Source organism: Emydura macquarii, unplaced genomic scaffold (assembly GCF_026122565.2).
Source record: "Emydura macquarii macquarii isolate MOO-44397 ecotype Brisbane River unplaced genomic scaffold, CSIRO-AGI_Emac_v2 contig_1876, whole genome shotgun sequence".
Classification (NCBI taxonomy): domain Eukaryota; kingdom Metazoa; phylum Chordata; order Testudines; family Chelidae; genus Emydura; species Emydura macquarii.
Genome location: NW_027132013.1, coordinates 18,658,918 through 18,803,096, shown reverse-complemented (window position 1 = coordinate 18,803,096; position 144,179 = coordinate 18,658,918). Strand labels below are relative to the sequence as shown.

Genomic DNA, 144,179 nt, shown 5'->3' with positions numbered 1-144,179 from the left:
AAGATTAATTCATTCCCATGAGATGGAAAGTGGCCATGGCACCAAGATTAATAACGCTGCACTTGAAAAAAGTACTACAGGATCTTTAATTAACTCGGTTTCATGTCTCTTCTGAAAGAGTGGTTACTATTTTATATTTGCCTGTATAGGTAATGTGTGGAGGTGCAGTTGACAAATTTCATAAAGTAAAAATTAACACATGATTAACCCAGGGGAAGTGCCCTGAGAACACTGCCACTTTATGTTACATCTTCAGTAACTTCAGGATTCCAGTAGCCATTTTTAAGAACTATTTTTTAAAATTCTGTACAAATTACAATATGAAAGCAATCTTCGATGGGTCATAGCAGCAACCCTACTTGTCCCACACGACCTTTCCTTTTTCTCTTAGTAATGGAGAAGTGCTTACTTAAGTAAATCCTAGTTCTGCATCCACACTATGGCCTGGACTAAATGAAATCAGGCATAAATACAGCAGAACTAGGGCAGCTTGGGGAAAGCATGATGTCTACTTCATTATTAGTTAGGAAATATGGATCTGAAAGACAGATTCTTTGGCGTTCAATTGGAGGTGGCATAATTAGTCTTTAGGAAAAGAATGGTAACTGCATAGCTGTTCTGCCACCCCAGCTGGTTGAGTATGTTTGATGTTATCTTTCAAGGATCAACTGTTGCATCCAGTCCTCTAAGTACAGGATTTCACATTAGACTGAGTAAGGAGGAAAGCCCAAAATGAAGACAAATGCAAATTGTTTAGACACAAACTAAAAGTACAGTAAGTTCTGGAACACAGTTGTCCAGTTGATATTGGTTTTATTTCATGTACATCCTTTCAGTAGTGATTTTGGTATACTTTACCTCCTTAGATATCAGGTTGGTGGGTGCACTATAGGCAGATGAATCAAGATACACACACACAGAGAATTAGAGTGAGACGACAAAAATCTTTGAGTATCAGTATCTGGTTAGTTGACCTGTTCACTGAACCAACTTGTGTTTTGCCCTTTACTTATACCCCCCCATCCATGCACACATGTTATCTGCCATCACAACTCTTTGCCTTCACCTGGGATGGTGAGGCATGATGCTCTTCACTAAACTCTGTGGTATACTGTGAATCGGCACCCGGACCTGAAAAACTCTGGGCAAACAAAAATGAAAATAATAATAGATGTGAAAACTTAAGGCAATGCAACCTAGTAAATAACACTAATAACAAATACTAATACCTAGCTCACATACAGTACTTTTTATACATAGATCTCAAAGAACTTCATTATCCCTATTTTACCTGATGGGGAAACCAAGGCACAGGAAGGTGACGTGACTTGCCCAAGGTCACCCAGCTAACCAGTAGAAGGGCTGGGACTAGAATAGAGCCCAGAGCTTTTGAGTGCCAATCCAGTGCTCTACCCACTATGATACACTGCCTTCAACATTAGAACGTATGTTTATACTATCACAATTTCTGAGAGGAGGGTCAGAAAATATATGGACTCTAGGAGTAGTGTTTTCTTCAGCTGAGAGAAAAACAGTGGATGCAGGCTCAGATTATATCTTCCTAGTCTATATTTATTTACAATATGACATTGTTCCTGGTATTGTTTGACCAGGAACTGATATTGAACAACACAAGCAGTAGCAAAGCTCATAGAACTGCAGAAAACAGTTGCCTTTCAACATTCAACAAACTAGCAGGTTCTCCCATAAAGTCTGTTTGGACTGTAGGATTATCCCAATCCATGAAAAACTCCATGGGCATCCTCTGGCAGATTTCCTCCCTGATGATTTTGTTGTGAGTGAGGATTTGTGCCTCACAGAATAGGCCGCAAACCTTGCCTTCAAATTTAGCAGATCTTCAGATCTGTAGGGATCATGGGGAATCTGCAGGAGTTCAGTGCTATATGCCTGGGGGCCTTGTGCTTAGTTTTGGCCCTTCGTGTGTCCCCACCAAGTCCCAACTCCCATATTAAAAAGCCTTAGCCAGCTCCTTGGGAAATCCTGGATGGAATCTCTAATACAAATGAATGAATAAAAAGTTTGTTCCACAGTAATGTCCGATATGAGTCTGCCAGTGATGTGAGCTGCACCCATTTGATTTCGTATTCAGATATAGTCACAAAGATCTTTTTCATTGCACAGGCCTTCCCACAATAACAATGACTGCAGATTGGCCTGGAAACACCTTTGTGAAGATAAACAATGGAAATGACCCATCATTTAAAGTGTAACCCCAAAAGCACAAAATACAAATGGCATCAAAACAGAGGAGGAGTGGAGTAGACAGCCCCTTTGGAGAAAATTATGTTTCACTTCATTACATTTATAGAGCCCAGACATTCTAATGATGGTTGCATCAGCAATCCATAGACTGAGTATAAATATAAAATATATCGCAAGCCTTTATACAAATCCTAAATCTAGATATCACAAGTCTATTTGCCTATTCTAAAATGTATAGGTGTTAAAAAGTTAGAGTGCTTTTATTTTATTGGCCATTATTTGAGCAAGTAACATAAAAATAGTTTTTTGTTGCAAGCAACCCTTGAAACACACAAAACTGTTCTGCAATAGAAAATGTACTTCCAAGTTTTAATTCAATACTGTATGTTATACAAAGTATGTGAAAAACAACCTTTATGTGGCAACAGCACATGTCCTAAATATTTTGTCACTTGGACCTATTTTTGGACCTTTGGCAAACACTGCCACTTCATCTTTTAGTCAGTGTCAACACAGCTAAATGTTCTCTCTTAAATCTTCCTTAAATGGTCATGTCATAATACCAACCAAGACATTTTAAATAAAAGACCCAAGGTTAGGGCCCAATCTTGCAAGCCTTCCACACAAAGGTATCTTTATTCATGGCCATATTTCTACTGGCATTTGGAAAACTACTTACATGACTAAAGTTACTCTGTTGAAAGGGTTTGTATGATCTGGGCCTTAGCTGGTAACATTTCAGATCTTTCAAAAATTCAGCCTTCCTATCTATCCCTTCTGGACCCAATGATTAAGGTGATATCGTAGGATTTTAGAGCTGGCAGTTCAATTCCTAGCTTTCCTACAGACTAGTTATGTCTTATGCAACTCACTTAGTCTCTGTGTCTCAGTTCCTCATCTGTAAAATGGGATAATAGCACTGCGATTACTCAGAGGAGTGGTGTGAGGATAAATAAATACCCTCCCTTCTGCCTGATTTCCTGCTACAAATTCAAAGAAACAACACACATGTTCTCAGAGACTACTCTTTGATCTGCAGATCAGCTAGGGGCTTCCATAATAACACTATTCTTACTGTCTAATTGCATCCTGATTTTATAAAGATGCATTTTAACACACAGCCCCATAAACTCTGCCATAGGTAGTCAGTATTGTCAGATTTAGCTCATGGATGCAATAAGTAAATTCCCTGTCGCCACGGAACAGTTTTAATAATAATAAGCCACATTTTACTCTTGGGGGAAGAGCAAGTCAAAGATGAAAGGGATTAACTAGTGGGAGTGGAACAGAAGCTCCAGGAATGGCCGTTAAATTAATTTAGCAGAGCTTCTGACTAATTCTAATTGGAAGGGAATTTTGAGGGTGGCTGTGCTAGCAGGTTGTGTGGTGTATAAACCCCACAGAAAAAAGAGGCACTGCTATATTTAAGGGTTCTTTTTCCATAGTGATGTTTTGGTTCCCCTTCCTCACTGGCAATACAACATGCTCAGGAGCCATTCTTTTATTGGCTTCTCCACCTGCACAATAAACTCCTTCCTGAGAAAGGAATATAATCATAGAGCAGGAGTTATTGCTACTGGGAATGGTATTAATTCCTGTGCAGATATACACCTCGACATCCGGAATCCACTGTGAATAAGTGGCAATGCTGCGAATAGAACCCAAAAGTCCTCGTCATACACAGTGTCAAAATAAGATTAATTCAGATTTCAGGCAAAAGTACAACTTGAATTAAAAACCTCTCCCATCTAGACATTTTGGCTTTAGAAAATAAGAAACAAACTAACATTCCAGAAACATATGTATTGTCATTCACCAGCACTCTTTCCACCCCATTCTTTCAGCATTATGTAATTTATTTTTCTCTGCAACTAAGGTTTCCTCCAGATTCTTTCTATTATTTCTTTCCTTTGATAAAATGCCTGCTTTGACCATGCTTTCATCAGCTACACCCAGGAAATTAAATAATGCAACATGGCAGAGTTTCAAAGGTCCTTTTTCTTAAGGGGAAATGAGAAAGGGTACTAATGGTTTGAGGAACTGGGAAAAAATAAGTCTAACGTAGACTACAGCTATTTCATTTAACTGAAGAAAAACAATAAGCCTGGAGCCCTAAGAAAACAATGTGTGGCTCCAGCAGGTTCAAAAATAGCCTGTGTGAGAATTTCTTCATTGTTACAACACAATGGAAAAACAAACCATATAAGTAAAAGGCAATATCTAAGTAATGGGAATGAATACCTGATTGAATGTAGACAAAATAATGTGCAGTCCACTCCATGCATGCACGGTGCTATGAGTCATAGAGGTGGAACTCAAGATCTTCCACTCCTTAAAATAATGGTGCTTGCTGTTGGAGGCCTAGCTTGGCCTGAGTTGCTTGACCAAGTTGCCTGACCATGGGTGAGTTGCTTGACTTCTGTTTGAGGCCTAGCCTTAACAGCCTGACTGCTTTTTACAATTGGCAGAGATGAATAGAGTGCTGAGTAACCTTATGGTATCTGAGTTTCTGCGCACCACAGCAGCTAGTAAATAACAGGAGGTTTGTACAACACAGCAAATAGTTTGTTAGTTTATAGTTGTATATAGATAAAGATGAACAAGGACAAAAGTTTATACGTTTTACATTAAGGCGCGTTCTTTCCCACCACCTCTCCCACTACCAGATGTTATTTTGCTCCAGTTATCACGGTAAAAACATAAATACTTAATTAGTGTTAACAATGAAATATAGAGAAAGTGAAGGACATAAGAACATCACCCAAGATAACCTAATGAAAGGACAATGTGTACAGAAATGTATAAAAAGCCACCACCCAGGCAAGGGTGCGCTTCATCGCCGCCTGATTCCGCAGGAGATGCTGGTGGCTTGATCCCCTGGCAGGGCTCCTGAAGCAAGCTGTTCCTGTATACAGCCTCTTGTGTGAACACATAACTCTTTGGGTCTAGTGAGTATGATATGCTGTTATTAATTTTTGGCTTTGTCTTGAACTATCTATCTAAGAAATCCTTGCACATGAAACCTTATTGATCTGCAAATCGGGTGTACCGTGTCTCGCTGGTAACCTCACACTGATGACAAAGAATGCTCTGCAACAATTGGTGTCCCTGCTGGGTGGGCTCGATCAGGTGTGTGAGAGATGGTCTTTGAGTGTCCGTGTGAAGGATTTCTCTCGTGTTTTGAAAGGTTCATAACCTACTTAAAATGGTTCTCTGCATAGCTGCAAGGCTTTAGGAGGAAGATTTTATGTCCTCTACAGGAATGTGTGAGTCAGGTGACCAAGAAGTGACAAACCCCTCTCTCTTTAGGTTAGAACTAATTTCAGATATGCAAGCTTTTATAGATGATCTGGAAAAGAATCCATGATCAGGTGGGGCATTTATAGGCAAAATGATATAGAGTTAATGCTTCAGTGAGATCAGTACAGTGAAAGTGATAAAGCCAACATCAAATAGTAAGAAAAAGCGCTTGACTCTGCATGGGCTACTTATGGCTTGCAAGTAGTTAAATGAGGAAGTACAAAAGCTTGTAAAATAATTGAGTGAGCTGCATGTACAACTGATAGAGAGCCAAGGTCAGACACAGTACTGGAAGATGCAGCATGAGTCTGATATAGCCCAAGATCTCTCTCTCTATATATATAATATATAATATTATAATATACATTATAATGATAATATAATAATAATATATATATATATATATATATATAAAATCTTGCTTAACACAAGATAAAGAGGAAGTTATGCAGTGGCAGGACAAAGCTCATATCTGGGAAACAAAGTGCAAAGATGCACAGGCTGCCGTTCGAATGGTCTTGGAGCAGAAGGAGAGGAAAAGGAACTCATGTGAGAGTGGGGGTCATGTAGTCTGTTGGCAAAAATTGTCCCAGTGTCCAAAAGGGAAAATAGCCATATAGAAGGGAGAAAAAGTGGCTGCACAAATCACTTTCCAGAATCAAGGGAAAAAGGAGGGTGATGTAGTCCCTGAGGGGGTTCACAGAGGTCGAGGGTGTAGCCCTGGAGGCACTCCTCCACAATGTTGGTTATTGTGGAATCAAGCTCTCCAATATGCTGCTAAATTGATGGCAAATCGTATGAACAACTGGCTGATCTGATTTGCCAGAAGCAGGAGTCTCGCACTACAGGGAGATATGCTGACGAGGCAGGCCCAGCCTTCGCGTTAGGTGAAGTAGGCAATTGCCTAGGGTGGCAAAATGTAAAAGGTGGCATATTCTTATTTTATATATTGAATTATTCTCCCCTGCTTGTATTCTATTGTGATATCATGTAAAACACATAAGATGCCACAATAAAATTTATTAAGAACTTTGAGATTTTAAATACCATTAGTTATTTATGTGAAGAATGTTTTCCTTTTGCATCATTCCAAAAGCAACCAATATTCTTTCACTTTTGTTTACACCGTCTTGGGATAAGCGTTATTTCCTCCTACATGATGCTGCAGCAAAGTTGTGTCACTGTGTAATGTGCTTCTGTAACAGATAAATTTCAAAATGTCAAATGGAAGACAGCGATTGTTGGGCGGAGTACAGAAAAAGAAAGTCAGAAGAGAAGCTTTCATTTCGAGTCAGAAAGGATTTCTTTTAAAATTTGTATATAACTCGCAACCGCAGACTGCCTCATCATGTCAGTGCATTAGAATCATGGAAACAGAAAAATCAGGAGAAAATTCAGCTAACCATGAGGCAATCAAAAAACCAGGACAGAATTCACCTTCACCTCAGATGGACTCAGGTATGGAAACAGAAAATCAAGAAGTAACTGAAGAAGATTCCATGAATAATTTTGTGGGAGAAAGCCCAACACAAAGTTATAGCTCAGATGTATCTGTTTTAAATGAGCCTGCAAAATGGCCTAAAGTTGACTCTAGACTAAGACAAAGGTTAGTACAAAAGGGACCTGAACAAAGGAAAGGATTTAATTTTCCTAAAGACAGTAACAGCAGAAGATTCACTGCTAATCATTACATGAGAGTGTTGGCAAATGGAGAAAAAGTAGGTAGGCCATGGCTGGTTTACTCAACGAGTAAAAATACAAAATTTTGCTTTTGCTGCAAAATTTTTCTGTCTAATGCAAAATTTGTGCTTGCATAAGATGGTACCCAAAACTGGAAAAATCTGTCTTCAGTTTTAAGCAAACACAAAAAGGCACCCAATCACCTGGAATCATTCCAAAAATGGAAAGAACTGGAGACCAGGTTAAACACCAACACTGCTATTGATGATGAAAATCAATGCATTATTAAAGCAGAAACGCAGCACTGGCAAAATGTGTCGAAAAGACGGATTGCCATAATACGAGTCCTGAGCACTCAAAACATGGCATTACATGGGAGTTCAGATAAACTGTTCGAGCCTAATAATGGACATTTTCTCAAATTTGTGGAAGTGTTGGGAATGTTTGATGGCGTGATGAAAGAGCATCTCAGAAGAATCGCGTCAAACGAGATCCACGACCATTATTTAGGTAAAAATATTCAAAATGAGATTATCCAGTTACTGGGAACACAGATCAAGGAAAAACAGTGCGGTCAATGCTCAAACAAGCAAAATACTACTTGGTGATTTTGGATTGCACATCTGACAAGTAAAATTGAGCAAATAACTCTTACACTTAGATTTGTGTCAGTAAATGTAGCAGGCAGTGTGAAAATTCAAGAGTTTTTTGTGGAGTTCCTGGAATTAAGAGATTCAAGTGGAACTGGAATGACCGAATTACTTCTAGAGAAACTTTCTGAGCTGGGGCTTGACATCGCAGACATGAGAGGACAGGGCTATGACAACAGGGCCAACATGAAAAGTAAAAACAGTGGAGTACAAAAAAGGATATGAGATGTGACTCTGAGTTTTTTTCCTCCTGTATAGTTCTCATTCACTTAACTTAGTGCTAGACGATGCTGCTAAGTGCTTTACAGAGGCTGTGGAGTTTTTCAGTCTGATTCAAAACATATATGCATTTTTCTCAGCTTCCACACACCATTGGAATGTTCTTAAAGAAAAACCAAAAGCTTAAATCTTACAGTGAAACCACTCAATCAAAGAAGATGGAAAAGTCGAGTTGAAGCAGTGAAAGCAATCCGGTATCAGCTTGGAAAAGTGTATGATGCCCTTCTCTCAATTGCAGAGAACAGTAACCTCACTGGAAGCAATGGTGTGAAATCATGAACAGAAGCCAAGTCCATTGCAGGTAAAATTCTGAATTTCAAATTTTTGTGCAGCCTAGTAATTTGGTATGATATACTGTACAAAATTAATGTAACAAGTATAAAGCTTCAGACAGCTAACTTCAATATCTCAAAAGCAATTACACAGCTGGACACTACAAAAACTTACCTCCTGAATTATTGGACAGGCAAGGGCTTTGCAGAGACACTGACACATGCAAGGGAGTTAGCAGAGGAACTAAACGTTGATGCTTGCTTTCCACCTGAATTGCGTTTGATCTCGTTAGATAAGGAAACAGTTTGACTATGAGGCAGAAGACAAGCCCATCAATGACCTCAAACAGAAATTCAAAGTCATTTTTTTTTTTTTTTTTTACCAGGTACTTGACTCTGCCATACAATCGGTTGAGGAATTATTTACACAACTTCAGGAACTTGAGGAATTCTGTATAATATCCCCTGAGTGTCTGAAATGGGGACAAACGAAGCATTTAATCAATTTAACATATTTTAAATGGCTCTCACACACGAAGATTCTAAAGACACTGATGCTCTGGAATTATGCAATGAACTAAAAGTAATGTCCAGAATAATGTATTTGGGATGCACACCTAAGGATGTGTTGGAATACATTTGCAAAAACAACGTCTTCCATGTTTCCGAATGCCTTCATGTCTCTGAGGATACTACTGATTCATGGTAAAACTGAATGTTTTAGGACTGTTGTTTGTGTTTCAGATGGGAGAGTGTAATACTCATTTTTTTCCACTTGGCAGGGAGGCATATTTTTATTTTGCCTAGGGTGGCAGAATATGTAAAGTTGGCACTGGGACAAGGGTCAACTGCCCTTAGGTGCCATTATATCTTTGATTGAGGACCGCTTAATATCTGCTGCTGTCACTGTAAAAGAAAATCACTGGCAAAGGTTAGAGAGGTTTGAAGGTTCTAGTGTAGAAATGCCTCTCTTTTGTTCTATCACCTATACGGTTGTAAAGAATACCTGGAGAGGAATTTTTGGTATAGCATATACCCGAGAAGCAGCCATCCTAGGCATGGATTGTATGACACCAGTGTGAGCTGTTGTTGCTTTAGCTAACTGAATACTGTGGATTGGATTATGAGTCCCTAGAGTGGTTGCAGCTGCACACAGAGTGGCAGCTATTAAAGCAACAGAGCCACTGTCATTTAAGCTTGGATAGGGGTTGTGGGTGTGGGTTTCCAGATGCTCTGGCCCTCAGAGCCACACATTCAGAGTTGTTGTTGCTGTCTGTACTTTTCTTGGTTTAGGTTTTCCTTCTTCCAAAGTCATTCTCTGCTGCTTCTTCTCTCCTCCCCACCCTTCTTCTGCCACTTTTTCTTTGGAGAGTTAAGGGTTAAAGCCACAGTTAGCCTGTGCTTTAAAATGATCTTACAGGGCTAACTGGTTGCTTTTCAACCTTCCCTCCCCCCCAATTGCACTTTTGTTTTTCTGAAATTTTGATGGAGGGAACTTTGGATATCTATGTAAAAAGTTTTTGACAAAGCACAGACTAAGTCCTTGTCTACACTAGAAGAATTTGTCGACATTTGTTATGTTGACTTCCAGCCACCAGTGGCTCATGTCCACACTGCTCTCCTTGGGTCGGTGGAGTACATCCTCACCAAGAGCACTTCCACTGACCTCTGGGGCAGTGTGCGGAGAGCTGAGACCCACAGGCTCCAGACTCTCTGTGGGCTGTCTCCCCACTCCCCGATCCCAGCTGTGAGCGTGTCTGAAGCCACCACATCCCACCTGGCTCACAACTCCAGTCGCCCACATCCTGGCTTGCAGCGCACGGCAGCTGCCCGTCACCACATCCCGCTCTGTCCCAGATCACAGCTGGAACCCACACTCCAGCTGCCTGCGACTTGCCTGGTCCTGGCTTGCAGCTGGGAGCCGGGAACCAGTTGCCCCAGGCTTGCAGAAAATGGGGCTTCTCACTCCACTCCCAGCCAGGAGCATGTTCGGCTTTCTTGTCAATTTCACTGCTCCACTAGAGCAGTCAAATTGACAAGAATGACAGCCTCTCCACCACTCTAAAGGGACACAATGTCTACACTGACACTGTGTTGCCCTAGTTCTGCTGACAAAAGCCCTACACCTCTTGGCCAGGTGGTTTTATTTTGTTGAAAAAACAGGGCAGTTTTGTTGGGAGGGAAGAGTGGCGTGTCTGTAGTGTGTACACCAGCATTGTTTTGTGGACGAAACCCAGCTTAGTAAGTAAGAGTAAGAGAATGGAGGTTTTAAGATCACAAAACCATGTTGCCAGTGAAATGTTAAACGCTATGGTAGCAAAGAATAACATAATAAAGGTAAGATATGGTAAACTGAATGCAAAAGTAAATGACTTTAAGGGGAAGAAGAGTGAAAAGTAGCTTTTGTAGAAATTAAATACTACCAGGATTGAAGGGAATTAAACAGTTGGGAGTTGTGAACATGTTAAAATAGTGACAGTGTTATGAAAAGAATTCTTGATTTAATAATATCCAGTAAGGTAAATATATGTATGACTTGGTACAGTTACATTGGGTGGAACCTTGATAGTCAAGCAAATTATACACCGGGGTCAGATAGCGGCTTTTGTCCCCAGGAACTTTTACAGCTATTCTGAAGGAAAATGGGCCCTTTTCCTGAAGGAATTGTTTGTAAACAACTGATCGTAAATGACAACTGCGGGCAGCAGGCAGAGAGAGAGAGAGACAATCTAATTTGAATTATTTGACTACTGAACAATTTAATCAAAATCACAAAAAGAAAAATAAGGGGTTTCCATTGAAACATGACTGTCTCCAAATGTACAAGATGGGAACATAATCTGGGTACAGTTGTGTAAAAGCAATTGGAGTAGTGCAAGGGATGTTAAGAAAAAAGTGTGTGTGTGTGTGTGTATATATATATATATATACAGAGAGAGAGAGAGAGAGAGAGAGAGAGAGAATGTAAGCTTTTAAGGACCTAAACCAACACTTTTGGTTTGTGGAACCCTATTTTGTATGTTTAACATGGATTGGCTCTTTGAAATAAATAACTAACTAAATAAATATATTCCACTAAATGCCCATTTAAATTTTTCATTCAAAAAAAAAGTTACACTTTATCTAAAAATAAGGATAATATAATGTTGTAAAAGTTAAACTATAAAAGTAAGGTGCATTTTCTCAAGAAATATGCAGTGTATATTGTGGAAAGGAATAAAATAAATGTAAATAAATATACTAAATATAAAATAAAATCCTATTAGGGCCCCAAAAGGAGCCACAATAGGTTGTTTTCTTTTTCAGATCGCTGCGTGTTCTGGAAGCAGAAGGTAAAAGTGAAAAATAATCAGAACTCTGGTGAAAATGGAAAGGAAAAACTGATCAGAATCATTGCCCTTTATTTTAAAAAGAATAATGGCTCAGGACTCAAAAGGCACAGCCCCTGTATTAATTACTAAAAAAGGGGGTTTCCTGGAAGTGGGGTCCAGGACCTGATCAGGCTTTATTAGAGTTGAAGCAAGCAGTAACCTCTGCTCCTGCACTAGCATACCCTGATTACACAAAACCATTTGTGTTGCAATTAGCTCACGCCTCAAAAGGAATAGAAGCTATCCTAAGCCAGGAGGGGCCCTCTGCTCAAAAACCAGTGGTATTTGCCTCCCAAGTATTAGAAGGACCAGAAGTTACCTTTATCCCCTGGGAAAAAGAGATGCTAGCATTAGAGTGGGCTTTGGAGCAGTGGCAGTATTTAACTGGCTTTGCTGAAGTAATTTTACAGACAGCCCACACCTCAATTAAGTATATAGTGTCCGGAACGATCAAGGAGAGACATGTATCCAGCTCCAGATTGGCTAAATGAACAATAGCCTTAATGACTAGAAATGTGGAAGTTCAGCCACCTATGGTTTCCAACTATGATTCGTATGCCCTAGTAATTGAGGGTGCTGAGCATGACTGTCCCCTTCCCCAGATGGAGCCAAATATTGCCACTCCGTTGAAGTCCGTATATAGCTGGGAAGCAACAGAAACCCTGCTTGAAAAACCAGAAATGTGGTTCGTAGATGAGTCCTCATACACAGTCCAACAATCTCCCAAGATAGGGTATGTAGCAGTATGCTACCCAGATGGGAAATTTGTAGCAGGGAGTTGCACGCCTCAGGTATCTGAAATTGTGGCTGTGCAAACTGCATTAATGGGTGCCAGGATTAGAACCCCAATAGTTGTAGCCTCAGACAATGACTGGGCCATATGAGCATGTTTGGATTGGATGCCTATATGGAAGGAAAGAAATAAGACTAATTTGAATGGTAAACCCATCTGTCAGGCTAACAAGTTTGAGGCACAGTGGGAAGCTGGACTTCAACACCAAGCACCAGTTTGGCTGAAAGTCTCCCTCCCTCCCTCAAAAGCAGCCAAGAAGGGAGCACAAACAAGTCTGGAATGGCAAACACCATCTATCCCAGAAGCTGCTGCTTGGGCAAGCTGGAGAGATTCCTTACCCATTATACACTTAGCAACCCTGCAGAAGGGCAATGCAAATATACAACAATTAGTACAGAAAGTAAATGGGTGGAAAATTGAACAACACTCTGGTGGTTTACACAGGAGTGGGTGAAATATATGTAAATACTGTATATATAAAGCAGCAATACTAATGAGATCAATAGATCCCAACCTTTTGTTTTCTATTTTGTTTTTATAGATACACAGCTGTCACACAGATCTACGAAAGCATAGAGTCAAAAGATGTGACATGAAGAATTTGAAGCATTGTATATTAATCAGTATTGGGATATATTTGTGAAGAACCATTAATACGATTTGAACACCCTTGTAACAGAGATGGTTCTGGCACTTGGAATTGTCAATATACCTAGTTAACTAATAACAGTATTAATTCTACCATTGTGTATATTGGACAAGGTTGTATTTGTTTACATATGCAATGTACCCAAATTGTAATTCGTGGAATTTACAAAAATGGATGTCAACCCTGCCCAAAACAAATGTTATTGTAATGTTGCTATACTGGAATTGTGTAATGTAGTGTATATAGTACCAAAAACTCTATTTAAATTATTAGTAACAAATATTAATATAGTAAAATAAGTTCAACCTGCGATATTGGGAGTCAACACTGATCTGGTACAACACATGCTAACACACTCAGCAATAACAACCCTGTTTGCATATGTTCAGGAACAATTAAAAATTGTAAATATACTAGTCAGACATGATGGAATTAAAGTAATTAAAGTCCTAGGCCCTGCACAGGCTGCTACCAGCCATAGATGGCCCCCTACTGCAACAGGGATTTTGAATTTGGCATTCCATCCCATTTTGAATGTGTTGCAAATGGTCTCCATAGCAGCTGCAGTGGGACTCTTCGGGTGGACTAAAAGGTCCTTAGCACAACTCAAGAGCCCAAGTCTGGATGGTATGAAGGATGCCCGAGTACAACACTGTAATATCTCTGATAGGGTGCCTTGAGCCAAAGATGAAGGTGTGAATCAAGAGAGACATTGTGGGGGCCTGTCTTAACAGTACGATGGCCACGAAGGAGGGGATCTAAGAAATCCTTGTGCATTAAACCTTATTGATCTGCAAACTGGGTGTACCATGTCTCACTGGTAACCTCACACTGATCACAAACAATGCCCTGCAACACCAACAACAGCTAAAGGAGAATCTATATTAACTGTAGTATCATAGCCTTAGTGTTTATAGAATTTGAGGGCTGGTGATATACAACTCACCAGCAAAGTTATCACACACACAGTTCCTTAGAGCAGGATTCATAGGAGTTTTTTTAAAAAAGGCATACAATCATGCTAATTTTAAGACATTTGTGGTCATGAGAACTTCCTGGCTTTAATTTTCTAAATCGCAAACCCATTACAAGAGTTAAAGAAGCATCCCCATTCGAGGTAATAGCAGCCACCAGTAGCTGCTATGATCACACAGCGACACACTTTAACAGGTCTGATATTCCATCAAGTAGAGATTCCTGCAGTTCAGGCCAAGATTTAGGGAGACTTCATGTGGTAACTGTACGCATTACAGCCTATTTCAGCAAATCAGGGAGATAAGGAAGCAGCATTGTGTCCAGAAGACTGAATAAAGTGTTCCCTTTGGGTTCACTGCATCAGAGTCATGTTCTCTCTCCACCTTAAATGGGCATTAGAACAGACTTTAGTAAAACAAATAGAAAAAAAAAAAGAGTAAAAACTGGGCTTTTTAACAAAAAAACTGTGTGTGTGTTTTCAGGAAGTTTCCCATACTCTTGATGACTCCTGACCATGCTTAGTTTCTGAGAATTGACACCATCATAGTCCAAGATGATATGGCTGCAGATTAATTAAAATGCAGTGGTAGAAAATGGATGCCTCCCACAAGGCTTGGATCTCAATAATACACTGAAGTTTGTTATAATTAAATCTAAGACCACCAGCAGGATCTATTGGATATTATTTCTATAAATATACACATTTGCTTTAATTTTTAAGAAGTTTTACATAAATAGTATAAATTAGAATTTCTATGATATTCTCCATCTGAGAGTCTCATTGTGTTTAAGGCAAGCTAACAAAATAAACCTCACAACACTCCTGAGAGGTGACAGATCATATTGTTATCCCCTTTTTACAAACAAGTTAAATGAATCCCAAAGACGTTAAGTGTCCCTCACTAAGTCACACAAGAAATCTGTAGCAGAGTTTAAATAAACTCAGGGCTCCTGAGATCCAGTATTGTCCTTTTCTCCATAAGATCATTAATCCTTCTTGCAGAATGAGGTAATAAAAAAAATTCTTCCATACAAAGAAATTACATCAAAAGAAAAGGTAGCAATGAGGGGAAAGTGCCACTGGTAATTTGCCAACTATCTGAACATCAGGGCAAAATCTAAAGGGACTTCTTTACAAATTATTAGAAATGCCATATTGTATGTGATCATAATACTTAACAAGCTAACTTAACTTCCAAGGTTTACACACCATGCAGCTGCCTTCTTACGAATACAAAGCAGTAGGTTTAGATGAGATTCACCAGTTCACTGAGTCCAGAATTCTGAATCATTTGCCCTACCATCTGAACAACAGAAATATCTATTTTGGTGATTTGCGCAGGAAAATGAGGCAGTAGTGGTCCCTCGCTCTCAAGTGGGGAGGAAAGCCATTCTGCCCCACTGCGTTGGGCAGCAGCAATCAGGCTCGTGTTGCACTGGTGGGCTGAGCAGCCCCGTAGCAAGGGCAAATAACCCTTGGAGCCCTAATCCACTCAGGCAGGACAAAGCAGGGAGCAGGCTTTAGCCTAAGCCTCCTGGCTAAGGCAGCCTGCAAACAAAGTCTAGGGCTTGGGCCCTCTCAGGTGCCAGAGCACCAAACAGTCTAGGGGGCTCTGGCCTCATGGAAGGGCAGCACCAGCAAGCAGGCTCCCTGGCCTATGGTGGGGTGGCTGCCACCCCAAGGTTGGGGATGGCAGCAAGCTGTAGGGGGACCCAGGCTCACCCTACTTCACCAGGTCCCAGCCTAGGGTCCTAACAGTGGTGGAGAATTCCACCACTGGGTCAACAGGGATCCCCGCACAACAGGCTGACCTATCTTCCGGACACAACACAACTGGATTATAGTTTGGTATCCCTGAGCTACTTCCTATGCTCCCTCCCTGGGATATCTGGATCTCAGGGTCATTGTCCATCTTCCCAGGGTACATAGCTAGCAGCAGGGGCAGTCCCAACATCCCGAATTGAGCTGCAGAGCCCTCCCTTTATACTTCCTGTCCCACCCCAGTACTTCCATTGAAGTGGGTGGGTGGGTTTGGCTCCGCCCACAATGGGAGTGTAGTGGTCCCTCGCCTTGTTACAGAGGCAAACTAGCTAAACTCACTGCTAGGTTGGGCAGATTCACTCCATGAATGCATGGTGTTAGGCTGGACATGAACTAAACTTCAAGAATATAAAGAATTAGCTCTTTCCTCAGCTTCCTGTCAGTGATTTCTTCTCCTCATCAAGCAAAACGCTTCAGTCTTCTGCTGTGTTAATTGGGACCTGTGAGAATACCAATGCCAATTAGCTAAAACTCCCGCTGGTTAGGTGATCTGAAGTTCTGCTTCACTAATAACAATTACCAAAATAAGCACTGGAAGGTTACTGTAAATGTCATGCTGTGTATTGTATTTCCAAAGCTGACAACGCACAGGCTGAATGTCCAAAGACAGACACTGCAGCTCCTCAGCGTGTGTGACATGAATGAGTCCTCCTTGATTATAGATCCTCCACTCAAAAGACAGCTGCAATATTTTTTAAAACTTTCTGTAACTTTTTATTACCCATTTTTAAAAACAGTACGTGCCCACTGCCTTGACAATATGAAGCCATGTGTCTTTTGCTGGGAATGCTACAGACATTAACGTTCCACAAATAGGAGACCATTTATTACTGGTTTACTCCAGCTCTCAAGTGGCTACACAATAATCATGCTAAACTAGAAAGTATGAGAGATTAGGTGATCCTCATAATGCAGGGAAATAACACAAAAAGCCTTGAAGAACAGATTAAATGGTCTCACTATAACATTTTTACACATTTATTCAACACAGCATAGTCCAGATAGTATTAACAATCAATACTAATCTAGGCTTTCCTGAAAGTTGTTGTTGACTTTAATTCCGTGTTTTAGCCTCATGGGGACTTGCCTACAGTACCAGTTAGCTGCTCACTTATGACTGAGGGTCTGATCCTGCACTACTCAAGTCAGTGGAGGTTTTGCAATTGTCTCAAAAGGAGCAGGATCAAGTCTATAGAGACTACATGATGGTGTGGAGGTTTTATTGGCATAAATTTGAGATGAGTGCATAACTCGTGAGTATTGAGGTCATGAGTGAATTATGCAGGTCATCCCAAATGAATGCTGATAAAACCTTTATATCACCCACAAAAACTGTAATTGCCACATGAGTTACCGAAAAAATATTTTACAAATGTTTTAAAGAGTTTCAAAAGTATGTATTGTGGTTATTTTTCAGATCCCTCTTCCTGTAGAGCCACATGCCTTAGTTATCATGACTCCATTTGTGCAGGGCTCATAGGCTCATAGGGAGTAATAAAAACCTCTGCGAATGACCTAAAATAGCTTTTCTGTACATAAAAGTGTCACAGTTTTAAAGTCTATTATTAGAGAAATTCCAGGTAGATTTTGGGACTCTCCTCTTCCTATGAATAAAGCTTGTTTCTAGCACTAACGGCCCAGGAGATATCATGCTTTAAATCTCAGACATTTATATATAGAAAATCTGTCACTCATGCATCACTGAATCTTGCCCATCTGGGGCCTCTGGTGACTGCAATTTAGAGGCAACATTCCTCATGTTGAGGAAGAAGGAGAAACATGTATTTGATAGGTTGATTTTTTAAAATGGTAGCTTTCTGAAGCTTTTCAGGGGTTGGAATGTAAAAATAAGTTCTGGGGAGATGGATTAATGGGTAGAGGGCAGATGAGCAGATCAAAAGTGCTTGATTATTTATGTATATGTATGTATGAACCCCCCCGCCACTCCACACATATATATCATATGTAAAGGGTCAAATTCCCAACTTAATTCCTATGCTTTAAAATAGCATGGAAGTAATAGGGATGCATGGATATAAATGGGACAAGAATTTTGCCTATGGTTCTTAGTACCTTACCATAAAATGTCATCACATTATACTGAATGAGTGAGGCATGAGTTTGTCCCATCAGGCAATCTCATGCATCAAAACATGCAATGCAACATGGTTGTGGCAGACGAAGAAATTAAGAAAGTTCCCTTCATTTTAATACCGATTAATACATTTCCTTTCAGAAAATCTGCACAACGGTATACATAATAATAAAAAATAGTACAAGTTCCCCTGCTGTGTATTCATCAAAGGATGCAAATAAAGTAATGTGCAATTTTAAAACCTTTTTTCTTATGGTCTATTGCCTTTATTTTGACATCTAGCCTAGGTCAAAAGTAATGACCACAGTGAATAGACTTGACAGACATTCCATCAGGACATGACATATGCCTGTCAAGGGCCTTTGATTTCCTCTCATTTTGCCTGGTCTGTCCACCACTTCATTCTGTGAGGGCTAACTCCTGAAAGATGCTAAATACCTGGTACTGTCATCAGACCTGATCCTGAAAGAGGTGCTGAACCTCCTTATTTCTGGAGGACAGATCCTCAGCCAGTGCCAACTGTTATAGCTCAGCAGATCTGCCCCCTGGGAATTTTGCCATTGACTAAAATGGGAACAAGATTGGGCTCAGTAAGAGTTGAGGGCGCCCAGCACCTTGCAACACTGGGCTCCATCTAAGCAGACTAAACTCAGGAGTCAGACTTGTTTCAGAGCTCATAAAAGCTTTAACAATACAGCTCCCTGTAGTGCCAGATACACAGAATCATAATTCCCCCTGAACCACTTAAGGCAAGAAAGCAGGGAATACTAAGCAGCAAATATGAAACTTCTAGAATGTGAAGGGCAAACATCTCAAATCACATTTCCATGTTGCTTAATGGATTGATGCTTCTTGATGTCTGCAGTATCAGGGCTGCCACTGCTAACAATTGCCATCATAACAAGGACATCACATCATTTATGCCTGTGAACACTGAGAGTTTTGCTGTGTTCCGCTAAAACTAAAACCAGGCAAGACAGAATTGATGCTCGTGAAGCATAAGGGGTTTGGACTATTATTAATAAAAATTAGATTGCAGGCACAAAAGACAACCTGTCCTCATATATGTAAGTTCTTAATAGTTAGAAGCAGAAAAGACACAAATATAATTGAGTCCATCTTCCTGCAGGTGTAGGACTGAGTTCCCTGACACAGGAGTATCAAATACTAAATGGATACAGTACCATATTTGATCTCAGTCATCAGGCAAAGATGAAGCATCCCTATATAGGAATATCAGGTTTTAAAATTTTCCAGTAAAGATTTATACATTTTTTTCAGCCTGCTCTAATTAATTCTGCTAAGGATTTCAACTGTGATTGCAAATAAAAAGACAGCAGGCAAATGCTGTCTGTTCCCTCAAGATAGCTGGAAAAAAATTACTACTGCACTGAGGGTAGTATATTCTTACTGATATACTCATTATTCAAGCATGGGATTTCTATTCATAGAGATTCTACAGTACAGTCTGAGTCATTTAAAATTTTTACATTTGACTCTATGCTTTCTTTCACATATAGTGGTACTCCCTCACCAGCACAACCTACCCTGTCCTTCCTATATATTTTGTACTCCTGTATTACGGTGTCCCATTGATTGTCATCATTCCACCAAGTTTCTGTGAAGCCTGTTATATCAACACCTTCATTTAATGCCAGGTATCAAGTTCACCAAGCTTAGTATTTATACTTCTAGATCAGTATAGAAGCACTTGTAGAACTTGTCACTTTTTAGTTGTCTGCCTTCATGGGATGTAATTGAATGGGACTCTTTCATTTAACTGTTTCTCTTCAATTCTTGCCTGTACTTTATCAACCTCTATCCTCTCCTTTTTACTGGGATGTAGATAATCCTCATTAATAGAACCTCCCCTATGGAATATCTCTGTCCAAACCATGTGCTACTCCACATCTGTCAGCTTTCCCCGTTCTTAGTATAAAATCTCCTCAAGCCTCTGGGAGATCGGCATATGTTGTTTATGGAACTTTCTCTATTGCTGACTCAAATGCTAAAGGGCCAGAACCTCAGCCTCCCTCTCAGAAATGATAGCATAGCTCACAAAGTTTCTGTGTTGCCAGAGGCATGCCCTTCTGCCGTATACTCAGACACATCCTATGCAGTGTGTAAAAGCCAAAGAGGAGACTTACTGCTGCTCATGAAGGGTAATTTAATATGCCATTAGCATTATAAAATGACCATGCAATTCTGAGAATGCGTTGCACTAAGCTGCTGTTTCCCTTCTCTCACGCTTCCTTTTCCCATGTATATGTAGGGCTCTGCTTTCACACCATGGCCATAGTGGGGAGAATAGCGGTTGTGTGATGTTGGCAGTGGAATTTTACCATGTAGCCACTTTTCCTTCCATGCTACTCCCTAAGTTTCATTCTGAAAGGTTTTCATAATTTTGCTTCCTCCCAAAGCACAGGAGATGGGACCACATGGTTGAAGGATAACCCTAGAATCAGAGCCTGGCAATGCAACATGCTATCATTGAGCCTCTAGAATAACTGAAGAGAGATGAAACAAACACAAGTGGAAAGAAATTGATTTTAGTTCAGAATTAGACATGAACCTGTACCAAAACCCTGGGTCCGAACCCCCTCATTTTGGGGGAAGTTTGCATCCAACCCCAGATCAACATCAGCACCCTGCAGCTTAGGCCCTATCTTTAGAACAGATTAAACCTAACCCATATATCTAAATTTTGGGACAGTTTGAACCTGGACCAGATATGAATGTCACAGAGCAGATGGCTGGCCCTTAAGCATTCAGTATGTAATGGATCAGCTATCTTTCCATAGCTGATCCTGACTGGCTGGATATCAGGTGGCTCAACTTAGTTATTAGACTCAGCTGGGGGGAAGTGAAGGATTCTCATAAAAAGCTGGGTGTAAAGTAGAAGTAGTAAAAGCCCCTCCACTTCCCCCCCCTTTTGTGTTCTCATACATGTCCATAGCATAGGAGATGAAGCTCTACACATATTGCTAGGTTCCAGTGATCAGGGCCTGGCCCTTTTCAGCTGGAGGCACAAGGCTGTTGCGTGGTGGGATGGCGGGTAAGGATGAGACATGGGGTTAGTAGAAGAATGTAGGCACACCTTTTCCTCAACTTCATTTAGGAGAACAAAGTTGCAAAAAGAAATGTAGAATGGTCAGTAAGTGGCAGTGAAAGGAAGCAACTCTGAGGATGAGCTAGAACCCTGTTCAGCATCAGCTGGCTGCCTGAATGCAAGGGGGGGGGGGGGAAGGGGAAGAGTGTGCCAGTCCCTGTATGGTGAGGTTGTTGGAGGCACAGAACCTGGGGATGAGGTGTGGGGGAAATCTATAGCAACTCCAGTGTGACTATGAGGAAGTGGAGACCTGCTGAGCCCGGATGGGCTGAAAGTCTGGGCATCTGTTGGACTTTGATAAAGGACTCTGGCTCTATAAAGTCGTCTGGATAGAGCATTCCTATGGCTGGAGTAGGCCAAAGGACTTGGTGGGGTGCAAACTGAGGCACTAAATTTTGAGAACTGTGCCCACTGCCATTCAGAACCGAATTCCTACTCCTCACTTATGCTGAATATCATCACTGGTGTCTTATGGCAAATGCAATTAGAAATTGTATACACAAAATCTACAGTACACTCTCTAAGTTATGTGTTTTGACAGAAAATAGGGTGCGTTTTCATAACCTTTCCTATTCAGAGGTTGAGAGCAAATGGTAACAAACGGTAGATTTACAGACTGAATGTCTACATAGTTTAACAATATTTCCTTCTATCACTCTGCTAGTCTGAGTTTCACTTTGTCTGAAATATTAGTTCTAAGAACCTTTTACTCATTTCTCTAGTTACTAAGAAACCAATGAACTATGAAAAAGGGCCAAAATCTTTTTTAAAGCTGCAGTTGAAAGTCTGTAACAGTATCAAGCAATTCCACAAGGTGGCAGAGTTGTCTATTGTTTTACAGTATATTAGTTAGACATATAGTAAATGATTAAGTACACATAGGTCATCTTTCTTTCATCTGTATCATACACATTGGAAGGTTTGAAGGATTCAAAGATATCATTAGCAATCAAAATAAGTGAAAAATGACAGAAGGGTGGGAGATGTGTATTTGGTTTGTCACATAATTTACTAATGATTTTTTAAATTACAAAACCTGCTTTGAAGGATGTTTTCTCATTGTATGATTTAACCAAGCCAATTTTTTTCAAAGAGAAAACTGGAAAAATTTATTATATACCAGTGGCTCCCAACCTTTGAGTGTGCGGACCCCTTTTCAACCTCCAAACATTTTGTGGACCACTACATGCTACTAGTTTTATTTGAAATTGTACATTTCCTTGGTAAGGATGTTATTATTTTTCTTTTTCGCAGACCCCCTGGAGTAGCCTCACGGACCACTGGGGTCTGCGGACCCCACAGGTTGGGAACCGCTGTTATATACAATTGTATAATACCACCTCTCCCAAAGAACATCAGGCAGAATTGGATGCTGGACCTTTAGAGCCCTAGCTAATGCCTCTACCACTTAAGCTACAAGAGTAATTACTAGCCCCTTTTTTGTACCAGCCACTGGCACATACTTTGCCTCTAGGTCAGACAACAGAACATTGGAGAGCAGGTATCTTGGGTTTTATCCCTAGCTCTGGCAGTGGAATGTGGCACCTAACTACAGATAGGATTAAAAAAAACACATTTATTTGGCATATTCAATACGAAAAGCAATGTGGCCATAAGCCACACGTGGGTGTGTCATATTAAAGACCTAGGTTCTATTTCTAACTCTGCACGAAGTAACCTCTCTAACTTATTTGTAAAATCTAAGGTCTGAGAGGTCTTGGTCAGTGTCATTACTACAGGGTGAGCTGTGTCTTAGGCACTTGGGAGTCTGCATAAAATTTGCAGTGACACAGAAAATGACTTCAAAACAAAGCTTTATTTATTCATTCCTGAAAGGTACAAAACACAGAGCACAAAGTAAAAACACTAAAAGGCTTACAAGCATGGGACTTACACCTTAAACTTTCCTTGCCAGCTTTGTAAATTTTGCTAAACCCAACTAATTCTATCTCTGGCAGGGAGAAGCAGCCTGTCCTGCTGCAGCAGGCTCCCGTCAGTTTGTCTCAGTCCATCTCTCAGTGTTCAGTGACACACTCTGAGTAGACTGTCTACTCACTCAACCAATGTCTCCTTTTTTCCCCCTTGCATCTTTGAGATCTAGGATCCCCTTTGATCCCTGGCTCAGCCTTGGAAAAAGCAAGCCATTCTAGCCTGGATGGAGCCAGACAATGGGGTATTTCTTAACCGATAGTCCACCTATGGTTTCCTCAAGGATCCTTTTTTTTTCCCCGTCAGTTTCCTCCTTGACAGCCTTCTTTGACTGAGCATTCTGGCAGGTTAATATCAAATAGATAACTTGAGGGGCATATGCTATTTATAAAAAATGCTACACGTAGCTCCCTCATTTTCCAGTCAGTAGTAAGAGCTCTGAAGATTGTGGAAAGGCAGTGCAAAATTTTTGGTCATCTATAGCTCTTTTTGAAATAGTTATAACAAATCTCTAATTTGTTGTTTTTCCTAAAAATACCATAGAAAATTCATGCTCTTCATAGTCTACAATAAACATTTTGAACTAATGCTCTAACTCAAAACACAGTTAAAATAGAAATCCTGATGCATCTGAACTGTAGTTACACTACCATGATATTATAATGATGATGTAAAAGAGACACAAGGATCTTTGGTTGACTCTCCCATTAGCAGGTGTTAGGGTACATAAAGCTGTTGATCTGCTGACTCACTATGCCAAAGTGACTCCACTTCGGATAGAAGAGAAGCAAGGAGTAGTCCTGTAGAGAGGAGGTTATTGAAGGAAACCAGGCTCACAGGGAAGGTTAAGCTTATGTTATATTAATGTTTTTGAGTTAGGTATAAAGTCAAGCCCAAAAAAGGAGGTAAACTTGGATCCTAATTCAGGGTCTATATGTGCTCTCTTGAGGATGAAATAAGGGATTAATCAGCCTTTTCACAAGGAACTTTACCGCTTACTTCAATATACTCACTGAGTGGGGTAAAAGGAATATTTTTCCTCCCTTCTGTTCAAGCAAAACACTTTGGTTGGTGTCCTTTTACCAGGAACAGACAGAATCAGAAAGTTTCTAAGAATTGGATTTGGCATGAGAGTTGGGAACTTCATTAGATACCAAGATCATGGTTTCTTTAGAAATACCTCTGATGGATGGATATGGGTACTTGAACAGCCAGTCAGAAATAGTTGGCTTTGGGCAAGTAGAAGAAAGCAAGTTTAAAGAAAAAGTACTGATAGGAGCAACATTCCCCTGAAGAGGAGATTGGGAAACAGTCAGAAATTTTATTAGGCAGCTCGGTAACGTGAGCAAGAACAGAACAGGATACAGTGACAGGAACCTGAGGGGAAAAAGAAAAAAAAAAAGTGGTGGAACAAAAGAACAAACAACCAGAACCAGGGAGACAGTAAGAGCTGAGAAAAACCACAACAGTTGGAGAAACGCCTTTGAAAAGGCAAGTGAGCTCCTGCTTACCCTGTGGTAGCACGAGGTTGTATGAAAGGTTTGAATTGCTCCTTGACTTTTTATTTTTTTAAAAAGGAGCCAATTTTCTCTTTGTAGAATGGAAATGCTTTGCCGTCCTCCACTATAGCGGTCATAGTGGTTAGGCTATAATAATAAAATTACTAGGGGGGTGGGTGTACCATACTGTACGTGTGGGTGTGCCTACACCCCCTACCTCTACTGGATAAAAACAGGACCCTGCTCATCTACTGGCACAGGCCCTGTACTGCTAACCAATTCTTTTCGGATTGACGCGGTAGGGGCCTGCACTCCCGGAGTGTCCAGCTGCAGCGGCTCACTGACTGCTGTGATGTTCCAGCTAGCTGTAGATGCCCTAAATCTGTAGGACCTGCCCTCCCCTACTCCTGAGCGGCAGCCGCCGCAGAGGTGGCGCAGGGCAGCCGGCCCATGCAGCACAGCCGAAGCTCAGCAGAGGGAAGACGGTGCTGCACCCCATGGACACTCCCCATAGAGGGAGAAGGCCTCGGACTGTCGTCAGGGGAGCGGGGACGCGGGCTCGCAGCCCTGCCGGCCATGAGCTTCGCTAGGGAACCGCCCCCCGCCAGCGCCTCAGACCCACGCCGCCCCCGAGAGCCGCGAGAGGGAGAAGCACCAGCGCCACCCAGGCTCAGCCCGCAGCACTGCCCCGCCCACGCGCTGAGCCAGCGCGACTTGCACGCCGCCTGCCGCGGTCACTCAGCTGACAGACTGACTCAGCTGCCAGGGCCCACGTTCACCTCTGCCGCGCCGCGTGCGCCAACGGACTCGGACGTCACGTAAAGCTACGGTTGGCCGGCAACGCCTCAGTTTAACCGTCTCCCAACCAATGGCAAACGAACAAACGGTCTCCGCGGCGCCACTTGCCCAATCCATCTGCGGCAAGAGACACACCCACCCACACCCTCCAAGCCAATGAAAGGAGCAATACTGAGACTAGAATCGTCCGCCGCTAAGAGGCAGAGGGGGCGGTGCTCTGAGGTTTAACTGCCGTGGGCCGTCTGGCCAATGACAAACCACCCCTGACTGGGAGGGGGTCAATCGGGAAAACGCCGGTGAGCGCGAGACATCAGGACCGGGTGGGCGGGGATTTCCGTGGGAGGGGCGCGGCTGAGTATCTTCAATCAGGTAGGGGCGGGGTTGAGGGACAGCCTCCGCAGCCAATGGAGAGGAAAGTCTGGCAGAGGGGGCGGAGCCGAAGCTGCGGCCGGGAGAAGAGAGTCAGGTGGCTGAGGGATGCGCGCCGGGGGCAGGAGGCGCGCGGGATGCGGCTGCTCGGGGGTACCTGGCACTCGCTCGTGCCCGTCCCCGGGCTGGGCTGAGGCCGGCAGGCGCCGCGGACCCCAGCCCGCAGCTGCTGCGCTGCCGGGAGGCGCCCCTGGGTCCGGCTGAATGAGCAGTGCACGCGGCGGCGCCCGGCTCCTGCGGGCGCCTCCCCCTATGGAGCAGCCGCTCCATGGAGCCCTTCACAGCACGCAGCACCAGCCCGCTGCCGGAGGAAGTGGCCGGCGGCGGCGGCGGCGGCGGCAGCAGCAGCAGCAGCCCGGGGGAGGAGCCCCCTCTGGGCGGGCCGCTGTGGACCGCGGTGTTCGAGTATGAGGCGTGCGGCGACGACGAGCTGAGCCTGCGGCCGGGGGACGTGGTGCAGGTGCTGTCCCGGGACTCGCTCGTGTCCGGGGATGAGGGCTGGTGGACTGGGCGGATCGACCAGCGCGTCGGCATCTTCCCCAGCAACTACGTGAGCGGCAGCGCGCACAGCCGCCGCCAGGGGGGCGCCCCGGAGCTGCGGTCCCACTACCCGCCGCCCCCGGCCATACACCGTAAGGGAGCAGTGGGCCATCGGCGCGGGGCGGGGGTATCTGGGGGGAGGGGAGGGGAGGCTCCCATCATTGGGCCCGGTGGTGCTGAGGCACGGCGGAGGGGAGGGGCGCCTATCAGCGGCCGTGCTGAGGCGCTTGCGAGGGGGTGGGTGGCGGAATCTCTCCCTCCTGCTCCTCACTCCCATGCAGGGCTGCTTGGTCAGGCAGTGCCAAGCTTCTTCAGCTCCAGTGAATGATTTATAATGATCTTAAAGGGTTTACTATGGCTCCTCACCCTCCCCATGGATTGTGGCTTTGGCATGGGTGCAGGAGCATGTGGGCCAAGTGGGGCACACTGGCAATCTGGTGCAGGGTTGGAGGTCACAGGCACAGCTTTCCATCCTATTTATCCTGTCGCTCGCAGCAGGAAGCTTGCAAACTAGACAGCTGACAGTTCTTGCCCCGCCCCTCCCCCCAGCTGAAGCAGAAAATGTCACAGAGGTTGCAGAAAGTCTCACAATCCATGACTTCTGTGACCTAATCTTATTCTTAATCATGCCCCATCTGAGAGGTACAAAAATCACTTTTAAAAATTCAGCTTTTTTACTAGTATGTTACATATCCTTTTCCACCAAATGTCACCTTTCTCCTTATCCCAACACACATTTCTTCCTCTTCCGTCTTCATCTCTAATTTCCAGAGGAATATACCTCTCATAGTTTAGATGTAGGTCATCATATTATTTCACGAGTCTGAATATCTATCACTTTTTGCTAAACTACCCTGTTTCAGGTGTTTGCTATATTCATTCATGGTAACAAAAACTTCATTGTTAAAGCTCCCAGGGTTATTTAGGTAGTTTGGTGTTTCTCCCAATATATTTAGGAAAGGACTGTTTGGAAAGAGACCACTTAATTCTGGTTAGAAATGTTTTATAAATGTTGCTATTTATTCCATGTATTTCTTTGTTCAAACTGACTTTTTTTTAAAAAGTCAATGTATATTCCTAACCTAAGGTGATGTATGTTAAAAGGCTGCTTTCAAGTCCTTCATCCATAAGATCAAACTCTGCCCTCAGATATGTGCACATGACTCTTATTGACATCAGATACTTAGGCCCAATCCTGTAATGATTCTTTGTGCCCACTCAGAGCCTTGCTGACTTTTGAGGGACTCTGAAGGCATGCAGAGATCTGTCTGTATGGAGTTGATTGCAGGGTTGGGGCTTTTATATGCTCTGTAGTGTGAGACCATTTCAGAGACTCTCCGTTTATTAGCTACAGTTGTGGAAAGCAAAACATTCTCAAATGTCTGCATCTAGAGTATGTTTCAGTCTTCTCTATTAATATCTTTTTCCATTCTTGCTGGAATTTAAAGCCAAAATTAAAAGTTTCTTTGTAAAAGAAGTTTGTTTTGTTTAAAGGTGTGAGAGAGTATACAAAAGTGCTCATATATGACAGTAAATTCCTTCAAAGCAGAGAAGTGAAATGTCACTGCGTGTCTTTCTCTCTGATTCCCTGCATGCTCAAAAATATGTAGGTAGGATTAAATAGTAAATCATTCTGCCTATGGGAGAGTCCTAGCTTTAAGAGCACCAAGAAACAGCCACTGTTCAGATCACTAAAGCTGAGTGTTGGAGCAATGATTCTGCTGTCCTCTATTCAGCAGCTGTATGGCCCAATCTTTCCATGCAGGAAACAGCCCAAATATTAAGTTGTATGCTAAATATCTCTGAGGGAGGCATGGGAAGGAATCCTTCCATTACAAAGCCATTTCTGCATTGCCTCTGCTGTGTAGGGCCTCTTTGTGCTTCCTGCTGATAGGATTTGCTTCTGTGCATTAGGGTTTTTGTGTGTCCTAGCAGCTTGTTACTAAGAAGTGTTGGAGTTTGATCAAGCTGTTGTACCCATCTGTTATATGTGTGGGTCTGCTGTTGCATTAGGTTTGAAAATGTATAATTTAGTTATTTAACGTGGCAGGAGTTCCTCCTTTACTTACATTGCACTCTCATCTTAGCAGGTAATGGTAGTCATTGTTAGAGTTGATGGCATTATATAGAGATTGTTAGCCATTTGAGGCAAGGATCTAGTTTGTTACATGTTTGAAGTGTGGTATCTTCTTATGCTGTTATGTAAATAATAAAGTAGCACAGGGTACATGGAGAGAAGATTTCAGAGCTTGGCAAGGAAGTGAAGGAGAAGCTGGTTTCTAGATCTTCTTAAGTCTATCTTAATGTTTGTGAAAGGTGCTGGACTGAAAGTCCTGGCAACTTCGTTCATGCAGATAGCTGGAATAACGTGGACAGTAGTAGTACCTTCTTTTCCACAACCCAGCCAATGTGCCTCCATTGTAACTTGTACAGATTATCTCAAGAGGTGAAAGGATAGTTCAGGTTCCATGCTCTGTTAATCCATGGCCTCTTTGTTGAGGCTGTCAGCAGGGGTGCTGAAGGTCCGTGGATGCCAATGTGGATTGTGGACTCCTGTCCACTAACAGTTGAACTAATCAATTGAATTCACATAGGGTAATGATCATTGATTAAATGTTAATTATGCACACTTTCAACCTAGGTTGGGTGTGAACCAGTGACCGACAGGCTCTGTAATATATTACCAGTCCCTTGATTGAGGAATCAGTATAGCTTTCATCTACTTCAGTTTATTTGATTTATCTGTTGATTCTTAGTAATGTTATTGTTTTGGAATTTAACTATTACAATATCTCTTTCCTTAATTTTTACAGTTCAGAAGAACACTACTTTTTACACATTAAATTTGAAATTAGAAAGAGGGTTAGTACTTTCAGCAAGGTGAAGGAAAAATGAAGATTTATCACACAAGTAGTTTTTATGCACTTCTACAGCCTTGCATTACATTAGGCCAACTCGTACATCTCACCCAGTGGGTTTTTGTAACTATCTTTATGAAGGATGAGAATCTAATCAATTGTGATTGTCTTTAATTTTGTTGATTTCTCCAAAAATAAACTCCCGGTTATTCCCTTAGATTTTCTTGATTAGACTGTCCATGGGTGAAGGAAGATTCTGAGGTTATTATCCCAATTTACCTGAAAGCAATATACAAACTAAAAGTGAAACTGAAAACAAACTTACTTTTAAGTTCATGAGTACTTTCATACTCTAACCACAAACGAAGTTGTGCTATGAGGTGCAAGATTGTGTGGAGACACGAAACCTCAAATAATCAATGGGCATAAAATCACATTGTGTTTCCAGCATGAGAGTATAATTTGTAAATCAGGATAAATTAAGAGCTGCAAAAATGCAAAAAAGAGCTTTTTCCCTTCCCTGTGGAGAATCTGTCATACTTTGTCTTTCTTTTTTAATAACCTTTCTCTTCTTTCCATCCCCAGCACTGCATTTCACATTTCCTGTATGTTTCTTTTGCATGTCAATTACTAGAGTAAACTTTTGTAGTGGAGCAGGGCAGCTGGAAGAATTTTATGACTACATCTAGAACCACTTTTATTCTTTCCCTAGCTTTTGAGACAGTAACTAAACAAGATGCATTGCTGGAGGAACTGTCCATTCAGCACCCCTTGTATCAGAATCATACCTTCTCACTGGAGTGTGTATGTTGATATCAAAACTGAGTGTAAAGATTTTGCTATATGTTTCAAGGATATTTAACCAATTAATATCAGGCCAGCACTAACTCATCACTTTTCTGCACTCCTTTCTTCTATTTTTTTAGTTTATTGGCTAAAGTAGTTATGGGAAAATCCTATGATCCACAGCATCTCTAGAGGATTTTCAGAGGGTAGATTGTTGGGTCCATAACGCTTGTTTTGTAATTGTGTATCTGCACATAAAGTACATGTTAATTTCCCCTTTTTCTCATTAGAAGCAGGCTATAGGGAAATTGTGCAACTGCTGGAATTCCGCTGACAGATTCAAAAATTAGCAGAGGGGGACTGTTTCCTATTTTGAATCTTCTTCTAGCAAGAGGTACCAGGGCTGCTTCTTGCACTGAAGGGCCTCAGCACAACTGTAATAATGTCTCAGATGCTTTCAGTGACAAAATAATTGGCTCATGTTAGTTAATTGTTCTTGTCTTAGAAAGGCTTGGTTTAAAATTACTTTAATGTTTTTGGTCAGAATCTGATGCTATGACTTCTGCGATCATGTAGATAACCACTATTAAAACATCAAAGTACTATTATTATAGGAGTGACACTGTGTCCATGTGTAGGAGAAAGGTGCTGTAAACCTTTAATTTCCCAGCTCCGTTCTAAAGGGTGGTTACATGAAGACAAAATAGATCTTCAGAATGATAGACAAGTGTAATCTGGGCTCCCCTATTTTAGGCTTTTTTTGGTTTTTTTTGTTTGGGTCTTCTGGACTACGAAAGCCCGTTTCCTCTTTTGTTGGAACAGTCACAGGAAGCAAACAAGACAGCCATATGGGGTGAAAACTCCTGGTGCTGAAGGAAGGTAGTGTAACACTAGGAAAAAGACCTAATGCTGGATGAAGTAGTTGAGATGTTGAAGGTCAGGATTTTGATGTGCTGGTGGTATTGTGTGAGGAAGCTTATAGCTATTCTTGGCAGTATTCGATTTTTATTTACAATTTTGATGCATATTGATATTTGAAGCATTTTTTCAGTTTAAATTTTCATTTGTGAGAAATTTGGGAGTGGTTCAGACAATTATTTAATGACAGATATTGAGATTCAAAAAGTTAAAGCTTTATAATTGTTAAAACACAATTTGTCAACATCACATGTGAAAATATACAATGTAAATATCCTTAAATCAGACTCTAATAAGTTCTCAAGCAACATTTTTCTTACTTTGCCTATCTGTACATTTTGATTATTATCAATGGAATTATTTCTTTTGGGTTGGTGTCTGTATGGTGAAATCGATGTTTACTGACATTTACTGATTAAAAATCTAATCCTTTTAAGCCTAATTATAGCATCTCTCTATTTTGCTTATGTCTAATCCATGTTCCCATGGATTTAGAAACAAGTCAACCAAAATTACAAACTTATTTCTGTGCAACCACCAGTTTGATGAGCCAGTATATACAACTTAAGGTTCAGTTCTGGTGTGTGAGTGGGTTTAAATAAATGTTTTAAATGATGACCCTCTGGTTTTCCATATTTAAATTTCCATATCAAAGTCACTTTACGTATTGGTCGAAAGATGACTTTTCTTATTGTCAACTCTGCAAACTCAGTGTGCAATCTGAAAATACAGCTGTGTTGTATGTCAAATAATTGTCAGTAACATCAGAACTCTGATGACAATTCTGTTGACCTGTTGGGCAGACAGCCCTGCGGCCTATACAACTATAGGGGAGCAAACTAGATTCTAACGAGTGAAAACATGTTTGTAGCATTTGAATAAGCAAAGACACAAAAAGAGCAAATGCAATAAAACATGCAGGTTTTTTGTTTTGTTATTGACTAGATTTATAGCCGTGGTTACTATGTGAGTGGAGTGTAATCTCTGTAATCCTAACACATATTGGGATGGAGTCAGGAAGTAAAATATTAGTTTAACAGCATTTCTTTTTGTCAAACTGTGGATATTTTAATAAGGGTATATTACAAACTAAATACACTGCCTGAAGGTAAAGTTCAACAAACTCCGGTGCACATGGAGGACATTTTCACCATGGGTTTTACAAAGTATTTATAAAAAATTGTCAACCTCCCAGAAGATTCCTCAAATCACAGTAGGAAAGCACAGAGGTACCATTTTCATTCATACCGTTTAATGGCAAGTCTATAAGTAGTTCGTTTATGGCTTCTATTAGGGGTTGACTTATTTTGTAAGGATGGCATTGGGCATCACAGACTTTTCCATGTATGAACCAGTAGTTGGATAATTCTTAAGAACAGTTTAAAATTTATTTTTCTCTCTCCCTAGTACTGGAGATTGACTTCTCAGAGCTGTCTCTGGAGGAAATCATTGGCATAGGAGGCTTTGGAAAAGTCTATCGAGCTGTTTGGGCAGGAGATGAAGTTGCTGTCAAGGCAGCTCGTTATGACCCTGATGAGGACATCAGCCAGACCATTGAGAATGTCCGCCAAGAGGCCAAGCTCTTTGCTATGTTAAAGCACCCGAACATCATTGCCCTCAGGGGAGTGTGTCTGAAGGAACCTACCCTCTGCCTGATCATGGAGTTTGCTCGTGGAGGGTCACTAAATAGGGTGCTGTCAGGTAAAAGGATCCCACCAGACATACTAGTGAACTGGGCTGTCCAGATTGCCAGGGGAATGAATTACCTACACGCTGAAGCAATTGTTCCTATTATCCACCGTGACCTCAAGTCCAGCAACAGTAAGTACTTTGCATTGAGTGGCCAGAGTTGGGACTGGGTTTTGAAAGGGACTGGTAAGGAGGGAGGAATAGTGCCAGTTGAAATTCTGTGTTGTGAACCACTGTATCTTCTAATGCAGTCCATTGGGGTTAGAAAACTAAGTGTTGCAAGGAAACTAAGTTCTTACCACATAGTGGTATGGGTCCTGTAGAACAAAGACCTAGAGCAAGTGTTAATTTTACAGTGTCAATGATGTGTACTTTGCAGAGGTAACCAAGTTGGTTGTATGCAGTAAAGGCTAATATTCCCTCAATAGGTTAAATTGGAGCATATTTGTACAGTGAGTTAATATACATACTTGCTTACAAACGACCAATAGTCCTGAGATCTCAAAAGAAGTTGTATTCAGTCACTTCAACATGTACCAGAATGTAGGAAAGTACCACTGAATTTAGAATGCAAATTAGCATTATCTTTTGGTAGGATAATGAGCCTAGTTAAATCTGAGGTAAATGTAAGTAAAACACTTATTTGTCTATTTCATAAGGAGGCTGTGAGACTTCATTTATTAACACTCACAGAACATTTTGAGTTCTTGAATGAAAGGTACCATAAAGCATAAAACTTATTTTTAAAACTCCTTTTGTCTGCATATTTCATTTTGAATTTGTTGAGAATCTAAACATTTAGAGCATTGTAAGCTGCATGATAAGTTAAGTACCTCAGCCAAACACAGAGAACCGGTCAACATAGAGAGGGATAGAGAAGCAAAATATTATAGCTTACCTGTACCTATTTAGACACCATCTGTGCTGTTAGCAACAATACCTATTGGCAGAGTAAATCAGTGGCGCCTATTCCACTGCTCATGAAGTCAGTCCACCTAAGAGGTTAAATACATTTTTCAAAAATCCCACCCAACTTGCTTGGGGAGGAAACAATACATTAAGTATTAAGGGAAGGGAGGGAAATGAGTGAGTGCCTGGATGAGGTTAAGAGAAAGTGAATATGAAGATTCTTTTTCAAGTCCAGAGGTGTCTCTTGTTGGGAGGGGAGAGGCTGAGAATTTATTGCACCACATGCTGTGCAGCTGTGCCACTTAGGCTTGCCCGACAGTACTCTATCAAGGACTGTGAGTTAAAGATGCCATCAGAAAAAAAATACAGGAACTTTGGAACCCAGCAAGATCTGCAGAAAACAGCAGGACACTAAACAAGTTAAATACTAAGTTTGATGGAGGAAGGGGCTTTAGATTATCACTGTCTCCCACAGTTTGTAAATATGAAAACAATCTAAAAATTGGTACAACTATGGACTCAGCATAGTACAGATGCTGTTCATAGATGCTTGTGTGCTTCATTTTTTTAAGTTTATGTACCAAAATATATAACTCCTCATGCTGCAGTGAACAAGTGGCCTTGTTTTTACTGTTTTATGTACACTTTCTTTTGGATATATCTATGAAATTCTTAAATTCCCAGGTTATTTTGGCATTGAGGACATAAATCAAATTGGAAACTTTATTGCAAATCTGAGAAATCCTAATTTTCCTGTGATGCATGGTGTGTGACCTTTAGAGCCTCAGAACTTTTGAAGAGTTCATGTTTGAATGCTCACTCTGTGTAGATATTAACAAACGAACAAGAGTTTGAAAGAAAATTATGGAATCTTTTGGGCGACTGGATGGTTTAATTGGCAGGCACTGGAGAAGTTGTGTCTTTCAGAGTAGAATCCTATTTCTGTGTCTTCCAAAGGTTCTGAAAAGAATGGGCTTGGACTTGTTCTTTGGGAAGATGTCACAGGCTGGCTGGCCTTCTAAGGGGTATTGGGCTCAGCCTTGCCTGTGACAGATCAGCTACCCTCCCAGCTGATTCTGATAGGCTAGTTTATTTAATTTGTAGACTTAACTACAAAGGAGTCATGGGATGCCTACAAAAGAGCTATGAGAGCCCAGATGGGAGAGGAAACTGCAGAAGGGCAGTTGGTTCCTCTGGTAGTCCATGTAGAAGGGTAACTTACAGGTACATGGTATGGAGGAGAACTGAGTAGGGTTGCAGGAGGGAGGCTGGCTCCTGTGATTGGGGCCTAGAAGAAGGGAAACTACCAGAGGGGGAAAGCTCTGAGTCTGTGCTCTGTAGGAGAGGAGGAAAGAACTGAAAGCTGGAGTTCGAGAGGATGAAAGATGCTTTTGTTTATATTGTATTTGTACTGTTGTCAAGTTTGGATTTGGTGCCTTGCTGGGTGATGCTGACACTACTACCTGAGAGAGTTTCTTTGGGGGGGCCACAAGGGGTAACTGTGTGATGGGAAACCCTGCAACAGTTTGGTGGAGAGTATGAGCAGTGATTCCCCCTGTGGAAGGGAACAAACTAGGACAGCAGCACTGTCACAGGAGGTCAATCCATCTTGTAGGGAGAAAGACAGCTGAATTTTCCCATTTAAAGGTTCTATGATTTCTATTCCTGATGATAGTAGTAGTTGCAATGCAGCTTCCAAAATAGATTCTATGCTTTCTTTCCTTGAATGAAAAGATAAATGAGTAAGGGTGCCTGTAGTTTCTTGTACAGTTTAGCTCAGACATCACTCCCACTTTTTTCTTTTTTCCATTCTCTTATCACTTCCTGAAATGGGATGCCCATGGAGATGCACATGGTGAGGTGTAGGAAGAACAATCTGTTAGTTACCACAAACCTACAAGTACTATCTAAACCAGAAGCAGAAAATTCCAATCCTTTGAACTCTGAGGATCTGAGATTAGTGGCATGGTTTCTTTGTGGAGTGTCAGAAAACAAATATAATCCTTAAATGTAGCTGACTCTATACCCAGGACTTTTGAGAGGAGTATGCTGTACTTTAGGGTGCATGATGATATTTTGCTGCCAAAGGATTACCAATTCTATTGCAATGGACAGACTTGGAATCTGTTAGGCAAGCTTTCCAATGGTTACTTCAGTTGGGATATATAATCCCATTTATGTGATTTAATAACTGCAGCAGCTGTTTTGGGATTTATGCCTTGCACATGGAGGGGAGTGTAATCCAATGTCTTTTTAGGAGAAAAGTAGGAAAAAGTGTTTTTTCTCTGGTATGTGAATAGATGTGGTTTCTCTTTGTATTGCACAGTGCTTGAGAGGCTCAGAATTTATCCAGCATGAGGAATTAAACACATTGGCCAAGACTTTCAGATGCTGAGCACCTACCATCTCTGACTTCTACTCCTTTTGTGTTTCTAGTGGGATAAAGAAATTAACATAGCTGCTGTTGTTTACTTCTCCACTTATGCACCAGCCTTAGAGATGGCAGCATAGGAATAATGCCAGTTAACTGATATTGCAGAGAGCCAGCCAGCCTGGGATACTTGCACTCTTGGTTGGTTCAACAAAACATGATTTTTTATGATATATCATGGGATTATTTTTCAGATAATACTCATTCAAGATCTTAAAAGCACTTTACAAAAGTCTCTTCTTCATAAAAAATGAAACTGAAGCACAGAGAGGTTCAGTGACATGTCAACATGACACAGTGTGGTAAAGGCAGAGCTGAGGATATAACCCAGGAGTTTTGACTCCAATCTTGTGTTTTAACAGATACTTCCTTTCGAACACATTGAATCTAAAAGATCCCTCTCTCTAAATGAGTACTTTTTGGTGTATTGAGGTAGAAACTGCCACCTTCTAATGACATCCCACCACTGCTATGCTTTGGCTACCCATTCTATAAGATTCTATAATATTGCAAAAACCTCCTTTCCAAAAACTCTCAAATACAACTAACTTCAGCATGAATCTGAACAGCTGGCTCAGCAATTCATAATCTAAATAGATTTAGGAAAAATGGGTGCAAAGCATTTAACCTTTTCTTCCAGGTAAGTATCTTAAATCCAGCTCAAGGCTAATAGTGACTGAAAGTTGTTACTGTTTGGTAGGTCTGTATGAAATGGTGGCCTCAATCAATTTTCCAGGTATAACATAGCCCAATTACAACTGGCCTTCTTCCTGACAGCCTCTTCAGAGGAAAAAACAAATGGACTTTCTCTTTCCTCCTCCCCACAACCACCACCATCACAGAGTTGGATCCATTCAGGGCAAGATTAAGGTGCACTGATAGCTTGGAAGTCTGCATGGCCAATCTCTCTCTCTCTCTCTCTCTCTCTCTCTCTCTCTCTCTCTCTCTCTCAATGTGGACACCCAATGTTCTTTTAAAAAAGGTAAAATATCTATATAAGGCGAGGGAGGCTGTTTTATGAAGTAATCTTCGTTATTTGCTCTTGGGCATAGAGGTTGGTGTTTCCCACCAACAGGATGGGGAAAGATGGGAGCATTGTCACTTTCTAGTCAATAAATTGGCATGTTAATTTTACACACATACTTTCAGTTTCAGTGGGGAGTGCAGGGAGGACTAGTTAGTCCTGTATTTTTTAAGATGATAAAGGTGAATAAATGTGTATATTTAGTAAAAATCATGATAAAGACTTCTGGAGAGCGGTGACCAACTTGAGGAATGTTGTGGACTGACCTTTCAAGCTTCTGTCCTTCATCAGTTTGCCAGGCTCTGTGGATATGTTTCACGATGCTGCTAGAAATGCACAGGCTGTGGTGGGCTCTCTACTCCTGCATTATTCTCTTCCTAAAAGAAATCTTTCACTTACTGCCCACTCATTGATCAGTCACAACATGGGTTATTGGTTCTGAGGAGTTATTGCCCTGTCTGCAAGCAATGATACGATGTGCTAACTTGTTATTTTTGCTACTGATCTATTGGAAAATCCACTCATTAAGAAATGCAAGAGAGTGGGAAAGTTTCAGTCAGGGCCTCTTTGTTTTTCTTAGGATGTCTAAATTAGAGACACATCTTTTGTCTTAATGAGATTTTGCAGATACTTTCATGTTTTCAGTGCTATAACTTTGAAGAGCTGTTATTCTAATTCTGTGATCTAAGGGAGGGACTGTCATTTCCTTTTGAAAGATTTTTGGTTCAATATTTTATTAAATATTACCTTACACCAACTTGAAGTCATATGCTCAAAATGCAGAAACCATATGGTGTATTTGATACCCATGACAATAGTCTGAGTAAAACCACCAAATGTTAATCAGACAAAACTGAGCAAACAGAAATTCTTATTTATTTTGGCACAATAAAATTACCTACTGGAAGGGTCAGAATTCCTTTCATATTAAATGAGGTTGTATTTTTAAACCTAGCTAATAGCGATTGCTGCAGGGTCTGAGTTACTGCTGTGTAATAACTTTTGATAGATTATGACATAATGGTAATTACTGTGTAGTGAGACCAGATGATATTACTCCTGGGGGACTTCTGTGTCAAAAAATTAAAAATTCTGCACACAGTATTTTAAAATTCTGCATATTTTATTTGTCAAAATAACATAATATAATCATGCCAATTTCAATTACTTTAGTAATTTGTTTCAAAACACCTGTTGGCAAGTATGTCTAACAATACAGGGGAAAAAAGATTCCTTACTAGGCATATTAATATAGAACTTTGAGTAATTCATTTAAACTGCAATACAGAAATATATTTCCTGCATCCCTTAGAAGCAGTGCAAATGCATGGGGAAATCAGAAGTAATGGAGGAGCTGAGGGAGAGGGAAGGAGCCTGTGAGTGAATCTAGAGGGTTATTGGGTATGGGTGGGAAAAGTATAGAACAGGCTTTTTTTGCAAGGGGGGGATGTATGTGTTGGGAGTTGGGGAACCTTTCTAATGCAGACTCTGGCTGACCCTATCCTCTCCCATTTAGTCAGGCACATCTGCCCCCCGTCCCTGTGTGGCCCTGCAGCCCCTGGCTCAGTGCTGTCACCCCATTAGCTCCTGAGCCTGTGCTCCAGTCTGTCTCCTCCACTAGCCCTTCTGATCCCCAGTCTGTGACCCTCCCCAGCAGCCCTATGTGCCCTGGTCTGTCTATTTTGTGCCTCTTCACCTGGGCCCACTGTGAGGAATGCAGCCTCTCAGGCAGCTGGCCGCCCTCTCTTCTGGTGCCACAGCAGCTTGGGGTGGACAAAAGGTGTAACTGCAGCACCTCTCCAGCAGAATCTATGTTCTGCGGAGAAAGAAAAAATTGGCGGGGAGACATGAATTCTGCACTGGTGCAGAATTCCCCCAAGGGTATGAGAGACAGACATAATATTGATTGAGTGGGGACTAGGTGATTCACCCCACCACCTCTTCTGTATTACAGGACTTCCTATTGGTTCTCTTTATTGGCATGCCTGTGGTATGAAAGGAAGCAGACAAACCAACCTTTAAGGGGAAACTGACTGTGCATTGTGGGAGGAAACATTTTACCCTCCAGAACCCTCTTTTTTTCCCCCTGGTAATAGGTAGGATCAACCCTGTTCCTTCCTATCAGGTTGCTGCCTCTCTTGCCTTGGGATTTATGAGTGTTTTGTTTTTTGAATGTAGCTCATATGGTCAAGTGGTGATCCTGAAAGTACTGTCAGCTGTAATTTGGGGTCCATCATGGATCTCTGAGCTTCTTTGTAGCCACTGTTTAGAAGCATGGATTTAGTTCCATTTTCTGTTTAATTTCTAAATCTAACTTTGACTTTAACACAAACCTCTGAAGTAGTGCATTTATACTTGTAGCTATGAGGATATACTGCCCCCCACTTACTGTAGAGCCACGCTCTGGTGAGGGAAGGGTGATAAGGAGCAAGACCTCATGCTGCATATAACTGAAAGAAAACGGCACAAAATGGAAACATGATGGAAAAAGTAGCAACAAAACTATTTCACTTTACCTTTATACTTCCAGCTAGAGAGGGCTCCCACTGAAGCTTTGTCATAATATTATAAATATATATAGATAGTTAGGCTTCTACAACTACTTTCAAAAAGTCTCTTAGGGGAGCTAATTAACAAAATGCCATTCATGTGATTCTTGCCTGATAGACAATTGTTACTCCTGTGACTACTGATGTTTCTCGCTTTTGCTGTCTTGATTTCAGGAAGTCCCTTTATCCCCAAACTTTCAAGCTGATGTGATTTTGAGGAAGCATTGAGCTGGCTTCCAGACTTAATTATTTCCCATGGAGCACTTAAATGATTATAAAGAGCAGGCTAATTCATGCCTAAAAATGAAGGGTGCTCTAGTCTAAACCAAATAATTGTCAGGAATTGAATCTCAATCCACAAAGGAGAACCTCCATTTTTTTCCAAGAAGTTCAGTTGAGGGTTCTCTTTTTCAACAAACAGTTAAGATATTTTTCCACTAAAGCAAAGATTTACTTCAGCCTAGCTGAGTGAAATGTATTGATTCTAAATATATATCATGCCTCTGGAGGCCTTCTCTTTCCCTTGCCCCATTAAGCATTAGCTCTTTAGTGTTACCGTACAGTACAGCTTAAACTCTAGGAAGCTGCGCTGTCACATCTATTCCATCCTCCAGATTGATTGATAGAATGGGACAGCTGGACAGCTTTGCTGGTCTCAGACAAGTCTGATAATTAAAATGATTATGCTTCCAAGATGTAGGCAAATAATTTCCCCCTATTAATATAGCTGATGTTGGATAGGGTTTGGGGGGAGGGGAGGGAGGGAGGAGAATATCTGTTTGTTAACAGAGTCAGCTCACATTGTGGTTTTTCTTTCCAAATTGTGGAAATTTGAAGGTGTCCAGTAGAGTCCTTGCTATGGAATTTTATAATGTGCTTAACTTGTGGGGCTAAATCGCACCTGGTGTAAGAAGATGCAGTCCCACTGAAACTAGTGGCAAAGTACCTGGCACAGCAGGTGGTGACTGCCTGTAATGAAGGGGAGCATGCCTATAGTGTGTAGGGGAGCCCAAACCTAGTCCATGTGCAAGTATGTTACTCACTTCATGTAATTGGAAGACTTTCTTTCCTAAGTACAAGATCACAACAAATTGCTCAAGGAGGTGGATTGTCATTCGTGAAGCAGAACTTATAAGCTGAATACTTGAATATTGGAGTAGGGGTGAGGTTTAATTTCAGTAAACCAGTGCAATGCACTAAAAAATTATTTTGGATAGAGCCCTTTCAAACTGTTGTATCTCAAAAATGAGTTTCATACTCAAGACATTATGCTACAGGAATCAGAAAACACTGGTATAAGCAGCTGGCAAGCTCATCCCCCACCATGTACATTAAGCACTTACTGCTTTTTTGGCTCTTTAGAAACACTGGAGACATTTTACCTAGCTTCTAGCTTTCAAGGTCTGTATCTTTTTAGACTGTGTAGCATCATGGAGAGAGATTAATGCTCTGCATTTATAATGAATGTCTGAGATGACTTCTTTCCTGCATAACCTATCTGAGCTGCAATATATTTTTATAGAGTTGTTTTTGTTTGGATGGGGATTATGGGAGAATTGCAGTAGAATTCAGCAAGGTTCTTCCTCTGCCCTGCAAATTGTTTTTCACAGGATCCAGCGCCTCTTTCTCCATCAGCGAAAACCCTATAACCATTTTCTGTGACCCAGAAGTATGGTGCTATGGTTAATACTTGTAGTTTCTATAGTACCTATCTAAGGACCTCAGAAACACTTTACAAACGTTGAATTAAACTTAATGATAGCCTGTTGAGAAAAGATATTTTTGTTTTACAATTGGGAAACAAGAATAGAGTGTTCTAGTAGTTTGCCCAAGATTACCCAGAGCCTGCTGGAGAGCTGCAAAGACACCTATGTGTTCTGATTCCCATTATCTTGTCTTAACCTCAGGATTATCCTTGTTTCCGTTAAATGGTCACTGACCAAATGCAGGTTTCAATGAACTAAGCCTGTATTGGCCTCAGAGTGTCCCAGTATCTGAAAAGCTGTCCAGACTAACTAGGCCAAGGAGCATAGTCCACTAAGTAATTCAATCTAGGGATATGCAGGCCTTGTTCACCTAATCAAGGGATATGGAGAAGGGAAGCAAAGAACAAATTGCAAACTAAACATGGCTGCCCTTGGGGTGGAATCAAAGAGGGGAAATTAATGGTCCAAAATGAAATGCAACATCAACTTCTTAGTGCTCCTGGCTGTCTGGGGCTACTTTCTGCTGGGCCCTTCAGTATTGGTTATGTAACTGGTTCACCATGTTCTCTGTAAACAAGCAGGGGGGCCCTTCTTCTGGGCTGGATGTCAGGAAGTTTTCTTGAAGAGAACAGACAATATGAGAATGGACTGGCCCAGTTTTTGTCAGCTCCAGCCGGTTGGGTGGAATCTCAGTCCTATGGTATTCCATCAGACTTGTCACTAGGAATTTCACCTCTTAGTCTGATGTAAACATATAGTGAGATATTCCCATTACTAGTCAAAACTCTGATCCTAGAATTCACTGGATAAAAATCTTCTTTTAGGATTGGAGGAAGGCACTAAATTAATGCCCTCCTTCTAACCCCACCCAACTCTAGACCTCAAAAGTCAGTCAGGGTAAAGCATAGGTGATTCTGCTTGCTCCTTGGTGGCTACAATCTTACCCTCCTTTTCCCCACATCTCATGGGGATCTCCAAACAATTTATGTTCTCCTGTGTCACCACCTTTTTCAGGGATTCATCCATTTCAGAGTGAATAAAAATGATGATTTTTATTTTTATTTTTTTGGGGAAAAAAGTAAAATTCAATTTTTTAGTTAAATTGGATATTTTTGATTTTGTTGTTTAAATTATATATTTCTTTAAAAAAGCCTATTTAAAATGAAATCTGAATTAAATACAAAATAGGGAGGGCATACATTTATTATAATCTCTAAAGCATTAAAATAAAAATAAACATTCTGAATCCATAAGCCTCTATACAAATCTTTGCGTTAAAGGCTGCTTTTCTATAGGAAGAAAGATTTTCCTTCTGATTCTAAATTCTGAGGTCAAACTTTATAAATATGCCATGATAGGTCATGTACTATATTAAGGGCTTGATCCTGTGGGGGACTCAGGGGCTACTGTGTGAAAGAAATTAGCAAAGTCATCACAGGCATTAGGACGTGGCCCCTCTCTCCAAGATACACCATTCTCACACTCCTATTTTATAGTTTCTTCCAATCTTAACTCTGACTGGCTCAGTTCTCAAAATTATGAATATCTTACTACATCCACCATGGAAATTTACTCCTCAACTCATGGAAAAACACAGATTTACCTGGTAACTACCAGCCCTTCTTCTGGATAGTTCTGGGCACTTCAGGTAAATGGCCTTGCTCTGTCTCCTTGCATGAGTGCGCAGACAGATACAAACAAACAGAAATCTGTTAATTTCTCAACTGCCTCTCTCTCTGATTCTAAACAAATAAAATACTGCAGTGCAAAAAGCATGTGGGTTACATGAGCAGAAGTCTTGGATTGTTAGTTCTGATTGTATTTCTGGGGATGGGGTGCAGGTGTGGAGGTGGAAGTTAAGTAATGAGAGAAGGAGCAGAGTGTGCAACCAGAAAGGAGCAACACTGGTGTCAAAGTAGGAAACTGTGGGAAGAAGGTACCACGTTCTACAGAGTGCAGCTTCTAGTATTGATTTCAACACTTGGGAATTGGAGGAAAAAACTGCCTACCATGCAGGTCATAAAAAAATTCTATTTGGGAATATTTTAAAGAAATTCCTCACCTGTTGGGTAAAAAAGGAATATGTGCTAAAAGTAAACAGTGCAAGACAGAGATGCAAAGCTTAGTTGTCAGAATGAAACAACATAATGAAAAATATTCCTCTGAAGGCAATGACTTTGAAGATGAATCATAGAATCATAGAAGATTAGTGTTGGAAGGGACCTCAGGAGGTCATCTAGTCCAACCCCTTGCTTATTATGACGTGGACATGTCTGACCAATCTGGATCAACTGGTTAGTAAATCTATTTTCACACCATTCTTATGGACTACTTATCATGTGTTACTTGTTAGTAAATGACAATTTAGATTATTGTCATAAATATTTTGGGTGGATTACTTATGAATTTCAAAATGTTTGTGTTCAATGTATAATTGGCATGTTTGTTGTGGGAGTATTTATCAACTACATTTTTATTGTTACTGCTGGACTTTTGAAATAATTTTCTTATTCGTCAGTATAATCAAACATCCTAGGTGAATAAAAGGTTTATTAGGCATTTATGAATTTAACATTTAATAATGTTTTTAAAGCTGTTTTGTATGTTGCTAAGGATAAGGCTTTAAATAGATTTAGATAATCCTTGATTTATTTTCCTTGTAAAACTGGGTTTAGAATAAATTGTATAATTTAAACAGTGGGTACAAACAGGTGTAGCAGGAGGAATATTTCATTTACAATCCCGTGTTTTGTTTTTTGTTTTTGTTAAGGCAGTGCAATGAGTAATAGTGAGAGGGACTTTATTTTTACCATCTTGTTTCAGGGTTCAGCTTAGACATAATGGGGGTCGGGGGCGGTTATGAACGTCCATTTGCAATATCAGAGTCATCTGCTGGTACCACCAACAATGCTGTAACTAAATATACATCAGACAGTAAGTTACCTGCATCAGAAGACTTTCTTCATCATCAAGTAAAACCACAGATGAGTTCATAATTAGGACCAGTAAATTCCAGCAAGACTTCATAGATGAAAAGATTGCTCAGTTCGTTTATGCAACAAATTTTCCCTTTCGTCTAGTTAGAACGAACATTTCAGTTACATGGTTCCGTCATAATGACCAGGCTATACTTGAGCTAGCAAAGCAGACATTGCTAGAAGGATACAGTATACCAGTAGTTCCCAACCTGGGGGATGGACCCCCTTGAGGGGGTGCCAAAGATTCCAGGGGAGTCCATGAGGCTTCAGTAATATTGAGGTCATTTAGCCCCCACTTCTCCCCCCCCAAGCTCCGTGCCGGATGCAGACCCCCCAAACTCTATGCTGGCCGGAGCGGAGGAGCAGCTCCTCCCTCAGCCCCAAGCTGTCTGGGCACCTGACCAGAGAGGAGCAGCCCTGTGCCAGTAGGGGCCTGGAGCAGCCCCGGCCAACCCGCCAGAACCCGCCTCCATTACCCTCAGTCCATGATGGACTGTAAGAAGTAGGGCCACACGGGGCATATGGTGGCGGCTGTGCCAGGGAAGGCTTAGCTTCTTACTCAGATAAGAGTAATTGATTATTATGTAATTTAGTGTTACTATTATCGTTATGTGTTTATAGGGGTTATACGTGTTTATGGCCGGTGAGGGAGCGGGGCAGGGAGGTGGAGGCACGCGTTTTACCTAGTCCTTAACTAGTGGGGCTTTCACTCAAAAGAGTTGGGAAGGAAGTTGGACACTGTGCAAAAAACATTGATAGGAAATTCATCAATCTGAATCTTGATTGATAGAGCAATGCACACAATCCAGTAATAAGTGCTTGTGTGACAACAGAAGATGGGGTTGTCTATCTTTCAAAAACAATTGACACATCAGGAAATGCCCATGCAGCAGAATACTTAAAAGAAGTAGCAGTAAAAGCTACAACAAACTGAACAAAAATTCAAGTGGATAGCTTTGTCACCGATGGAGCCGCAAATGTAGCAAAGATAAGAAGAAATCTAGACTATAATGAAAGGAACATGAAATTTATAACATATGGGTGCAGTGCATCTTTTAGCCAAAGACTCAAGTACAACTCCAGGAATACAGGAAAATGTTGAAATTGCAAAATACTTTGTAACAATCACTTTGCTTCAGCTTCACTTTATAAGGCAGGAGGATCCAAACTAATTCTCCCCAAGATGTATATGGAATTCAGGGGTTGACTGTATTTGAGCTATTTATTAAGAAATGGCCTATTCTGATGACAATTGATGCAGAAAATCATGTCAAAATAGATGGAACTATCACAGCCGACGCAATCAACATTGAACTAAAGAGAAATGTAGAAGAGAGGTTTCAGTATATGCAGCATATTTCCATAGCCTTGGACGAACTGCAGAAAGATTGCTGCTGTATTGCTGACGCTACTGAAATTTAGAAAGAACTTCAAGAGGCATTGAACAAATATCCAACAAAGTTAAATTGCAGTCATTAAGGTCATGGATGGATAAAGCACTTACTTCACCTAATTCTCTTGCCAATATTCTCAACTCAAAATACCAGGGTAGATGCCTATCTGCTGAAGAAGATGCTGCTGTGATGACCATGGGCATCTAATAATCTTCCATCAGTCATGTCAACCATAATAAATTTCAGGGCTGGAGGTGAACCATTCAAGCGGTGCATGTTTGCTGATCATGTCTTAGTCACGCCAATGAACTTAGGGAAATCACTAGTTAAGCACTTGGAACCAGAGTCTATTGAAGTGCTAAACCAGCTTTTGACAGCAGTAGTCTCTTCTGCAGGCACAGACTGTTCTTTCTCTGGACTAATTAATTCAAAGTTGAGAAATAGATTGAGAGTTGAAAAAGCAGGAAAACTTTTTTTTCTCTTCTAGTCTATGAAGAATAATGAGGAGGGAGAGGATGAAATCTACTAATCTAAAAGTTTGAAGGATAGCCAAAGTAACTTAGGAGACTCTCTCTCATTTTCAGGAGATTTAGGTGAGTAGGAATTTAAGCTCTAGTCACTTTCACTTAGGCATATTTGAAAATGTTCCTAGGCTGACCTGAAATAATCAGTTTAATTCAGTGACTACAGTTAATCCCTGTGTTCCTTTAATAAAGCATTTAGTTGTAAATGTGAATCATATTTTGATGAGACGTTTATGTATCCAAAACATTGAAGGTTGTTTTATTTAATAAAAATACATTTTATATGCTGTCTTGTGCTTAAATTCCAGCTACCATCCTGTGCTGCTTGACACAAATCATGAACAAAAATATACTTATGTAGTAAATAGTGATATATCATTTGCCATTTTCTAATATACTAAAGATGTACAATTAATAAGACTGAAAATATTTGTGTGTGTGTGTGTGTGTGTGTGTGTGTGTGTGTGTGTGTGTGTGTGTGTGTGAGAGAGAGAGAAATGTACCCTTTTAGGCCTGGTCTACATTACATGGTTAAGTCAACATAAGCTGCCTTGCGTTGACTTAGCTGTGGAAGTGTCTTCACTTAAATTTGGCTCCTGCCAATGAAAGTGCCTCTCTACACAGATTTAGTAACACCACTTCCTTGAGCGGTGTAGAGTCACGGTTGATATAATGAAATTGATAGTGTCAGTGTAGACATTGCTTTGCTTACATTTACTTGTTACTGGTCTCCAGGAGCTGTCCCACACTGACAATACCATCTATACAAGTGCTCCTGGTGAGGATGCACACTGCTGACACAAGGAGCCAAGAATGTGCACGCACACAAGTGATTTAATAACTGCGATGGCAGTATGCCAACGTAAGCTTGGTCAACATAATTTTGTAGTGTAGACATGGCCTTACATTTGGAAGGTTTTCTTTTGCTGTGCTGCAGATAACAGCTCTGAGGCCATCTACTCTTCAGCATCTATTGGATTTCTCTTTGGTATTGATTCCCTTTGAGAGAGAGGTGTTTTTAAGCTATACAGCTCCATAAAAATATCTGAGGCTGCATGACCTAATGACTAGGAGTGATGATTGGGTTCTGATTCTGACTCCAGCAGTGACTTGTTGTGTGGTTTTGGGCAAGGAACTTAACCTCTGTTTCCTTATCTGTAAAATAGCAGTAATACAATAACTAGACATTAAGACTTTGAGTTCCTAATATGGAAGATGCTATGTAAGAGCCAACTGTTTCCGTCTCTCATAGCATAGTCAGATCTCACAAGTGTTTGGTGAAGACCAGCTTCTTCCAGCTCATGCCCGTTGTACTAATTTTCATATACTTGCCAGCTGTTAACACACACCAAATTGAATACACTTTTGGCAGGGGTAGGGATTAGGAACTCATCTGATAGCCCCAGCCCCAGAAACATTGGCAGCAACCCAGAAGGGAGTGCTGAAAGAGGAATAGGTAAGTCCTTGTGAAACTGTTGTTTGCTCTCCTGTACCTTGCAATTTCCTATTCTTTTTTGTGCATTCCCCCTGCTGACATCACAGTGCACACTGCCGTTATTTGATGCTTGTCAGCTAGTCCCAGATGAATGCAGGTTTAAACTGCATTAGCAAACAGGTTTCTGGTTCTTGTGTGCCAGGCTCATTTAGCAGAATTATGCATAGGCTGATGAGGTGTAGTGAAATGTAAGCTGAAGGGTACTAGAAACTAGCTGTTTTTCAGGATTTTTTGCCATCACTTGCCTGCTTCTGAAGAATATACATTCCAGACAGAGAGGATAGGGAACATTGATCCAGCTGCTGGCATGAAGGTGTGGGGGATGGGGATCCAGTTGCTAAGCAGTGTGATGCTGCTATGAAGTAACTGCTATCCTTGCTAGATGGGTGTATTTGAAAATGTCTGTCCGTAGTTCTTACCAGGAATGTAGGACTATACATTTGAAATATAGGGCTGTTGAATATAATTTTGTTTCTTTCCAGCCTTTTCACCTTTCTCCAAAATATGGTGACCTAGTGGGATAGATGGAGAAACTGCCTGTGGGAGCTGGGGGCTTGTATTTTTAAAATAGTTCTCATATGGTACAGGAGCTGAACTTTAATACTGTCAGTGACATAAACATTTCTGAGGTTTAACTTGAATGAGAACATTCTGAAAAGATGTAAGGGATGAACTAAAGCAGAAGAGAAAGCAAACGTTTATCTGATCCAGATCTCTTCTACAGGGCTGGCTTGCTTACTTTCTCAGCACCATCCCTGACTTCTGCTGCAGCATCCCATTTCCCCTAGCTTTACACATCTCTCCACTGTGGTCTGTTTCCCCTTTCTTCCTAAGTTCACACTCATTAGTGGCCCAATTGTTTGTTTAGGTCGTATCCTATATGAGCCTCCATTTTTCCAATCTCTTTCCCTAGGCTCAGGCTTACATTGCTAGTGTTCACATATGTTTCTATGTGGCTTTTTCTACCTTTCCTGTACTTTTCTTTGCCTTTTGAACATGGTTAGAAATGTTCCATCCTGAAACCACAAACCATTTAATTAAAACAGCTTTTATCAACTAAATATTTTCATTCCTGGAAGGAAGCCCAAACACTTCTTGAATGGGTTGAGGAAAGTTGAACTGCCTTCTACTGGCAGGTTGTCTATGGAAAAATTACCTGACCAAAGAGATCAAAGGTCAAGGAGGAAAAAGCCTATATTAAAACATTCTCTAGTAATAGCCTCAGTCAGATGCAGCTAATTTAATAAAATAAGGAATACTGTACCCCAGCCCAAGATGTACTTCTTGAGGGAGTCTGGGAAATTAACACTAACCCTTAGCATTGGTGATTGGTAGTGTGGTATGGGTGTAATTCCTAGCTGGCTACTTCCTTCTGGGGAGGGGCTATTTTTCTCTCAGGTGACAGATGGCATCTGATAAGGTTAATGCTATGTGAAGTTTTGCAGATCTTTATTGGTTAGTAAATTTAACAGTAGTGTGAGCAACAAATGACCCTGTGCTCAGAAACAGACTGACCCTGCGTGAAAACAAGGGTGCTTACAATCTGATAAAGTGCTTGTCAGTCATCTTTTTCCCCCCCAAACTCAGAAAATATAGTTTAGTCTTCAGTTATTTTATAGTCCAATATGAATTCAGAGTTACCAACTGCAAGGCCACTAGAAGGAGTTGAAGCCAGCAAAACAAGGAAGCGCCACATGCAGCTAGTGCTGTATTTTGTGATGGAAACTACACATAAGTATAAGCAGGGTCTGAATGAGCTCCCCGCTGCCAAGCAAGCCGGGGGGTGGGAGGAGGGAGAAGGAGGAGAGGCTTCATGAACACACCCACTCTGCACAGGTATCCAGCAGACAGAGCTGTGTTGTCAGTGATTGACTTTGACTGGTGTTAGGTTACAAATCACTTTACAAATTCATTTCATTTGAATGCAGGGGTAATGAAATGTTATCCTTATGATATGAGCAAAGGGCAGCAGAACTGTGCTCAGTCTGTCCTGATTTAGCAGGTCACCGTCAGCTGAAATGAACTCAATAAGCAGGGGAATCGGATGCCAGACCCTGTGAAAGACAGAGTGGGAACAGGTGTCCCTGCTTGGAGGTGGGGGTCTGCCTAAGAGTCTCAAACATTGTTTAACCTGCCCTTCCCCACTGTTCAAAGATAGAGCTAATTAAGGCTCCATTTGTTAAGTGATCATTAGAGCTGAAATCACTTGTTGGACAGTGCTCCTGTCCAGCTTCAGCACTGAGGTTCATACACTAACAAAGCAGGTGTTGGAGGAGCGGCCAGTGAGGTAGAACAATTGGTGGAGCGGCTGGACAGTGGAGTGTGCAAGGTGCCTTCTTCCCCTCTCCCCCAACGAGGGTGGGAGGTGAACTCTGCAGCTGCATCTCTGAACTCTGGGTCTGCACTGACTACAGAGGACAACTGTGAGTGGGGTGCTGTGAAGAGAAGGGCACATCAAAGGAACTTCTGGCTGCTGGATTTAAGAACCTGAGGCAAAAGGATACTGCCCAATATACTCTGGTGTGGGTGTTTTTCCCATGGTTTTATGCTTATGAATCCTGCTTGCGGCATTTTCCTAAGTCAATGCTGGGTTACTCTCCCCCTTTTAATAAAAGTTTCTTTCCTACACTAGTTTCTGTGCTTGCGAGAGGGGAAGTATTGCCTCTAGAGGCTTCCAAGGGGTGGTGTGTAACTGTCCTAGGTTACTGGGTGGGAGTTCGAGCTGGTTTTGTGTTGTATTATTGAAGGGAACATCTAGATATCGAACCTGGCCCTTGTTGCTGCCAACGCCAGTTGGCAGAAGGATTACATAAAGGTAGGGAAGATGCTAATGACAAGGTGCTTTACGCTGAATAATCACTTTGGGATGCTCCTTTCTTTCCTTGCTTTGGCTTTGCAGGAGGTTATGGTCAGCTTTCAGCACAGGCAAGTGAAGGCGCTGCTTGAGGCCTCATTCAGAATTGTTGCTCACAGGCAAACCCAGTGTCTTCCTCAAGCAGTGGGACCTGAAAAGGAGGCAGCACTTCACTAGATTTTGTGGCCTTCTAACATTGCTCTGGTGGGGGGAGGCTGGGTGTATCTGGGAGATGTCCGGAGGCATGGGGATTGGGCAGATGGGGGGGGGGCAGCTCCCTCTACAGTGACCTCTCCCCCTGTGGCTGGAGAGTGATGGGGGTGTGCGCGTGCGCGCAGTGCTTTCTGCAGCCAGGGGAGGTTCCTGGGGGTGGGTCTGAGGAAGAGGAAGTCCCAACCCCTCTAGCAGCTGGAACCTGGTGCATGGTTGAAGCGACTGGCTAGGGCATCCACAGCCCTGCCCCTTCCTGGTTTCGGGAGCACTACAATAGCAAGTGAGGCAAGGACGGCATCTCGCACGCATGCCTAGCCATGTCCCCTGAGGCGGTGATTTGTCTCCCCTGGGTGCTCCCAGTGCCTAAACCAGACCTGCCTACTTGGTACCGCTACCTGGGAGAGGCACATGAATCAATTATTCTGTGGGGGACAGTAATTCTGCACTTCAGAATTCCTCCAGGAATAATTGTACCACCTTGAGCAGGTGGTAAGGCCTGAATGGCTATGCCCAAATTCAAGTATGTCCGTATTCAAACTCAAAGTGTTATATCCATGTTTCTGATCCACAAATAACTTGTAATTACTCTGCATTGCAATTCAGAGCGTGATGGGAAGGAGACTGGAAGGCCAGGAAAAGAGGGAAACCTTTCTACAGCTACCAATTAATAGGAAATGATGAAGACAGGTGTTACATCTGCTGCAGACAGAGAAGGAAGTAACTCTTTTCATAGCAAAATGCACATACTGTCACCTGTTCCTCTGCATTCAGTCCTGTACATGTTTAACCCCTTCAATGTCTGTTTAATTATTTATAATGGCCTGCATTACCACAGTAACAGAATGCCTCATGCACAGCTCATTGCTGTTCCTGTCACTTTGGCTGTAAAAGAATGTTATAATTTCAGGGGTTAAACACAGTTGGAAAGTGTCAGTTAAGGCTGTTGGTAAACCTGCTCCTTAACAACCTTGCATTCTTAAGATTATAAAGTTTACAACTCAGTCCTTCTGTAGCTCTTATACTGCTGTTTTATGTATATTGGAGTAGAAATTTCATAGATTATAATTCAGTGAATGTTACAGTTTCTTCATCAGTCTCACAATGCCATTTTACATGTGAACAATGTCCCAGGTAGAGTATGTGTAATTTAAGGCCAGTTTATATGTAGTAGTTCATTCAGGAATGGCGCTTAAAAGTGCATTTACATCCCATAGAAATCAGTGGGACGTAAGCGAAGTGCTTTCCTTATTTGAGACCTTAGATTGTAAGATCTCTTTTCAAGTCTGGAACCTTGACTTTTTGCAGGGTTGTGCTGTGTTTGCCAATAGCAACTAATGTACACAGTATTACTATGATTGAGGTCTGAATGTAAAAATAAGTAGTAAAATTACTGAAAAAATTAAAGTTCTCATGTAAGACTATTGTCATGTGTACAGTGTTAATGTACTGTACTATATGCCTTTCTCTGTTCTCAATCATTAATGTTTTGAATGTATTTTAACCTACACCATGAACTTCGTTATATTCTTATATGTAAAACATTATAGATAATGTAAACTGTTATTCTGCCATCTTAGAGTGTGTTACACTTATTTTATCCAATTTAAAATGTATATGAAATGAATTCAGAATAAATTATATCAAGTATGTGTTAATGATGGTCTAACATTTTGGACTATTGATGAACGCATTAAAGGCTGAGTTAATTTATGGTGTGAAAGATAAGAGCAGTTCAGAATGGGTTAAATACATTGTAAATGTCTTGTTCTATTTCTGAATGAGTGGAAATGTCTCATTCTAAAGTCGGATGTGAAAGTGTACTGTGGCTTGGCAAAATTTTTTGAACAGTAGGTTTGGCATTTGTACATTTACAAATGAACTTCAATGAATGTGAATATGTATTAATGGACAAGCCTTAATCATGCAGAAATCTGAACATTTTTAGTTAAGGTTTCAGTGTAACATGGGTTTACAGCTGTTTTTGTGAGTAGGGTATAGTTTCTTAGCAATCTCTAAGTTTCATGAATTTTTAAATGTATTTTGGCATGTCCTCTCAAAGAAGTTAAAGAAACCTGTGTTAATTGAACTGCTGAGAGCCACACTCAGTAGTGTGCCACTCGGTAGCATTGTGCTAGAGCAAAAAATGGTAAAGACCTTAGTGGATTATTTTTTAATATTAATATATGTACGTGAAGGAAGTATTAATCTATGCTGCTTAGGGCCTTATTTGAATATTGCAGTTCTGGTGTGCATGCAAGCATGTTGCCAAGTTGGCACGTTCAGTAGAGAACAACAAAAAGGTTTTGGAAAACAAGACCTATAATCTGGGAAAGGGTCATAGGATCTGATGATGAACATGAGTGAGTTGGAAGAGACCTAAGGATCTACAAGAGTCAGAAGAAGGAAAAGGAGTAAATAACTGACTACAGTATTAAGTTTTGAACAATTACAATTTTAAGTTAGGGAAATGCCCAAATTTAAGTTCACTGAGCTACATTAAACATCCTTTTTCACTAAATTACATTTAAATTATAAATTTTAAAACACCAGAATCAAAATGTTATATTGTGTATATGTGCAATCCGGCTGCTTTAAGGACCTGCTTTCTGAAAAAGTAAGCATAGAGTTGTACATACAAATGTATGCACAGTTGTGTAACTTTACATTCATACAAAAGTTCAAGGATGACTATAAGTGGCCAATTTTACGTGTAAGTATCTAGCATGTGCATTCAGAGTAATCGTCTGCAGACAGCAAAAATGATGTTACAGAACGAGGCTCTCTGCATTAACTATTGTTTTGCATTAATTTATTTAAGGTTATCACTGACTGTTTGAATTACTTCACATTGTTAAGGTGAATGGGACTTCCAACCTCCAGCTGCTACTGCAGGCCTGGACGTAACTTTCTGCAAGGCTGAGATAATAGTATCGTCATCTCGGCTTACATTGTGGTAACTTCCCTTGGAACGGCAAAAATTATAAATTTACACTATTTTAAGAAAAATAGGAGCTTAAAATTTGCAAAATAGTGAAGGGATCTGGCAAAAATTGAACAATTGAATTCTTCAAACAGTTTGCGTCCATTATTTTCACGTATTCCTAAATTTATAGGATTTTCAACTTGGAAGATTTAGTGTTGCAAATATTTATTTGCCATCTCCCTAGTGTATCAGCCACAGTCCTAAAACCTGACCCTTCAGGAAGAATGTGAAGTGTGGTGATGTCCAAGTTGGCTATTCCTGCAGACCTTATTTCCACCCAGACCATCCTAATTGCTTTAATGGGTGTGAAAGAAGACTGTCATCATCTTGGAAAGCAGAAGGTGGAAAGCAAAAGTTGTCAAACTGAGTCCACTACTTCTAAAGTGGAGGATTTCAAATGCTTTGTGCAAAGTATCTATTCAACAGCTCGAAACCCTGTACTTAAACGGGACAGATGTTTAGTTTAGATGGGCAAAGGGGTATTAATTTTAAATCAGTTATTGAGTCTGTAAGGGCCAGAGAGGTGTGATCTATGTGGCCCTGTACGCTGTTGAGTGCCCTCAGCTCCTGTTGACCTCACTGGGAGTTGAGTGCTTGGCACCTGGCAGAATCAGGCCTTTAAACAAGGAAGTCTAAATTTAGTGGGCATTTTCTTGATGCGATCAATATGGGTAAGAAAAGGTAGCTTTAGAATTACTTTTCTAAATAACCAGGAATGATGCTGGGATGACTGATATTTTGTAAATATAAAATGTAACACTTTATTGTGCAGTAGTTTGGACAACTGTTACTTCCTACCACCATTTAGCATTGACTCACTAACACTGAACCAGGATATTTTTGTAATAGTTGATGTTGCCATTCATCCCAAAACCTCAAAGCACTCCACACCTGTCTTTCTGTTTTTGTAGATGGAAGGCTAAGATACAGAGAAGCTAAACTAGTTGCTCAGGGTCACACAGGAAATTTTTGACAGAACCAGTATCTCCTGACTCCCCATCGTGTGCTGTAACTGGGCTTGCATGATATTTAAAAAAAAATTTTTTTGGTCTGTATAATGACAACAAATTGGCTCTTGATTCTCATTCTTTCTCCTGTTCTTTTTTGGGAGTCAATATTTGTGTGCTGGAGGACTATAGGAATGTTACGTGCAGAATGTAGAACTGGGTAGCAAAATTCTCTGAAGACTGCATCTCTACTCCAGGCCCTCACACTTCATGTGCTGTCTGAACTGTGCAGTTGCCAGTCCCACAGAGCAACTGTGCTTGCTCCATTCCAGGGATAAGGAGGACTTTGCCTGACTTGAATTCAGAGGTGATGAGCTGGATCAGGGACTGTTTGGGGGGGAGGAGAATAGATTGGGACAAGGAGCTGGAGGAGGGTAGGAAGAATGAAATTGAAGACACTGAAGGGGAGGAAACTAGGGTAATGAGTTGGGAGGAGTGGTAGACTGACTGGGATGAGGAGCCTGGCAGGTTGGAGACTGGCACTGCCTCTGTGTGGAGTTTGCGAGTAAGGCAAGGAGATGGGATTTGTGGGTGTCAGACAAGGAGACAGGTGAGAGAGTAAACAAGATGAATGGAGATGAGATGGAGTCAGGCTTGCAGGAAACATGAGCAAAAGAATCTTGGCACTGGAGCACTTTCCTCCAGAACGGAACCCTAGATCTTAGCATCTCACTGTTCCCAGTGTCGTTGTCCTTTAATGGCTGGCTCACAGAGTATGACAAACCTACTCGTTTACTTCAAGTGGGAGAGAGGGGTGCTGTGAATCGACAGATTCGAACCCTGCTCATGACCCATGTGGGTGTCCGTATATTTCACCTGATGAAATTTTCTGGGAGCTTTTCAGCTTGCTTTTTTAAAAAGCTAGGGAATTACATCCAAACAATCTGACTCTGTTACCTGAATATTCTTTTCATGTATTTTTATTTGTAATTAATATTTAATCCACTTCACCACCCATATTTGCGCGTCTACAGTCTCTTTTCCATTTTAATATTCCGAACCACTCATTGGGCTTCCTTTCAACAGCTTTCCAGCACAGAAAGTGCTTCAGCTATTGTGATTAGTAATAAGTCAGGAATCTCTACCTTCATTCAGGCTGGGGGTGGGAGGCGAGTGGTACTATCTGTGCATGCAGGAAAGGGTTTTTGCCTAGGTCAGGTTGGAGCAGTCTGGCAGTGACTGATGACTAACAAACTAACACACTTGATGTTCCTGTTTGAATTAGCTCTCCCCGTGTGCAGTGTGGTTGAAAACCAGGCCCTGCCTCTTTGCTGCCAACCAGTTCCTTTTTAAAAGATGGGAGTGACACTGTGAAAGATTTCTACACCTCGACCCTGCCCTCATTTTTCTCTTTTTCATCCTGTTTTGTTGAATTAATAGACCTGCAGGAGGTAGATTTTCCTGTTAATGGATGGTTTTGGGGTTTTTGTACGCGTGCCCTATTCCTGTGCTTCCCCCATAGTTTTATTAGACAGCACTTAAGAAACCAAAGCTTTCCCTGTGCAGGCATAGCAGTTTTTCTGGATCCCACTTCAGCAGGCTCACCTCCTTGCTGAAGTTCTACCTTAAGCATACTGACTGGTGCTATTAAGAGATGGATGGCATAGGATGCCGCTGTGTGAAATAGGACTCGCTATATAAGGAGACGGGGATGCAAGGTGAGTTTAATTTGTAAAAATCGAGTGTTCAAGTTTGGGCTGCAGGAGCATGAAACACAGCAGTGCTAGTGAGGAAGGAGAATGTAGTCCAATGATTTAAACATATGAATGGGGAATTTATAATGTCAACTTTTACATGGACTTCCTCTGTGGTCTTTGTTATGGGACTGCTTCTCATTGGCTTCCTCTGTGTGTGAAACAAGGACAAGTGTTTTGAACACTTAAACAAATAAAAGACTGAGCACTAATTCTTTTGTTAGACCTTAAGACAAAGAAAGGTAATTTTGGGAACACTCTGTAAACTAAGCAACAAGATTTAGATGATCTCTTGCCCAGCAGAGGCCATGGATCCTAACAATGTCTTTTGCTTCTCCTTTGCTGCTGTGCAGTGAACCACACCTATGAATCACAGACATAGGGATATGATCCTCCTTCCAAAGAGCCTTTCAATTGTTCTGCTTCCAGCAGCTGCAAGAGAATGTCATACCTTTCTGCAGAGCTTTGCAATAGTACTTGCCAAAACGATTTGATTTTCCTCTTCAGAAATCCACTTCAGTTCTATTTTGAGGCCCAGGTATAATTGGATTCACATTTTAAGTTCAGTTTGATTGTTCTGGGTTAAGCTTCTCTGAGCGGGTTAGAAATGGTAGATGTCATTAAAAAGAACCTAGTTAGAAGATGCACTACATGAGTTCATAAGGAATCTGTGTATTTATTCTCAGGGTAGCTTTCTTCCACTTGCTGGTGATTATCCAGCTGGTAGGGCTCCTGTCCTTCAGCTTAGGTCAGCCAGGAGCTGGGCATTGCTCAGGGGCACTAAGGATAAACCTCTCTGGGGATGCCTCAGTTGCTGTGCTGCAGATTGTGACTCCAGCAACTTGTACTTTCATTCCAAGGAAGATGGATTCTACATTCTTAGCGCTACATCAGAGGGTAGCTTTCCTCTACTCCCATCCTCAGCAATGATAAGAGAGGGATACTTTAGCTCTGTTCAGCTGCATGTTAGCAAGTGCTCCTTCACCATCAGTGAAACTCTGGGGGAGGGAGCAGGGCAGTATTTTTTTTAGGGCTCCAGCCCCTCTTTTCCCTCTTCTTCAGATCATAAGCATGGAGTAAATGGAGCATTCAGCAGTATTAGTAAGGCGACAGAATTTCAAGTCTATTATCTCCTGCCCCAGCCGTTATTATTGATTCGGGAACTTTCTAAAAGGCCAACAAGAAGGAGGTCATCCTGTGGCCCTGATTAACCACAACCAGAACTGTCAAAAAACTTCAACTGAACTGTGTTCTGTAGAAAAATCCACTTTTGTCAAAATTGAAATGTTTCACAAAAACTTGATTATGATAGAAATTGGGGGGAAAGTCAATGTTTTGCTTTGTCTTTTATATTATATTAACTATAACATGCATAATACTTCTATATATCATCCTACAAATATAAAAGTTTAAACAAAATTAATCAAATTGATAAAGTTGAAATGAGAGGTTTTTATGGTCCTGAATCAGAAATTTTAGTTTTGGGGTTTGGGGTTTTTTGTTTTTTTTTTTTTAAATCACAAAATTTTGGCTTTTGTTCAGTCAGAACAGGGTTTTTTGTTTTTGTTTTGAAATGTCAGAATTTCCTGCAAAATGGAAATTCTAGTCCCTGACTAGCTGTCCTCAAAATCTTTCTATGGTTCAGTTACGATCTTCTCCCTGCTCCAACCAGTCACTGAACTCAGCAGAGAAACAATGGAAGATGTATGTAATTATTTGACTAGTTAGGCAGCAGGCAAAATTCCTTCCCCAAGCCACCTTCTTCCAGCAATTATCCAGGATTGGGTACTATTGGGGACTGGAGGAAAGTGCCGCAAATTAAATAAAACAACAACAAAAATGGGTGGCTGTGGCTTAGGGTGCTTGAAAAGTTACTTTCAGCAGAATTGTTTTTGCTCTAGTTTCTATTGTATTCCTATATGAGAAGGTCAATGAGGTCAAGGACTTGCTTTAAATTTAAAGTTTGGGATAAATGAAGGCCCCCTCACCCAACCCAAACACTTGATACTTAACACACTGTTTCCCCAAATAAATAGCAACCTAGCAGCCGAGACTTCTTGTATCTTTGTGGAATCTGAAAGGAAATTTTTCCTATCTTCAGAAAAGAGCTGTTTTTAGGCAGAGATCTGAAAAGTTTCCTTTAATTGCTAGTATTGCCTTGATCTCTGCTCAGGAGCTGGACAAGTGTCTGGAGAATGCACTATTGATGAATCTGTGCTTGACTGGGATAATGAGTAGCTGCAAGGACCCAAGGTATTGGTGCTCTACCTGTCAGCTCTTAATACAGAAACAGTTTGTGGGTTTTTTTAATCCTGTTTTTGTGCCAATGCTTTGACTCCCAATGTACATGCAGGAAGCTTATTCCTGGTGCTTGTAAACTGCCTTTGCTGTTGGCTGGGACAGCAGGATAAACTGAACACACAGTTCCCCACCCATCATGATTTATAGACTGGATGCTGTGTCTCCAAGCCTAGAGAGCCACACCAGTCCCACTTGGTGGTGATGTGGAAGTCTTAAATTCTCCCAAATACATTTCTCCTAGGCTGCAGTCATAACACATATGCCCTCTGACTGTAGATTTAAAAGTCCAATTTCCCTCCTCTCCCGCCACCCACATCTCCATACAGAAAATGTGGCTTCCATTGCTTCAGCTGTTAGAGGAAATGGCCATCATGTTATTTTCCCCAGCTGATGAGTTGTACTTCACGGGTTACTGTTGCCTTTATAATGTTTAGAAATTCTGCTTTTATGCTGCCCAGCTGCCGTGTCTCACCCTGAACTAATGCAACCCCGCCCTCCCTCTCTGAGAGGCCGTTCTTCATGGTTCTTGGTCTGCCAGTCTGGGACTGTGATCAGAGACTTTGTGTATGGACGCCTAGCCACTAGAATTAGATTGAGAACTCCAATTTATTTATCTTATACAAATGAAAAGCTATCAGATGGTGATGACTTTCAATCAGAATCAATCTCTTTCCTGTATAAATCTGAAGTACACAGGAGTGGTGTAAGGCACAATAGCCCATTACTAACTTCCACACAGGTGAAGGGATTCTAAAGCCTGCAGAAAAAATGACAGGACAGAAATATGTTCTTAATTGGGCTGATACAGTTGTACAAATGAATACCTGTTCTGGGTCAAGAACAAAATATCTCATATGCAGCGAATCCTAAGTAATATAAACACAGCACTGCTCCTATCCACCATTCCACTGAATATACTTGCTGTTAATGATATTACTGCTCATGTGTTGTCATTACAGGGGGCTCATTCAGTGGTTGTGGTCCCTGTTTTATAGAGTGTAAAGTTACTGTATATGACTACTTATTTCCTTGCAGCTTATTTTAGCTTCTCCTATCCTTTTCTACCTCACAGACTTAAGTTTTATATATTTAACTCCTAAGAAAACTTAGACATTTAATAGTAGCTGCATAACAGTGCATTAGTAGCCCAATACTATCTGCTGCAGTATGCATATGAGTCATTGGTGAAACAGTGATGCAGAGGATTATTATTATTATTATTATTTTGGCTGATTCTTTTTACTGAATGGAGGACTATTTCAGTTATAACAATTTAGTAAGCCCACTTTATACTATGGCCTGATTCTCCATTGCCCTGCAGTTTGTGCTACAATTACACCAGTGAAGATGGAGTATAAAGTGTTACCAAAGCAGAATAGTAGTGATAGTAGTGTTTTAAATCCACTTTGCACTCACTTTGTAGTGGTGTAAATGAAAGCAAGGCAACGGAGAATCAGGCATCATGCTTCTTATAGATAAGGATTCTTGTATTTTATGGTAAACTCACCTTAATTCTGCAGCAAAGACCCCTTTTATTGCTGCATTGTGTTGCAACAGACTAGGAACTGTGGCAGCTATATTTAAAATAAAAATGGAGGTGCTGTAAAGTGAAATAATAAAATGAATAATGCAATCAGTAAAGTCACCTCTGTGGCATTCATTTTGATATTAAATCCAATGTAGTTTTTGCTGTTCCCGCTATTTGTTTTCAGTATGCTACAATTTTTGTACAGACAATGCATAATTACATCTTAAAAGTTGCCAGAATAGAGGATGAAGGTTTTGTCACATGAGAAAGTATTCACTTGGCAAGTAGCAAGCTGTTGAAGTGCCTTTTGAATTGTAGAATAATCACTCTAGCTGGATTTTTGTGCTAAAATAATCAGCCATGTCAACATTAACTGTTTTACTTAAATTGTCATCTTTAAGTTTCAGTGTTAACTCATTAAGATGAATGGAGTGGTTCAGACTTCTGTTAAAGCTATTTCATGCTGTCTGCAGACTCCGGAAGACAACATTACATTGGTTTACATTGGGTTGGCTTTTTAAGTTTTTCTTTGCTACCATAAAAGCTAGAATTTTAAGTTTTTAAAAAGTTAAGATTCTGGAGTGCACTTTCATGGTAAAGGGTGCACTGCACTAGATTCTGCATACTCTGAGTCCTGTCCATAAATAATGGCCAAGGTGGCCCAAGTGGTTTGAATTTGATTTCATACTGATGTAGAACTGTAATACCATTAACACATTTGAAGTGTGTGCTCAGTTTAACTGGTAGCAATCTTACTACTACTTATGTTTCTCTCTTCACTCCTGCCTCATCTCAGTTCCCTCCCTGCACTCCATTGTGGCACATCACATACAACTTACTCACTTGGCCAAGATTTACAAAAGTGCCTATTGATTTTTGGGTGCCTCAATTTTGGGGTTCCCAGCATGAGGCATTTTAAAAGGGCCTGATTTTCCAGAAGTGTTGAGTATCCGTCCTTTGAAAACCAAGCCCTTTTAAGGAGTGTCAAGTCGGGCACCCAAATATTGAAGCACCCCAAATCACTTGTGACTTTTGAAAATTCTGACCTGAAGATGTGTGTCGTATGGCCATTTTCATTCTGTTTTTAAGTAAAAATGTACATCCATTCTTACGGGATTGTTCTTGAAAAGAATTCCTTCTTAAGCAGTTTGTGAGAAAGGTGCAATAGTTGCTTAGCTCATAAAGGATTAATTAGGAAATTTATATACCAGGCCCCTCCCCTTTTTTGGATTTCTAGAAGTTACAGTGGTTCACTTTCAATTACCAGAGGATTGTTTATATAGAGCAACAGTACAGTTGGTATAGAACCGTATGCCAAATGGTTCCTATGTCCTATTTACCTGTACCTTAGGTGTTTTGCTACGTTAAAAATGAAAGGCGATTTATCTCCAGCATCCCAAAAGTGCTGATGCTATAAGCCTATACTTTGAATTGTAAGGACTGAGTAAAAACTGAGCAAGGATTTCAGGATTTGGCCAATTCTGCTTCTGAAATACTAGCTTTCATGTTTTGGCTGCAATTAATGTTTGTTAGATGTGGGAATGGACTTATTAATTAGGCAGCTGTTTGTTTTCATCAGATGGAGGGAAGAGTTTGAGACCTCTTTTCATAAGGAGAGATTATAGTGAGTAAAGTGTTCAGAAGCAATGATTAGCTGAAAGTCAAGGCAACGCTTACATTTGGGAAATGGTTTCTCTTGGGAGGAAAGTTTTTATGGATAAATCCTAGCCTCACTGTGCATGTGTTTGATTTTCCCTATCCCCCCTTTCCTCCAGTATTGATACTCGAGAAGGTGGAAAATGGAGATCTGAGCAACAAGATATTGAAGATCACGGATTTCGGCTTGGCCAGAGAATGGCATAAAACAACCAAAATGAGTGCAGCTGGAACATATGCCTGGATGGCTCCTGAGGTCATCCGCTCCTCCATGTTCTCCAAAGGCAGCGATGTGTGGAGGTATTGATTTGGCACTGAGTACCTGGATACTAAACATTTAAGTGCTGGGGACTGCCAGGCAACCTGCTCTGTGCTTAATACAGTACCAATCCTGGTTAACTGAATCCCCAAACTCCTGTTTTACTAAAGCTGTCTGTCCCCTAGTTTTTCCATCCTGCTGTATCATCACCCTTCTTTGGGGGTAAGGAATCCAGAACATGGGCTTTTCAAAGTGGCCAGCCAGCTTCTGCAGTCTTCCAAATCCTTGTTGGTTTATGGGTTTGGGCAAGTGTTTTCCCAACCTCCATTACCCTCACTCCTCTGCAGTACATACCAAATAAGTGCGCAGATTTTGTTTTAACTGTCTTTTGAATAAGATATAAAATCAAGGTCCTATCACTTGATTATTAAAGAATCCCGTGGTGCTTTTTGCAAGTGCAAGGGATTCAACTGATGTTCTGGCAGTATTCCTACTCTGGTATTACAGTCCATGTATTTAAACTTCCCCCGCCAATTCACCTGGACATGGTATTCCTTACATTTGTTCATAAATTTGTGTGGTGTAGTGTACTTTCCAGTATTCCACTTAGAGAAGGATCAATTTTGGTGATAGGTGAAATAGTGGCTGTGAGATGTGCAAACTGTAGATAATACTGCAGACTTATTTAACACTTATAAAGCACTGGGATTCTTTTGAATGGAAGCCGATATGGAAAAGTAAATGATTACAAAAATACTGAGTGACCAATATTTTATGTGTGGTTGTATGTGTGCTTTTCTGTGATAGAATCAGTATATCCAGAGTCCGGTAGGTAGCTCCAGTATGATGGGGTTTTTGTATATGGGCAGTGACACAAAGTCAGCGCTTTGGGATAGCGAATGAGATTTTCTCAGAACTGTACAAAAGGTGAATGGCTCCCACTTGGTTCATTAGACTAAGGCAGCTGCTGTTACGTCTGCACAGCTGGCCTATGCTGAGTTGTGATTTGAATGAACAGAGGTGTTTCTCCTATGCATTCTCTATTTGAGGACAGGTTTTAGACAGATTGTGTTTGAATTTATTTTTTCTGTGGAAAGAAGGTTCCTGAAATCTTGACACTGCTGTAACTGGACCTTATTATTATAAAGTCCTGTTATTCCACAATTAGTTGGCAGCCCCCTCTTCGCATGTAGTGAACTAACATCCTTATTTTTGTGATGTAATTCAGGAAAGTGAAGGGGTGGAACTCTGCTCTGTACATGAGAGGAAGAATGATTTGTTAGAGCAGAGGATTGGGGGGATTCTTGGTTCTTGTTCGAGTGCTTGCTCATGTTGATTCCATTGTAGGTGTGTGCGCGCCCTAGTGCACGGTTACTGGAATATTTTTCCCCTTAGCAGTATTCATAGGGATGGCTTCGGCACCCCCTGGAGTCCCGCGCACATGCATGGTACATAAAGTGCTGCTGGCTCTACGCCCTCTCAGTTCCTTCTTTCCACCACTGACGTTTACTGGAACTGCATTCGTTGCTTGCTACCACAAGTGCCTCTTAGCATTTAGTTTTAAGCGTTCTTAAGTAGTCGTTAATTAAGTAGTTAGTGTGTTTTGTTAGTGAACAGTTGTAAATAGTTTAGTAGTTAAGGTTTAGTCCCCCTTAGGGACCTCTGCCTGGCAGCGGGGCATGCCCCGATTTCTGGGCTTTAAGCCCTGTAAGTCTTGTGGCAAGCCCTTCCCGCTTAGCAACCCCCACAACAGTTGCCTGAAGTGTCTGGGGGAATCGCACAGGAAGGATGAGTGCCGGATCTGTAAGGCGTTCAGACCAAAGACTCAGAAGGAACGGGAAATCCATCTGAAGACCTTATTATTGGAGGCTGCCTTAAGACCAGCCTCTGAGCCATCCCACTCCCTCTCAGTGCCGAACACTGCTTTGGTGCAGAGTGCCCTTCTGGCACCGGAACCTCCACGGCACCAATCTTCTGCTTTGCCATCAAAGAAGAAGTAGAAGAAACAATGCTTGGAGAGGGGTCACTCCCTTGCACCTAAGAAGACCAAGGACACAGGGTCGAGTGCGGGACCATCAGAGGTCCAACAGGCTGAGTAGACTCTGCAGGAGTAGGGCTTGCCGCCTAGAACCCTAAGTCATCCAGGGGAGCCTCCTTCAACTCCGACTTTTGGGGAGCAGAAGAGGGCCCCCGTAGCTCGTGGTGCCATTGATGCTGGAGGCATTTCAAGCGGTGAGAGACTTGGTGGGCCTGCCCTTGCCTCCAATGCTATGCCCCAGATGGAGCAGGTGAAAGGGAAGGTGCCAGCGTCAAAGGGGAAGCCCCCGATGGTACCTGCCCCAATGGCTGCACCACTCTCTGGAGTCCTGGTGTGCCTCTCCATGAGCCAGGTTGCCAAGGAGAAGGTCTCCTCCCTCCAGGCACCAATCTCCGAGGGTGCGTTTCTCATCACCGGGAAGCTCACCAGAGGCAGAACGCCGACATTGGAGGCATACACTGGCATCGACTCGGCACTGATTTTGGTCGCTGGCCCCAAAGGCCTCAAACCAGATGGGGCGGCACCGATCCCGATCAAAGTCTAGTAGATGCTCAACATTGGGGAGTCAGCACCGATTGCTATCCCCAGCACCGATGAGTTGGCCTGTGCGTTCATGGTGCAGAACCCGGTTGCTGGCATCCAGACTCTCACTTGGGGATGATCAGTGCCATCGTCAATCCTCAGCAATGAGATACTCACCTGCGGCATGGCAACTTTCCCACTCTTCCTCCCACCGAAGGGCTTCTCTGGCATGGAACTGGTCTAGAGAACAATACCACTGGTTGCTGGTATCACGCTCCCCATTATCGAGGAGATGGTTGTCAAAGCAATCCTCAGCGCCCCACCCTAGCCAGTCCCATTGACCTAGAGGTCAGGAGCAGGGTCCCTGTCCGGCTGCTCCAGGCTGGCCTTAGGGACAGTGGCCAACTCAGTGGCTGTTTTGAAATCACTGGGGGTTCCCTGTGGCCATGGGGCCCTGTTCCCTTAGGTCATCAGGGAAATAATCCACAGCCCTGGCACCCCCAGTCAAGAGTCACAGCTCTGCTTCTGATGCAGAGTCAGACCCACTGGAAGGGACATCTACAGCGGTTCCCCAGCAGCCAGGGTAGATGCTACCACCCCCTGCGCTGGGTCAGTTGTCTTCCTCCTCCCCAGATGAGGCGTTCATGACAGGGCCATCAGCTCCCCTGAATGACTTCCATGCCCACCAGGAGCTCCTCAAGAGGGTTGCCTCGAATTTGGGGTTAGAAGCGGAGGAGATCCAGGAAACATCAGACAACCTCTTTGATGTACTGGCGGCTGCAGCGCTGGCCCGGTTTGCCCTGCTAGTCCATGAAGGGGTTCTCAAGGTGGTTAAAACCTTGTGGCAAACACCATCTTCCTTGCCATTGACTTCTAAAAGGGCAGAAAAAAAGTATTACATCCCGCACAAGGGTTCGAATACTGATTTACACACCCTCCCCCTGGTTCACTGGTAGTGGTGGCTGCCAATGAGCAGGACAGACAGGGACAGCCTGGCACGACCCCCAGAAACAAAGACAATAAAAAATTAGATTTGTTTGGGAGAAACATTTATTCTACGGCAAGCCTGCAATTCCAGATCGATAACCAGCAAGTGCTGCTAAAGAGGTATAATTATAACCTTTGGGACTCCCTTAGTGTTTCGGAGAGGTTCTGCCCCAGGAACAGGCACCGGACTTTGCCACCATCCTGTAGGAGGGCAAGACAGTGGCCAGGACTGCCTTGCAGGCAGCAACAGGTGCAGCTGACTCGGCTGCAAGATCGATGGCCTCTGTGATCTCCATGCACTGGTGCTCATGGTTGCAGTCATCTGGTCTGTCCCAGAAGGTGCAACAGTCCATTCAGGACTTGCCATTTGATGGAAGTGCACTCTTCTCTGAACAGACTGACACCAAACTCCACAGGTTGAAGAATTCAAGGGCCACTTTGCGCTCTTTGCGCCTTTACATGCTACATGCCTCAAGGAGGCAATTCCATCCGCAGGAGCAGCAACCTAGGTACAGGCCCAGCACTTCGGGACCTACAGAAGGACGGACAGAGAGAAATTTTCGGCGGTGCCAACTGGGACCGTCTTCCTCCTTGGCTAACCAACTGGGCCCTTCCCAGAGCTCTAGTGGGCAGTGCCAATCATTTTGATGGTGCACCTGAGGATGGCCTTCCAGTCTTACACTAGGCTCCTACTTCCCCAAAATTCTGCAACCAACTTGCCCCCTTCCTCCCAGCATGGGCCCATATAACTTCTTATCGTTGGGTCCTGGGTACCATTGCAGTAGGCTATACCCTGCAGTTCTCTTACCCCCCCTCCACATACTCCATCATCCCTGTCCCTCTTTAGGGACTCCTCTCACAAGCAACTCCTTAGGCAAGAGTTGGAGAACCTTCTTGCACTGGGAGCTGTGGAGGAGGTTCCAGCAGATGTGAGAGGAAGAGGCTTCTATTCCTGCTATTTCCTCATTCCCAAGGCAAAAGGGAACCTCAGGCCCATTTTGGACCTGCGAGGACTAAACAGACGCATCAGAAAGCTGAAGTTCTGCATGATCTCCCTAGCCTCCATCATCCACTCCTTGGATCCAAGAGACTGGTATGTCGCCCTCAATCTGAAGGAAGCATATTTTCATATCACGATATTTCCCGGACACAGGCGTTTTCTCCGATTTGTGGTGGGGTGTTCCCACTACCAGTTTACAGCCCTCCCCTTTGGCCTGTTGTCCACCCCAAGGGTGTTTACAAAATGCATGGCGGTTGTGGTCACGTATCTCAGGCACTAAGGGGTTCAGATTTACCCTTCTCTGAATGACCGGCTAATCAGAGGCAAGTTTCAGGCCCAGGTCCAACCAGTCTGGACTTAATTCGGGCCAGCTGTCACCGTCTGGGCCTGCTGGTGAATGAACAAAAATCCACATTAATGCCAGTGCAGAAAATAGAATTCATTGGGGCTGTTCTCAACTCTGTGCGGGCCAGGGTGTTTCTATCACAGGCTCGGTTCAAGGCCATGTCAAACCTGATTATGGGCCTACATACCTCTCCCGTTACAATGGCATGAACTTGCCTGCAGTTACCGGGCCATATGGCAGTGTGCACCTACAGGCTGTGTCATGCACGTTTGAAGCACAGGCTGCTCCAGCTATGGCTGGTCTCTGCGTACGTCCCGAGCAGGCACCCCTTGGACAGGGCAGTCACTGTGCCCTCTCATGTCCTAGCCTTCCTGGGTTGGTGGTTAGACCCCCAGTCAATGGTGGAAGGGATGCTTTTTGCAGATCTAGCCCTCTCGGTGACTCTGGTATTGGACGCTTCGGACCTGGGGTGGGGGCCACATATCAGCTTGGGTCACAGCACCCAACAGACGTGGTCAAGGGAGGACTGGTGACTGCACATAAATATCAGGGCGATCCGCTTGGCATGCGGGGTGTTCCTTCCCTTCCTGAGAGGCAAGGTAGTCCAGGTCTTGACGGACAACACCGCTGTGATGTATTACATCAACAGACAGGGCGAGGCCCGCTCCCTGGACCTGTGCCAGGAGGTGATGAATCTGTGGAACCTAGTGATAGGGCACAACATTCTTCTTGTGGCTTCACACCTCCCTGGTATCAAGAACGCCACAGGACTGACTCAGCAGGACCTTCTTACCTTATCACGAGTGGTCTCTCCACCTGTCAGTAGCTGATATGATTTTCTGAAGGTGGGGGTTTCCCCAATTGGATCTCTACACTTCCGAGATCAATAAGAAGTGTTTTGCTTCATTCGCGGGCTCGACAAGGGAGCGCTGTCAGATGCCTTCCTACTTCCATGGTCGGGGAGGCTTCTGTATGCCTTCCCTCCCATTCCATTGATTCAGAGGGTCCTGTTAAAAATCAAAAGAGACAAGGTGAATATCATTCTTGTAGCACCCACGTGGCCCAGGCAGCACTGGTTCACAACACTTCTGGAGCTGTCAGTTGCCATCCCGCCTGCATCTGACGGCATGGAGGCTGAGTGCCTGAGCCTAGAGGAACAGGCTTGCTCGTCTCAGGTGCAGGCAATACTAATGGGCAGCAGGAAACCTTCCACCAGAGCATCATATTTAGCCAAGTGAAAAAGGTTCATATGCTGGGCCACAGCCCAGGTGGTCTCGTCGTACCAGGCATCAATCCAGATGGTGTTGGACTACTTGCTGCACCTTAAACATCAAGGCCTAGCCACTACCCCGTTGAAAGTACATCTAGCCGCTATTTTAGCTTTCCATCCTCTGATTCAAAGGAGGTCAGTTTTCTGTCATGCTATGGTGGCCAGGTTCCTGAAGGGTAGAGAGAGGCTTCACCCCCAGGTTAGGGATCCATTACCCTCCTGGGACCTGAACTTAGTCCTCTCCAGGCTCATGGAGGCGCCATTTGAGCCTTTGGCTACCTGCTCCCTATTGTTGCTGTCGTGGAAGGTAGCCTTCCTAGTTGCCATCACCTCGGCTAGGAGGGTATCTGAAATTAGGGCACTTACCTCAGAGCCGCCTTACATGGTTTTTTATAAGGACAAGGTCCAGCTGAGGCCCCACCCGGCCTTTTTGCCCAAAATGGTGTCACAATTCCATTCCAATCAGGACATTTTCCTACCAGTATTCATCCTGAAACTGCATGCTTCAGAGGAGGAATGGAGGTGGCACATGCTGGACCTGCGAAGAGCCCTGGCATTCTACATTGAGAGGACGAAACCATTCTGGAAGTCCATGCAGCTGTTCGTGGTGGTGGCCGACAGGATGAAGGGCTTACCTGTCTCTTCCCAGCGGATCTCCTCTTGGATAACCTCCTGCATTAGGTTCTGCTACAAGCAGGCGAAGGTTCCTCTTCTGGGAAGCATCACAGCCCACTCGACTAGAGCGCAGGCCTCTTCTGCAGCTTTCCTGGTGCAAGTGCCTATTCAGGACATATGCAAAGTCGCTACATGGTCGTTGGTGCACACCTGTACGTCTCACTATGCCATAGTTCAGTAGGCAAGGGACAATGCCAGCTTCGGCAGAGTGGTGCTGCAGACAGCTCATCTGTGAACTCCAAACCCACCTCCAAGGTACTGCTTGCAAGTCGCCTACAATGGAGTTGACATGAGCAAGCACTCGAAGAAGAAAAGACAGTTACTCACCTTGTGACTGTTGTTCTTCGAGATGTGTTGCTCATGTCCATCCCATGACCCCCCCCCCCCCAACCCTGCTGTCGGAGTTGACGGCAAGAAGGAACTGAGGGGGCATAGGCCCGGCAATGCCTTATGTACTGCGGCATGTGCGTGGTACTCCAAGTGGCGCCAAAGCCAGCCCTACGGATACTGCGAAGGGGAAGAAAATTCTGGTAACCGAGCACTGCGGCGCACACACACACCTACAATGGAATGGACATGAGCAACACATCTCGAAGAACAACAGTAACAAGGTGAGTAACCATCTTTTTTCTTACCTGATGTGCCAAAGACTTGCTGGTCCTGGGTAATGGATTTGTGGTCTCATGCATACAGATGCTATGGCAGTCAGTGGTGTTAAAAAACAGGACTTTCATCACTTAACCCCAAAATTAATGTCATTTGAGCTAAATAGAAACTCTGTCTGCTGTAAATAAACAGCAGGCTCTTAACATTGATGCAGACCAAGCAAGAAAGGAACGTGATCATATGCACTTTGCCAGTGTTCCGTCTTGCATATTTAATACAAATCACTTCACCTCTTTGTTCCTCAGTTTCCTCATCTATTGAATGGTGTTGTGAAGCTTAGAGCTTATCAGCGCAGGGATTTTTTTATGTTGATGCACCGATGCACGCCTTTAGAATACAAGTGCTGCACCAATGTAAAAAGTGACTTGCAGCCGTGTGGCTTATTGTGGTTTCAAAACAGAGTAGGCTGCACCAGTGCAGTTTACTCATTACATTGATGCAGCCAGTCTGTATTAAGGGATTTGCACCAAACCTCACTACACCTGTGCAAAAGAACTCAGTGTAGACAAGGTTTTAATGAATGAATAGAGCATGCTGAGAACCTATGATATCTATGCACAATCTTATAATCCTCATGTAAGCCCCTCTAACCATTTTCTTTGTTTCACATCTTTCAACTTCATAGTCTTGTCTTCTGGTCACCAGTCTTCTCCCAGAGAACAGAATGAATCTCCCTTTGGAGCCATCAATGGTGTTATTTAATTGGAGCGGTTTGCTGGTGAGAGAGCCGCAATATTCTGCCTCTCCACAGGCCTGAAATATTTGTTGCTCCTGTGGTATGCTTAGCCCTGGCAACAGGATACTGGCATTTGTAGGATCACAGTTGAGATATGATGAACAGAGTATTGTGAGTTGGGCATTGGGCTCTGGCCATATGGTGTCTATGAGAAATATGTATAGAGAGGCAAATGCTTCCAGGCAGCATTGTCAGTGCCTTATCACGAGAGCAATAGCTTCTTCACAAATGACACAGTTAAAAACTCCTACTTCGACCCAAGCATGTAGTTGAAAGCCTTGACAGGATAGACTTTTTAAAAATCCTATTAGACATGTCCCTCCCCCACACCACCCTCCTGGTTAATCGCTGCCAGCTTGCCTGATAAGCAACCCTACAATTAATCTCTTCTACTACTACTACTACTACTACTACTACTACTACTACTACTACTACTACTACTACTACTACTACTACAATCAGCTGACTCCCTCCCTGAAGTGTACAAATTCTTTTATCTCAACATCTTTCCTTAAAAAACCTCTTAATTTATTGGAAGAGCTCCTGTCTAAATTGGAGTCCTAGCCTTTTGACAGAAGTCTTATCCAGCTCATCTCCTTGATGCACAAATGCACAGGTAGCTGCTGGAGAAGTTGCTTATTATAGGCCACAGTGATGTTCGGAGGAGTGGTTTCTGCCACTAGTGCCCTACTTAGGCTTGCTGGTAAACAATAATTTGCACTTATCTAGCATGCATGCCTTACTATTATCATTTAGATTTTTATGTTTCAGTAGCACGCAGAGGCTCCAGTCATAGACCATTGCCCCACTGTGCTGGGTGCTGTACAAACACATAACAAACAGTCCCTCCATCAGTGTACTTTGTAGACCAGGGGTGGCCAAACTTACTGACCCCCCCGAGACTCCACCACCCGGTGGGCAGAATCCTCTAGCCCCACCATCCTGCTGCAGGGCATAAGCTCCGAGCTCCCCATCCCAGTCTGGTAGGTGGAAAATGGGGATGGGGGTGTAGGGAGCACCATGGGCTGTACTTTAAGTGTAAAAAAGCAGCATGCGGCTCACGAGCCACAGTTTGACCACCCCTGTTATAGACACTTCATTCTTACAACAGCCCTGCCAGGTAAAATAGTTATTTACTTAGACTTTGCAAAGGGTGAAAATGAAGCATAGAGCTTGTAACTTGCACAAGGTCACACAGTGAGTAGGTGTCAGTTGGGTCCTGTAACAACTTAACTGTGATTCCTGTCTGTTGTTTGCCACCCATCAAACATCACTGCTCCTAAAAACTTGGAAAATGGATATCCATACATTTTTATTTGTAGATATGATTTCTGCTGATATCTATAATACCTTGCTCTTGTATAACACCTTTCATCCATGGATGTAGCTCACTTGGGAAGAAGTATGCCCAGCAAACTACTTCAGTATTTATAGGACGTTACCCCTATTTACTGCTCTGTGCATTTTCCTCTCTCCTAACTACTGGAATGCTCAGCTACTTTTTGGAATCATCCAAAAATGGGTGTTTGGTGGGGGAGGAGAGGAATTTCAGAGTAAACACATTCTAGAGAGCCCTTGGTTTTATTAGTGATGAGCAGGGATCCTAGTTTTCCATGATAACCCCGCCCCCAAAATTCTTTGATTTAAAAAAAAAAAAAAAAAAATCCACGTTTTTCCATGTTTAAAATGAAACATTGAACTTTAGTTTTCGTAGTCATGATATATGTGTCAGTTGAACACAATGTTTTATTGATATAGTTACTATTTTTAAGATGACAACCTGAGCCCCGCCCATTCTCCTGATTATCTGAATTTTTGATTATCTGATCTGGCCCCAGTCCCAATTTGATTGGATAATCGGGGTTCCACTGTATATATATTTTAATTTTTTTCACAAAACATAAAAGCTAAAGATTCTCTGTAAAAACACAAATTCGGCATCTTTCTGTGGCAAACTGATTTCTAGGATCCCTAGTGATGAGAAGTGCAAGAGCTGCAAGCCACAAAAGGGTGTGGAAAATTTTTTTCCCCCCCATTCCAAGATGGATGGAGGGAGCAGCGTGAGGGTGGCTCATGGAAATTTCTAACTGCTATGTGTATTTCTCTTGGATACATTTACACTTTTTACAAGATATTTTTTCTTTATCACAGTGTCAGTGCTATTACCATAACATAGGAAGTGATGCCACAATATCACCTAGCCTTTTAAATTAAATATGCATGTGTGGCACCTTCGGACCAGTTATCTACCCAGAATTTTAAATTTTCACCTGTGGGAATAGAGTACGGGAACCATTTAGAAATGTCTGACTAGCAGATCGAGATGGTTCAGATGCTGGATATTGGGTATAGAGCTTTTAGAATGCTAATTTGAATCCAGCCCAGGTCTGTTGTGATTGAAACAGACTATGTAGCAATCTATGTGAAATGAGTTGGTGGTGACATTCAGTACCCAAGGGATACTATCCAGTCACCATATCAAAATCACTAATTATTCCCTTTGCTAGCAGTTTTAGGAGAAAAGCCAAGGACTCAATAGTGTATAGAGATTAAACTACCCTTTCAGCCCCAGTGGTGATCCCTCCAAGTCAGGGTTAAGTAATACTAGTAGAGGTGGTATGAGGGAAGCTAGCACTGCATGCTGTTCTGATGATAAACAGTCTCAAGGGCTCTCAGTCCAGTACCATTCACCAGCACTAAATTATAAACTGTATTTTAAAAAAATGAAATGAGATTTCATTCTTGATAGAAATTTCCTGTTTTCTTAGTGGGTTTTACACTGGGGAGGTGAAGGAATTGGGCTGGGGTTCCATCCTTTGGATCCCCTGTCTGACTTTGCTGTTACTTGTTGGGAGGGGTAAGTTCCTTTTTCATGTTAAGTGTAGACCCTTGAGGGGAGGCAGAGAAGGAAAGTAGGGCACTTTTGATTTTTAAAAGTAAAACCAGAGAGGAATTTAAGACCTTTGAATAAGTCCAGAGCTGTCACAGGAGAAGGTGGCAGTATCACACAGCCCCACTGACTCACTGAAAATCTGAGTAGGATTGAACCTGATGTTAAATGGCATAAAGGATTACTGGTTCACTAGGAGATGATTGATTATTCATACGAACGTTGGTTCACTTGGGTATAATCATGTGGTAATCATATGGTATCATGTGGTTCCTATTGTAATTAAAGTCCAAACAATACTACACAATGCAGTTAAAAGAACTGGGCCTCATCTCCTTCTCCTTAATGTGGATAGTTAGTCCCTCCTGATGTTTTTCCTTTCATGTGTTAACCTCTTCCACCCTCTGGTTTCTGCTTTGTGACCACCAATCTTCTGCTTGAGAGGGGCTGGAAGACACTCTGTTCAGAAACTGTCATTATCGCTTCTTAATTAGTTGGAAAAGTTGTTGTTTAACACCACAATGCAGCCTTCCCTCACCATTTGGGGCTGAGAATATTGTCTCCAGAGAATTCTGAGCACTTTGGGGAAGAGATGGTGAAGGAATTGGGACCAGGAATCAAAACCATGTCTCTTGCAAGCATTTAAATTCAGTGTTGGATTGCTGGAATCCCATATCTACCCTTCCCCTCTGCTTTTTTAAATTTCTTTGCAGAGGGAGTATCATGCTCATGTTCTTAATGCTTGCCCAGCAGTACTGACAGGAGCAGATGCTGTAGAGTGACACTGCTGAGTTTTCTGGTAAATTTCACTTTGTTGTTACTCCTGGATGAGGAAGAAAGACCTATGTGCAGGAGTAGCATGTGTGATCTGCTGCTGAAGCTGCATCTTCAGGGGAACAAGAGACACAGACTACTGTGTTAGTATTAAGAGTCTCAAAGGGACATTGTCTCTTTAAACCTATATGTCAGTCTCATAAAAATGAATGACAGGACACAGTAGTATATGGTATGTTGGGTTGATATTAGCTTCTTTCAAGGAATCTGTACATATTGTATTATGTAACATCAGTTACTAAGCAAAAAGCAGGACATGGTTCATATTCCAACTTCATATCACTTAAAAATTTCCCTTCTGGCTTAAATCAGATTTGGTGCTTTCTTCACTTCCTGTCATACACTTTTGTGTTGCTGGCAGTGCTAAATGGTTGGCTTCTTTGATTCAAGAGACAATTGCATATTTCAGTAGTGGATGAAGTAATAGCTATAATTTGAAAAGTGTTGTGGGATGCTTCAGAATGAATGTTAAATAAAGGTAAATTGTGAATGGTATATCAGTTCATGTACAGTAGGACCTAGTTGTATCTCACGTTCACTAGGGTAATGGGTGGAGCACAAACCAATTCTGAGAATCAGAATGTCCAGTACAGACATTTCTAACTGGTTCAAGAAACTTCGGGTTATTCCAAACATTTGAGTGCCTGCTTGCCTGTGGGTAAGGTCTGGGATTGTATTTCACTGCCACACCTTTCCTTAACCACCTGAGTATATGCAATTATATGAAACTTATGCAAAAATATAATTAGGCAGGCTTGATTTCCCTCCCTCCCCCCATTAGGCTGTTGAATGGGTTATGTCACTACTCCTCTTTCTCTAAGGTTCAGTAGCATATTATAAGAAAGAGCTGGCATCCACCCCCATCCCTCCCCAAAAATATCATTATTCAAGTATTTTGAAGGAGTGGTGTGACCTGTATGTGACTAGGGTGGCCTACTGAAAATGCCAAGGTCAGGGCAGGCTGCAAAAAGGAGAGCAGATTCTCCCAAACTGCTGACACTGAAGTTAACAAGTCACAAACAGTGCTCCTGATTTCCCACACGGGTTATCAAAGAAGCCCCAAAAAGAAATACAAAGCTTCCTTTATTACATTTTGGTCTCTGGCTCTCAGTTGGCAACTAGGTCCAGTAAAGTGATAAGTTATTTAAAAACTCTATTCACTTTACCAAAATGTTCTCCTGATCTCCAGAGGGTCAGCCACATTATCAGATCAGCATAGGTTTGGTTCTTACCCAAAATATCACGTTGACAGCCAATCCTTTAGTATCTAAAACTAAAGGTTTATTATAAATGGCAAAAGACAAACAAGATGAGAGATGTTAAATGACCAAATTACATAAATATTCCTTTAAAGTCCATATATATCAGATTCTTACCAGTATTGTGAAGTTCACAGACTTGCACAGTTCCTCAGGTGTACATCCAATACCTGGATGGAACTCAGTCCTTTGTTTCACAGCTTCAGATGTAGAGTAGTTGGTCTAGAGATAAGTATGTAGGAAGCAGGAATGAAGAAAAAAAGGTGAAGCTGCATTTTATAGTTTCTGCTATGTGGCTTGTACCTTTTGTGTTTCAAACACAAGCTCCTATCACATGGGCAGGACAGCATTCCTGATCACTCATAGGCATAGCCTTTGGCTTCTTTCCCTGCACTTCTTGTATAGCTGATGTCCCTTGATTGGCCCTCAATCAGGCTGGACAGTGCTGAGGTTAATCTGCTGGGGGTGTCACCCACTAGCACAGTATAAGTTTTAGATACAGAAATATCACACATCTGTAACTGACAATACAAAGACAATACATACACACAAACAATAGTATCATACTTAACAAATTATAACCTATCCAATGGTAACTGACATGACATATCTCATACAAATTATTGCAATTTTGCAATATTGATATAAATAATATTATAAATGGTCACTCATATACCAGACAGCGTCACAAGTAATATAACAAAAAATACTTATTTCAGGAGCACCACATTTAATTATAGATCAGTCCATGTCATTAAATTGCCACAGATATTACTCCTGCAGGCTTGTGAACTAGAATGATCAGAATGACCACAAAGACCACAAATTGCTCTGCCTTCAGAGCAAAAGGTAAAGCCTAGCCATCTCAAATCAATAAAAACACATAAATGCTATTTCCTTTTGGGGAATGGAAAGGTGCAGAAATTGATGAAGGTGTGAGTAATTTGGATAAAGTACTTGAAAACTACAGTAATGAGTACAGTAAAAATACTTGGAAGACTAAATTTTGTTTAAAGAAAAAAATTCTGCTCTTTGTACAGATCCACATAGACAAATTTGCTGCATGCTCTATTTTTAGAGAATTTAGATGGGGGAATTGAGAAACCCTCATACAGTTTAAAACAAAAAAAAAAAAAAAAAAAAAAAAGAATTTGCTGCTCACAATGAAAATGATATGTTCTGACTATTTAAAAAGAGTGAAACCCAAATTGTTGCTATATTGGCTGTGCTTCTGAAACTCTTGACAAATCAGGAACCCCATCAATATCTGAGGGGAAAGGGAGTTTGCCAAACAGGACAGCTAAACTCAGGAGGAGCGGGCTGTACAGATTAATACTGGCCAACCATCCCACAAAATCACGTGGTCTGTTTACAGACATACTTGTACTAGTCCATTTAAATTTTTTCTTTGTTTGTAAGAGTTATTTTAAATGTCATATTTATTTCGTATTCTTTATATGTAGGGCAGTCTTGATAAATAAGAGAGCCTCATGCCCTGTTTTTGCTTGAGATTTAATAAAGGGTTTATCATAGCCAAAAACACACTTTCTGTCTCTCTCCCAATAGTTATGGTGTGCTGCTTTGGGAACTGCTAACTGGGGAGGTACCATTCCGAGGAATTGATGGTCTAGCAGTAGCATACGGCGTTGCCATGAATAAACTTGCCCTTCCGATTCCGTCCACATGCCCAGAACCTTTTGCCAAACTCATGGAAGGTAAGAGCCAACTGCAGCGGGAGAGACAGTGTTTATATTTTTTTCTCGAGTGCTTTCAATGTGTGCCCATTTTTGTAGATTTCAATAGCTGGAACCACAGAATTAGATGATTTTACTCAGTGGTCCATATATCACCATGCCTCAGTGGGTCATGTCTGAGAATGTCAGATTTGGGACAAACTGCTGAGGAATAGGACAGACTCACCCCAAACTGGTGGTTATTCTATCATTAAATTATACCAAGTTAGTAACAAAAGTAAACTTCTGTCTCACACACTGGTTAACAAGAAGTCAAAATGCAGTCTCCTTAGGCATTCCAGCCTTTGTCTCACCACCCAGACACTGGACTGTATAATGAGTGGATACTGAAAACCAATTTCATCACATATAGGGTCCTTCTAATCCCAAGAGATCAGCCACTTAGCCAGGTCAATATATAACTTAGATCTTACCCAATAATCACACTAATGCCAATCCTTTAGTGACTAAAATGAAAGGTTTATTAATAAAAGAAAGAATAAAAGTTAATAGTGGTTAATAGATCATATACATACAATAATTGCCAAGTTCTTGTATCATGTTTGTAGCGGTGATGGTATAGACTTCTGGCTTGTAAAGTCTCTGGTAATTTCCAGGATTGGAAGGTCCTTAGTCCATAGTTCAATATGCAAATTTTAGCTGTAAATTCACAGTTCAGAGAATAAGGGCTGGAAAGAGGCAAAGTGGAGACATCTTAAGGATCTTTTATACCCTTTACCATGTACCTTGAAATGTACTGGCTCAAATACAGCTCACAGCATCTGTTTGTGGAAAGCTACTAGCCTAAGATTGAGTCCAGGGTTGCATGAACATATCACATGTCCTTACATGCTTTGATGACTCAGAGAGGCAGCCATTACCCATATCTGTGCTGAGGTGTTCATAGGAAGGTTTACTTACTGGATGGGATGAGTTTCTTCTATGGCCCATTGTTAGATGAAGTGTCCTTAATCAACACAAAGCTGTCTAGCTTCCATGTAAATCTTATCTGGTGGGGGTTACCCAGGAATACAGCACATATGCAAGACACCAGTGCATAGCCAATATTCATAATTTCAGATACAAAAATGATACATGCATAGAAGCAGGATAATCATACTTAGCAAATCATAACTTTTCCATTGACACCTTACATGACATGCTTTGTACAAGATTTTTTGCAGTTGCATAACAGTGGTAATATCAATGGTATAAATGGTCATGTTCAATCATACAGCATCACACCATTTTATTACAGAAGTCAGACTAAATCTGCTATGACAATTACTGTATCATAAGACATACAGGCTGCAGAAATAAAAGCCTTTGTGAAGAGGGGAAGAGGATGTTCTTGTCATCTTGTAGTATTGAATGTGGGTGATGAACTTACACCAAAACCCCATATCCAAATATCACCACATTTGGGAGCATTTGAAATCTAAGTCTGATTCTGAATTCTGTGGCTTGAGCCCATTGCTAGTATTGAGCCCACTACTATTATTACTATTTTATATATAATCAGAATGGTCTAGTGGATTGAACTCAGAAGATTGGAATTCTATTCCTGCTGTGCCATTGACTTGCAGGGCCGAATCAATGAATTGTGTAATAACTGGATTATAGTATTGACCCAATAATTGAAATGAATGCTACTTGCAGTACGCCAGTGGTGGTGAAATTGCCCTGGTATGTGACTTTTGATGAGTTAGTTACTTATCTCACAAGGAGGGTTATCAGGCTTACTGTGCATATAGTAAAATTTCAAATGTAAAGTTCTGTATAGAACAAGTGGTAGACATCATCTGTGTTCCCATCAGGGGATGGGGGATTTAAGCATGACTTTGACATGCCAAAAAGCCACAGATGGTTTAAGGTTTTGTTTATTAAAAAAATCAGTGTCCAAAGGTGAATTATAGTATGAATGTAGTACCAAAGGTAGCCATAGCAGTTACTGTACTAATATAGTTTCTAAAAAGAATGAATGAAGTATTTTGTAGGGTGCAATTCAAGTGAGCCATCCATTCCAATCCAATTCTTAATTTGTATCAAAATATGTATATAGAATTGTAAAAGAATGCTTAGCACTTCTATATAGTGCTTAAAGCTGAGGCTCTCATAGTGCTTTACAAACATGAAAGAATTAAACCTCATTACCCACCTGTGAGTCTGGTAATATTACCTCTGCTTTACAGATGGGGGAAACTGAGGCATAGAGAGGTGAAGGGCCTTGTTCAGTGTCACCCAGTGAGTCAGTGGCAGCGTTAGAAATAGAACCCAGCTTATCTGACTCCTCCTGTTGGTGGGATAGATTTGCCTTTGACATAAGTACCCAGAAAGATAATGGAGCAAATAATTAAGCAATCAATTTGCAAACACCTAGAAGATAATAAAGTGATAAGTAACAGTCAGCATGAATTTGTCCAGAACAAATCGTGTCAAACCAACTTGATAGCTTTCTTTGACAGGGTAACAAACCTTGTGGATAAGGGGAGAAGCGATAATGTGGTATGTCTTGACTTTAGTAAGGCTTTTGAGATTGTTTTGCATGACCTGCTCATAAACAAACTAGGGAAATACAACCTAGATGGAGCTACTATAAGGTGGGTGCATAATTATTTGAAAACCATTCCCAGAGAGTAGATATCAGTGGTTCACAGTCAAGCTGGAAGGACATATCAAGTGGGGTTCCACAGGGATCAGTTCTGTGTCCGATTCTGTTCAATATCTTCATCGGTGATTTAGATAATGGCATAGAGAGCATACTTATAAAGTCTGTGGATGATACCAAACTGAGAGGGGTTGCATGTGCTTTGGAGGATAGGATTAAAATTCAAAATTATCTGAACAAACTGGAGAAATGGTCTGAAGTCAATAGAATGAAATTCAATACGGGCAAATTGAAAATACTCCATTTAAGAAGGAACAATCAGTTGTAAACATACAAAATGGGAAATGACTGCCTAGAAAGGAGTACCGGAGTACTGGGGAAAGGGATCTGGAGGTCATAATGGATCACAGCACAAATTAAATATGAGTCAACAGTGTAACACTGTTGCAAAAAAAGCAAACATCATTTTGGGATGTATTAGCAGGAGTGTTGTAAGCAAGACACGAGAAGTAATTCTTCCACTCTACTCTATGCTGATCAGGCCTCAACTGGATTGTGTCCAGTGCTGGGTGCCACATTTCAGGAAAGCTGTGGACAAATTGGGAAAGGTCCAGAGAAGAGCAACAAAAATGATTAAAGGTCTAGGAAACATGACCTATGAGGAAAGATTGAAAACATTGGTTTTGTTTAGTATGGAGAAGAGAAGACTGAGGGGGGGACATAACAGTTTTCAAGTACATAAAAGGTTGTATGGGATTAAAATTGCTTCTTGTTGAATCCTCAGAGGTTGAGGAGAACAATGAGCTTAAATTGCAGCAATGGCAGTTTAGGTTGGACATTAGGAAAAACTTCCTAACTGTCAGGGTAGCTAAGCACTGGAATAAATTGCTGAGGGAGGTTGTGGAATCTCCATCATTAGAGATTTTAAGATCAGGTTAGACAAACACCTGTCAGGGATAATGATAATGATAATGCTTGGTCTTGCCATAAGTTCAGGGGACTGGACTAGATGATTTCTCAAGGTCCCTTCCAGCCCTACGATTCTATGATAAGTAGATGTCACTGAGAGGTTTGTCTGTTTCTGGAATACTTTTCTCTTTCTCTGTCCTTTGATACACATTACAAACCTAGTCCAATTAAAAATCTAAAATTCTGTGTCATGTTTTGCTAAAACAATAAGTCATAGGATTGCAAACTATAGAATTGCAGATATAGTACACAAATCTGCATTACTTTAGCTATGACTTTCAGTGACAGCCTGGTTATGAAATTGGGAGCAACTTGTCAGGTGGATGTGGTACCAAGAGACTACTGTAAATGCACACTTGAAAGTTTAGTAGTCACTAAGGATAGAAACAATGTAAATTGTTCACTGAGATTCCCCTGGTGAGACGCACAGGACATGCTATGGGGACAATGGGCATACAGTCTGATTCCAGTGAATTAAAGTAGAGCACAAAGAATGCAGTGCAGCAAGCTTAGACTAAAAGAGCTAATTACAACATCAAGCAGTCATAGTTTCAGTCCATTTTATACTGACCAGGTTTCTTAAGGGAAGGGATTTAGAGTTTCTTAAAATCAAATGTGGGTGTTGGTGAGGTTGAAAATATTGGGAGGTGTGAAATAAAGTCATGTCCTATATTTGAACCCAGTAACATAGAACAACCACCAATTCCACTTTTGAATGTTTAGCTTCATGATATCCTGGGAGAACAACTGGAAGGGAATAAGAAAACAATCACTTTCCTTCCCCTTCGTTAAAACACTGTCAAAAACATCATTTCCCTTCCTGGTGAACTCTAGTTCCCCTGATGCTGATTTTGCTTTTGAATTACTGCCTTGGTGGTCTTTACTGAGATGACAAACCTCAACTTGCCCTCTTCAGAGAAAAGATTTGTAAGTTACAACTGTCCTCATTAGTGCAGATAATGGCAGATCTAGGCCTGGGAAAATAAAAGCCAGGGGACCACCTGCATAGTTGTCGTGCTCACTCATTCATGCACTTGGGTAGCTGTAGCACTTTGTTTTACACTGGGTCATGTTTGCTTTGCCATGCTTAAAAATTGGGCAGGGATTATGCCATTGACAGTCTTTCTGTATCGCCCATCACCACTAATTGGTCAACAGCAGGGAAGCTTCAAAGCAGTATTGGACATCCCTGGTTCTGCACATAGCATAAGAAGTACCTTGTGAGCCATAAAAATGAAAATGTTCCTCCTTGTGTTGCTTTTGGGACATGATCAGATGCCTAAAGAACAGCATCCTGATGCACAAAATCTTAATATCAAAATTCCCAATGGAGAATTGCAATAATTTCAAAATAAAAAAATAATGCAAAACCAAAATCCCAGCAGAGTCAAAAGAGATAAGAAACAGGAGTTCAGATTAATCCGTGGTTTAACATTGTTAAATTAATAGAATTATTGCAGGGATGAATTTGGCTCACAATGTCCTGTAATCTAAATGGCAATTTTAAAATTATAAAGCATCAATGGAATATTAGTGTTCCTTAAAAATGTTCTAAACTTACATTTTTTTCCAAAAGCAAACAATATCCCAGTTTCCTACCCAAATTGCACAACTTCTCTTGGCCATGTGGGAAGCCCATGCTTCAAGCTCTCCAGCTAGTGGTTGGAAGGAATGGTTACATGAACACGCTGGGATGGCCCTCTGCATTACAGCCTCTCTACCTGCAACTAGGAAGATGAGGTTGTCGCACTCTGTCACTGCTGGGGCTGTGGTGATGTGTGCCTTTGCTATCTGACTTCTTGTTGAGACGTGGCATGCAGGAGTTCTCTAGCATTAAAGGAAATACATGTACCATTCAGGCAGGAATCTATGGAGACTGCAGTAGGAGACCAAATGTAGAATGAGAAACTGACATTTGCTGAAGAAAGTGGCACATGGGTGAGGTGAGGGGATTGAATGATTGGGATTTTCCTGGACATGAGAATTTCAGATCATCCACTTAACATGATGGGATTTTTAAAAGCAAGATTTTGGTAATTTAAGAGTTTGGGATTTTATTATACACTATTTTCTATTTAATCTATTTGGCCCTCATTGCTATAGTACTTGAGCATCTTTTTTATACTGTTGCCTGTTAGGAGCTGCTAAGAATTGTACATGTTGTGGTAAAATGGAATCTTTACTTCTGTATTTTGGGAGATATGTAATAGAGTAACTCACTGCATTTTGAGTTCACTTTTTGAAATGTGGAAGCTCAACTCCAGTTTAGATTAAGTGGAAAAAGATGCTTGTTCTTTGCTTACCTTTTATATAAAAAAATTCACCACAAAACTTGGGATCAATGACTGACTGTGTCTGCCTGGGACTAGAATTGCAAGGTACATTGCAGATCAGGATTGAACTGCATTATAGGATATATCTTCACTGCAGGATTAGCTCAGGCTCTTACTCAGTTGCTGCCCCTCACCTCCCCTTCATCCACACACTCAGCCCTCTTACCTCAGTTAAGCAGTCCTTTCAATCTCAGCTAGCTGGCATGGCTGGGGAATGAGTTAGAGCCCAGCTTTGCTTTCTCTCGGGCTGGTAACCTGCCCAATTTGCAGTGAGGTTGCAGGCTAAATCATAAGAGTGCTGATAGTCTTCCAAACCCTTTTCACAATTCCTTCTGTATGCAGAAGGGCAGACAAGTTCTCCTACAATTCACTGGAAAAGAATCAGAGTGGCTCTGCTTACTGCAGCACAAAGAGCTATGAGACGTGTCCACAGAAGTCCTATCAGGACACATGAGGGAGCACAGCACCAATGAGTACACAGTAGCTTGAGTATGACTTTGTATTGTGGCTGCTCACACCCAGACTAGACTAACTTAAGTACCATTCACTCAAATTAACTCTGCAGTGAAGTGCAGAAGAAGCTTGTACTAACCCTTGCTCATCTATGCCAGGCTGCTGGCTCTCAACAGCAAAATTGGTCTCTGTTCCATGAGCACTTAGAATTTAAACCAAAGTATTTGGGGAAAATATTTATGCCGTGGCAATTTTTAACAGGCTTGGAAGTGTAGTTATCTATACACTGAGTTAGTTTCTAACAATATTTTGTTTATTTAACATCTATATTTCAGTAGCATTTAGAGGCCAGCCACATCAGGGACTATTTAAAATGACAGTGCCTGCCCAAAGAACTTAGTCTACAAGAGAAGACATGACAAGTGGATGAGACAAAAGGCAGTGAGGGTGGGGACTGGGAGAGGCAGGGTAACAGAAATATGATAGTGCACAAATCTTAGCCAGTCAGGAAAAGTAAACACAACTTACCACTTGATTAGCCTCAAACCTCCTTATTCTGATGTTTAACAACTTGCTTGCCTTTGTTCTGTTTTAGACTGTTGGAACTCTGACCCACACTCACGACCATCTTTCACCAATATCCTAGACCAACTCACCACCATAGAGGAGTCTGGCTTCTTTGAAATGCCCAAAGATTCCTTCCACTCCCTGCAGGAAGACTGGAAGCATGAGATCCAGGAAATGTTTGATCAACTCAGGGCCAAAGAAAAGGTAAGCAGGGAAAAATATTCCACTTTCATGTTATCTTGGACTGGGACCTTGTCCAGTTTCACAATCTAAGCAGTGATCATCTTATAGAGCAGGGGTGGCCAAACTTACTGACTCTCCGAGCCACAGATGATGGATCTTCACAAGAGGAGGCACCCACCTGCACCTCCCACGGAGCTGAAACCCTGGCTCTTCTCCCCACCCCAGTCTGGTATATGGAGAATGGGGGGAACATGGAGTGCTCCGTGAGTTGCACCTTAATTGTAAAAGAGCCGCTTATGGCTTGCGAGCCACAGTTTGGCCACCCCTGTGTTAGAGCACACTGGGGAAAGTGTGTGTTAGTTTATTTTACTGGCATTTTTAATAGAAGGGTTGGACTGGGAACAAAATAAGTTGTAGTACTCTTCTTGTGAATACACCTAAACTCTGCCCTCTTGTGGCATCAAAATGAGATTCCAGTCACAAATAGTGCAGATTTTCCATAATGTGATAGTTCTTCTCCATTTTTCCATGTGTCACCTGGCAATGAAATTGTTAACAGTCATGACAAATAAATTATCATTAGGCTTCTGTATTAACATCCAAATAATAGGAAAGGGGCAGTTCACACTTCTCAGAGCTATTGTTTCAATCTGTCTGCAAAGTCAAGTAAACATCAGTATTGGTTACACAATAGTCATCTTTTCAAGGCTTTGGTCACAACACAAGGGCTAGATACTTAACTTTATTAAAAAAAATTATATCTGAGGTACAGGAACACAAGGTACATCCGCCAGCCCAATTTGACTCTTTGTATCGAATTAGCCCAGCTCATCGTGTACTCAGGAAGCTATTAAAAATGTCAGTATGCCTGTGTTTTTAGGGGTCTTTTGACATAGTCATGCTAGTAATGATATTGACCTCTTTTTATCACAAGTCATACAAGTTTCCCATTTTACTCATTTAGTTGGTATGGCACTAAATTTTGCAGTGCTATTCTAGGTGTCAAGTACACATAAAATGTACTGGATTTGGCCACCAGCACTATATGGCCTGCCGTGTCAGTGACCAGATTGTGACACATGGAACCTTTAATCTCTCCTCCCCAGGCTCTGATCTTGAGACCTTAGGGATTGCCAACAGGCAAGAGCAATAGTAAAGACAAAATGGAAATAGCCTGAGAGGGTGGATCAGCAAGAAGAGAAGTTTAAGTAGAGAGAGTTGTACCCTGATTTGCCCCCTCCCTATTGCAGGAGTTCCCATGTTTCTGGAACTGATGCAGGGTCAGGGGAACAAGAAACAGAGCTGATGGCTGGCTCGCTAAGCTATCTGCTTTCCTTATACTTTTCTTTATGGTCTCGGCTGCAATAGTCAGTGAAGCAGCTGTCTCCTAGCTACTCCCTATCCTATTTATTTCTGTTTTCCTGGAAGACACTAGCAGGTCTCTCTGCCTTCCCTTTTCATCCTTCTTTCCCAATACCAGCATTGAGCTTTTTAGTAAATGTAAGGGAACCACTTGGTGATTGGGTGTGGCAGCAGTCTAAGTGGAGGCAGCATTGGGGGACAGTAAGGACAAGGGAATGGGAAATGTCAGCCACCAAAAATAAAGGCTACTCATTGAATGGGGGTGAAGTTCTCATCTACTGTCAGAAAAGTGAACATAACCAGCAACAGCCCTGCTTACTATGGTCAGTATAAAAAGAGGGGAGGAAGTCCCCATCAGCATATTACAATGGAGTGACTTGATACATGCACCAATTGGGCAGGTAGATATATGCCTAGCCAAGGTTAAGGGAACAATGAGCTAATCTAACATGAAATTTTCACTTAAAGGTCAACTTTCTTTAGGCTCAAAAGTTAATTTAGAGGTTTGGCGGGAGAAAAGGTTCTTTGAAACAAATGAAGCAAAAAAGCCCCTTAATGTGAATAGGAATGTGTTTGGAATTTTTTTTAAAATTACATGAATTTTTTTTAATATAAACACTTCCCTGTAGTGTTGCTGTCCCTTGGTACACTTGGTACAACAGGATTATATTAGTGCTTTATAGGGAGAAAATGAAACAACTGTAAGTTCAAGTTCAATGTCCAGTGTGAGTGATGTGCAAACAGAAAACAAAACCATCAATGATGAGAATTAAATTTTAAAATTATTTAAATGTGTAGTTTCTTAAATTGATAAATTTTTCAGAGCAGGGACTGTCAGTGTTTGTACAGTAAAAATATGAATCATCTATAGCATTCAGAAAAAGATATTTTGTGGAATACTTATCTTGACAATGAATGTCATTTTAAATAAAGCTTATTATCAAGCTTCTAGGACAGTATTTCAGTTAACAGTGAGGTTACCAAAAAAAAAAAAAAAAAAAAGGCTGGAGGGGAGAGCGCCAGAGAGAGAAAATCAGTTTAAAAATCCTTACTACTTAACAGGACGCTTCCAAACTAAAAAGAATTTAACTTGAACTCTTCAACTTTTACGTCTGCAGTGAAATTGACCAACTGGAGATAATTACTCTGTGATTTTCTGAATTCTTTTCTTCTTGTGGTGAGGAGGAAGAAAAGGGGAGAGCAAAGGATTTGGAGATCTCAGGAACAATTAATTCCAATTGATCCATTTCATCAACAAAGGGCAAAGTGAAAAGTTAACTTCAAACTCCTCCATGTTCACAGGGGTTCTGCACCCTAGCATGAGTTGATAGGAATCACTTCTGTATAATGAACATTTAAAAGGAAACAAAAAACACCTCACTTCTCCTCCCTTTGTAACTTTATTGTATTGATTTGTGTTAGAGCTCATAGACTCATAGTCTTTAAAGTCAGAAGGGATCATCATGTCATCTAGTCCAACGTCCTGCACTTCATAGGCCGCAGAACCTCACCCACCCACTCCTGCAATAGATCCATAATCTCAGGATGAGTTATTTAAGTCCTCAGAACATGATTTAAAGACTTCAAGTTACAGGGAATACACCATTTATTCTAATTCAAATAGCGAGTGACCCAGGCCCCATGTTTCAGAGAATGGCAGAGACCCTGGGGGTTTATTGCCTATCTGACCTAGGGGAAAATTCTTTCCCGACCTCAAATATGGTGATCAGTTAGACCGTTAGCATATCAGTGAGACCCACCAGCCTGACACCTGTGAAATAATTTACTGTAGTAACTCAGAGTCCTTCCTATCTAATGTATCATCTCCAACCACTGCAGAAATTTACTTCTAGCAGTTGCAGATTGTCTCTGATGGTATGTGGCCTATCTCATCATGCCATCCCCTCCACAAATATACCAATATCTGTCATGAAACCAATTGGATTTTTTGTTCCCTCTGGTCCTCTTGAAAGGCTGTTCCAGATCTTCATTCCTCTGGCGGTTAGAAACACTCATCTAATTTCAAGCCTAAACTTGTTGCTGGGCCAGTTGATATCCATTTGTTCTAATGCCAGCATTGTCCTTTAACTTAAATAACTCCTCTCACTCTCTGGTATTTATCCCTCTGATGTATCTATAGCGAGCAACCATAATTCCCCTCAGTCTTCATTTGTTTGGGCTAAACAAGCTAAGCTCCTTGAATCTCCTCTTACAAGGTAGGTTTTCCATTCCTCTGATCATCATAGTAGCCCTTCTCTGCACCTGTTCCAACTTATTTTAATTAATCTTTCTCAACCATGGGAGTCCAGAACTGTGCACACAGTATTCCAGATGATGTCTCACCAGTGCCTTGTATAATGGTAATAACACTTCCCTATCTCTACTGGAAATACCTTGCCTGATGTATCTTAGGATTGCATTAGCCTTTTACACAGCCACATCACATTGCTGACTGACTCACAGTCATCCTGTGATCGACCGATGGACCCAGATCTTTCTCTTCTGCTGCTTCCAATTTATATGTGCCCTGATTACAACAAAAATCCTTGCACTTTGCGCTATTAAATTTTATCCCATTTCTATTGTTCCTGTTTTCAAGGTCATCTTGTCTGATATTCCAGTCTTCCTCCATATTGGCAATAACTCACAAGTCTGAATCATCTATAGATTTTGTTAGCGCACACCCACTTTTGTGCCAATGTCATGAGTGAAAATGTTGAATAAGATTAGTCCTAAGACCGATCCCTAAGGAACTCAACTAGTATCCTCCTTCCAGCCTGATAGTTCACCTTTCAATATGACCCAGTATAATCTCCCCTTTAATCAGTTCCTTACCCACCTTTCAATTCTCATATTAATTCCCATCTTCTCCAATTTAACTAATAATTTCCATGTGGAATTGTCAAATGCCTTATTGAAATTCAGGTAGATTAGATCTACTGCATTTCCTTTGTCTAGAAAATTGGTTATCTTCTCAAAGAAAAGATCAGGTTGGTCTGTCACAATCTACCTTCTGTAAAACAATGTTGTATTTTATCCTAATTGCCATTTACCTCTATGTTCTTAAATACTTTCTCTTTCAATATTTGTTCCAAGATCTTGCATACAATTGAGGTCAAACTAATGGGCCTGTAGTTTCCCAGATCACTTTTCTTCTTTTCTTAAAAATAGGTATGACTGGCAATTCTCCAGTCATAGAGGACAACCCCTAAGCATATGGATTCATTAAAAATCCCTTGCTCTGGGGCTGGCAATCATGTGCCAGTTCTTTTAATATTCTTGGATGGAGATCATCTGGGCCCCCCCAGTTTGGTCCCATTAAGCGGTTTGAGTTTGACTTCCATCTCATGATGATTTCTACTTCCCTAACCTTGTTCCCATTAGCCACCTTGCCATTACCCCTAAGATCCACATTACCTTTATTAAAAACTGAGCAAAGTGTTAATTTAGGTGTTGGACCATGCACAGATTATTTTTAATCTCCACCCCATCCTCAGTGCTTAGTGGTCCCACATCTTTCCTTATTTCCTTTTTATTTATATGGCTAAAGAACCTTTTACTATTGTTTTTAATTTCCTTTACAAGGTCCAACTCTGCTTGACTTTTGGCAGTTCACTTTTCCCCTACACTTTCTGACCTCCAAGAGGTAGCTTTCCTTGCTAATCCATCCCTTCTTCCATTCTTTGTATCCTTTCTGCTTTCTCTTAATACCCTGTGTGAGATCCTTGTTCATCCAGCTTGGTCTGGAACCCTGCCCTATGAATTTTTTCCCCTTGCATGGGATGCAGGCTTCAGGTAGCTTCTACAACTTTGACTCAAAGTAATTCCAAGCCTCCTTCACATTCAGATCTTTGAGTTCTTCAGTCCAGTTCACTTCCCTAACTACTTCCCTTAATTTTTAGGGTTTGCCTTTTTTAAATCAAAGACCCTCATTGCAGACCTATTTTTGTTTATCCTTCCATTTAGTTTAAACTGAGTTAGCTCATGATCATCGAACCAAGGTTCTCCTCTACAACCAGTTCTTCTATGGTCCTTTTTGCTTACCGATATTAAATCTAAAATGGCATCACCTCTTTTTGGCTCAGTGACTGTTTGGTAGAGAAAACTTTCAGATATCACATCCAGGAATATCTGGGCTTTACCATTATTAGTAGCATTGTCCTTCAATCAATATCTTGGAAATTAAAGTCCTCCATAATCACGCAATTCCCACTAGTATTTATTTCATTAAAAATATTAGCAGTCTCTATCCATATCCAAATTGGATCCTGGGGGTCTGCAACATACCCCAAGCACTATCCCAGTGGATCTCTGTTACCTTTCTTCCCCAAAGTGATTTTAACCTGAACAGATTCCATTTTATTCATTCCATCACTTCTAATTTCTTTACAGTCTACCTTGTCATTAATATAAAATGCTACTCCACTGCCTTTACCTCTATATCTGTTTTTCCTGAACAGCACTTACCCTTCAGAACCTGTACTCCAGTCATGACTATTATTCCATCATGTTTCTGTTATCTCTGTATCTGGCTTCAGTTCCTGCACCGGTAATTCTAGTTCTTCCATTTTGTTATCCAGGCTCCTTACATTGGAGCTGGATTTTTTTGTTTTGTTTTTTGATTTATGATGCACTACATGGAAAGATTTAATTTTTAAACTGCTTTGAAGTCAGTTAAAACAAATTAATGCGGTTGCTAATTTAGGCAGGAAAACAAGGGGGAGGTTAACAGTTGGAAATTCTGAAGAAATCCTGCTGAATAAGCTTCCATATCCCATGTCATCCCCCAACCATCCTCCTAAATACTCAGAAAACACGCTTCCAGGTTCAACTCCTGTCATCATCTTGCCAGAAAGATGGAAATTCTGGAAGTTGCTGTGTTCGTTGAGGTGGGCATAGAATGCCACTTTTCACAAAACTTGTTGTACTGAGGCTTATTCCCTGGCTCCCCTATGATGATGGCAATACCCAAACCTAAACCAGCTAGCATATTTGAAAGTTTAGGTTAAGCCCTCAGTAGCACAGTCAACCCTGTGCTTATTGAGGGTTCTGATGCAGAGCAGAATCTTTTGATGCATATTCTAGGGTTCAGTCTTTTATCTTCAGATATTTTTCTCCAAGTTAAATATCTAAGTGTAAATATTATGGAAGTGCTTATATCTGAAATATTCTATAGTAATTAAAGGGAACAACTTCTAATATGCCAAAGTTGAAAATGTTTATTTTATTTTTACAGTCAGTATAGTTCTGTTTGAAAGGTGCCTTGCTGACCTCTGTAGAGATTGAAGCACTTTGTTTAGTCACAGAGCAGACACATCATGGACAGCTGCAGAATAAGCTTCTCCCACATTTCCCTAACAAAGCGCCTCAACCCTGAGCTTGAGGGACAACTTTGAAGGGGGAGAGTGGAATTCAGTCTCTGTTGTCATTTCACTCTTTGACCTCCCTGCTGAACATGTGAACGAGGCCAGTAATGGACCCAGCCACCATTGGATTTGCTCCTCTTCTAGGTAGAACAGTCTCAGAACTAGTATGCTAAACTTGTGACCTATGGAATTCTTTTCTCCTTCCTTTCTGCAGGAGCTGCGCACGTGGGAGGAGGAGCTGACCCGTGCTGCACTCCAGCAGAAGAACCATGAAGAGCTGCTGCGACGGCGGGAGCAGGAGTTGGCGGAGCGTGAGATTGATATCCTAGAAAGGGAACTCAACATCATCATCCACCAGCTGTGCCAGGAGAAGCCTCGAGTAAAGAAACGCATGGGCAAGTTCAAGAAGAACCGGCTTAAGTTGAAGGATGGCAATCACATCAGCCTCCCTTCAGGTCAGTGATGCTGCAGTGCTGAGTTGGAGGGGAGTCCTCTGTTCAGCCAAATGAGTTTCTCTTAATGTTGCTCATTTGTACCTGCAATCATAGAGTGGCCTATTGACTGTCACAAGATGTGCCTTAAGAAATCCCAACCTCTTTGGCATCAAGAAATTAAAGGACATTGGTTATAGGAAAAAACATAGGAAATGATGGCAATAGGATGCACTATGACTAACAGTGTCCAAAAGGTTAGGGTGTGGCTAGAGAGGAATGTTGAATGTTAGTGTTGTATGTAGCACACATCACTAGTCGGCAGCTGGTATCGGGAATTTCATTTTAACTACCAATGCAACATTCAGTTCAACAATACCCCAAGTGGTCACTTTCATTGAAAATGGTGGAAGTGTCTACTTTGGAGTCTTCTTACTGTGAAATAAAGCTGACGTGGGCATGTTTGAATTTGGCACAGCAACTATAGCCCATTGTGCTGCTGTTTAGCTGAGGGTCATGTTAGATAGCTAAGGGAAGAAGGTGATGAGGACTATAGCATTCAACTTCTCAGCACTCATAGTTAACACATGATGTGAGATTAAATACAGAATTAGACTGCTGCTTCATTCCTTCAAGACTGGATGGAAAATGTCACTTAGTTGGTCAGCAACTGAGAAAGTGGGTAGGAGAATTAGGATGGCTGTCAATTAAAATTAGTGAGTCCATTATGATAAGTGTGGGTATTGAATGTGTAAATTGCTTGGGGAGGTCCAAATTTACAAGAAACAGAAAGCTGCTTATGTTTGATTATATAATTCACCCAGCGTTTACAGCCTTGTTATAGATGATTTTTAACATGTACTACACTGTTAACTCTGCCTCTCAACGGAGGCTGAAGGTTGGGGAGAGTGATGGTGGTAGATTACATGGTTAATAATAACCATCTTTAACAAGATTGTAAACATCTGTTTCATTAATTTTTGCTTATTCTAAAAGTCTCTTTGGGAAATGAGATGAAAAGGTTTTTGCCTGGAAAATTATGCAGGTACATATGAGCAGAAATTTCAGTCCCCAATTAGACACACATTCATATGTGCACAATATGCAGCTCCTTTGAAACTGTATGTCCAAATATATAAGCACTAATCTTCAGGCTGCATTAGGTGTGCGTGCAAATTGGGCATTTACGTGCCTGCAAAGATTCACTGAAACTGGGGTCATTATGCAAAATTACCAGAAAGAATTAATAAACTTGTTTGTTGTGTTTCATGAATGAGTATTTTAATTATGATTTTTTTAAAAACAGATTTCCAGCACAAATTCACTGTGCAGGCATCTCCAACCATGGACAAAAGGAAAAGCTTGATCAGTAGTTGTTCCAGTCCTCCTGCAAGTCCTACCATCATTCCCAGACTCAGGGCCATCCAATGTAAGGAGCTTGCTATAACGCTGAACCAGGGAAGGATAAAATATGCCTAGCAGGCGCTGCAGTGGAGTGCTGTGGGTCTTGCTTAGGACAGGACTGTAAATGTTCTTGAATGAGGCCTACCTGTGGAGAGTGGGGTGGGGAATGTTCCTTCTCCCAGAAATTGAACCTAACTTGGGTGTGTTTCTGGGCACTTGCTGATTAATTTATATTGGAAGTATATTTCTCAGGGATACAGGTGGCTTCTTTATAACTGAATTTATGGAATAGATTTGCAAGTTCAGAATGGATTTTTTAATCAGGTGATAGGCTTAAAGAGAAGTTTGTGACAAAGGAATGGAAATTGTTTGGTAAAAACATTTCAAGAAAAATGAAAGCAATGTGGTCTCATCTTAACAAGCAGCCAGGAAGTGGAGGACATGAGCACATTTTGAAAAGCAATATGAAGGTAGTGTTGCCTAGTGATTAGTGTGGGTCTCAGCATCATGACAGTTGGATTTCTATTATCTTGTTGTCAGTTATCAAAGAGAAATTGATGATTAAATGGTCTTTCAGGGTGCTCTTTTCAAGTCAGGGTTGAGGCATGATGAGGGGGGGATTACACTGCCATTGCCTTTGCCATACCTCTTTTGGGTTTGTGTTCTATTTCCTGCTTTGCCACAGCTTTCTTCCGTGACTCCCTAGGTGAGTTACTTAACCTCTGTGCCAGTTTCTCAATCTCTAAAATAAGGATTTAAAAAAAATCTGCATCACATGGGTGTTGCATGGCTAAATCATTTGGTGTTGGTGCACTTTGTGGCCTTCAGATGCATGGTTAAATAATGTCAATATATTTCCTTCAGGGTCTGTAGCATTGTGCCTTGCCTCTCTTTTCATCGATGCTGAAGAGTGATGCATTGCCACTCAGGAGGCGCAGGCAGCGTTTTGGTTTTTTCCTGTCCCACATGCCCATCCTTTTTTTCTTATTGGTTTCCATAGTGACACCTGGTGAAAGCAGCAAAGCATGGGGATGCAACTCAATCCTCCAGAGGGAGGAAGGAGAAGAGGAAGAGAAGAGAAGCCAGAAGAAGAAAGGACGCACTTGGGGACCAAGTTCTCTTTGTCAGAAAGAGTTAGCTGCAGGAGAAGATGGGTAAGAACAAATAGGACTGGGTCCCAGGGGAAGCATGAATGGCCAAAGATTTTGAAACTTTAAAACTGCTTATGAGCTCTTGGCCTTCAGAAGGGCTGCCTGGTAAAACTTCAGCTCTGTCCTGCAGATCTGCCACACATTTCAGCTGAAATAATTATTTATCCATCGCCTAATAGACATTAGATAGAAGAAACATGTAAAATCACATCTAATCCATCCTCAGTGGTCCACGTCAGGATTGTTCCTTTCAGTGTGCTTTCCAGTGCTTTGTCCAGTGAAGTTTTAAAGTAGTGGGGCTTCTTCCATTTTCCTTGGGAGAGTATTGTACACTAATAATTCTCAGATTTTAGGTGTATTTTCCTGATATTCAGGCTAAATTTTCTGTAGGCCGATATCCTGCAGCTTCTGACTTTATACCCCCTTTCGACTACCCTGAAATATTCCTTTCCATCCTTCATATTTACATCCTTCAAATACATACTTTCTTTCCCTTGTGTAGTATTATTAAACGGGGACTAGAGGAGCAAGGTAGCTATTTTCTTTCAGCCTTTTAAAAAGTATACATATACTTGTAGAGATGTTGTGCCAGGTCTTCTGCAGTTGATTTCTACTCTATGGTTCCAATCTCCAGTCTTATGTGAATAATAGAATCGTAGAAGATTAGGGTTGGAAGGGACCTCAAGAGGTCATCTAGTCCAACCCCCTGCTCAAAGCAGGACCAACCCCAACTAAATCATCCCAACCAGCTTCGTCAAGCCGGGCCTTAAAAATCTCTAAGGATGGAGATTCCCTAAGTAACCCATTCCAGTGCTTCACCACCCTTCTAGTAAAAACGTTTTTCCTAATATCCAACCTAGACCTTCCCCACTGCAACTTGAGACCATTGCTCCTTGTTGTGTCATCTGCCATCACTCAGAACAGCCTAGTTCCATCTTCCCTGGAACCTGTCTTCAGGTAGCTGAAGGCTGTATACTAGGGTCCAAATCTCAGCATTTTTGTGATGCTGCTTAGAAGATTAGTATTTATTTTTAATGACATGGTTAAAAAGATGTGAGGGGACTAAATGCCTCATAGGTTTGGTATGGTGGGATATGGAGCCTTTCACACCTAAGTTGCTAGTTCGGATTCGGTCCAGATTTGTAGTGGGGAAAAAAATCTGATAGTTGGTCAGTAGCCTATCCTGAAATGAGTCTGGTGTCTTTCAGTTTGCCAAATTCCTGGAAGACAAGTGTCCATATAATAAGCTCTCCCACCAAAATTGTCACTGATTGCTCCACTCAGAAAAGCCGAGGATTGAACAGTCCATGAAAAGTAAATTACATTTTCCTTTAAACAGTGATCTTTCTAGCCCAGGCTTTTGAGGCACATTGACAGGGCAGTATGGAGACAGCTTGCATGGCCACTACTCAGGCTGTCTTTCTTCTGTAGATAACTCTCAAGAATTAATTCCTTTATTCAGCAAATAAGCCCGCACCTTTCACCAGCATTAAATTTAAAAGGGGGAGAAAAAATGTTGATGGTAGAGAAATACGTATGCCTTGAGTTCAGAAGCCTTTTGTTGGAACTCTGAGAAAAAAACTTCTTTATCTTTTCCACTCCTTCCCCTACAAAACAACAGCTAGAAAGGGTGAAGCACAGGGAGCTAGGAGAGTGGTATTTGCCAGTTTGCTAAGAATGGTTGAAATTAACTTAATCCTGTTCCTTGCAAAACTGAGATGTTATCTCTGTGACTGACTGACTTCATCTCTTAGAGAGGAACGCAGTAAGGTCATGGCATCACATAGAGCAGCATCTGGAACATGGTGACTATTTTGTTTAATTGGCAATGCAGTGAATATATGCTGAATCGTTGCTGCTCATTGAGATCATGCCAAACTGAGAGGCTGTTTAAAGGAAACTACTGCAATAAGCTGCAGTCATTCTGAGGCACACTATCCATTTTTATTTTCTCTTTGGTTAGTTATGGATAAATTTTAAGACTCACTTAAGTGCCAGACATAGGTGAAAAGTCCCCATGCAAGCTTTTCCTGCAGAGCTGTGGCAGTGCTCTTTAATCCTGGATAGCAATATTGTTGCCATTTCAGTTGCTTACATAGCTCTCTGCCAAGGCAACATGAATCTTTACCTCCTTCATCCTTTGCCATGTCTTTTTCCAATAGAGATTTAAAAAAACGAGTTATGGTAGCAAGTTGATAAATTGGAGAGAGTCCAGGGAAGAGCCAGGAGAATGATTAAAGGATTACAAGACATATTATAGCAATAAATTCAAGGAGTTCAATCTATGTACCGTAACAAAGTTAACAGGTTAAGGGATGACTTGATTACAATATATAAGTACCTACATGGGGAACAAATATTTGATAGGAGCTCTTTGGTTTATCAGAGAAAGACATAACACAATCCAAAGGCTGGAAGTTGAAGCTAGAAAAATTCAGAATGGAAATAAAGCATACATTTTTAACAGTAAGAGTGGTTAACCACTGGAACAATTTACTAAGGGTCGTGCTGGATTCTCCGTTACTGGCAATTTTTAAATCAAGATTGGATGTTTTTCTAACAGATACCCTCTAGGAATTTTTTCAAGCAAGTTCTGTGAGCTTTGTTATATAGAAGGTCAGATTGCAATGGTCCCTTCTGGCCTTGGAATCAATGAACATTATGTTGCTGGAGTTGCAATGAAACTCACTAGCATGAATTGCATTCTAAATTCAGGTTTATATAAAGCCAGTCACTGAAAGATGACAGTGATTATTTTTATCCTTTTAAAGTTTGTCTATGAACTGCAATGATATGCATACCTGATAATAGGCTGATATGCTGAACTGGCAGAGACTGATTAAGGCTGAACATAGCTTGGATCAGTGTTATGACATTTATATTGTGACTTTGTGAAATTTACTTTAAGATTTCTGATGGAACAGATCTCAGTCTCCTAATTCTGAGGTCCCCTATTCCTAGTAGAGTTCAAGTCAACTGATACAGTAACCTGGCCTCAGCCTGTGGTTGTGACATAGGAGATTTTTGTTCTGCCTAGGGATAGACACTCAGGTTTTCACATCAGCAATTGGGTTCTTAGTGTTTATGCGATTTTAATGTCCTGTTGCACTGAAGGTGCATTTATGGATGTATGGTAGCTATAGGCCCTTGCGCTGTGATCTCTTCAGGTCTCACAAGTTAAGCAGGACATAACTTTAGATGAGGGTCTTTCAAAGAAAACTCATTTGCGGCAAAAAGTGGTGCTGGAAATTCAGTAGCAGACACACTTTTCCCTGAGTCAATACTGTACTAATGCCTCAACATGGTGTTTAAGGGACACTTAAACTGTTGGACTCGCTCTTTTTCAGACAAGACGTTATTAAAGATTCCATTACACTTTTGGAAATTTACTGACCACATGAGATCTAATCATCTCGCAGGCTAAAGGAAGATAGGCTTGTAGGAGTTCCCAAAGAGAGTGGCAAAGGTTTTTCTAGCGGAAAGGGAGGCTGAGGAGGACAAATGTAATAACTCTACTTCTACTTCAAGTGATTGCTCATATCCATTTCAATATAGGTGAGTGCGCACCCCGTGCACTGGTTCCCGGAACCTTTTTCCCCTTAGGGAGCCCCGTAGGGCCGGCTCAGGCGCCCCCTGGAGTACCGTGCTCATGCCGCGGGATATGAGGCACCGCCGGCCCTGCAGGCCCTCAATTTCTTCTTTCCGCCCGTTGATGGTTGCTCGAACGTGTGCCTCATGCTAACAGCAAGAAGCTTCTCTGTTGTTTTATTGTTAATTAGTAAATAGTTATTAAGTATAGCAGTTTAGTTTGAATAGTTAAGTAGTGTAGTTAGACAATAGATAGCCCTCAGGGGCTTAAGGTTGGGCCATGCCTGGCTCAACCGGTTTCAAGTCCTGTGCCGCCTGTGGCAAGGCTTTCCTAGTGAGCGACCCTCACGACTGCTGCCTCCGTTGCCTCGGGGAGCAGCATTGCAAGGACAAGTGCAAAAATTTTGCAAGGCCTTCAAGCCGCGGACCCAGAAGGAGAGAGATGTGCACTTGAAGGCCATCTTGATGGAGTCCACACTCCGGCCGGACTCCGAACCAGCGCGATCCCCTACGGCACCGAGCTTCTCCTCGGTGCAGAGTGCCCCACTGGCACCGGAGTCGTCCCGTCAGCAACCTTTAGTGCTGAGAAAGAAGAAGCAGCAGGAAGCTGCCCACAAGGACTCCCCTGCACTGCCAGTTGGGCCAGGGGCCAGTTAGGAGATGCCCCAGCCATGTGCCGTGGAGAGTACTCCGGCACCGGCATTTCCTTGCAGGGAGCCTCCCCTGACTCCTGGGGGTGGGGGAGTGCCCCTGCAAGGACCGTCGACGCTGGAGGCATTCACTGCATCACGCGCCCTCATGGGCATGGCCACGCCTCCGTCCACCCCTCGGCCAAGGGTGCAGGGACCGGTGTCTTGGGGTAAACCCGCGCTGGGTGGCCCTGGTGGGTGGTCAAGACAGGAGTCCAGGTCTCCCCCCAGACGATCGCAGAGGGTAGACAGTGCGGGCTCCCCTCCCAGCTCTGACTCTGAGTCGTCGAGCTCCTCGACACCGCGACACCGAGGGCGGTCTAGAGGCTCGTGTGCGAGGCGGTGCCGCTACAGTTCTGCCTCTTGTGGTGCTCGCAGTTCGGGATCTCGCACCCCAGCACCGACTCCAGTGCGGCACCGGTCTTGATCCCCAACACGCAGCCCGGCATGGATCCCGGTGCCTGATAGACCCGACACGCTTGGCACTGGTCCCGATCCCTGGAACGCAGCCCGGCACAGATCCCTGTGCCCGACGACATGGCCAAGCAACACCGGTCCAGATCCCCGGCGTGACTCCCGGCACCGTCAGAGACTCAACGGTACCAGTCCCGATCTGCGGGCCATAGCCCGGCGAGGATCCCAGTACCAAAAGACACGGCACCGATGGCGCCTCCGGCACTGCGCCACCAGTCAAGATCCTCGGAGTTGGAGCCGGGGTGGAGAGGTCACAGCCGGCACCGCTCCCAATCTCCTAGGGGCAAGCGCCTTCGCAAGACCTCGGCGACAAGGAGGACATCATATTCCAGCTCCTCCAGTTGCTCACCCCCCCTCCGGCACTGCAGGCGTTGGCACCGATGAGCCTCCTTGTCATCTCAGAGCAGGTCGTTGACGAGGGCCGGCCGGAACCACAAACATGGTAGACACTGCTCCAGCAGCTCGGGGTCCCGTGCCCATTGGGAGGCTTCCCAGTCTGCACCGTTGCCAGCACTGGCGTGGTCACAAGGGCCCTGGCAGTGGCCCTACTGGGGACTTTGGGGGCCCAGTTGGGCCAGGGTACAGTCTCGGTCTAGTCTTCAGGGGCGGCCCAACCAGCATCGCCCCCACCGAGCCAGCCGGACAAGGGCCATTCCTCGGAGGAGGAATCAGACCCTCAGGAGGGTCCCTCCCACAATCCTCCTCGTCTTCCCCTGACGATGCGGCCGCCAGGGATCATAGGGCACCCCTGCCTAACTTTAAGGCACACCAGGAACTGCTTAAGAGGGTGGCCAGCAACTTGAACCTGGAGCTCAAAGAGCTCTCTCAGGAGGAGGACCCCCTCTTTAGTGTGTCAGGGTCAGCAGGGCCATCCAGAGTCATCCTGCCAATGCACGAGAGAGTTCTGAAGCTGGCCAAGGCCCTCTGGCAAACCCCTGCCTTGGTTGCCTCTACATCCAAGGGCGCCGAAAAGAAATATTATGTCCCCGTGGAGGGGTTTGAATTTCTCTATAACCATCCTGCTCTGGGGACTCTCGTGGTTGATGCCGCCAACCAACGAGACAGGCAGGGGGCCCAGGGTAATACCCCCCAAGAATAAGGATAATAAAAAGCTAGACCTTTTCAGCTGCAAGGTCTGTTCTACGGGGGCCCTGCAGCTGAGGATCACCAACCACCAGGCGCTCCTCGGCTGTTACAACCTGAACCTCTGGTCCTCCTTGCAGAGGTTCATGCAGGGATTGCCACAGGACCAAACAGCGGACTTCGCCACTATCATAGAGGAACGCACTGCAGTGGCAAGGGCGGCCTTACAAATGGCCAGCGATGCAGCAGACGCCGCTAGCAGAGCCATAGCTTTGGGCATTGTGATGCGGCGGTGTTCCTGGCTGCAGTCATCGGGGCTGTCTCAAGAAGTTCAGCAGTCCATCCAGGACCTGCCTTTCAATGGTGCTGGCCTCTTCTCTGAAAAGACAGATGACAAACTGCATGCCTTAAAAGACTCCAGGGCTACATTAAGATTATTAGGGCTCTACACCTCTCAGGCCTCGAGGCGTCAGTCTCAGCCGCAAGCCCAATGCCAACGCCAGCCTGCCCCTAGGCTGCCTCCCAGACCCGCTCAACCCAGGAGGGGTTGGGACAGATATAGACCGCCTAACCGGCATGACCACTAGGAGTCCTTGGCGGGCCCCCAACAAGGCCCAGCCAAGGGGCATAACAACAAGTGGCAATTTTGATGGTGCGCCCAAGGCTGGCACTTTCACTGTCCCACTGGATCTGACCCTACCGTTCACCCACAGACTCAGGCTGTACTACACCGAGTGGCAAAACATCACCTCAGACCGCTGGGTCCTCGGTGTAGTCCACAGGGGCTACACCCTGCAACTCATGGCCTTCCCCCCGGACTCTCCCCCTACCCCATCCCTCTTCAGGGACCCCTCTCACGAGCAACTCCTCATACAGGAGGTGAACTCTCCTCCTCCTCCTCGGAGCTGTGGAAGAGGTTCCCCCACTGGAAAGGGGTTCTACTCACGATATTTCCTCATTCCCAAGTCAAAGGAGGACCTGAGACCCATATTAGACCTCTGCCATCTGAACAAATTCATCAGACGCCTCAGGTTCTGTATGGTTTCCTTAGCCTTCATCATTCCCGCTCTGGATCCAGGGGACTGGTATGCTGCCCTTGACTTACAGGATGCTTATTTTCATATTACTATCCTTCCCAGTCACAGACGGTTCCTTCGGTTTGTGGTAGCTGGCTGCCACTACTAGTTCTCGGCCCTACCCTTCGGCCTCTTGTCCGCCCCCAGGGTGTTCACAAAATGCATGGCGGTGGTGGCGGCACAACTGCACCGCAGAGGGGTTCAGATCTTCCCCTACCTGGACGACTGGCTGATCCGGGGCAAGTCTAGGGCTCACGTGAGAAACAGCCTGGCGCTCACCTGTGCGACATGCACCAGACTGGGGCTGCTTGTCAATGAGCAGAAGTCTACTCTCACCCCGGTGCAGCGCATGGACTTCATCGGGGCCACCCTGGATGCCACCCAGGCCAGAGTCTTCCTCCCACAGCCTCACTTCGAGGCGATAGCTGCCATAATAGACAATCTCCACAGGTCCCCCACGACGATGGCCAGGCACTGCCTTCAGCTGTTGGGACACATGGCAGCCTGTACGTATGTGGTGAGGCTGGCTCACCTCAAACTCAGGCCTCTCCAGGCGTGGCTGGCCTCGGTGTATGCACCAGCCAGGCAGTCGTTGAACAGAGTGGTCATGGTTCCTACTCAGGTACCGACCTCCCTGGATTGGTGGAGGGACCCAGGGGAGGTGCTGACGGGTGTTCCCTTCAGAGACTTGGCACCATCAATAACTCTTATCACGGATGCCTCGGATGTGGGCTGGGGGGCCCACATCAGCAGCGACCTCAGCACCCAGGGGCTCTGGTTGGCACAGGAGAGGTATCTCCACATCAACGTCCAGAAGCTCAGGGCAGTCTGCCTGGCCTGCAAGGTGTTCCTCAGATTCCTGAGTGGCAGGATGGTGCAGGTCCTTACGGACAACACAGTGGCCATGTTTTACATGAACAGGTGGGGGGGGGGCGTGCTCTTTGGCCCTGTGTCAGGAGGTTATTCGACTTTGGGACTTTGCGGTGAGGCACGACTTCCACATATCTGCCTCTCACCTCCCGGGGGTCAGGAACGATGAGGCAGACCGCCTCAGCAGGTTGTTTCTACCCCACCACGACTGGTCACTGCACCCGGAGGTGGTGACTTTCATTTTCCGCAAGTGGGGGGTTCCCCAACTGGACCTGTTCGCGTCATCCCGGAACAGGAAGTGCCCGAGGATCTGCTCGCTCCAGGGTCGCGAGCCGGGCTCCATCTCCGACGTGTTCCTTATAGATTGGATGGGGACCCTCATATATGCATTTCCCCCCATTCCGCTGCTGCCCAAAGTCTTCTTGAAGATCAAGAGGGACAAAGTGGACATCATTCTGATTGCCTCAGCCTGGCTGAGACAGCCACGCCGATGCCGCTTCCGAGGCGTTACGACCTGCTCTCCCAGGACTGGGCTCGCCTGCTGGACCTGGACCTGGACTCCCTCCACCTGACGGCATGGAGGCTCTCTGGCTGACATAGGGAGAGAGAGCCTGCTCAGTGCAGGTCCAACAGATTCTGCTGGGTAGCAGAAAACCTTGCACTCAGGTGATGTACTGGGCCAAGTGGAAGCGCTTTACCTGTTGGGTGGAATCCCGGGGTATCCCACCGAGCTGTTCGCCCATACAGGTGATTTTGGAGTACCTGCTCCACCTGAAGCTGCAGGGTCTAGCTCTGGCCTCCCTGAAGGTGCACCTGGCAGCCATCTTGGCCTTCCACCAGCCGATGGAAGGGAGGTCACTATTCTCGCACCCAATGTCAGTCAGCTTCCTTAAAGGGGTGGAGAGGCTGTATCCGCAGGTCCATGACCCAGTGCCTCCCTGGGATTTGAACCTGGTCCTCGCCGCTCTGATGGGACCCCACTTCGGGCCCATGGCTACATGCCCGCTGCTCGTCCTTTCTTGGAAGGTAGCCTTCCTGGTGGCCATTACATCAGCTAGGAGGGTCTCCAAGATAAGCGCTTTGACCTCGGAGCCCCCCTGCACTGTCTTTTATAAAGACAAGGTACGACTGAGACCCCACCCAGCCTTCCTGCCTAAGGTGGTGGTCCAGTTTCATTATAACCAGGATATCTTCCTCCCTGTGTTCTTTCCCAAACCGCACGGGTCGGAGGAGGAGCAGAGATGGCACTCGCTGGACGTGAGACGTGCCCTGGCCTACTACATCGAGCGGACGAGGCCGTTCCAGAAATCAACGCAGCTGTTCGTGGCAGTGGCAGACCGGATGAAGGGCTCACCTGTCTCCACCCAGCGCATCTCCGGCTGCATCAAGACCAGCTACGAGTGGGCGAAGGTGTCGCTTCCAGGAGCTGTGACAGCGCACTCAACCAGAACCCAGGCCTCGTCGGCGGCCTTCCTGGAGAGAGTGCAAGGCAGCGACCTGGTCATCGGTTCACACCTTCACGTCCCACTACGCCATTGTGCAGCAGGCGAGAGAGGACGCAGGGCCGTGCTCATGAGAGTAGCTCAACACTGACTCCTACTCACCTCCAAGGTATGGCTATTTAATCACCTATTTTGGAATGGATATGAGCAATCACTCGAAGTAGAAAACAAGGTTACTTACCAGTAACTGTTGTTCTTTGAGATGTGTTGCTCATATTCATTCCACACCCACCCTCCATCCCCGCTGTCAGAGTCGGCAGAAAGAAGGGACTGAAAACCCGCAGGGCTGGCGGCGCCTCATATAACGTGGCATGAGCGTGGCACTCCAGGGGGTGCCTGAGCCAGCCCTACGGGGCTTGCTAAGGGGAAAAAGGTTCCAGGAACCAGGGCACGGGGCACGCACTCATCTATATTGGAATGGATATGAGCAACACGTCTTGAAGAACAACAGTTACTGGTAAGTAACCTCGTTTTTCTCATGAAACAAATATATGAATACCCTATCAACTTTCTCACTCAAATAAGCTACTGAAAAAATCTAAACCTCACCAAAAAAGGTGCCAAGGTAGGGGAAAGTAGGTAGTTTGGCTACTAGTGCTGTCAGGTATGACTTCATGTTCTCTTACCTCAAAACGGTAACAAGCGGTACTATTGCAGAGGTGATGTGCTTTACTAAGGGGAATATGTATCTTGAATTGCTTTCAGGCGCACCCAAGTGGTGTGTATGATGTGCAGCAGTCTCCTTGTCAGTCCTGCAGGGACTGTGGGTAGCAATGTTTGCAATTTGGAAAGGGGGGAAATGGTGAAGAATGAAAGCATGAGGTGAAAATAACACTGTCAATTTCAGCAAAGCCTGGGAATTATTCTGATCACTCCTTAGTCTTCATACTCAGAGTGAGATTCACTTTGTCAGTGTCAATGAATCTTCGACTTCTGCTTTTTTATGAAGGAAGCTGTGTCTAGAAGGAGGCATAGAGAAGCAGAAGAAGTTGATGTGTCATGCTGTGCCACAAAGGGCAGCCCAAAACACCCCTGTAATCTTCAGAGATATCAGGACTAAGGTGAAGGCTAGATTGTGACAATAGTTGTGCATTATTCACTGATTTGCTGTTTAATGTCTGTATAGATTTAGACGCTAGTACACACCTTTCCAACTCATGGAGAGAGAGACCCCATACAAATTGTCTATATACCTTAGCAAAGGCCTTGGCATTTACCCTTAGGGTGAGCATACTGCCCTCTCTTCTTTTTGTTTGCACTTACCATCTACCCATTCCTTAATGTCTCCTTTTCTGTGTTTATTTATCCAGGTATATATAGTTGGGATGCTTAAATACAACTAAAGCTACTAGGTTGTTTTATCACATAGTTACAGCGCATCTTGGAATGAATAAATCATGACATAGAATTTTGCCCTTTTATGGGTCACCACATTAATCACATCCACGTTTCTAAGTCACATGGACCCCTCCATTGGGACATAAGATCAACATTGTGCTGTTTGGATTCAGATACATGGCAGGATATTGCACACACTTCAGTGAGAGGGATTAATGTGAAAGAATGATAATATCTCAAGACAGATGAGAACAGGATGCTTTTAATGTAGTTTAAAGCTATTCCCCTAAATTGGAAATAATATTTGTGATTCCAGGGTTATACAAATACCACAGTCACCCCGCAATTGATCATGTGCAAAATCAAGTGTAGACTTTGCAATCTTGCTCCAAAAATACAGTCTTCTGTCCAGTGAGCTGTAGGGGCACCTTAATTAAATAGAGAGTAAAGGAAACCCACAATGAAATCTGTAATAATACTATTTTGAGATCTTTGGATGAAAGATAATCATAGAATTTAAGTTGGAAGGTACCACCAGATCCTAGATTAAAGGCACTATAGAAGTACAGAGTGTCTCCAGTAAATGAGAACCTGGGAGGAATGTCAATATAATTCCCATTTTTAGATTATAAAACAGGCACAGAAGAGTTATGTGACTTCCCCAAGATCACACAAGTCAATAACACAGCTAGGAATATAACTCAGATCTCCTGCTTTGCGATCTCATTCTCGGACCATTAAACATGCTCTTTCCCAGCCTATTTAGATCATTTGTACACATCCATAACACAGTGAGTTTTATTGACCTTGACTTATCGGCATTGTTAGATCTCCTCTCTCTCAGCTTCTGACTCTCTTAGCTGTGTCTTAACTCCTCACCTAAGTTGTGAAGTATAAATCTTCAGGTATGTGAAGGGAGTAACTTCAAATCTGCAAGTCTAGGTAATACAAGACAATTAAAGAGTGCTGATATCCTTGCTGATTGCTGGTGTGCCAAAAAAATTGCACCACTCAAAGGGCTGCCATTCATAGTGGCTTGACAGTGGCCTTAGGAAGTTAATAATGTGATGGTAACAAGCCTGTTTGGTGTGATGGGGCCAGACCTGATGGCCATAGGAGCGTGCTGGAAGGCATATATATCAGCCCCAGGCTTAACAAATCCTTGTTCCCTGGGTAATTCAGCCAGGGTCACTCCAGGTAAATTAGGTCACCTGAAGCCAATTAAGGAGCTTGCCACAGCAGTTAAAAGCCTTTGTTTCAGGCAGATGGGCAGCTGAAAGGGAGGTGGGAGAAGGAGCGGAGCAGAGCAGAATAGAGCTGCTACAGAGCTTGGAGCTAGTACTGTTCCTGCCACAACACCAAGGTACGGGAGTTAGGGAGAAGCCCGTCCAGGCAGGGCCGAGGGACGTAGGCCCAAAGGCCAGAAGGAGGACCCAGCCACTCAGACAACTGGACGGAGAGACTCAAGTTGAGGAAGGGGGAAAAACCCTCCTCCTCTATTCCAGGAAGTGGACCGCAAGCAGGGGAGCCACGGACAAGTGACCCAGGGAAGATAGTAGCTCTCTCATGAACTAAGCAGTTTGAGGCTACTCCTTGCAGGGTCCTTGGGTCGGGGCCTGGGGTAGAGGGCGGGGACTGGGCCCCCCCGCCCCCACCCAGCCACACCACCAGTGTAGCCAAAGAGAGTGCAAGACCCGTGGGGCCGAATAGGCCTCCCTCGCCACAACTGTTGTCAGGAGTGGGATATTGTGCGCAGCGGCCCGAGGGCGGGGGGGGGGGGGGGGCATTTTTTCTTTTCCTCTCCTCCCCGCCATAATGGAAGACGTAGTAAAGGCACTCATACAAGCCACGGCATCCCAGCAGGAGGCCACCAGGGCCCGATAGCCACCCAGGAGGAATCAATGTGGCACCAGCAAGAGACCAACCAGTTGCTGATCAGCTAGGCCAACCAGGACTGGGCCCTCTTGCGAGAAGTGGTGTCCCACCTGAAGACCCTGACCTCCCAAACCCTTGGGCCGGATGGGATGCGAACACTACGGGCCACTAACTATCTGCAGAAGATGACTGCTGAGGATGATGTAGAGGCGTACCTCCTCGCCTTTGAGAGGATTGCCGCATGTGAGGCTTCCCCAGGCCCAGTGGGCTGGTATTCTTGCCCCCTTTTTGTATGGAGAAGCCCAAAAGGCCTATTATGACCTACCCGCAGAAGCTGCAGCCGACTATCACCAGTTAAAAACAGAGATCCTGGCTCGAGGGGGAGTAACGACGGCTGTGTGGGCCCAGAGATACCATGACTGGAGGTACCAGAAGGGCAAGGCTCCACGGTCACAGCTATTCAATCTTGCCCATCCTGCACAGAAGTGGCTGCAGCCGGAGATCCATTGGACAGAGAAGGTCCTTGAGATCCTTGTTATTGACCAGTACATGAGGGGGTTGCCACTAGACCTCCGCTCCTCGGTAGGCCAGAATGACCCCTCTTCCTACGACAAACTAATTGCACTAGTAGAAAGATGGATAACAGCCAGGGGTCTTTCCCGACCCGCCAGAGAGGACTTGCCCCAGGTCAGATGACCTACCCCAGTTCCTGGGATCCAGACGCCCGAAAACCGGGGAAGACCAGGGAAATGGAGGGCCCACTGGAGGCCACCAAGGGACGGGGTGACGTGGGCAGGGAGTATGGGGTCAGATCCCTTAGCCCAAAGGACAATGCAGTGCCAAGGGCCTCCTATGATGCTATGCGTGTGGGGAGCGGGGACACATAGCTGCCCAATGTCCCAACGTGGAAGAACCCATGCAGTGTAACCTGGGAACCTGGGCAGACTCCTGCAGCCTAATCCACCTCGTGGGGGTTGCTCTAACCCCACATAGATACATGAGGCCTGTGAAGCTAAATGGAGTCAAGACCCTGGCACTGGTGGACTCCAGGAGTGTCATTAAGCTCATTTCAGGGAAATTTGTAAAGTGCAGCCAATTGACACAGGCTAAATGCACAGGGGTAACTTGCATTCATGGGGCCGTTAGTTACTACCTAACCATCCCAGTAGATATCGAAGTTCAGAAAGGTGTCACAAGGGTGACAGCAGGAGTGGTTCCTAGGCTTCCATATCCGGTTCTCATAGGAAGAGACTTCCCGGGGTTTGGAACCCTACTTCCCCCAGAAGGGTCAGGGGAAGGGGAGGAACTTGAAACTAATGGACTAGCCCGCCCCCCCCCCCCCCCAGATGGCTACCCCCCGACATACTCCGAGATTGCCCAGGATCTATTCCCTGCCCTAGGGCCAAAAGACCAGGGCCAAAAGGAGGGCAGCTAAGGCTTTGGGTACAAGAATCTTGACCCAGGGTTCAAAGCCAGCCATGGTAGACAGGCAGACCCGGGCCGCAGCTAGAGAAGCTGCCCTGAGAGAGGAAGGACCCAAAGCGGACCCTGAACCAAATCGCACCAAACCAGAAGCAGGGGTGGAGATGGGCCCCTTGGAGCTTGGACAGCTAGGATCGGCACAAGAAAACTTTGGCCAAGACCAGGCCGAAGACCCAAGATACATCAATGCCAGAAAGGAAGTGGCAGAGATAGATGGAGTGCCTGTGGAGGGGAAAACTCAGAGTCCGGGGCCGTATTTTATGATAAAGGGGGACTTGAAGTATCAGGCCACGGAGATGAACGGAGAGAGGGTGCTACAGCTCCTGGTGCCCCAGAAGCACCAAAAAGCCATGCTGAGCTTGGCCCACAGCCACCTCTTTGGAGGGCACTTGGGTGTAGAAAAAACCCTGGCTTGAATCTTAAGGAGGTTCTTTTGGCTGGGTATACATGAGGAAGTTTAGCGCTATTGTGCCATCTTCCCCGAGTGCCAGCTACACAGCCCCCAGCCTCACTTAAGGGCCTCTTTAGTACCCCCCTCCCCCATCATTGAAATCCTGTTTGAATGGATTGCCATAGATCTAGTGGGTCCCTTGGAGAAAACGACTGGAGGTCACCAACACATACTCGTCGTCATCGACTATGCCATCATGTACCTGGAAGCTGTCACCTTGCAGAATAATTGAGGTAATTAGGTAATTGAGACCGAGCTAGTGAAGATTTTCGCCCGGGTGGGGCTACCCAAGGAAATATTAAAGGACCAAGGGACCCCGTTCATGTCAAAACTAATGAAGGACTTGTGCACTCTCCTACATTTGTGAGCCCTGTGGACTTCCGTCTACCACCCTCAGACAGAGGCCTTGTGGAAAGGTTCAATAGGACCCTCAAGGCCATGATAAAGAAGGTGGTGAGCCGAGATGGAAAGGACTGGGATGCCTTGCTGCCGTTCCTCATGTTTGCCATCCAGGAGGTTCCCCAGGCCTCAAAGGGATTCTCCCCCTTTGAACTACTATAAGGACGCCACCCCCGGGGTATCTTGGACATAGCCAGGGAAATTTGGGAGGAGGAGCCCACACCAGGAAAGAACGTAATGGATCATGTGCTCCAGATAAGGGACCGGATAGCCCGAGTCACCCCCATTGTATGGGAACATTTAGAAAAAGCCCAGGGGGCCCAGCAGGTCCACTATAACCGCCAAGCAACAGTTCAACAATTTCACCCAGGAGACCAGGTGATACTGGTCCCCACCGCCGAAAGCAAGCTGTTGGCCCAGTGGCAGGGACCCTATGAAGTGGTTGAGCCCAGGGGGGAGACCAACTATAAGGTATGACAACCGGGGCACCAAAAGCAAGAACAGATCTATCATATCAACTTATTAAAGCCCTGGAAGACCCGAGAAGTATGTATGACCTTAACTCAGGACATAGAACCATTTGAACAAATAAAGATATCCCCTGACCTCACACCAAACCAAAAGGCTGAGGCATCAAAAATGGTAGCCCAGAACCAAGATGTCTTCACAACTAGGCCAGGTCAAACGACAGAGGTTTTTCACCACATTATCACAAACCCTGGAGCAAGGTTACGATGAGGCCCTACTGAGTACCCAAGGCCAAGAGAAAGGAAATTAAGGCTGAGGTCAAAAAAAAGTTGGAGCTGGAGGCCATAGAAGAATCCCATAATCAGTAGTCTAGCCCAATCATGCTAGTGCCTAAACCTGACGGCACTACAAGGTTCTGCAATGACTTTTGTCGGCTAAACGAGGTTTCTCAGTTCGACGCATACCCCATGCCCCATACAAATGAGCTTGTGGACCGACTGGGCAAGGCCCAGTTCCTAACTACCTTTGATTTGACCAAGGCATTTTGGCAAATTCTTCTAGCTAAAGAGGCAAAGGAAAAGACCGTGTCTCTACATCAGACGGGTTGTTCCAATATACAGTCCTCCCCTTTGGACTACATGGGGCCCCAGCCACCTTCCAGCATCTAATGGGTAAGCTGTTATGCCCCCATGCTGACTGTGCTGCCGCATATCTGAATGACATAGTAATTCACACCCCAGACTGGGAAACACACCTGAGGAAGGTAGAAGGGGTATTGAACACCCTGAGGCAGGCTGGCCTTACCACAAATCCCACCAAGTGTGCCATAGGTCTTGCGGAGGCTAGATATCTCAGATACATCATAGGGAGGGGCATGGTGAGACCCCAACTAAACAAGGTGGAAGCTATCCAGAATTGGCCCTGGCCTAACTGAAAGAAGCAGGTCTGAGCATTTTTAGGTGTGGTGGGCTACTACCGGCGATTCATCCCCCATTTCACCTCCAGAGCCAGTCCCCTGACGGACCTGATAAAGGCCCAGGGCCCAGACATGGTACGATGGACCACTGCAGCAGAAGAAGCCTTTACAGACTTACGGAAGGCCCTCTGCAGTGACCCCATACTCCTCGCCCCCGACTTTACAAAAGAATTTATTCTGCAGACCAACGCTTCTCAGGTGGGGTTGGGTGCGGTCCTGTCGCAGATGGCGGGAGGTGAGGAACACCGAATAATGTACCTCAGCGGAAAACTCCTCCCGAGGGAACAGGGATATGCAGTCATAGAAAGGGAGTGCCTTGCCATCAAGTGGGCAATGGAAGCACTCCGCTACTACCTGCTGAGACGCCACTTTACCCTCGTGACTGATCACGCTCCCTTCCAGTGGATGCAACGGTACAGGGAGAAAAATGCATGGGTAACCAGGTGGTTCTTGTCCCTCCAACCTTTCCAGTTCACCATACAACACCGGGCAGGCAGTCACCACGGGAATGCCAATGGCCTGTCCCAGTTCATTGCATGACGTCCCAAGTTGGGACGGTGGGATTGAGCAGAGGGGGATGATGTGTGATGGGGCCAAACCTGATGGCCATAGGAGGGTGCTAGAAGGCATATGTATCAGCCCCAGGTTTAACAAATCCTTGTTCCCTGGGTAATTCAGTCAGGGTTACTCTAGGTCAATTAGGTCACTTGAAGCCAATTAAGGAGCTTGCCACAACAGTTAAAAGCCTCTGTTTTAGGCAGACAGGGACAACTGAAAGGGGGTTGGGTGAAGGAGCACAGCAGAGTGGAGTAGAGCTGCTACAGAGCTTGGAGCTAGTACTATTGCTGCCACAACACCAAGGTACGGGAGTTAGGGAGAAGCCCGTCCAAGCAGGGCCGAGGGATGTAGGCCCAAAGGCCTGAAAGAGGACCCAGCCGCTCAGACAACTGGACGGAGAGACTCAAGTTGAGTAAGGGGGAAAAGCCCTCCTCCCTGATTCCAGGAAGTGGACTGTAAGCAGGCGGGCCACGGACAAGCGACCCAGGGAAGATAGTAGCTTTCATGAACTAAGCAGTTTGAGGCTACTCCTCGCAGGGTTCCTGGGTCAGGGCCTGGGGTAAAGGGTGGAACTGGGCCCCTCCCCCCACTCCCACCCAGCCACACCACCAGCGTAGCCAAAGAGAGCGCAAGACCTGTGGGACTGAATAGGTCGCCCTCACCACAGTGGATAGAAAGTAAAGATCTATCTGGGCCATAAAAAGTTCAGCTGCAGATTTAAACTCCCCTGATGTTTGAGTTTGGATTAGAGCTTTTAGTTCTGACCCATATCTACAAGAAAATGAAGTATACAGTTATATACTATGGTTGCATTGACTGTTGTTTCTATAATATAGTCATTCCAAGGAGCACTGGTCTTACACATTTGACTATTACCGTTGTTAACTGGTTACTCTAAAATTGTTTTTTGGAAAGGGAAGAAATAAGTATACAAGGCAGTGATGTTGTCATGACCTTGGCAAATCCTATTCCCTGCAGTGATTTTCAATCTTCATTACTGCTTTGTATTTTATGCTGAAATATTCTTGATGGAGATTAATTTTTTTTGCTTGTTTATATATTGTTGTACCTTCCTTGAGATGGGAATTGCAAGACTTTGATAAAAGAACTGAGTCTTGCCTGTTTCTGCATCTTCTGCTAAGATGTTATTTTGTAACGACCCCCACCCACACACTTAATTGACTTTCATTAGACATTCCTGTGCTTGGCACATTGTAGTACACTTGGAGAGATTTAAAAAAAAAAAATTTTTTTTGTGGTGGAACACATCATTGTTGCAAAATGCCTTACTGCAGCAGGGCATTATCCGTGTCTATGTGCGGATTAATTGGCCCATGCTTCCTGTCCTAAACAGAATATTACTAATTGTAAATGTAGTGGAAAGAGTCATAAGAATGGCCATACTAGATCAAACCAGTGGTCCATCTAATTTAGTGCCCTGTCTTCTTACAGTGGCTAGTGTCAGATGCTTCACAAGGAGTGAACAGAACAGGGGAATTCATCAAGTGATCCATTCCCTGTTGCCCAGTCCCAGCTTCTAGCAGTCAGAGGTTCAGAGTTATCTAGAGCATAGGGCTGCATCCTTGACGATTTTGGATAATAGCCATTAATGGACTTATCCTCCATTAACTATCTAATTCTTTTTTGAACCCAGTTATACTAGTCTTGTGTTATACATATGTTTCCCTGTCTTTTCCTCCTCCAGCCTGAAGTCTCTGGTACATGGATACAAGCAATGGTCATCCAGTGCTCCAAACCTAGGGAAGGTCCAGAGAACTACACCTGCCTTGCCAGGATTCACCAGCCTGGCAGAGATGGGTAAGGGCAGACCATGTACTTCATTTCATACACATGCACACACCCCTGAGAGAGCAATTCTATTCACCCCAGGCATCTTACTCCGATATCTTCACTTTGGTGGCTCACTACTTCACCTTTATTTCCACCCTCTTTCTTATCTCTCCTTTTGTCTTTTCGGTATGTATTCATTCCCCTCCAACCCCTCCACATTCTCACTCTCTCACACTCTGCAGCTCACCAGTTCTGTATACAAACCTCTTACAACCACTGTCCAGATCTCCGTTCTCTGTGGTAACTTTGCACTCCTTACAGACTTTGTGATCTTTCTTGTGAATAATCCTGTTGAGGATATTTGGGTGCTGCAGTATAAGCATAGATCTTACCTGCACTTACGGGAAGTACTAGGGGAGGTGTTTGTCTCTTTCCCCAGTTTTCTATTCATGCCCTTATGTGTATATCTGCTCCATCTTGGAGGGCTGACGATCTCTTTTCAGAAATGCTACTCTTGGTCAGCCAGTAGGGGTCGCAGTTGAACATGTGATTGATTTGTTCTCCACCTTTGTAGTGTTCCCAGCCTCCACCAGCTTTGAGAGCTGGATTCACACCCACAAGGACCACCTTTTTTGTGCAGTTTTGGATTGCCTAGCTTGGAGAGAAGAGCCTATTCATATTTGACTATGGTTAAACAGTTGGTGCTTAAGATGAAGACATTTCTTCTTTTGCATGCGTTGTGAAGCTTAATCCATTCATGTTTGTTAGGCGTATTGTGATTCTCTACTGAAAAGTTATGCCCATGCAAAGTATTTTTTATTTGCTTTGCAGAGGATGAAGACAGTGAGAGTCTTAATGGAGACAGAATGCACCAGTCACCTGGGCGCACCCCATCATACCTCTGCATCCCGTTTCAGAAGAGCGGAGACTGGGATGGCCCACCCAGTGATGCCAATGAGGAGTCCACACCCATGAACTCTGCTACCAGCACCCCCCAGCTCACGCCCACCAATAGCCTCAAGCGGGGCAGCTCCCAGCATAAGCAGTGGGAGGTTGCCTTGCTTGGCTGCGGGGCAGTGCTGGCTGCTGCAGGCCTGGGCTTTGATCTGTTGGAGGCAGGCAAGTGCCAGTTGCTGACCCAGGATGAGCTGGAACCGCCCAAGGAGGAGAAGAAGAAACGTGACAGTATTTTCCAGAGGGCTGGGCGTCCGCGCAGAAGCACCAGCCCACCTTCCCGGAAGCTCTTCAAGAAAGAGGAGCCCATGTTACTGCTGGGCGAGCCATCCGCCTCACTGACTCTCCTCTCCCTGTCTTCCATTTCTGAATGTAACTCCACCCGGTCCCTGCTGCGCTCAGACAGCGATGAGATTGTGGTATATGAAATGCCTGTCAGCCCTGTGACAGTCAAGGCTCCCTTGCCAGTAGTTAGCAACCCGCTGGTCAATGTACGCATTGAGAGGTTCAAGCAGGACCCCAACCAGTCCCTGACTCCCACACATGTGACTCTCTCTTCCCATGCACAGCAAAGGGGGCACAGGCGGACCCCCTCTGATGGGGCCATCAAAGCAGCTGGACTGGTTGCCAATGGGTGCTCTCCCAGTGGGTGCACTTCCAGTAACTATTTAACTGGTGCACTGGGTGCAGGTAAGTTTCTCTCCTCCTCCTTTGCAATCTTCAGAATGAAGGCCAGACAGTCAGTGCAGTGGCTCTTCTATCCCTGCCCCTTGTGTGTTTGTCCATTAAGAGAGTGAGTACTGTTTATACAGCGCCTAGCACAGTGGCTGGTCTATGACAAAAGGCTCCTAGGCACTACCTTTATACTAATAGTAACTAAAAGAACTCTAATCAGTTCAGTCTTGGCGTTAACAGTAATTCACTGTGCAACTTTGGGCAAGTTATATAACCTCTCCATGCCTGTGTTTCCTCATCAATGGGTACTGTGAAGCTGACTACATTAGTTTCTTAGACAAAAGGCATTGTCCACATATAATGTCATTTCAGTTAATTGTTCCTGATGATTTCACCTCCACTTCTTGCCCTTCCTTGAGTCCCTCTTATGCTTTCAAGGCAACTTCTATTCTGAAAGCCAACAAGGAATGGACCTGAGGCCTTTTGGTCTGAGCCAGTGCCACTTTTTGTTCATTGGCCAGAGGGCTCATGCTGGGGAGTACAAGGTGTTCTCTGCACCCAACCCTTTACTAGGGACTGAGCCTCCGCAACATCCCAACTTCCTTAACCAGTAGAGGAATTGTCCTCTGACCTAAGTGGCTACAGCCACTTAGGACTTTGTCCTGACAGGCTGCTGCTGTTCTATTGTTTCAGGGTCTGTAGTGAGATATAGGTTAACATAGTCATGTATGCTCAGAAAAATAGCTTAGTGAAAACTTAAAAGCAAAATTTTAAAAAAAGGAGGTATCCGGTATAGGAGAGTGCATGATTTCATATTTCTCTACCAGCTAAAGTTTATTAAATGGTAAAATAAAGTTTTGGAAGAAACAGCACTGGATAATTTATTGAAAGGGTTAGTCTATGAATCTAGTCTATGAAACTACACAAATGCATAAACTCATTTCACACATTTCTATAATTATCCTGCAAGGAGACTCTCTCCCTTGATGTGATGTGAAACTGTAGAAGAGCAGGAGTGTCCACTCTATTAGAGAAACTGTCACTTTTCAAGGTAGTGAGGGTGATAAAAGCTCTGCCAGCTTCCATTGTACTTAAGTTACATAATAGGCTCATCTTTATTTTGGCTGATTATAGGACAGGCTAAGAGTTAGGTTGTCCTTGGCCCTCTCACATGGGTGGTGATGGGGGAAAGCAAGGAGCTCCCACCCTTGCATGTCTCTCACACTTAGGCCAGGCCAGTTGCAGTCAGGATTGTACCTCTGTGCAGATCCGGATCTGCACAGGAGGTGAGACACTGGGGTGAACATACTGACTGCAGCAGCCTGTGCACCCCCCACCCCCCGCCCGCTCATGCATCAGAATTCAAGAGGACTGTGAGCCCCTCTACTTGAGGCAGCTCACTGCACGTTACCCCACCTCAGTGGGGTGCCTAAATGCATTAACTTAAACTAACCTACCTAAATTAGCAACAACTTTCAAATTATATGGTATGGGGTTTAATTCCCTTGTTCTTAGTCCTCTTTCCCTTTCAATTGCAGGCCCTCAGTCTGTGAACTCTGAAACTTGATCCTGTGACCGTGGAAAAGTCTTTCTAGACAACAAAAAGCACAAATTACACACTGCCCTATGTATTGGAGTGTGGAGTCAGTGGTGACTGCAGTCACTGTGAAAGGGAGCTCCACTCACGTCCGTTGCATGGAGATATACAAAATTAGCCACCTAGCATAGGCGTTTAGGGTGATGGGATACACTTCTAGGGAATAATGCAGCTTTCAGAATCCATTTGGATGGTCTCTCTTTAAAAATGCAGTGACTTTTCAACTTTTGGGGATCAGCTAGTTGAAGAACTTCATTAACTGATCAATCAGTTCTCGTTTGGGATTCTTCGCCATACTCAAAATCTTATGATGAGACATTATGCTTATTACATACATTCTATTAAAAAGATATTAAAAGAACATAAAAGACATACAAAGATGATAGAGAAAAGCACCCCAGAGTCACTGAATGATAAGGTTAAGGTTTTCCACTTGCGCTTTAAGTGATCTGATTATATGGCATTGTAGCAGCTGTATCTCAGTAGTGTGTTCAGAACAGTCCAGAAGCTAGTGAAGTAGTCCCTCATCTCAAACCAATATAATGGGCATAGACTTCTTGGTAGTTTAGGGAACTATATTTGTCACCTTTTGATAATTTGTCCACACTAGAACATCTATTCCAAACTCAGTGTTTCCTGTATTTATTAATGCAATAGCGAAATTTTATGGGAGAGAGGGCCAAAGCTTTCCCAAGCTCCCTGTGGTCTCCCCACGTATAATGTTTCAGCTGAAAACTTGGCTGTTCTGAATTTTGAATATATATCTTTATTTTTGTACATGCTTTTAGTATATTTAGGCAATAAAGTCAGATATATTGGAGCTATTTAAAAGTGGAATCTAACGGATCTCTCTCTCTCTCTCTCTCTCTCTGTCTCGGATAGGCGTATTAAAAACTCCCAGCCCAAGCCGAGATCCGAATGAGGTCCCCCGCTTGCCAGATCCCAACCTTGTCTTTCCTCCAACCCCAAGACGCTGGAATGCACAGCAGGACTCCACACTGGAAAGACCCAAGACCTTAGAATTCTTGCCGAGACCACGCCCTTCAGCCAATCGGCAGCGGCTTGATCCCTGGTGGTTCGTGTCGCCCAGCCAAGCCCGGGGTGAATCCTCTGCCAACAGTTCAAGTACTGACACTCCAAGCAATCTGGAGTCCTGTTTTGCTAGTAGCAGTAGCACTGTAGAGGAGAGGCCAGGACTTCCTGCTCTTCTTCCTTTCCAGGTGGGTGTTGCTGTAGAGGAACGGATGCTACTGGACATAGATGTTGAGGGACAGAGCCAGGACAGCACCGTTCCACTATGCAGAACTGAACTTAAAACAAACAAACTTGCAGCAAATAAACTCAAACAAGAGTTCTGGTCTTAGCATGAAACCAGTAGGGGGCAGTAAGACCCTTTAGATTCAATCATACTTCTTGCACTGAGAATGCACTTTGAAAACCGATAAAATGGAGGAATGCTACTGAGATCATATCATGGTGCTGCCTCCGTTGAAAATGTGTTGTCTGGCTGCCTGATTTTTGTCTGCAGTTGGATGTAACTGGGTAACTCAAAGCTGCCAACTTTTGCTGTGGGGATTTTCTGTAGTCTTCCTTATCTTTTCATTGCAGTTTGAAACTGCAATAAGCAAATATGATCATATCAAAGTCTCTGTTTTTGACCTCACAGAACTTGACAAATGTTGTATATCAGTATATATCATAGTATTAACCTGGATCCTGAAATCCCAAGTATTACACTGTATCAGACACCAGTGTTTGGTATTTTCCCCAACGCTGTCCAAGTGGGAGAAATGGCAAATATCTGGAGGTTTGCTTCACTGAATCCCATTCTTATGGTAGGGTTGGTCTGGCATCTACCTGTCACCCCTGCAGAAGCACCTGGCACACACACTCTTGGATTTTATAGTCTCTAATAAATTCTTTATTTTAAATGCTCCTCAGATGCTGTTTTCCATCTGGAACTCTGACACATTCCATCTAATCAAATCTGTCTAATATATATAAAATAATATAGTCCCTTTATGTGAGAGGACCTGTAACTAGAACAGTAATTTGCTCTTTGTGTTGTGAATTTTGTGTGACCTCGAACTCAAGCACCACATGCTGATGATGTATAACAAAGCCATCAGCATAAGGAATCAGACAAGTATGTTCAACGTGCAGAAAGAACTCAGTGTATCCAGTAGTGAGGTTCTTCCTCACACTGTCAATGCTAGTAGATCAGGCATGTAATCCTGAAAGCCTCCTTCCACTGAAACCAGTGAGAGCCAGTTCTGGCCCTGAGGACTCATATAATATAGAAAACATGTATCTGGATTAAACTAAGGTCCTAACTTCAGTTCCATTCTTTGTCCTATCCTATCCCTACAACTCTTTTATCCTGGGTAAAATATCTTTCCTGCTTTAATCTATTTTTTTCTGCCCTGCTGTCAGTACTTGGGATGCTCCAAATCTCAAACAGAGACCTTTGATACAATTCAGTAGGTGCCAGGAAGCTGAGAGCTAATTGGAAGAATACAAATCCCCATTGTTACTTTTGACCACATGTTGCCAAATGGAGAAATCTGAGCTCAGTCCCAATATTAAATATAATAATATATTAATGTATTGCTCTAACTAAACATTCTTGAGGAGGGCAAGGTGGGCAGTGCAAATTCATTATGGAAAACCACTATTCATGTAAATATATTAGTGCTTTGGCTTCTGAGTAATTCACATGCCATTTGCCAAGCAAGGGAGGAAAAGCATGTGACTGAAGTTTCAGTTGAGTCGTCCCAAGAAGCAATGGCTAAAGACTGGGGTAGAAGGTGTTTAGTTTAAAAATACAGTTTCCAAGAAGAGGGGGGGAATGACAAATGGCAAATGTTGATATCTGCTATAACAGAAGCAAACAGAGTAGTGTTAAGAGAGAATATATTTACGTCTGAGAAACTCCACTTTTTAAAAAACCTGCTATCTAGGAATTGAATTGAATAAATAACATTTTCAAAGTAACTCCCACATTTGTCTTTGTGGATCTCTTCTACTTTTGTTTTTGTTCTTACCTAGTCCTGTCAGTTCATCCTATTTTCTGTTACTTTAATTCACAAAGTGAGATGCTGAATTAGGAAATAGAAAAACTCACCCAGCCCTTTAGAATATGATGTTGAAGTTTTTGGTTGTCCTTTTTTCTCATTGTTCATCCTGTCCAACCAGAATAATCAAAACCTAAGAACCAGAGATCTCCTTTGATTAATCTCTGGTAGATTGAAAAACTTTATTTAGAGGGAGAGATGAGCTTCATGTAAGAAACCAAACTGGCAGTAGCTGCAGCCTCTTCCAAGACCAGATGCTTCTGCTCTGCCATCAAGGAGATCCTATCCCATCTCCCTGAGTTCCACATCAATAATACAATGTTATTTTACTTAGGGTAATTTTTTTCAATAGACTGTTGTTACCTAAAATGATTGCTGTGTATGGGACAGGGAGTTTGTGTATAATTTTTTTTGAGACCAGCTTGTCCGTTCAGGTTAGCACTTTTAAGAGATGAATCTATTGACATCAGGGTGGAAAGGAGAAGTGTTCTGATTTAGCAAAACTTTGTGAAGGCTATGTCCTTTCGTTGTTATAGAAGAAGGAGTAGTTGCATCCTGTTATTAATTAGTTGCATCTTGTTATTAATAGGAGCAGTATAGCATGTGTAGTGGAGATCTCATGCTGTTATTGAGACACTTAAAGAATATACAGAGAAACTAGATAACCTCTCTATCAAAGTGTTTGCTGTTTGCCATCTCAAGGCAGTTGAAAGAATAAACATGAAACTCAGAAAGTTTATTGCCATCAAAGCGTTTTATTGAAAAAAACCACAAAAACAGAAGGCAATAAAGCCTACAGATTGATGGTTCCTGACAAAGCATTGATTTAATTAACATTTCCAGACTGTATCCGCTTCCTTTTGAAGACTTATTTGCATTACCTAGCTTCCATTTGTAGTGTGATTTCCCCCTGTGTTAGTATTTATAGTTGTAGCTAGAGTCAACATCAGTAGAGCCCTGCATGGATACAAAATTTGTGTTCGCATCTGATCCGCAAAAATGGTCTGTGGATATCTGCAGGTTTGCAGAACTCTAGATATATTTGTATCCGCATATGATCCACTATCTGCAGAAATGGTCTGTGGATATAAAGCAGATATTCACGGATTTGCAGGGCTCTCAACTTTAGGCATGTGACAAAAATTCTGGAATCAAGCCTAGTACTGCCACCCAAGACTCATGTGACATCCTGCCACCTTCTTGAATAATCAAGACCACTGCTGAAATCTTGATGTTTCCTGGGTTTTTCAGAGCTTTTCTTCCTAGAAAAGGATGCTTATTACTTGCTCATACCTTTTTACATAAATTTTGGAGATAATCTAAAAACTCATATCCTTTTTTGAGGAAATATAGGGACCATCAGTTTTTCATTGCACGGTGATACGCATCTGCTGCAACCATGATGTGCATTTAACTTCTGCTTTATCGCATGATCATCTGTTTTCAGCCTTCTTGCCATTCCTTTGAGAGATGACTATAGCTTTTTAGAAAATGAACTGCATCGGGTTTTGGTTTTAAATAATCACCCCCACGCTGAGAACATGTAGGTGAGGTTCCAAGATTAATTTTTGCCACTGATTGGGTGGGGCTGCTGCAGCCATCAGAAAACAACAGTGCTCCCTTAGAATAAGGAATAAGATTCCCTCTTTTCCCTTCTGGAGAAGCTTCTTTGCCACAGCAGTTCTGTTCATGGATAAGAGAAGTTCAACTCCTGCCAAGAATGAGGAAGAGATTTCTCACTCTTTCAGTCCCAAATGTCTGGGAACATCACTGTCCTATTGAGTGTGGGTTCTTTAGATTGTGTTTTGAGCTGCATAGAACAAATGCTGAGTGTTGTAGATACATAGAATCATAGAAATGTAGGGACCTCAAGAAGTCATCTAGTCTACCTTGTGCTCTGAGGCAGGCCCCAGTATATCTAGACCATACCTGACTGTCTCACCTGTCCTTAAAAACCTCCAATGAGGGGGATTTCACAGCCTCCTTTGGAAGCCTATTCCAAAAAACTTAACTATTGTTATAAGTAGAAGATTTTTTGGCATCTTAAGTTCCATTTTATTTCACATGCACACTCTCTGGGGTTCTGTTTCTTTTGAAAGTACCATTGTGGGTTTCGGTACTATAGTATGCTTCATAGCATGTCAGATCAAATACCTGATTTGCCATTTTTATGCCTCCTCATTAACTGAAACATGCACAGGAACTTCTCTGTCACTGGGGTGAAAATAAGCAGTTATCTTCTTCCAATTACTGTTCTAAATTTTTGCTTTCGATGTCTGGCTCTGTTCCCCTATCTTAAGAACATAAAAATGGCTATACTGGGTCAGACCAATGGTCCATCTAGCCCAGTATCCTGTCTTCCGACAGTGGCCAATGCCAGGTGCTTCAGAGGGAATGAACAGAACAGGTGTTCCTCAAGTGATCTATCCCCTTGGTCCATTCCCAGCTTCTGGCAAACAGAGGCTAGTAACACATCAGAGCATGGTTTTGCATCCCTATTCATTCTGGCTAACAGCCATTGATGGACCTATTCTCCATGAATTTATCTAGTTCTTTTTTGAACCATATTATAGTCTTGGTCTTCACAACATCCTCTGGCAAAGAGTTTCATAGGTTGACTGTGCACTGTGTGAAGAAATACTTCCTTTTGTTCGTTTTAAACCTGCTGCTTATTAATTTCATTTGGTGACCCCCTAGCTTTTGTGTTATGAGAAGGAGTAAATAGTATATATTTACTTTCTCCATGCCAGTCATGATTTTATAGATCTCTATCATATCCCCCTTAGTCATCTCTTTTCCAAGCTGAAAAGTCCCAGCCTTATTAACCTTTCCTCATATGGAAGCTGTTCCATACCCCAAATAATTTTTGTTGCCCTTTTCTGTACCTTTTCCATTTCTAATATATCTTTTTTGAGATGGGGCAACAAGATCAGCATGCTGTATTCAAGATGTAGGCATACCATGGATGTATATGATATTTTCTGACTTATTAACTATCCCTTTCCTAATGATTCCCAACATTCTGTTAGCTTTTTTGACTGCTGCTGCACATTGAGTGGATGTTTTCAGAGAACTACCCACATTTTGACTAAAAGATCTCTTTTTTTTTTATGGTAGCAGGAAATGTAGACCCCATCATTTTATATGTATAGTTGAGATTGTTTTCCTATGTGCATTACTTTGCATTTATCAGCATTGAATCTCATCTGCCATTTTGTTGCCCAGTTACCCAGTTTTGTGGGATCCCTTTGTAACTCTTCGCAGTCTGCTTTGGACTTAACTATCTTAAATAGTTTTGTATCATCTGCAAATTTTTCCACCTCACTGTTTACCCCTTTTTCCAGATCATTTATGAATATGTTGAACAGTACTAGTCCCAGTACAGACCTTTAGGGGACACCACTTTTTACCTCTCTCCATTCTGAAAACTGACCATTTATTCCTACCCTTTGTTTCCTATCTTTTAGCCAGTTACTGATCAAGGAGAGGACCTTTCCTCCTATCCCATGACTACTTACTTTGCTTAAGAGCCTTTGGTGAGTGACCTTGTCAAAGGCTTTCTGAAAATCTAAGTACACTATATCCACTGGATCATCCTGGTTCACATGCTTTTGTTGACTCCCTCAAAGAATTCTAGTAGATTGGTGAGGCGTGATTTCCCTTTACAAAAACCATGTTGACTCTTCCCCAACTATCATGTTCATCTATGTGTCTCATAATTCTGCTCTTTACTATAGTTTCAACCAATTTGCCTGGTACTGAAGTTAAGTTTACCAGTCTGTAATTGCCAGGATTATCTCTGTAGCCTTTTTTAAAAATTGGTATCATATTAGCTATCCTCCAGTCATCTAGTACAGAAGCTGATGTAAATTATAGGTTACATACCATGATTAGTAGTTCTGCAATTTCACATTTGATTTCCTTCATAACTCTTGGGTGAATACCATCTTCATCAATTTATTATTATTTATTTTATTTATTTTAATTGTGGTAATGCCTCAGGGTCCAAATCAGGATCAGAAAACTGTGCACACACATAATAGTTCCTGCACCTAAAGGAGCTCATCATTTAGGCATAAAAAAGAGGCAACAAGTGAAGAAAAACAAGCAGGAAGGGGAAGACAAGGCAAAATGAAATAATTGTGTTTTAGTACAATAAGCAGTAGTCACAAGGTACCACATGCCTAATCATTGTAGAGAGGCTTGTGGGCATCACAGCAGAGGTGAGTCTAAAAGGAGGAATTTGAAGGAGGACAATGTAGTGACTTTGTGCTTTTTACAGGGAGCTCCACCCATTCACGGGGATCACAATGGGAAAAGGCACAAAGATTTCTGAGTGAACACTAGACTAGTGAGCTGTGAGGTGGTATAGTTGGCAGATCAAAGATAGAAATCCACTTGATAACACTTTATGGTGAGTCTGAGATATTCAAATCTATGATATAAAATAAATAAGATAAAATTTATGTGCTTCATTTAAAAGATTCTGCTTATTTTTGCCATTGCTGGAGTCTCAAAATAATCAGTAATGACCAGGCAAGGCATGTTTTTGGCAGTTTGTGACTTATAGTAGGAGTTGCTTGCCCTCAGTTCAGCCAGTCATTAGCTGCAAGACATATTTGTCTCTTAACAATACAGATATATAAACAGAGAGATTTAAAAAATGCCACCTTATTGCGTATTTTAAAGCAAAACTGCATATTTCCTTGATGCATTTCTCTAGTTACAATACTGGTCCTTTAGTCTATCTATATCTAATGCACTTGTCACCATTATATCTGAGTGTCAGTAGCTAGCAGTTACCAGTGCAGCAACCATTAGGAAAGCATGATGTATTCTTAATGCCCAAAGCAGTGGATTTTATAATGTTGGCTAGATGGGGACTTTTGTTTAATTACACTGTTAGCTCTGGAGTTGATGATTCAGCTGGACAAACAAATAGCAAATGGGGATCTAAAGTTAGTTTGAGAATGACCCACTGGGGCATGCTTATTTTGATTGTTTGTGAGATACAGTCTCATGCTGGGACACATACCCCCTCACTGTCCCAAAATGCTTTTCTAAGGCCTTTCCTACATTGGAATTTTAGCTACCAGTGCAGCTGCCCTAATTCAAACTCCTAGTACGCACAAAATTTATACCAGTGCAACATGATTTGTACTGACACAACTTTATCCCAGTTTTAAAGGGATATATTTATACTGGTAGCCAAAATCCCAGCATAGACTAGGCCTAAGTGTTTTGTGTGTCCCATTTGGGAGTAGTTTAAAACCTTTCCTCTCTTTGTGCAGCTTGCTTAATCCGAACACTAAAATGTTTTAACTCTTGAGGTTGGATTATAAGTTTTCTAATGGAAGTGTTATTTTAGATGAGCGTCTGGAACTCCAAAGCACATCCACCAAGGGATCAGTTTAGTTTAGGGTGACAGCAGGCCATTGCTTATTTCAGAGAGGGATCGTCCTAGTGACACATCGTTTAAGTGGGGCGCATCTAGGTAGAAAAGATGTGGTTCCTCTGGTTCTGCTACCTATTGGCTAGACACACACAAAGGAAATGAATAGACCCTTTTAGGCCCTGTTCCCACAAAACACTTGAGTACTTACATCCATTTCCATTCAGCAAACCACTTAAGCACACGTTTACGTTTCAGTGAAGTCAGTGGAACTGATGTACTTTGCTGAAGTGGGGCCTTAGAGCTGTCCTGTGTTCAAATGGAGGGTTGTGCTCCTATACATTCTAACAGAAAAGGACCAGGCTGCCCTTCTTAGGATGTGTCTACATTGCAGTTACACATACGCGGCTGGCCCGTGCCAGTTGACTTGGGCTCGGGCTGCAGAGCTGTTTAATTGCAACATAGATGTTCTGGCTCCACCTGCAGCCTGAGCCTTTGGACCTCCTGCCTCGCAGGGTCTTAGAGCCCACATTCCAACCTGAGCCCAGATGTCTGCACTGCAATTGAACTGCTCCTTAACCTGACTCCCGCGATCTCGAGTCAGGTGGCATGGGCCAGTTGTGAGTTTTTAATTGGAGTGTAGACATAACTTTAGAAAAATGGCAGGGTGCATGTGCTTGACTGGTGGCTTCTTCCTCCAGTTCCTCAACAAGGCTTTAAGAAAATGCCAGCTTGTGTGTACTTGCATCTGCTGACTCCTGTTGTGATGTTAGCTCTTGCTACAGTGAATAGGTACTTCTGGAAGTAGAGGTTTCTTTTGCCACAAATGAAGGCACTGCTTCCATGTGGGCTGGTTGTGAACTGTGAAGGGGCGTGTGTGGGTGGGTGGATGGAAGTGTCAATAACCCTGATGCCTTTTCTCAGTTTTATTTCTGCCACCCCTCATGCAGAATACACACTCAGGATAGAGTCCTGTCTTGGCTAAGAGGACAGACTTGCCAAGCTCAGCAACCTTCTCTTGGTCTGATACTAATCAATCTCTTGTGCCACCTTCAGCTGCTTTGCTGCTAGTCCAGCACAGTATCTGCTGCTGTGTATAATTTGTTCATTGTAGATGTGGTGGGGGTGTTTCTGGTGCATCTGAAATGTTTTGCTTGATGTACGTGTTGAGTGGTGTATATCTAGGGAGTAGGTCTGGAAAATCACTGTCCTGTTAAATACTAACTGTTCTGTAAATCTGAAAGGTCATAAACTTCTCAGCCAGAGAATGTATTTTCCACTCTTTTTATGCAGTATATTTCTCCTTTGTTTGCCTTATCTACTAGCTGTGGGGCTGATCTTGCTCTCATTAAAGTCAATGGCAAAATCCCATTGACCTGATTCTGCTCTGTTACAATGCTGTAAGTATGGATTAACTCCATTAAACTGAAGTAACTGGAACAGAATCAGGCAAACAGATTTTAGTATTGTATGATCATGCCCTAATACTCCATCTTTTGAGGTGCAGAACTCTCTCTACTCCTATTGAAGTCAATGCACCCTGCACCAATGCACCATGCACCCTGCAAGATTGGGCCTATTAGAACCTGATAATTACCTCTGTTTGTAGGGTGGCTTCTCTCTCCCATCTAGGGTCTTCACAAATCTTTTATTATAGGGAGTATCACTGGAAGGGGCTCTTTGCCCAAAGTACTCGGTATGTTTGTCAATAGCAAAGTGGTTAAAATTGCAAATGCTAATTTCCCCCGAAAGTTAAATAAAATAATTGAGGCCATCTGTTCCTTATATGTGTGTGTGTCTGTGTGTGATGACCAGAGATCCTAGTTTTCCATAATAAAAAAACCAAAATTCTCTGATTTAAAAAAAAAACATAAAAGTCCGTGTTTTTCCACAATTAAAATGAAATCTGACAGCGGGAGCCTTGCTGCCCAGAGCTGACAGCATCAATTTCCCATATACCTGGGTGAGCACTGGTGGCACGGGATTCTACTGTACATGTTGTTGTTTTTTCACAAAATGTAAAAACTAAGGAGTCTCTGTAAAAACACAAATTCAGTATTTTTCCATGGCAAACGGATTTCTAGGATCCCTGATGGTGATTTATTGTTAAATTAAGTGATTTGTTGGAGCCTTCCTTTAGCTTCTGCTCAGCAGCAAGCCTATGGGGGAAAATAAGACTGAATTTATTTTTAAAAAAGCTTTATTTGTGACACAGCTGTTGCCTCTGACCCTTTGGGGCTTCAAAAAGTAGTTACATTATATCAGTCTGGTTTGTTTCACTGTAGCTAACACATCAGCTGATTACTCTTATGCATAATCTACTGTATCCCTTTCCTCCCTTCTGTGTCAGTGTATTCTGTGTATCTTGGATTTCAGTTATAAAATTATTTTATGTTATCAATCAATATTTAAATGATGCAAAGTGCTAATGAAAATTGTCAGGTTTTTTGTTTGTTTGTTTCTCTTTGCCCTTTTTTTTTCTTTGGATGTACTGTAAATTGTAAACCAAGGATGCCAAGCAGGCTTGGTTCAATGGCTAAAATTATTATTGTATTACAGTGTAATGCTGATCTAGGCCTTGTCTCAACACTAGAGCACACAGACTTGAATAAAACTGTTGAGTCATCGACTTTAGAGTTTGAGTTTTTGTTCCATTTTTAAAGTATTTTTGAGCAGGTTTTGATCATTGTGACATGACTGAGGGAAACGAAAGGTCTTTGCTAGAGCCAGGCGCAAACCTCTACAAACTTGCCCAGTGCACCTCAGTTCTTACCTGCAGCATCCCTGCTGTTCCAGTCTTGGGCTGCCACCTAGTTCTGCAAATCCACGTCAGTGCTATTCTATTCCTGGTGCTCCATGCAGCTTTGCCTGTGCCTCTCAATTCTGACCTTCAAGACCATCTGCTAACCTAGTCCTGGGCCTTCACTGAGAAGACTGCTTAATTGTATATTGTTCTTTTATTAAGGCTAGTGTTCACATAGTAATTAGCTAAGACCATCCCTCTCCTTATTCTACATATGACGAAGCGAGAATGTGACTCTAGATATCCATAGTTGAAAGGCTAATGCAATAACCCACTTTGTTCATGACATTTAGCAGATGACTTTAAATTTTAATGACCACTTTCTTGGGTCTTCCTACCATTTCACTGAACTCATCAGACTGCTGCTTGGCAGAGGCTTTTTCAGAATCTTTTCCATCTGCCATCACGTAGTCAAGAACAGAGTAATGTAGGGATCTGAGTTTCAATCCCGGGTTTATCTCAGACAGGCAGCATACTCTTCTCCTAGAGGAAGGAGGCACCTCATACAACTGTCAAGCAGCCTTCTCTAGTAAATTAATGGAGCTGCACTGATGGTCCTATGGGCAGCCAAGTTCCCCAACCCCTTTGAGAAGGAGGATTTTATAGCGTTAGGGTGTGCCAGAAAGGGGATAAAACTGAGTGGATCTGAAAAAGCTTGACCTTTCCACCAAAACTAAGAAGAAATGCTGGGTGCTTGAGTAATGCATGAGGACTTGAGCAGATGCTATATAGCACATGAATGCATGGAGTAGGGCTGGTTGAAAATTTTCTGTTGAAACACTTTTTAGATGGAAAATTGAGTTTCATCTAAAATTGAAATGAAATTCTAAATCAGTTCAGATACATGAACACTTTCACAAAAAGGCTTCCTGTGGAAACTTTCAATGTTTTTCATCAAAAATTTGAATGCCCGAACCCCCAAATACTTTAATTTTGAAATGCTGTCACTGTGCTCAGGGGAGTTGTAGCTCAGGTGCCTTATGCTCCCATTCTCAAAGTCCAGTTGGGCAGCCTGCTCCATGATCTCCCGTGATGCTCAATAGCCATGCATCTGCCATGAAGCACTACTTCCCTTCTCCAAGAGGCCAGGCAGTGGTGCAACATGGCAGAAGCATTTGGACCATGATCACAGCCTATACAGAAGAATGGGAGCATGAGGCATTGCAGCAGCAAAAACTCAAAATTTTCCATGGTGGGGTGGCTATTTTCTGATCAGTTCTAGTAGACTTGAGACTCTGTTACTGAGTACGCACCTCAGATTAATAAGAGGGTGAGAGGGGGCATGAAGACTGAGTTATACACAGAATAAGGACCTAGGAATTACTTTGTGGCTGACTAATATAATTATTTTTCTGTTTATAAAAGGAAGGTGGACACATTCTGGAACCCGACTTCTTATGTGGTTCCTTGGCTTTATATAAGATCAGGTGTAGAGGTGAACATGTACTATGTTTACCCAGTTCCCTTGCTGGCTTTCATTTATTAAAGCATCACAGCAGCCAGCAGATGGCACATGCTAAAACAGCTCATTTAATTGTTTTTTTAATCAGAAGAATAAATTTCTTTGAGGAAAAGCCTAGCAGTTTTCTAAACAGATTAAGGAGAAAGAGCCCAGACTTCTCCATCTGATCTAGCTTCAGCTAATAAAATAACATTAGCTCCTGCCTTTTTAAATTAAATGTTTACATGCTTAGCTCTTCTTAAACATGAGGGAAGTAGAGAGAGGCAATCTCAGTAAAGCACCCACTATGCTTAGCAGAAATCTAATTGATTGCAGCATGATGTTTGCTTATAAGCTCTCGCTGCTGGCTAGTAAGCTGATAGAGTTTTAGGGAGTTTGCAGGCTTTAGAGAAAGCATTGGTGTGAATATGCAGCTGAACTCCCTGCCACACTGAGGCAGCAGAAAATGTGATTATATGGTGCTAGGCTTAACTGTGTCAGTAGGGAAAATGGGAGACAGAGGTGAGGTTGTAGCTAGTGAAGGACGAAACTGCAAATGGTTCAGTTAAGCATCCAAAAGTTTGGAAATGTATCTGAACCCCATCTTGACTTCCTGCAAAACTGGCCTGGGCTGGAAATGATGAGAATGGGCCCTCTTGTGAAATTCTGATACTACAGATTTCCATTTGAGAGGGAAATGCTGGGTGGAATAGCCTTTGTCATTGTATTTTGGCACTTTTGGTCCTCGCTGGGACCCAGAACAGTGGCAGTGTTTGAAAATTAGAGATAGTCCTGAGCTGGGAAGTTAGAATCCAGATCTGAACTGCAACAAATTTCTCAGGTCTTTGCATCACAGGTTTTTGTTTAGGGACAAAAAGTTACCTAAACTTTTCCACGCCTGCAAGAAGTTTGGGCTTATGTTTTGGGCAGGATTGGGTGGTGGTTTTATCACAATCAGTTTTCTCGCTCTCTGATATGATCTCCCTTCATCTGCCAGAGTAGAAAAGTATTGCTGTCTCAGAGGTAGCTGCAGTTCAGCTGGGTGGCATGATGAAGCTGTAACCAGCTGACAGAGAGAAGAATGTGTACTTGGTTATATTTTTTACTCACATGATTCTATATACTCTATGGGGACTTTCTATGAGATTCTGGCATGCAGACTAACTCTTAAAGCTGCATAATCTGGAGTCTTACCATATGGCATGTGATTTAGTGCAGTTAAATCCTCCTTAATTAATAAAGAACAAATCCTTCAACAAAATATCCAAGTGAAATGAAAGGCAGTGAGATCAAATGATGGTACTCTAATATAAATACAAAAGAGAAACCATTATTGAGTAAAACCAGAACCCCATGTATTTGCCGTGGAATTCACCCCTTGCCACAAAAATTATGCTCCAGAATTTCAACTCATTTTAAAATCAAGATTCTATCCCTTGTGGTTGCCAAAATAACTTTGAATATGCAAACAAAGTGTAAATTGATAGTGTTGCATTGCCCTATACAAATAGCTCTAACTGGTGTGAATATCCCCCTCATCTCAATTTGAGCAGCTGTGGATTTTGAGAGTCAGTGGCTGTGGAATCGGTCATTTTTCCAGAATGCCACAGAATTTAGTATTTCTATCACAGAATTCACCATTTTGCTGCAGCATTTTGTTTTCTGCCTCCCTGACCTGTTGGGACCTGACTGCAGCTACCTCAGTCATGCTCAATCTCTAGCTTTTCTCACAATGTGCAGTTATTTGGATAGGATTACAGAGCATGCTCCTGGCAGTGGTTGATAGTGGGCAGCAAGGATCAGGGTCAAGGAACCAGAGCTGCAGTCCAGCTTGCAGCCAAGGAGAGGGGGTTGAAGGAGTCAGAAGTGTAAACTAGGCAGCCTAGAGAACAATGCAGCAGCTAAAGTATATTGATCTGAGGAGTTGAGCCATTAAAACCAGGCTCTCTCCTTCCCTGACACAAATAAGAGGAAGGAAATTCTGAGTTAGGCTGCCTGGACTGCACTATGAATTCAGATACTAGGGGAATGGAGCTGAGCTGCCTGAAAAGCATTTTAAAAAAAACCAAAACCCATCTTCAAAAAAAAAAATTACAGATTAATTTTAATCTGTGAGGATTTCCAAGTACAAGCTCCAGCAATACATGTTTATGTGGGGCGTCGGAGATGGGAGCAAAGAATCTCCTGGTAATAGAACAAATTAATGTTGCTTTGGAATTTATGACATGCTGCTGCAGATTTTAGGTATAGTTTATCTGGAATGTGATCCCATTGTGCCACTGAGTACAAGAGCCCTGAATATAACAAAGAGAGTTGAATGTCAATATGATATCAGTGTAATGCAGATAGCTGGATAGACATAAGGATATGTACCATGTGACATACAAGACTTAAATTATGCAACAAAGCTTCCTGATTTAGGCAGCAAAGCAGTACTGAATTATGCATCAAACTGGAAAATACACAGCAATTTATGGGAGCGGATTTCTACTGTCAAGGGTTTTAGGAGGTGGTGATGGGGCTGAAGAGTTGTGCGCATGGGAGGCCACGTATGGTATCTGGTTGCACCTGGAGGGAGAGCCAAACTTAACTGCACATGAAGCCTAGCTAGGCAGAAGCAGGCTGTTCAGTATAAAGCCAGGAAGTTGAGAGCAGCAGGAGGCTGCAGGGAGAGTCTGCAGTCTCTGTCTAGGAGTGGTGAGGAGAGGAGAAAACTGAAGAGGGAGAATAAACACTGGGATCCTAGCCCTGGAAGAAGGGTCCCCCCAGAGGAGTTATGGAGAAAGAGAGCCTGAGAGGGCTGAGGAAGTAGTAGTCCAGGGAAACAGCTGGAAGGAGTAGAACTGAGCAGATGTTGGCTGCTTTTTATAGGGTCCCTGGGCTGGAACCCCCTGTAGAGGGTGGGCCTGGGTTCCCCTACCAACCACTGGGAAGTGGGACAGGATTGTTGGAGATGCCAACTGGACAGCTGGTCTGGAAGGACTTTGCTACGCTAGAAGGGGGAAGCTATTTAGTGACCTGGCTGGAGGCTGAATTGTGAAGAAGGGAGCACACTGAATTGTGAAAAGAGCGCAGTCACAGTATGAGTAACTGATGGAAGGGAATGCCAGACTGAGTGAGAGCTGATCCCCAGAGCAGCCACAAGGAGATGCCATCTGTGAGGAGTGTACCCTTCACAGAGCTCCACATGGCAACTACTGCCTTCTGTAGGCGCCACAAGTGCTGCAATCTCCTCTGTCACTGGCAGCCCTGTTCCCCCTGCCAGGCAGTAACCGTCTCGCCTTCTAAAACCTTCAGGAGTGGTGCAGTTAAGAAGCTGGGTGCTTCCCCTCAACACAGCCTGCATGATAAAGCTAATCAAAGTCCTCATCTCTGAGAGACCCGAGTGGGTGCATTGTTCCTGTACTTGTTGTCTTCAGTCTGGAAGGATTTTCCTCTTGCTGCCTCCCACATCATCCTTTTAAAGGCAGTAGTGTAGGAAGCAGAAACACAGAATCCATTGCAGTGCTTCCTCGGGGGGAAGCCACAGAACAAAGAGACAAACAGGGAGGAAGCAGGCAGGAAGATAGTGGCAAAAGTAGAAGATGCAGCATTTCTGTGTACTCGCATCACAAACAAGGATGTCATGTAGCAACATGACCAAAAAAAAAAAGGTAAGCTACGTTGTTATTTGCATAACCACTTAATCTCTGTCTACATAAAGCCCAAGGTGTAAAATCAATCAAAAAAATTACTGTAATTTTCCTTTCTTGGAGACATCAGAAAACAGAGATGGAATTGTGTTGTCATTTGGAAAGTCTGAATGGGTGCAGACCTGAGTCACTGGTGATGTGTACGATTAAGGGTTGCTCAAGATCTTTCAAACGTTGCTTTAAATGTCTTGGAAAATATATTATTCTAATGCATACGGTTTTGAAAATATGCATATAATGGATCCACCTCTTCCATGCAATTACTGTACTATGTTACTTGTAAACCAGAAAAAAATGAATCAAGTGGTCTTCTTCATACATATGCTGAGCTAACTAATAGTTTCTGCCCAGTTTCGATATTGCACAGTTCTAAAACAAAATAGGCACAAACCCTATGGGAACTCATGGGAGGTACTTAGATACTATGATGCTAAACACCATTATAAGAATGTAGACACAGAACAAATCAAGGCTCTGATCCAGCAAAAACTTGTGTTTCATTTTAATCATTGTATTTCCATTGACTTCGGTGGGATTACTCACGGTACGTAAAGCTGGACATATGTAAGGCCTGGTCTACAGTTAGATTAGATTGACCTACTTATGTTACTCAGGGCTATGAAAAATTTCACTCCCTGAGTGCCATAGTTAGGTCAACCTAACCCCTGGAGTAGATGGGACTAGGTCCATGGAAAGAAGATTTCTTCCATCAACCTACCTACTGTTTCTTGTAGAGATGGATTAACTACATTGATGGAAAAAACCCTTCCATTGATGTAGGATGTATCTACCCCATGGGTCCCACAAGAGCACAACTGCAGTTGTGCCACTGTAGCGACTGAAGTGTAGACATGCCCTAAGTCTTTGCAGGATCAGGGCCTAGGGAAGATCAGTGGGATGTTAATTGCTCCTCAACAATCTACCAGAGAATCAAGATTAAAATGGTTACAGTTTTAAGGACCTGATTCTGCAAGCTGTCCATGTGTGGCGCTCCCAATGAAGCTAATAGGAGTGATGAGCACTAGATGAACCAGGTACTAAATTGTTACATAAACTTCACTGGAATCCATCCATACTTCTTTTTTTTAGCAGTAATCCTTCTTTGAGATCTATTTGTGAGACAGTCTGAAGGCAGAGATCTGGAGCCTAGCCTGCTCTCTCTACTATGTGAGTACTGCCATTGAAGTCACTGGGACTACTGGGTGAGTAGAATTTGTCCCATTATCCATATCTTATGATGACATAGCAAGTTTAATAACTTTGACATCAATTAATAGTTGTGTTATCACATAGGTTGGACCCAAGGACAAATGGCAATCAATCCTACATGGTTTTAGTAACATTCATGCTCTTGCTACATGGGAATAAAATACTACCATCCTGATGTGGCAGCATTCTACATCTGCTTTGCACAGGTGTACACGAATAGACAAAGGTGCAAGACAGTGACAATCAGCACTACCGTGTGTAGAGTCTTTAGTGTTCTGCACTGTGCAGTACCACTTGCAGCCACTGGGATTCTCCTGATGGGGCTGGAACTTCTACATCCCCTGGAGGCTATAGTGGCTGAAATACACCTGCCTGCCACCCAGGGGACCCCATCCCCATCAAGTGTCCCTACAGAACAAAGGAAGTAGGTGCAGAACAAAGGGAGCAGGTGCAGAACAAGGAATAGCCATTCAGGTGCTTGTAACTTATATTAGTCTCTCAAAGGCAAGGTTTGGGGCTTCCTGCATCCATGGCCCCACCCTGCTTGCTCTGGCTCTACTGCTGGTTTTCAAGGTGCAGCCAACCAACAGGTAAGGGGAAACTTCTCAGCTGGTGGGTAGTGGGAAGGAATGTTTCTGAATATATGTCTGGAAGGGGTCGGAGGAAGGGGAAGAATTATAAGTCTGGGGAGGGTTTTTCTAAACTGGGAGTTGTTCTGCACATGGATGGTGGGAGTGAGAGTGGGAGGATTTCTCAACCAGGTTGGGTAAATAGGTTGGAAGGGGGATAGGCTTCAGAGCTGAGGAAAAGGGGATTCTGAGCTGGGGAAGGGTTGCCTGGCTGGGAGGAGGTTATGAGCTTCAAGGCGGTTGGTTTGGAGGGAACTGAGAGGTTCAGCAGATTCTGAACAGGGAGCAGAAAGGGTTGGGTTGACAGGGCTGAATGTGGGTTGAGCAAGTGCGGGTGAGAGTAGGTAGGATGGAATGACTGGGCATTAGGGGATGAAATTCTAGTGAGAGAATGAGGCTGTATGGAGAGTAAAGATAAACTGGAGGGTGAGGAAGAGAAAAGGCCAGACTGGAAGAGAACAGCCAAGTGGCCACAGAGGGATAAATTCTTTTCTCCTGCCATTTGGTCAACCTGCTGAGAGAGGTTTGGAGAGGGGGATGGGGAAGGAGGAGGGCAGTGTGAGAAAGAGGGAAAGAAGGCAATGTTGGGAGCAGACCCATCAATTATTTTGGAGTGATAAACAAGATTAATACAATTGTTTATGGGTCAGGTTGTCCTACCATGTTTCCTTTCTAGATGGCAAAAACTGATGACGATTATTTGTGGAGGGCTTTCTCAACAATCCTCTCTAGTGCTGGTTTCATTTGATTCTTATTTACTTTACTCTTGTTCTCATTTGTTATTTATGTGAACATTTCTTTGTTTGTGTGACAGTTCAATACTATCCTCTGAGTCATCATTTAAATGTCATTTGAAATTTAGAGTTATTAGAGATGAAAGGCTACCTTCCTCTTTAGAAGCATGACACCAATAATTGTGGCATCAAAGTTGCTAGCAAATCACATACAGACATGAGTGAAAAAATTGTTTTTATTCATTTATAGACTCTAATTTTTACTAAGACTGAACTAGTTGCTATGTTAATTGGTAAAAAAAATGTGCATGTGTGAGATATTTCTGAAGGGTCCCATCTTGCTACCATTTCAGAAGACAATAAGTTCATTGCTATCAGGATCTGGCCTACAATTTTTAGCTATTCTCAACAGAGATCCTGCTGTAAATCTCTTCTGTTTAGCTTTTATTTTGTATGCCTATTTCTATAATTCATTGTTACAACAAAATGCAGTTAAAAAAAAGAAATAGTGGCTGAAAATACAGTGATGGCTGTTGAGCTGTGTTTTCTCAGAGCTGCTCAGGGCTCTCTTTGAACAGGCTTTGCTTGAAAGCTTTGTTGGCATATATGGGGTTTGAGAGAAACTGAAAACAGAGGAACAGAACTGAGCTGGACCTGGCCCAGGAGATATAGGCCTAAAGAGATGCCGTTCTTTCTTGACATGAGCAGGGTGTAGGCATACTACTCTTTCTGTCTTTGGATCCTGCACGTACAGATAAGCGTTCAGCTTTAGCACCTGCTGTTGACTAGCGGTCTGCCACAGGGGACCTCCTGCGAGATACTCTGGAAGCCCACTGAAGCCAATGACTTCAAAGGTTACTAAGGATTATGAAGACATTATTAGGTGATGGAAATACCACTTAACTGAAGCACTCACGATGGATGGTTAGCTCTTGATATTGATTTTGTCCAGTACCATTTTAGCCTGTAATCCTGTCAGTTCTCTCAAAGTAAGATGGACTGGACTGGGTCAGTGCTTGGATGGGAGACTTCTAGCAACCCCTCAGTAATGATGCAGCACTGCTCTCTGCCAGCTAAGGAAAAAATGTAGAGGAGATATCCTGCTTTGGCTGAGCCATTGAGCTGAAATCTCATAGCGCTTTTCACAGCAGTAGGGGTGTTAATCCCAGACACCCAGCAACATTCCAGTGCAGTAAATTACATTCTGATTCCCCCACAGTTTCCATTGGATATGGGATTCTTCAGTTCCTGTCTGAAACTGTTGTGCAGTGTTTCTGTGTGTTGTTTGTTACACATTCCTCCCAAGAAGCTGCATTTTAGTGGTGGGTGAAAGTGATCCCTGCATGTATATAGTTTAAAAGGCATTTTGGCTCCTTAGGGATGAAAGGTTCCCTAGTAAGGTAATTTATTATTAAAACAGCTGTGTGCAGGCACACACATTTTGATTTATCGGGTGTGTTTAATGGCACATTCATTGTTCTTTATTCTTGTTGTTCTACAAATTTATCTTGTCAGATCTTTTTATCTTTGATCAGAGTATGTTACCCCCAAGCTGGGTATCACACATCTTTTATGAAAAACAATAAATCCTTGTCCTCAGTCTCATAATGTGTGTACTATGGACTAAATATATCTATGCTGTAACTCTGACTTCAGTGGTTTTTATGCCATGGGTAAATTTAGCTCCTACTGTCAGAAATGCCTTTCATTGGTAGGTCAATTACTGTACTTTTAGTACAGGAAATGTCTTATTGAAATACATTAGGATACCTTGGTATCCTTAGCACAAAGTTCTCTCTTTGTCTGGAGATTTAAAATGGGTTAATGGGTTGTAGGCATCAAAACTCCAGGTCAGTCTTTCCTTATGACCTCTGCCCCCACTCCCACCCTCAAATTCCAGGTATGTACAGTATACCATTGGTATCATTGACCAATAGTGATAATAAACACATGAAATCAGAGGGAGACCCATCTTTTCAAATGGCTTCACAACACCTAGTCCAATCATCTTGTACATCTTGTGCTTACTGGGGTCAGTTTCATTTTTAAGTAACTAAATAAACTGCTGGGAACAGTTTTAAACATGAATCGTAACCTTGGTATATAGGATGTTTATCCTAATTACATGTATGCTTCTCAACAAATGTGTAAGAAGATGTTCCATCTTCATTAGCCTTCTTTCTTTCATGTTTCCTCTATTAATGGGAGGGAATATCATTCAGATCATATGACATTTTCACTTTTTTGTATCTTTTATTGCTTAAGTATCTAAAATGTTCATTTAGTAAGTTAACATGAAGGACACTCTGGTCCTTCTCTCACTTGGCAGTTAAAGAAGCAGCTATTTGTTTCTCTATTGACTGTGTATCTTGGGAGATACTTAAATCTGTCAGAATGGACTATTGGTGTCAATGTGTTGTTTGCCATGCATGATGGGGATACCACATTAACTCTTTCTCCTGTCTTACCTATGGTGACTGTGACAGGAGCTGTCCCATTCTGTTCTACCAACATAAGGAATCAGTTTTGAAGCTTCTTAATACTGCTTCCCCAGGCCCATCAAAACCATATGCCTTCCTTTCTACTATTGTCTTGGAAAACTGCAGACTGCGGTTTGGAAGGAGATATAAATGTGATATTGTTAACATTACATAGCAAAACTGATAGTTATGCTATGTGTAGTATATTTAGCAATAGTCTGTGAACTCTCTTCTCTTACAATGCAGCTGTTACTTCCTCTCACCTCTGAAATGTTTTTGATACTGACTTTAGAATAAGCAAAAACTGTTTCATTGAGCAAACCACTCTCTAAATATATATGCCTTCTTTTCCCCCAACCCAAGATCCTACTGTGTCTGCAACTCAGTTCCAGCATGCAGTTTCCTACGCAGCTCTGCCAGTGCGCTTCTGTCCTGAATTGCAGTCGTCCCCAAAAACAAACTCTTCCGGTCCTAAGCCCTTGCACACTTATGCCAGGGTTCCTCAGTCTCACTTTACAGTATCCTCGGCTATTCAAATTTTGTCACCCTCTACTCTGCCAGAGCACTTGAATCCTGAACTGCATCAATCTCTGCTATTCTAATTGTGAGCCAGCTCCCCTGCCCTCACATCTCTACAAATGCAGAGCCTTTGATCCTGACCGATAGCGTCCCTGGTATTCTAGTCCTGGCTCCCCCATGATTCTGTCAATGCTGCTCGATCTTGATACTGTCGTGTTATTTCAATTCTGAGCTGCTCCTGAGCAGATGACATATCAAAGATGGATCGTGTGATAATTCTCTGACATGCATAAACCTCTAGCACCACTGAACTTGAAGGATTCCCCACTCTAAAATATTTACATTTTACCTAGGAGTTATGCTCTGGTTCACACAGGTGAAAGGCTAGTCTACTAACCCACTGCACTTTTGACTATTTATTGCTATTGCGTCACAGGTGCTCCGGGCCCTTTCACAGTAAAAGTAAGAAGACATTCCTTGCCCCAAAGTGGTTAGTATCTAAAGAGACAATGGACAGATGAAGGATGGGATATAACAAAATAGTAGAGTTGAAATAGTCTGTATCTTGTTAATTCCATGGCTTGTGCTTAGAGGGTTTTGCTTCTGTTCTGACCTTTTTCATGGAAATAAGGTTGATATGCTAGCTATAGGAAGATATCTGTTGTAAGGAAGGACTTGAATCAGTCTGACATACCTCTAAAAAGAAACAACAATTATGTTCTATGGAGAAGTATTTGCTTTCTATAGGTTTTTTGCAGCATCCTATGGAATTCTATAACAGGGATATAATTCTCTGTTAAATTCTAAAGGCTGTTTCAAAATACCTATAGAAAAGCTATAACTTTCTATATGACTTTTCCATAAGGGAGTCGTACAAATCAAACACTTGGGCCATCATGTGGGTATAAGTTGCAGTGGCTTTTGAATAAGTCCAACTGCATTCACTCTTTAAATAGTTTAAGTAGGAAATGCCCCCGAGACGTTTCTGCAACAGCCAGTTTTAAAGTGAAGAGAATAATTTATATAATCAATAAAAGTAGTAAAGTGATTTTTAACATCATATGATGACCCTGGGTCTCCCAACATGTCTGATCTGTCTGGTGTTTAGAGGCTAAGCTCTTGTACAAGACTGAACACATTCTTAATATATGGGCACCCTGAGCAGTCAGATGCATGCAGTGTCTTGACTACTAGGAGATGGCAATCATAATTTCCTCTAAATATGCAATAAAGTCTCAAGTTTGACCTATGACATCAATGTCATAACTACATGGGCATCTTCAAAGACTTCTTCCTTAGGCAGGTAATTCTGTTATGTAACATACCACTAGGGGGAGCTAGACGGTAACGAGCAATTTGGCAAATTACATGAGGGTTTCAGGCTGTCCTGTGGGCTCCTAGATCCCCACCTTGCACACATGGAGCTCAGTGTTGTGACATTTTCTTTGTAAGCTTCTGACTAAAATAAATCTATTCCCCTGTTTCACCTTTAAACAGCTTGTCAGACTCATTCAATTGGGACTGAAAGGAATCCTTTGTAAGGACTTCACAGTTGGTATGTCACATGTACTAGACCCCAGACTTCAGCAGGGCCTCAAGTTGCCTCACCTTTTGGTCCTTCTAGTGGGATAGTAGTGTCTAGTTCATTTACAGGTACTTGTGTGCCATGCACCACTGTTGTACCTGAGCACCTCACATAAACTGGGAAACATGAATAGGCCTTGTAATGCCCCTGTAATGTGGAGAAGTTTGATCCCCATTTTACAGATGAGAAAATGGAGAGAGGGGGAGGTTAAGTGATTTCTCTAAGGTCACATAGTGAGTCTGTAGCAGAGCCAGGAGCAGAGGCTACATCTCCACATTCGCAGTCCTGTCTCTTAACAACGAGGCTATCCTTCCAGCCCTTCTGAGATGATCACATAGGGTGTAGAACTTGCAAGAGATGTGGTGCTCCAAATGAGCAGGGCATAAGAAGCTATTTCCTTTGCTTGTACTTACAGACAGCCTTGGAGCGTGAGCTTGTATGTGTATGATAATGTCATGTACACATGACGATCTCATGGTGGTTATTAGCCACTTAGAGTAAAACAAATTTGCCCCTGTAGCATTCACACTTGCATTGTGTGCCTGGGGTTCTGGACCCTGACCTGTATTCTGATCTGGAAAACAATAAACTGAAATTACTCTGAGTTCTCAACCTAGGTTTATGCAAGTGTTCAGAAGAGATTAGCTGTCACTCTAAAAAACGGAGACCTGACAATTCTCCTTTGTCAATTTCTCTGTCCCAGTCACTCTCCCACACTTACCCTCTACCCCTTAAGGATCCATTCATCAGCCTCTTACAGATGTGTCTACATTCATTTTTACACAGCTCAGTGACTGCACCACCTGCTTGATGCTCAGCAATATGAGTGTGGAAGGCACTCAGCTGTGTCCTGGTATCAGGCAGGAGTTAGGCTGATGTGTGCTACAAGGTGTATTTTAATTGTAAGTGCAGGAGAAATGCCTTGATTTGAGCACAGGAGGTAATGGCATAAGTGAAACTTATATGGGATGCATCTCCTTTGTCTGCTCAGCAGTGCGGGAATGGGTCACTTTAAATTTCATAACCAGTGGATGAGATTTGGCACCAGATCTCCCAGAATGTCACCGTGTTGCCAGGATAATTTCTTTTTAAGAATAAAGGTTCATGGCCAAGGTAATGCCACAGCAGCCAGGAACAGTTCTCTTTCTGAACCTGGCATTGAGTATCTGATTCTGGACGGTGGTCTCTCATTGCAGCTTCTTCTGATGACCAAGGAGGAGCTGCTCCTGGTTTCCAGCTGCAGGACCCATACCTATCAGTGCAGAAGGACCACAATCACTAGCAGCTCTGTGCCATAGGAGGCTGGAGAAGGATTCCACTGAAATACATGGCATGGGTGTAGAGCACAAATTTGTTCTTTGTCAGTGCCCTCATGGTCTATGTGCTGTTTTGAGCATTCTAGAAGGACAAAATTTGCTGCAAAGGCTGTTTCATTTTCACCTGCTCATCCTGCCTCCACCGTAACACTGAAGTGTCTCTGTCAGGAAGTGGTTCAGGAGGGAGTGGTGTCACTAAGCTATTGAGATGAATGCAAATGGAAACAGCACATTCGGTTAGATAGGCAGTTGGTAATGAGGACAGGAAGCCTTTCATATATAGGTCCCCTGCTTCAATCTGGTCTAGGGCAGAGGGGGTCATGATCATGTGGCAGCTGCTGAGTGGCTGTGCATTAGGAGTAGTTTGGTTTCAGTACGGGTCCTAGTAGACCAGAGCACAAAAGCCTATCTCATTTGACAGTACTTGTTAGACCTGTCACGCCATTGGAGGGAGTTGTATCTAGGTGTTTAGAACTGGGGGACTCCTGGGTTTTACTCCCAATTCTGCCCCAGATTTTCTGAGACTCAGTTAAATCAGTTACCCCTTTGTCCCTCACTAGTCCAATCTGTAAAACAGGGACATTACTATTACCCCCTGCCCCTCAGGAGTATTGTGAGGGGTAATGAATGATTTATAAAGCATTTTAAAATTCTGGGATGAAAAGTGCTTTATAATGGCAAAATATTATGATAACTCCAGTTCAAAAGGAATTATTTTGGGAAAGTCCTATGTATGGCCTGTGTCGCACAAGAAGTCAGATCAGATGTGGCCTTGGAACTGATGAATCTGTGAACTGGCTCCATTTGCTGGTAGTTTAAAAGGGGGGGGAAGTCAAGGCTGAAGACTGAACTCTCTTCTCATTGCTAGTCACCTCAATGCAGTTGTCTCTGCCTCAGGCAGCATTGAGACATATTGGCAGGGCAGCATTACAGGCGCTTACTCTGCTGCTGCCCAGGTTATACCTGTTCTGGGGACAGAGTGCTTCTTGTTTCCATGGCTATCAGCCAGCAATAAATTCACTAGAAAAAATCTGATCCCACAAAAGACATGTGAGTGGGATGCTGTCCTTCCTACATGGCCCCCAGCTGCATACTCTGCAGCTTATAGCTACACACACCAGATAGGACTTTTTTTGGTTTTGGATTAGCCTTTTTTTTTTTTTTTTTTTTTGAGGTTTTTTTTTTTTTTAATGTATGCAGCCTCTTTTGAATAGAGACCAAGGTTTTCCTGCGTGGTTATTAGCAATGCCAAGTGAGAATCTCTTAACTGTGTCAGCACATGGTGCTGATCCCATGCAGATCAAGGGGATGTGGGAACTATACTGTTAGCACATTCCAAATCATGAAGTCAAAATGCACTCTCTACCTCTCACCCCACCCACATTCCCTTTGCACCTTGTCTGAGAGGATGGGCAAAAAGTGTCTTCATCTCCAGGCTGACAGACCATGCAGCAACCTGAAAACAAAAGTCCAGCTGTTTTTGTGATTTTTTGCCTGCTCACTGTAACATATCTTGAAGGGCAGGTTACCCAGAGTGAGGTGTAAATTCTTCAAAGGGTCAGCGCTTCCACAGCTGTGTGCAGTCTGATAAGGGGGATGAAGACAAAAGTGAGGCTCAACTATGCCTGGCTCCCTGATGTCTATGACTGATACAGGGATGTACTGATCATTTAATTATGATCCCCTGAAGGTACCCACATGTGTCTCAGGTAACTGAAAGATAAGCGTTTGTGTGTGTTAAGGGAAGAAGATGCAGGGCTTCCATGTAGGTTGTGTAGCTTAATTTTGCAAAATTCTGGGGAGCAAGGGAGAGAGAAATGATGTTATAAAGAATTCCTTTGGGGGGAAAAATCAACTCTGCTCTGTGGACTTTATCACTTGAGGGGAAACTGGAGTTAGCAGGTGCACAGGAAATGTGTGCGCACTTTGTCTTTGTAATGAGATTCAATGGCTTGCTGCCCTCACATCATCAGGCAAGCAACCTGTGTGAAAATTTCATTTTGCTGAGGACAGGGTTTGAACTGTAGTGTGGGCGTTAGGCAGCATGCTGTCACCCAGCTACTGCCTGCATCTCTCTTGAGACAAGTTTGAAAATTGGCTTTGTGAGTTTAAACCTATACAGGACTCTGCATCATTTGATAGATGACTAGACCTGTAACAAGTCTACAGTGCAGATCCACTGCCTGACCTTTCCTCTCCCAGTGAATGAAGTGCTCACAGAACCGATATAGCACAAGTAAAGGCAGTGAAAGCTTTCCCTTCACTGCCCTGCCAATGTGCCTCAACCCTGATTCTGATCCAATGAGAAGGGGAGTTCAGTCTCCATGGTTCATTCGGCCCTCGGCCTCTGGGCTGAGCCTGCGAGTTGTGGTGGTGATTTTGGGAGGTGGACACCTGCCTATTAGGAACTGGTTGGAGATGACCAAAGTCATTTCCCCTAGGCCAAACTAACAGACATCAGATGGTAAAGGCTTTCCACCGATGCTAATCTGGTGATCAGGAAATGTTCCACGTTGCACTGCCAATTCCATGAGCTAGCCAGTCCCCTCTCCCTGCTGCCCCACACATTCTATATAACCATAGTCCACCCATTTCTGCTTTGTCCTCTTGGTCCACCTGCTCCCACTGTATTTCCTTGTTCTTGCCTGATTGCTTGTGTTCCTGTATATTTCCTGCTTATTTCCACATATACCTCCTATTTCCCTCAGTTTCTCTTTGTCCTGATCTCTCCTACTCTGTGTTCTTTCCTGCATTTTCTCATAGATAAGTTAGCTCAGATTTGATTAGATGCTACAAAATCTGGTTATCTGTCATATTGTGTATTTACAAGAATAGTATTGAAGCACAAAGTATTTAAGGAAGATCAGCAAATGATAGCCATTGAATTGAACTCCGCTCTTGTCATTTTAGGGTTCAGCTGCTTAAACTTGCCTTTGGAATACTTTTCCTCCTAATTTTTTCTCCTTTCTGTTTCTGCTATTGCTGGTAGGCTTTGGGGGAAAGGTAGGTTTTGCAACAGGCTCTGAAAAGCAGCCTTTAGCAAACTCAGGGAGTGGTAGGTAAGATTCCATCAGAAGTAAGTCTAAGGGGAAAAAGAATTCAAGAGAGTTTGCAATAGGAGACATTATTAAGGGCACAAGAGCAAACTATTCCACTGCGTAAGAAAGATAGGAAGTATGGCAAGAGACCACCCTAGTTTAACCAGGAGATCTTCAATTATCTGAAACTCAAAAAAGAGTCTTACAAAAAGTGAAAACTAGGTCAAATTACAAAGGATGAATATAAACAAACAACACACACATGTAGGAATAAAATTAGAAAGGCCAAGGCACAAAATGAGATTAAATTAGCTAGAGACATAAAGGGCAACAAGAAAGCATTCTCTGAATATATAAGAAGCAAGAGGAAATCCAAGGATAAGGTAGGCCTGTTACTCATGAGAGGGGAAAAACCATAACAAAAAATGTGGAAATGGCAGAAGTGCTAAACAATTTTTTTGTTTCAGTT

General features: G+C 42.9%; 1 protein-coding gene across 1 annotated transcript; it reads left to right on the top strand.

The window, feature by feature from the left end:
- Window positions 1-25,824: 25,824 nt before the first annotated feature.
- MAP3K9 (mitogen-activated protein kinase kinase kinase 9) lies at window positions 25,825-117,162 on the top strand. Its single transcript, XM_067558140.1, has 11 exons — window positions 25,825-26,505; window positions 32,383-32,796; window positions 62,030-62,210; window positions 76,959-77,107; window positions 84,084-84,259; window positions 91,181-91,421; window positions 92,704-92,826; window positions 93,802-93,955; window positions 112,487-112,599; window positions 113,404-114,216; window positions 116,681-117,162. The coding sequence occupies exons 1-11, from the start codon at window positions 26,142-26,144 to the stop codon at window positions 117,160-117,162; spliced, it is 3,210 nt and encodes a 1,069-aa protein (XP_067414241.1). The 5' UTR covers window positions 25,825-26,141.
- The last annotated feature ends 27,017 nt before the right edge of the window (window positions 117,163-144,179 follow it).

What these genes read in the sequence shown, in the direction of transcription:
- MAP3K9 (XM_067558140.1), top strand. Translation starts at nt 26,142, where the DNA reads ATGGAGCCCTTCACAGCACGCAGCACCAGCCCGCTGCCGGAGGAAGTG. An exon ending in CAGACTCAGGGCCATCCAAT is followed by an intron (nt 92,827 to 93,801) that starts GTAAGGAGCTTG and finishes TGGTTTCCATAG; the next exon opens with TGACACCTGGTGAAAGCAGC. An exon ending in TTAGCTGCAGGAGAAGATGG is followed by an intron (nt 93,956 to 112,486) that starts GTAAGAACAAAT and finishes TTCCTCCTCCAG; the next exon opens with CCTGAAGTCTCTGGTACATG.